General features: G+C 39.5%; 1 protein-coding gene and 1 long non-coding RNA gene across 6 annotated transcripts; both read left to right on the top strand.

The window, feature by feature from the left end:
• Positions 1-25,767: 25,767 nt before the first annotated feature.
• LOC146392325 (uncharacterized) lies at positions 25,768-33,741 on the top strand. Its single transcript, XR_014801779.1, has 4 exons — positions 25,768-26,128; positions 28,802-28,911; positions 30,134-30,341; positions 30,459-33,741. It is a non-coding gene; the product is annotated as an uncharacterized LOC146392325 (long non-coding RNA).
• A 6,499-nt stretch (positions 33,742-40,240) lies between these two features.
• On the top strand, positions 40,241-122,935 carry LOC146392324 (cell adhesion molecule CEACAM3-like). Of its 5 annotated transcripts, none has more exons than XM_084945179.1 (6): positions 40,241-40,568; positions 69,292-69,612; positions 69,923-70,180; positions 70,265-70,414; positions 70,506-70,613; positions 70,915-71,093. In XM_084945179.1, the coding sequence occupies exons 1-6, from the start codon at positions 40,520-40,522 to the stop codon at positions 71,091-71,093; spliced, it is 1,065 nt and encodes a 354-aa protein (XP_084801305.1). In that variant the 5' UTR covers positions 40,241-40,519. The 5 variants fall into 5 exon arrangements, with proteins under 5 accessions (XP_084801305.1, XP_084801297.1, XP_084801312.1 ...); XM_084945171.1 differs by lacking the exon at positions 40,241-40,568 and adding an exon at positions 50,899-51,319; XM_084945186.1 differs by lacking the exon at positions 40,241-40,568 and adding an exon at positions 67,322-67,370 and having other exon boundaries at positions 70,265-70,390.
• Positions 122,936-137,860: the final 14,925 nt, after the last annotated feature.

The raw sequence follows: 137,860 nt of genomic DNA, 5'->3' as shown, positions 1-137,860 counted from the left end.
AGGTGGTCAGGCTGAGGCGTGGAGAGGAGCCTCTGCTCAGCTTCTCCTGGACTCAGGGAGTGTTAGAGACTCTAAACAACAAAAACCCTGTGCAGAAATATGACTTCAGGCTGGGTTGAAGATTTAAGGGGGTTATACAACTTAAATGTATGCACTGATGTTAGAATGTTGCAATCTCTATTTTGCTTTTTATGCTGCCATTATTTCCAGTTTTTCCAGCAAATTGTAAAGAATCTAGAAGTGCTTTTCACACACTTCTGTAGGTCAAAAAAATAAAATGTGATGAATATAAATATTTTATTCATGCCAATATTTTAGAAGCATCTTATTGGAAACTCTAAAAATACAAAAAACAAAACCATTTGAACAAAACTAAGGGAAGTAGGTGAAGGCCACTTCACTTTTTTAACTATCAAGTTAATACTGGTCCTTATTTTTACACTAGTTTTGTGTTTGCTGCTGCCATGAATACAAACAGTAATGATTTAAAGCCTTTAACTAAATTAAGATAAGATAAGATAACCTTTATTATTTGTTTTGTTACAGCACAAAGTGGACAGTGCAAAGTTAGATAGCAAAAATTTGAAAAACACTGGAATAGGATAAGAATAAGAAAAAGATACTGTACACAAATGTACACAATAGAATAGAATAAAATAAAATACTATACTGTATACAATAGAATAAAATAGAATACAAATACTATATACAACTGAGTAAAAAATAACAACGTTGTCAGAAAAAGAGTACTGCACTTAGTGTTGTTGCACATTTGTGGATGTGTGTGTTTGGTCAGTTGCGAAGTATTGTGAGAGCCTGACAGCAGAGGGGAGGAAAGACCTTCGAAATCTCTCCGTCCCACACCGTGGGTGCCGCAGCCTGCCACTGAAGGAGCTGCTCAGTGCTGTCAGAGTCTCCTGCATGGGGTTGCAGATGTTGTTCAACAGTGATGACAGCTTAGCCACCATTCTCCTATCACTCACCACCTCCTCTGGGTCCAGAGGGCATCCAAGAACAGAGCTGGCCCTCCGGATCAGCCTGTTCAGTCTCTTCCTGTCCTCAGCAGAGATGTTGCCACCCCAGCAGACCACACCAAAAAAAGATGGCCAAGGCCACCACAGAGTCATAGAAGGTCTGCAGGAGTGGGCCCTTCACTCCAAAAGACCTGAGTCTCCGCAGCAGGTACAGCCTGCTCTGCTCTTTCCTGTAGAAGGCATCTGAATTATGAGTCCAGTCCAGTTTATTGTTCAGGTAAACACCAAGGTAGCTGTCCACAGCCTCAATATCCATAAATTGAATGTTTAATGGTTGCAGTGGAGGATGTTTGTGTGTGCGGAAGTCTACCACCAGCTCCTTGGTTTTAAAAGCAAGAGCTTGAATTTATATATTTCCTTTTTCTTTTTTTTTTTTAAATCAAAAACCTGTCAGGTAATTCGTTGTCACATGCTCTGGCGTTTTGATCACACACTGTTTTGTTAATGAAAGCTGAGACGTGAACAAGACTCATCATCAGTATAAAGAGATGTAAAGTCTCCCTCTACTGGTTTACGGAGGTATTACTGTTGCTTGTACATAAATGAAATTGTGTCTAAAAAGGACATGCACATATTTGAATACAATAATGCTTGCAGGAGCAAATACAACAACAAACCAAAGTATCTTTGTGAACTTAGAATTTGCCCATTAAAACTACTTAAATAGGAGCAGGCTGATTTGTGAAGGCTGACAAGTTGCCCTGCCACCTTGAATCCAGTGGCTGAGATGGATATTGCCTAATCACCTTTATGCATGTGGCTATGTAGCGTGCCAAAGGAAGAGAACTCAAGGCAAATTTTAATTAGTGTCTGCACCTTCAAACATAACATATGAAGGATCATACCTTTACATTTTATCATCTGAGAATGGGTCCCTGTTACATCCCCCAGGAGGATGTCTCTTCTCCCTACTAACCCTTTGTTTTGTCCAGGCTCCACCTCCTCTGTCCTGATTGGATGCTGCGCAGAGTCCGGCTAATTGGTAATCAGCAGAGCACTATTTAAGGCCTGTGGAGCTGTGCTTCTGTGCCCTCTGGCCATTTTGGTTGCCATACCTGTGCAGGCTTGCATGCCTTTGTAACTTGTATGAGCTGAGCATTGTTGTTTCATGTTCGGACTGCTTGTAGGGGAGAGCTGCCTTTTGTTTTGACACCCTGTTTTCTCCTGTTTATGTGTTGTTAGGTAGGTTATGGTTATAGGTTGTATATTTTGTTTCTTTGGAGTTAGGTAAGTTTCTTTTATTTCTACATCAGGGATGTTTTGTTTGTTATGTTGGCCTTGGCTCTCCCTGACGTTATACCTCAGTCTGAACCCAAATCCCATCGCCAGTATTAAATAAACCTTCTAAAATTACCATCTTGGCTCCTCCTTCTCTATCCACCTTTATGTTCGTCCCTTCAACCCCCTAGACTAGCCAGGGGACGTAACAGTCCCTTTCACTAAAGAAGTGAAAACATGAAGACAAGCCATCCAGACTTATTGTCAGCATTAGATGTGCCATTCTCCAAACTCAGGACAGCTGACATCAAGTCGGCTAAACAATAACCTCTGGTTATAAGCCAACATTTTGCCACCTGATTTCTCACATCGTGTGAAAGTCTATTTGCTAAGTGTCAATGTTAGATCGACTTCAAGGAAAGTTTCCCTAACACTGGCTAACAGCACTTAACAGAGGCTAACAACTAACTGTAGCAAAAACAGCAGCAGTGTTGGGTGAAGTAACTGAACCAGAGGAAATCAAATGAGAGGAGCCTCTTATCAGAAATTTAGCTTAGCTTCAGAAAAGTGTGAAAAGTGTGAAACAGCAGCACTGTCTGAATGTACTTCATCACCCTGTATGTCCACTTCTGCAATTAAGAAGATATGAATCTACTTCCTTTCCCACTTTGAAGCTGTGAATGACAAAGCATCAAATCCTCAGTTTCACAAACAAAACCTCCTGAACATTTTTTAAACTGATACATGGCTTAAAACTGTGATGAGTCTCAAAATAATGGCAGTACATTTCAGTCTTTGAAATGTCACATACAAATAAGTCAGAACAAGAGCGCTGACACATAGTTAACATGTGATGCACCCAGATCCCAAACTAATGACAGAATATTATCATTGTTATTATTATTCTCTTTATGGAAAACATTACAAGCAATTGTCAAGGAGGTAATACAACATAGGTTTGTACTGTACTTTTTATACATATACAAAAATATTTTCTTGCTAAAGGTTTTTTGATCTTTTCATCATATTTCAGCTAAATTTGTTAGCTAACTTGCAAGCTTTAACATAACAATGAAAAACAAAATAGCTCTGTGCAAAGGTAACAAAATCCATCCAAGTCTGTGAAGTCTAGTCTAGTCTACTCCAGTCTGTGTGCTTTCCTGTCTACAATGGAAAATATGTTATGATGTTATCTTGCTTCTCTGCAGAGAAGACCAGGAAGTAATGTATGCTGATGTTAGGTTCATGAACCCGGTAGATGAAGGAGGAGAAGAAGTGTTGTATAACCAAGCCAAGTTTTCACAGTTATCTCATTACACCAAACTGACATGACGATGACCGAATCATAACTATTTCTAATGCCAAGAGTATGCAAAGCAGTAATTGTTTACTACATAATTCCATATGTGTTCATTGATAATTCTGATGCCTTCAGTGAGAATCTACAATGCAAATAGTCACAAAAATAAAGAAAAAACATTAAATGAGAAACTCTAGTACTCTATCATGTCATAAATAATATTAGGATATTCTAGTTTTGAGCACAGCCAAATGTTGAACATACTGTCAGCCCTTTTCTACTGAATGTTAACTAAAAGCCAGTTTAACACACACAGTCAAATTCTATTAATCCAGCATCATGTTTCTTTATGTCATAAATGGCCAGTGTTGGGTGACGTCTAACCCTAAAAAAGCAAAGAAGAGGAAGATGGCGTGAGAAATTAAAGTTAGCCTCAGAACATGAACATTACAAACAAAAAGGATGACGTACTCACAAGCAGTGTTGGTGAAGTTACTTGAAAAAAGTAATCAGTAACTAATTACTGATTACTTCCCCCCAAAAGTAATCCCGTTACTTTACTGATGACTTTCAAAAGTAATTAATTACTTAGTTACTTAGTTACTTTTTAAAAACACGATTTACAACCTGAATAGGTAATAAAGCAATAGACCTTTCAGCCCAATTCTACTTTTTCTGCATAATCCATCATACAAAATGTAATCAAATGGAAAAGTCTCTTTTTAAAACTTGTTTTATTAGTTTTAATCTTTTAACTTTATGCATCAAGCAAAAATTTTATTATATGCAACATTCTCTGACTGGAAGAAATTTGTTTTTTGTTGAGGATAAGTTAAACCTGATTACTCCTGTAAGAAGATTTGCAAGCTGTGGAATAAATTTTTGTTATATCTTTTCACATCGGAGTCCCGTGGAAGTTGTTCTCTTTCCTCTTCAAACTAACGTGCACGAGTGGAACACGGGAAAACTGGTCTCACTGCTATACAATATGTATCTGTATATAATAGTGTGTTACCAAGCTTCATAAAAGAAAGTCTTATTTTTTAGTAATATTAATTATATTATATATTTGCATATATAGTCATCTGTAAATACTAGTGCTGTCAGCATTAATCTCGTTAAAATGACTTTAACGCCATAACCGCATTAACACGGCAAATCTCTGTTAGTGAGTTATCGCGGATCGCCCCGTGCGTGGGGCTGCACGGCGTAAACTTAATGTGATGGCAGACAGGATGGAGCTCAGTGTTATGGAGCTTGGGGAGGAACTGTGAACATCCAGCTGATGGACAGCACCTCAGAAATACATCAATACCAACTGTTAAAGAATTCATTAAAAATACTAGATGTAATATCAAAGAACAGAGATGTCTAATTTTTCCAGGAAATAGAACATTTAGGCTCAGTGACCTGAGCAGGAATGAAAAACCTTTAATTCAGATGGAAAAACATTAGGCGAGCGGACTTTACAGTTGTTTATTCAAAGTAATTTCTTCGCTGATGGGAAATGATGACATTAATAGGTACATTTCACGTTATTTTGGTAATCTATACAATATATTTGCAGAAAATGAAAATGCACCTGAACTGCAGACAGCAGAGGAACATCATGACTAACAGGAGTCACAATATGACTCCATTTGACAACCAAATGTCAGATGAACAACAGCATGAGCAAGAGACAGAGACTAGAACACTGAACAGGGGTTGTCACCTTTACTCAGACACTCCAAGAGAGAGAGACATGCTGGGACAATCTATGCTCAGAGAAGCTGAAGGAAGCTATAGACAGTATTACGGTGGAAGCTATTTGCCCCTAGGGGCTGTAGAGGTCTTGGTCTCCTGAAGATATATAAGCAAGGTGTGAGAGACAGTAATAAGAAGTTTATGCAGATTGAACACACTAATAATAAATAGTGACAAGAAAAACACAGCAAACACAACACACAAAAAATTGACAGAATGCAACACTCATTCTTATAGTGTGTTCTATCATGTCACAGGGTGAACAACCATTTGTAATAACAGTGTGGTAACAGACTAAAGTGTATTGTTATAGTAAAAATGTTATCATTCTTATGTTTGAAGCAGCTCAAACAATAAAACACTGAAAAAAGTGAAATTCTCCTAAAGATGTGTTGAATATGCAGGATCTTGAAAAATGACACGTAGGTGAACTTAAAGCCAATGGAGCAGTTTAAGAAGTGTTATATGTTCAGTGGATCTAATTCTGGATATAATATGAGAAGCTGAATCTTATGGAGAGATTTATAAGTTAGACCACAGAGATGAAAATTACACTAATCTAAATTAGATAGCTGTTGAAAACAAGTTTTTGCCAGCTGAGCAATACGACTGATTTTAGGGTTTCCCCACCTGTGAAACTCATTTTCCTGTTTAGAGGATAAAATAACCCTCTGAAACCCTCTTGGCCAGAGGGGCCGATGGCGCGATATGGCAGCCTCGCTTCTGTCAGTCTGCCCCAGGGCAGCTGTGGCTACAACTGTAGCTGCCTCCACCAGTGTGTGAATGCGAGAGTGAATGAATAGTGGCATTGTAAAGCGCTTTGGGTGCCTTGAAAAGCGCTATATAAATCCAATCCATTATTATTATTATTATTGAAATGTAGGCAAAAAAATAAGGCTTTTTAAAAAAAAAATAAAAAAATCCTTTTTCTCTGTTCATGTTTTACATAACTGATTCAAACCGAATACGTTTATTAGAATTAAAGTTTAGACTGAAATAAAGTTTTTACTGCCATCTACTGATATTATTTGATTGTTACATTAATATAGCAAAAGGTTCAGTAAGCTTTGTACCAAAATAACTGGTAGAAACATACTCCAAAGAGCTAATTTTTCAACACTTGTATCTGCATTTCTGCTTAAATACTGAATGTCTGTACTTTTGCCAATTCTGCTGGTATAGGAGGAGAAGTCTAAACCAGAAGCCGAGACTTTTTTTTGCAAAGTTTTTTCTACAAATGCTCAGGTTTTTAAACTGTTCCAACATCTCTCTCTGTATATCTGTATGTCTCTGAGCTTCTATGCTGAAATATTATTAAAATGAAGGTAAAAACCGACATGATCATTCTGCTCAGACCCCAAGCAACTCTCCAACACTTCATGGGCTGGATGCTTCTTCTATACGCATCATTCAGAGCGACACCTGTGCGTGCATGTGCAGCGAGTGGCCGTGATCTTGGAGTACCTGAGGCAGGCAGGGATCACGGCCAACCTGTAATCAATCTGGGACCTTGGGATATCATATGTTGACAATTTATCAGCTCTCTTGTACTGACTTGTTTGCATCTGAAAACTTTATTGTGATCAGATTATTAGCATCACTTGTAGCCTCATCAAAGTCTTAACTCATGTTTTTGTTTAAAAAATGTTTTGGTGTGAAAAAATGAATTTGCTGATTTGATTTTGCTTTGTGATCCACATAAAGGAACCTGATTTGCATTTACAAGGTGGTAAAACAGATACATTCACACTGCACTCTTGTTTCACACTGGTCTAAACCTTATGCTTTTTCTCTGTAAAGTTCCATTTCTCAATCTAACTTAAATTTCTCACACCATCTTCCTCTTTTTTGCTTGAGTAACGAATATTAAGCAATGTCAACCAACACTGATCATGCTTTATTTAAAGAAACATGATGCCACATTGTTACACATTAACTGACATTAACATTTGCTGTTATCTAGAGCTACGTTACCTACAAGTCATCTCTATAACCTCTTGCAACATGAACAAGAGGCAGTGGAGAAATACATCCCTAACTCTTCACCTGGGTTTTTCTTTGTTGATAAAAAGGCTAAAACTCCCCGGCCCTGCATTCAAGACCTAAATAGCATTGCTATGAAAAATAAATAGCCACTCAGATTCATATGCGCTCCTTTCAAGGCACTACTGGAAGCCAGAGTTTTCTCTAAGTTGAATCTCCAAAAAACCTTTCTTTTTTCATTTCAACTATTTTTTGACTTGTTAAAAACTGTAATCGTATAGAATTGGAATTGGAAGATAACAAAACAAAAAACATTGTAAACAAAAACAGATCTCATTAATTAAACACAATCCAGATCAGATTTATATATGTAGCACCACATCGTAACATGTGCACTGTCAAATGTTGAATCTTATGTCAATCTTATTTGTACTTAGAAGCCAGTTTAACACACGTCTTCCTCTGTCGGCTTTGTAGGTTTATGACCATTGTTGGGTGTCTAACCTTACTTGAGCAAAGAAGAGGAAGATGGTGTGAGAAACTTTGCTTGAGAAAAGGAACATTATAAAGAAAAAGCATGAGGTTTAGACAAGTGTGAAAAAACAGTACAGTGTGAATGAATCTGTTACAATAATCAAAACAGTTTGAAAACTGCTGCACTGACTAACACTGTAAAAAGTCTGAAATGTATTACTATTACATCTAATGTGATCACTCTAAATTTTTCACATAGTCAGTAATAGCGAGTTGCTTTCTTGATAGCACATCATATTTCAGCTTAATTTGTGCAGCTAGCTTTAACACAGTAACTAAAAACAAGGTGAAGCAGCTCTGTACAAAGGGAACAAAAAATCCAATGAACATCACGTCTAAAGCTAAGTCAGCTTAAGTTCCGTCTCAAAGCTCCTTTTAGAATACTTGACAAATGTTATGTTCTCATTCTCACAGTCCTTCACACATGAAGTCTATTTGCTTGAAAGCTAAAAAGTGGAAGAATAACTGATGTCACTTCCTTTTTTCCTCTCAGTGTGTGAAAAGATAAACAGAACTTCAGTAAAACCTGACACCAACACATTCACACATTCTCCTTTGAGGCCGATTGCTGACAGGACACACTGCAGTCTCTTCAGAGCAAAACACACACGTTTGGTTTTGAAGTTTGAAAGCTGCTGACTGGATCAACAGTGGGGAGACATGGAAGCTGTTGTTGGACTGTTGTTGATGATGTTTGGAGTGTCTCATGGTGAGCTGTTCAACTATTCGCATGTAGTCTTTCACAAATACTTGATTTTAAATCAGTAACATGTTTTGCAGCCATGACATCCAATAAAATCACTGAAAGATGTTTGAGCTGCTTCATCTATAAGAATAACAGTGAAATATTTTTTTTTTAAAAAACATCTAAAATTCAGATAAAGATCAGATGAATACAGCCTCAGTTTGTGAATATCATTTTAACTTTGAACTAAACGTAACAATTTGTGATCAAATTTACATAAATATGCGCTAAAGCTGATTAAATCATAGAAAGAATAATATAATAAGAAAAATTGGATTATCCCTGAGCCCTAGCTGTGTGCAACATGTGTCATTTTCATCTGCATGCATATAAATGCTTCTTTAGATCTCGAATCCTCTCCTCCCAAATATAAGAACAAAATCAGCATTAGCTCAGAGTAGCTTCATTAGATATGTGAATTAGATGGATGCGATTTGATTTTTTAAAATTTGTGCTTTTGCTTTGCTTGTGCCAAGTTGCTTTGATAAAATCTCTCACAATTAGAGTCAATTTAATTGTAGATTTTCTCTTAACCCTTTGTAAAAGAAAATAAAGGTATAAATCTGAGTATTAATCCTAATTACTCCAGATAGCTTGTGTAGGTTGTTCTAGCCTTTCCAGGTAACACACCCTCGCAGCCTGCACTCTAGGCTTCTAAAAGCATCCCAGGTTAACAAGTACCACAATCAAGAGGGGAGATGATACAGTTTGACCTGCAAGCGTACTCAGGTTTCTTCATATCAGGGCAATCAGGGAAGACACCTGGTCATCAGTGCAGTCAGGCTGGGCGAGTCCCCTCACCCACACCGGCTCCAGCTAAACCCTGCATCATCTACTGGGTAAGACCCAGTAGAAAATCACTGTCCTGTACAGGGGGGTGGGTACTGAAAATTGACAAATATATTCTCTCTAGGTTTGATTAGAAGCACTGTGTTACCCACACTGTGAGTTTTGTGCTTCTGTTTTTATTTCAAGTTGACTAGTTTTTGACTTGGTAAAGTCAAGCCAGTTTAACTCACATATCTTTCTATCCCTCCTGCACCCTCTATTCTCCTGCAGCTACAGGAGAATAAAATCGTCAGATTACCTCTTTATGTAAAGCTTTAGGGATGAAGTTCTCCCTTGCCTCTTGTTTAGGTTGAGTTTACAGAAATGACTGATTTAATGTAGCTGCAGTTAATAGTCAATGTTAAGTCTATTATTCCGGTATCATGTTTCTTTGAATCAAACATGACCAGTGTTGGGTGACACTGTTTAACCTTTAAAAATTTAAGTTGGCTTGAGAACCACCTTGTACATGTAAATGCTTCCTGCATGTGAATGACAAAGCAACATCAAATCGGCAGTCATAAACAAAACATTTTTAAACTTCTGCACTGGCTAACACTGTGATGAGTCTAGAAGTGATGCTAATACATTCAATCTGGTCACAGTAAAGTTTTCAGTTACAAATAAGTCAGTACAAGAGAGCTCACAAATTGTTAGCATGTGATATACCCATGCTCCAGACTGATAATATCAGTATCTTTATGCCATTGAGATAGTATGACAACTATTTAACCTGATCCATAGTGTTGTAGAGAGTGTTGGTGTTCATGTATGTTTGGGGGCGTTGCATCCTGGAACCTTCAGAGGTTTTTCAGGGCTTTCCCATTCGGAATGTTATGTGGGAAACAGGTTCCTGTATGTGTTTTGGCTAACTGTTGATGCCTCCGAAAGTGGTCATTAAACGTCCTGATAGTGGACCCTGAGTTTATGAGCATTATTATCCTGAGGTTGTAACACATAGTATTTAATGGACAGTTGATACTGGTGGCTTTCCCTCTGTGAGCTGCTGGGAGACCTTATGGGGTTTTTATGCTTGATGTGTTGTTTGTGTTGCGGGTGTCGCAAGACAATTTGTGAGATCACATCCTGAATTTACCAATTTAAAGGCAGTACATCGGCTGGTCATTCACCTTTGGATTTTTGTAACTTGGCGCATTGCGCACAGCCATCGCAGCTGGGTTGAAGACATGAGAGAACAATTGTGCCGATTTTTTACCACCATTTTGATGAAAATGCAGTACAGAAGCTACTGACACAGTGTGGAAGATGTTGCAACTGTTTGAAAACTTGAGTTTGTGGAAAGAACGTTGCAAAAACCCCCACATTTGACAAAGTTTTGGTTTCCAGGTTTTCAGTTTTGACTCTTTTTAAAAAAAACCTGTCTGACGTGATATTGTCTGATTGGTGACGCCTGTCATTTACAAGATTATTGCGGGTATACATGGCTGTATGATGTATCATTCTCTCTAGCTAGTGGTCAGCGCAATGCATGCTATGTCCTATGAGAAAGGGACTTGGGTAAAGGTATCTGAGGAGCAGTGTTGGGGAGTAACGGAATACATGTACCGCCGTTACGTATTTAAAATACAAAATATGAGTAACTGTATTCCGTTACAGTTACCGTTTAAAAAGGTGGTATTCAGAATACAGTTACTTTGTTGAAATAAATGGATTACACTGCGGTACTTTCCTGTTTCATTTTGTCGCGGGTCAGGACTGTTTGGATTTTGTTTGACAGCTACGTTCTGTTGTTCCAGGCGGCAGCGTTACGGTTGCCATGGTTACAGGGCGACGCTCTCTCTCTCTCTCTGCGACTGTGTGTTTCCTGGGTGAGAGAGCGCCTTTTCGTTGTTGTTGTTGTTGTGCTAAGCTAACAGGCAGAATGCTACAAGCATAGCTCTAAAGAATGTAGCATCATGGGCAGTGTAGTCCGTGTTGCAGGGAGAATGGACTGCCATACACGTTATGGGTCTGTGAGCGCGAGGAGGGAGAAAAAGGGGAGTGGAAAGGTACGAGTTGTCATCGAGCAAAAACGGGAGCTGGAAGCATGTAAATATAATAATAACCACTGTAGCCAAGAAGAGAGCCTGACGAGCCCAGCTGTAAGTAAGCTATTAAGACTCGACTGTACACTGTGTTCGTGTTTTCCTCCGAAAACAATAAGTTCCGTTGCAGCAGTCTTTCAACGCCTCTCTCTGTCTCTCGCAAGAAAAGTTGACCCACACAACAAAGTAAAGCTATTTTTCGGCTACGAGCCGACAGGGACCCCGCCGTATTAGTCAGAGGTCCCTTTACTACAGTTCGGAGTCGCGGACCTTCAGTAATAGTAATAAATCACACAGCAATAGTACATTCACGTTGTTGTAAAAAGCATGATAATATATTAAGTAATCCAAAGTATTCAGAATACGTTACTGTCATTGAGTAACGTAACGGAATACGTTACAGAATACATTTTGGGGCATGTATTCTGTATTCTGTAATGGAATACATTTTAAAAGTAACCTTCCCAACACTGCTGAGGAGGCATATCTTGTGTTGTGGGACTGAATAATAAAAAACACCATAGTATAACTGGTCAAAAATAAAGTCTGAAGTACTACTATTTTTTTTTTAACCCCAAGGGCATGCAAGTATTTCCCACACTCTTACTACACAACATGTTAATGTATGTGCATATATATGTATAGTATGTTACCACTTCCCTTTTCAGGGAACAAGAAGTGAATCACCAACTTAAAGCTGTTCTGCAGCAATGGAGGTTACTCAAGCATTGAAAGTTTTTCCTACACGCGTCCAAAGTGTTCTTGATTACTTACAACCCTGCCCCTGCAGATAGAGGCGTTTGCAAAACTAGTGTTGGAACATGCTATGATACCATGTCCTTGTGAGTATTATTTGAACTGTAATGTACAGCAGAAGATAATGTGTTTCCATAAAAATGGCAAGAAAAAGGAAATTAACCCTGGAAGAAAGACAGACCATCATAACATTTAAAAATATTTCCTACACAGAAATTGCAATGAAGTCAAGATGTCAGTCAGTAGTTTCCTTCACTATCAAGAGCCACTGACAGGATGAGGTCTGCAGACTTCAAACCACACAGAATCAGAAGATACATTTCTGAAAGTCAATAGCTTGTGTGGGACACCTCACAAGACCACAGCTTTAAAACTTGATAGTGATTGTAGAAAACAAGTCTCAGTTTTGACTGCAAAGAGAAGCCTTTAAGTTGCAGGTTTGACAGGTCGAGTTGCAACAAGAAAACCATTTATAAGATGCTAGAATAAGTTTAAAAAAGGGTTGCCTGGGCCAGGAAACACAAATGTTGGACTACTGTAGACTGGAAGGCGGTTTTATGGACTGATGAATCAAAATGTGAAATCTTTGTTTCATGCTGAAGGGATGGTTCCTCAGTGTGTAACAGCATACATCAAATAAGTAAGAGAAAGTGTTTGGTCTGTAGCTGTTTAGCTGAATCCACGGTTGGTGACTTTTACAGAGTGCGAAACACTCTGAATCACAATGGCTACCACAGGGTTCTCCATCAAATGCGGTGCTCTCTGGTATCTGTCAAGTTAGTCAGGAGTTCATCATACAGCAAGATAGCGACCCAAAACATAAGTCCAAAGTAACAGCAGTAACCACAACAGCGGTATATTTGAGCAGATTTCACATGAACAAAATCTTATCATAATAACATAATAACAAAATCATGTCAAAATGCTTGACATTTTGAAACATCAAAATGTCAACCATTCACACTCACATTCACACCTATGGGCAATTTTGAATTACCAGTTAACCTAACCCCACTAACCTCATGTCTCTGGACTGTGGGAGAAAGCCGAAAGCAAGAAACCTTTTTTTAAAACTTTATCATCTTGTCCACATCTCCCTCCAAACATCAGACCTGCAGCTTCTCATCCAGTGTCCATCTGTTCCGCCTCAGACAGCAGCTCTTCACCTAGCTCAGCTCTTCAGGCCCCACACTTTTCCTCTGGGCTGTTCTACTCTGGATTTCACTCTTTGTTTGCTCACATTAGATCTCCTCTGCTCAGTTCCACTAGCTTTCCCTGCTGTTCTGTATAACCACCAACTATGAACCTTTGCATGAATTTCAGTGCTGCAAAAACCTTGCAAAGTCATTAAAAAAAAGAAAATCCACATGCCCACAGCTTCACCTCGAAAGAGGTCACAGAAGAGGACACAACACATTTTATTTCTCTAATGCAGTGCAATATGTAAATATGTAAAGTCCTTTTGAAATGGCATATTTTGATGTTTTGGGGACTACATCAATAAAACTAATGAACCAAATCACAACAACAATAATTTTGTCTAAAAAAGGCAACAAATGTGTAGCTGGTCAACAATAAAGTGTGAAGCAGTATCATTATTCTTTACTACATATCAGGGCTCGCAAAATCGCTAGCCCGACGTCCCGGGGCTAGCGATTTTTCCAGTCGGGCTACCAAAATCTAACTCAGCCCTGCCCGTCGGGCTATCATAGGAAGGAAAATATATGTCTATGCTTTTGCATTCTTTCGCCAGTGTAGTTGAGTAATTATGTCATTGGCATCGATGAGCCACTGTCAATATGTGACATATTGAAATCGCGTTTGAATTTGCGCTTGTTTTTTGCTTTCACTTTCATTTTGCAATTGCGCGAACGGTGTGCAGAGAGCAGCAGCACTGATTGGTGAGTGACGATTAATTGCGCACCAATTCCTCTGACATCGTCTTATCACTCATTAGCTTACTATTCAAACGCGACAAGTGAAATCTCTCGCAGCAAGCTTAAACATGTGAGAGGTTGAGTGCGCAAAGAATCGCTGACCGTTATGTAAGTACGTGTGTAAAAGCAGCAGGATTTACGCTGGTATTTTAGTTCTGCTCAGCCAAATAAGACAGGTCAGGGTGAAGAAGGGGCAGCCAAAGAAAAGCCTACCACAAAACGGAAAAGTTATGACAAATCAGACTATGAGGCCAAAAGAAAGCGCAGCTTTTTTGGTTTCATGGACAAAAGAATTTCTGTGGCTGGAATATGACAAGCTAAATAACATGATGTTCTGCCAGGCGTGTTGTGAGTTTCATTTGATTTCTGAGTCGACAAGCGCCTTTGTTACTGGGACCAGTAATTTTAAGAAAGACCCCATCAGAACCCATGAGAAATGCAAGAAATGCATTATTGCCCAGTCTGCAGTATCTTTCCCAGAACAAACAGCAATTGCAAAAAAACATACTAAAAATAAATCAAGCACAACAAGAACTCCTGAAAAAGCTGTTTAGAACAGCGTGCTATATTGCAAAGAGTGAACTACCATTGGCAAAATTTAGCAGTCTTTGCAAACTTCAAAAAGCAAATGGCCTAGATCTTGGTTCCACTTGCCTCTTACCTGTGACTTCATTGGAAATTTCAGATTCAGGATCTGACACAGACTGATTCATGTTCTACAGTTCTTACAAGAAATTCTTCATAGAAATTTCTGTTCAATTTGAACCAAGTATTTGAGTTGATGGTTGTAATTTTTATACAGTTGTTGTGATTTGCATTTTAACAATTTTTTTGATTAATTTTTGTTTCTGTTGCAATATTATACTTTAATGTATAATATTGTAACGGAAACAAAACATAAAAAAATTGATTTCTTTTTTATTCGGGCTACTTAAATTTATTTTGGGCTACCAAAAACTGAAGAATGCCTGCCCGAAGGGCTACCAGAGATTTTGAAATTTTGCGAGCCTTGCATATTATGTAGCACACTCTTGCTACATATGTATATGTAAATAAATGTATGTTACAAGCTGTACTTATATTATATATTTATATTCCTGCAAACATATTCTTCACTCAGTGCTCACCATGCTGACTGACATGTTTTTACTTTTTACTTTGTGTTTAAAGATGAAAAGTAAGCCACAATTGAACTTGTGCTTATTTTGTTATCCACATATCTGTAACTGATCATTTCTCTTTAATACAGTAACACAGTTTTCTTATTAACATAATCTCAGTTTCAAAACTTCTTTCAAAATAAATGAAGATTGTTTCGTTCTCTTACTCTCAGATCATAACGACATAATTCTGTTTTCTTTAAGCTAAAAAGCGGAAGAAGAACTTGTCACTTCCTTTTATCCTCTCAGCAGATGAAAGAATAAAGAAAACTTCAATAAGTCTTGAAACCAGCCTTTTTTAAAAAAAATTTTTAAACCCCTCTCATTCGAGGCTTATCACTGACACTTTGCTTCAGTTCAGAGCCGCTTAGACGTTTAGTTATTCTGAAAGCTACTGAGTGGATCAACAGTGAGCAGACATGGGAGCTGTAGCTGGGTTGTTTTTGATGATGTTTGGAGTCTGTCATGATGAGCTGTTCAAATTTTCTCCTGTAGTCCTTCATTAATACTTTGTTTTATAGTCAATGTGTTGTTGTTTTCAGCAATGGGAATCAGTAAAATAAGTCTGATATTGTTGTAGTCTAAACAAATCCCTGGTACACACCCGCAGAGGAATTATTATTCTGATGCTGCTTTGAGTAACGTGAAGTTATAGACATCAGCAACCACAGTCAATTGTCTTCCAGGTGCCAGAGCAGGCAACGGTGAGGGAAATTTAAAACTGCTTGGCTAACGGTAAACATAAATTCAGTAAAATCTTTTTTTGACACCAGCGGTAATGACAACCAGTTTAGTCAATCGGAGGTCACAAAACTATTGCATGGTTGTGTAACTTTGGTAAAACAATGTTGTACTCTGTAGTGTTCATTTGTTACCATTACCAGCAAGTCAAACAAGTACAGGATATCTTAGTTCTTCTAAAATTGCTGGCTGTCCGAGTGGTGCCCTAAAAAACAATGTGTTTTTTGTAGATAATTGCAAAACTTTGTGGGGGAAACCTGGTCTTTTTTTATGGGAGAGGGTATCCATCCCAATTTGGATGAAGCAACTCTCATTTCTCCAAACCTGGACAAATTTATTAAACCTCAAAACATGGCTAAACAGAGTTGGGACCAGGAAGCAGCGTCACTTCTCTCCTCCTGGCATCCCCTTAGAGACCGACAAAAAGTAAAAAGAGATTTAAAGCAAAAAAAAAAAAAATTTTATAAAAAAACAACAACAGCAACAACAAAACATTATAGGGACCGCAGCTCCACCAAAGAGTAAAACAGTTAAATGTGGATAGTTGAACATTAGGTCCCTTTTACCTGGTTGCAGCACGATGAATGTTTAGTTTATTAGATGAATCAAAACCTCGTGTCATACTGTCAGTGTCCATAGCTGGACTGGCCATCGGGCATACCGGGCATTTGCCAGGTGGGCCGATGGTGATTTTTTGTTTTTATGGGGTTTTTTTTCGTAACGGTATAAACAATGAAAGGTGGTGGATTGGCCAGATACTGGCAGATGTGTAGAAATAACTCAATTGTTTGGTGGTGGCTATGGAGGAGCTTCCACAGATTCAATAAAATTAGCAAGTGGTGGAGGCCAGCAGGTGGGCCTCCTGCCTCACCGCCGGTCCGAGTATCAGGGGAACTGAATTTCAGGTGAGAAGTTATGACCTGCAGTCTATCTGGGTCAGACATAATACTTTCGTTGTGCTAACTTTTTACAGTCAGTAACAATAACTCGCACTGCGTATTAGCCAGCATGACAGAGTTTCTATACTGCTGGGTGGGTGCTATGATGTTACTAATGGTAAACTTTATTTTATTCATAAGGTTAGTTATTAGAGAACGCAATCTTCTCGTAGAGAAAATATTACGCGTTTCGTATTAAGGTGAAAAGGAACGCAATGTCCCGTACTTCAGCTACAATGAAAACAAGACACAAAGCTGGAATTATTCTATGTGTTTATGCTGTCTCCTTTCACTTTTTAAAGGTTGCCATGTTAGAAAAAATATTTTGCCCTGCCATGCTCCTTTTTCTATGTGGTAAATAAATAGTTTATGAAAATATCACTAAATCTGTCATTTATTATTTTTAATATTCAGTAATGATCAAGTTTCACCTCTAGTCTTCTAATTTCAGGTTTCCACCATGTGTTGTAGATAGTTCAGGAGGTTAACTCAACCAAGCAGTCTTTGGGTTTCGGCTAAGTACTGTTTAGAAGACCAGAATAGGGAGGATGGTGTAGGTTTAAGTTTATTAGATTGATACATATATACCAACAAGACAGTATATATCATGTTTGTTTTCATTCAAAGGCTTTATGGTTTTTCCTATAATACCTGGTGAGCAGGTCTCTAGTTACGAATTTTGTCCCAGTCCAGCCCTGACAGTGTCCTTAAAGCACAGGTCCACGTGGTGTGCGGCAGCAATCTTCCACTCCAGAAGATTTAGTGCTCAGTTCAGATAAAATAACTATTGTGGGTGATCTTAACATCCTTGCAGATGCTGAAAGTAAATATAGTTATGACTGTTGGAGCTGATTAATTTATATTTGAATAATAATATCAATAATAAAATAGGATGAAAGGTGTACCCTTTTTTCAAATATTTATTTAATGCATTTAGGTTTTGGAAAATCCCTCAATTACTTATTTAATTGCATTTTACAGACACTATGTTAGTGTAATTCAAATACTCTGCATTATTTGATCATTTTTAGTGTGTTAACTAGAACAATGTGAGGAGTTCCCTGAAACATCAAAATGTCAAAATTGTTTTTTTTGTATTTAAGCTATTGACATTTTAAATTGGTCTGTCTTAAGTATCTACATAGGTCATGATGTTATGATGATAAGGCAATATGAAGAGTAAAAGAACCCATCTTTCATATCAGGTTCAGTCATGTCATTTTATTATTTGGACATGAAACCCATAATTTTTAAATGTTTGTTATGAAAAAGACTCTGATTAGGAAATAGTTGGCTGTAGCCTCGCTATGGTTTAGTCACAGACCTGTGTAATGCTCATTCACTTTGTGTGACCTGAGATAGGTCGCACTATTTCTGTTTTAGGTAAACATTTGGAAATGTTGCCATAAGTGTTCTGGTAGCGACTGAACACTGAAATTAGTGATATCTTTTCTTTAATTTATTATTGTTATTATTGACAGGTGTGGAAAGTTACTGTGACGGCAGACCAGATGGAGCTCATTGTTATGGAACTTTGGGAGGAACTTTGGACATCAAACTGATGGACAGCACCTCAGAAATAATCAGATTCCATCTGTTCAAGAATACATCAGTAATAATAAATGCGAGAAGCAACAGTTCTAAACATAATACAACGGATGAAAGACTTCTCTTTTTTCCCAGTAATGGAACACTTAGGATACATAACCTGAGCAGTACAGACAGCGGTGAATATAAGTTTGAGGGCTTTAATGTTGATGGACAAAGATCAGCTGAGCGGACTTTACAGATTTTTATTCAAGGTAATTTTTCCCTGCATTACTAGATTGAAAGTTAACATTGTTCTGGTAATCCATATGCATATATACAGTGTGTAAAAAGAAGTATTGAACACATCACCAAATTTCTAAGTAAATCTAATTTTAAAGGTGCTATTGACATGAAATTCTCACCAGATGTCAGTAACAACCTATCCAATCCACACATGAAAAGAAAAAGAGATAAATCGCCCTCATCACCCTAAAGTGAATTCAAGCGCTACAAATTCTTTCACAAGTTCTAAGTTCAAAAGCCTCTTATTCACAAACTCTGACAGAAAGAAGGTTCTGTGAATCTGAGTATCTTCTGAGTTTCCTGTACAGAATCTCCTCTGCAACACACACTCTCACAGGGCTCTGCTGAGCCATTATACAGACAGCATGAGGCACATTAGAAATATCTGTGAATATAACAGGGAAAAGGACTTGCAGATCAGCGAGGAGCTCACTATCACAGTTAAACAACACTTAGGAAAAGATTAGAGGTCAGATCCCAGCTGAAATAGGAGTCAGGTCATTGCCAGATGCTTCACACACATGCTTGAGTGTTTCAGGTGCATCCAGGAGGGGATGGGGATCCTGGCAGATCCCTCCCCTGAAAGGTAAGGCGGGATGAGAGAATACACACACACACACAGCCACCAGCACACAAACAGGATACAGAGGCGGACTGGAGGACTGTGACATTTGTCTTGTAAAATATGGTGCAAGAGTGAAAACTCTCAAGTGTGTTTTATTTCACAGCTCTAACTTTTCAGAAATATGTGTGTGTCTCTACACAGGTACTTCCTGGTTCATACATGGTTTGAAAGCAGCGGTGGTAATTATATCATTAAGTGGGATTTGGATCTACTTCACTTGGAAGAAAAAAACAACATTGGAAGGCTCTGCTGTCCCACAAAGGATGGAATCTCCAGATAACTCTGTTTTAATGACAGAAATGAGTCCTTACTAGAACACCTAGTGTCACCTTTCACCTGCTGTAAATTCGCTGTGTGTCCTTACAGATGTGCAAATGAGGACTAGGTTATTCTTCTTCTTCTTGTTCTTTTTTCTTACAAGGACACATTTGTTTACACCTTTTGGTGTGTTTGTGTTGCATTTTATAATAAACCATATAGTTTACAATGTGATTTCAGGGTGTGAATAAAGAGGTAACAAAAATGTTTATTTCTGGTTCTTAAAAGCAGGAACAGTCAAAGAAAAAAAAAGACCATGGAAAAGGGGAGAGCAAAAACTTTAGAGGAAAGGAGCTAAAGAACTGAAATAACATCTGAACTGAACATTAACAATTAAGTTAAAAAGGGTCACATTTTTATGTTGTGTAGTGTCGGGCAACAGAACTTCAACTTGACGGCATTTAGCTGGATTTGAGCAGACAGTTTGTCTATGAACACCTCAGAATACATTTGGCTGCGTCCGTCCTGTGTCATCAATAAACACTAGTGTCCCAGTTTCACTGGCAGCCATGCACACCCAAGCCGCCATACTGCCTCCGCTGTTTTTACAGATGATGTGGTATGCTTTGGATGATGAGCTGTTCTACGTCTTCACCATCTTTTTTCTTGCCATCATTCTGGTAAAGGTTGATCTTGGTTTCATCTGTCCAAAGAATTTTTTTCTGAACTTTCAGCTGGCTTTTTTAGATGTCCAATCTAAATCTAATCTAGCCTTTCTATTCTTGAGGTTTATGAGTGGTTTGCACCTTGCAGTGAAGTCTCTGTATTTATTTTCATGTGGTCTTCTCTTTTAAATGTGGATACCCTCAAATGAAAGCTGAGAGGCTACACATTATGTCCATTATATAACTATAATTTGAAAATGTTTTAGTAAACAGGTAAAAGAAAATTGTGCCAGTGTCCAAATATATATGGACGTAACTGTACATACACATTGTTATATCATTCTATAAATACATACAGTGAGGAAGTGCTGAGTAGATGGAAAGAATACTTTGAGGAGCTGATGAATGTAGAAAATAAAAGAGAGAAAGTAAGTCAGGAAGTGCAGAGGATTAGTAAGGACGGGCAGCTTTGAAAAGGATAAGGAGTGGAACAGCAGTTCGTCCAGATACACACCTGTGGAGGTATGGCGATGTCTAGCAGAGAGAACAGTGGAGTTTTACCAGATTGTTAAACACAAACTTGGAGAGTGAGTGGAATGGGGAAAAAGTGCAGTGGTACCAAGGATGAGTACAGTACTGTAGTAACTGCAAAAGCTGTTGTGCCATAAGGTGAAGATATGGGAAAGTGTCTTTGAGCTGGGCTGAGAAGTAAGATGACAATCTGTGAGTAGCAGTATAGCTTCATGCTGAGAAAGAGTGATACAGCTGTCATGTTTGTTTTGAGAGTGTTGATGGAGGAGTAAAGAAAATGCCAGAAGGAGTTGCATAATGTCTTTGTGGACTGCGAAAAAAAGTGATAGGGTGCTAAGAAAGTAACTGAGGACTAAGAGGAACACAAGCTTCCAGAGGAGGCAAAAGGACACACGTTCTGTACATAAGCAGTAGTACAGATATTATTGTTAACAAATACTCCCGATTAAACTGAAAGTGAAAATGTACAGGCTCTGAAATGTGCTCAAAGTAAGAAAGTAAATGTAGCTCCTTAAAGAACATTTCCACCACCTATTTTTATGCAAAGCTAACTGAACCTTGTGGTATATTAATGAAAGGTATTATAGTTCACAATAAATTCTATTGACAGGTCCAGTAGATGTTCTTAGTGTACAGGGTGTGATCAGCTGATCCATGCTTCTGCTGCTGAGGTTTACTGTTTCATGGGTTGTCCTGGCTGATTTCTTTCCTCTACACTGACAGTACACTGTTTATGGTGTCTTTATATTAGACACTATACAGCTGGTATGAATGAATGAATCTCAGTATCATCACCTTAACTTCAGATTCTTCTCTGCTACACATGATGTACCCTAACTTGCTCCATGAAACCACAACCAGTGTGCACCAGTTGCACACAGTTCTTTACTTTAAATCCATCACAGTACAGCAAACTAACCTGTCTATCCTGTACTGCAGAGTATTTTCATGCAACCCCAAAAAGTTGATTCTGTTCATCTGGATAACGTTGTCAGAGGGAGAAACGTTTCGTCACTCACCCAAATGACTTTTTCAGTCTCACCTCACTGCAGGTTTCCCCAACCTTATCAACAGGACCTTTGCACAATGAGTAAAACTAGCACAACTGAATGAATATTTTGCTGTGAGGTCAGTTTCTTGATCATTAATATGCAAATTGTCATGACCATTGATCAAAGACCATTGATTGAGTATCATTCACAGAGAGTGAAAAGATGAACCCTTAGGCCCCCTCCTCGATTCAGAGATGGTCTTTCCCTTTTCATGTAAATGGCGTCCTTGATTCCCCACTCAAACCAGCGTTTCTGGAAAGAACCAAAAACTAACACTTAACAAAGTGTTGGTTTCCAGTTTTACAACTTCTCGTTTTTATTGTGGGATGCAATATTGTCTAAGTGGTGACACGTGTCTTTTACAAGAATATTGCATCAACTTCTTGTGCCCTAACTGCGGGTATAAATGACTGTATGATGTAAAGAGATTGACAGACCATGTGACTTTCGCGCATTGCTTTGTGGGTACGAGTGGCAACAAAATCAAAACACTGCATCAAGCGCTAGCATTTCCAGCACCGGTAATCATTAATTCTGCGGTTTTAATCCCTACTTGCATTTTATTTGCCCCAAAAACAATTATGTACAAAACGACGGAGAACACGGCAGGTCCGTACAAAGACAGACTTGACGAAAAGGCAAAAAAAAAAAAAAGTACGAGGAAAAAAATCAAAGGAGTGAAAGGGTCAAACCCATACGAGCATACAGAGTGGAGTAAGGACGTTAGCGTGCTGCCCAACTTTCAACACAGACATATTTATTATTATATGGTCCTAAGTGTGAGTGATGACACTCACAAGATGTTTATTAACTTCAGATCCCTGCAACAAGCCCAGGTCCAGTTTACTTTGGTGATTTGGACTATTCCATTTCACAGCTGTTGTTACATTTTTTTTTCCTTTATCTCCTGTACAGGCAAATGCAATCTATTTGTCGTTTCAGGTTGTAGTATTACACAACATTTTCAGATCTAACTAAAATAAAATGAGTGTTTCGTAATTCATTCAATTTATTGTCTTTACTTATAACTGGCATTATTGTTTCATTCTATTATAGAATCTTACAAGAAAGAGGCAAAATTGTATTCCATTATGCTTTATTAGCTGCTTCGGTAAAAAACAAATCAACAAGGCAACCAAAAAAAAAAAAACATTGCAAAACAACATACTGGAAAACAGTTATTCATCACTTGATTGCTTCAATACAACCCTTGAGCACATATATGCGGGATGTTTTGTGGCTGTTTTGATATCGCTCTCTCTCTTAACCGATCAAATCTCGCTGTGGTAGCAGCTTTAAACTCTGTATGACCCAGACTGATAGAGGGTGCCCATTCTGGATCGCATTCCAGCATTTTGTAGGCTGGATTTCCTACAAAACACAGCAAACATTAGCCAGCAAAGCCACAGTGAACAAAGCAGCATAGCGCAACGAATTCAATTCAAATAAATATAAGACTTATTTGTAGCCTACATCAAAAATTATGTTATGATAAATTACGTAATAACTAAAACAGAAGACGTACCTTTGTGGAAATGTTTGGAGCAGACTAATATGTGAGCTGGAGTGTTCTGGAACGTTATATTTGGTCTTCAAATGGCTGCAATCCAGGCCATCCGTCGGCTCTTTGTTACTTCAGAAACATGGCTTGAACAATTTCTCTTCCACGACGTCATCCGATAAAAACCGATCTCTTTACCCATTGGCTTCCCGTGGCTGTCATGCGACTGGCTATTGCAGTTAATAATACAACACCTTCTTGCCATTTTTTGTGTTTCTTTTTATCGCTGTGTGACTGTTTTCATGTTTTCATGTTCTACAAAGTATTGACTCAGGGGGCTGAATAATTATGCACACCCCACTTTTCAGTTTTGTATTTGTAAAAAATGTTTGGATGTATGATTTTCGTTCCACTTCTCACATGTACACCACTTTGTGTTGGTCTTTCACGTGGAATTCCAATAAAATTGATTCATGTTTGTGGCTGTAATGTGACAAAATGTGGGAAAGTTCAAGGGGACTGAATACTTTTGCAAGCCACTGTATATAAAAGGGCCTTGGCTAAAGTTCTCTGAGAAGACATATCTTGCGTTGTGGGACTACATAAATAAAACTAAATTAAAAATGCCATAGTATAAATAAATGAAAGTCTGAAGAAGTACTTTCTGTTTTTTTAACCACAAGGGCATGCATGTATGTACCACACTCTTGCTACACATTATGTATAACAACTTAAAGCTGTTCTGCAGCAACGGAAATGGATTAAGCCTTGAAAGTTTGTGTTACTATTTCTTACATGCGTCCAAAGTTAGCTTGATTACTTACAGCCCTGCTCATACAGATAAATGCGTTTGTAAAAGTGGTGTCGGAACATGCTGTGGTTCCATTCCCTTGTGAGTATTATGTCAGCCTGCAGTTTCCTTCACTATCAAGAGGCACTCCGAGGGGAAGAGGTCTGCAGACCTCAAACCACACAGAATCAGAAGATACATTTCTGAAAGTCAATAGCTTGTGTGAGACACTTAATAAGACCACAGCTTCAAAACTTGATAGTGATTATAGTAAGCAAGTTTCAGTTTTGACTGTAAAGAAAAGATTTTGAGTTGCAGGTTTGACAGGTCGAGTTGCAACAAGAAAACCATTTATAAGATGCCAGAATAAGTTTTAAAAAAAGGGTTGCCTGGGCCATGAAACACAGCTGATGGACTACTGTAGACTGGAAGGCGGTTTTATGGACTGATGACTCAAAATGTGAAATCTTTGTTTCATGCAGGATTTTTATATGTCGTTGAGTAGGTGAAGAGATGGTCTTTCCCTTTTCACGTCCCTTGAAATGGCATATTTTGATGTTTTGGGGACTACATCAATAAAATTAATAAACTAAATCACAACAACAATAATAATAATGTCTAAAAAAGGCAACAAATGTGTAACTGGTCAACAATAAAGTGTGAAGCAGTATCATTATTCTTTACCACATATTATGTAGCACACTCTTGCTACACATGTATATGTAAATAATGGTATGTTACAAGCTGTACACTGTAACAAAAGTCAGTAAAATATACAGCAAAACACCGTCAAATTCCAATGGTAATGGAGCGTAAAACCAAAAATTTCCTTTTACTGTATTAAATAGATTGAATAACCGTTAATTGTGAGACTGGATAAAACTTTGTTTTTTACTGTAATAAAATGTTGAAATTATAAATATTTTCTGTGAAAACAAATAAATATGCATACATTTTACAATTAAATATTGTAATGTTGAAAATGTCTGAAAAACTTAGATTTTACGGTATTATTTGAGTAAAACTACATCTTTTGGGGTTGTGCACATTGGAATTCACAGTATAAAGCTGTAGATTTTTAAGCAAACAAAAACATTCATTTTTACAGAAGCAAGATGTTAAAAAATAGGGTCCACCGTAATAATACAACCAGTAAATACATTTAAAAAAAAAGAAGAAGCAAATATCAGCAGTGAAAGACAATAAAATTGATAGTATTTTTTTATTTTAAAATTCAGATACTAAGATTCAGATACTGATATACAGATTAAAAGTTAGGCCTGCAGTTGTTAACCTTCTGATAAAAAAAAATCAACAGCAAAAGAAGATGTTAAAAATAAAGTTCATGGTTGTGAATAAAACTGATTTCAATAATCTTTTTTAATTATTATTTTAAAACAACTTTATGTTGTTGTGTTTCACGCCATATTATCAGACCACCTTAAGTGGGTCCGCCTTAAATTTTGAGTTTGTGTGATCGCTGTTGATTGGTAGCTAAACTGCTGGTAAACTGTGTACAGGCGTTTTACGTTCGAATTGCAGAGAAAAAAATTCTGGTAGCAACATTGTGCAGTATGAGCGAACCATTTCACCAAAAAAAGGGGAAGCAAGGCAAGACGTGGCTGCAGCGGTCTGCAGACGTGACTTCTGATCAAATTCGAACCTCCTCCTAAAGAAACAAAGAGCGACGTTACATTGCGGGATGACGTCACCTGAAAATGACCAATAGCGCGGCGCGCTGCTGAGCTGTGTGCCAACCGCTCTTTTTTTTCATGCAGGAGACTCAAGTTGGCTTCGCTAACGGACACAGTTTTGAACTCGTATATTAGCGCCATTTATTGCTGCTTGGACCACAGCATCTTCGGAATTTGTAGACATCCTGGCAGCTTACAATTAGTTCGAGGTGAGGTGAGTACATGCAACTTCAAGTTATCTCTGTTATAAAAATCCACCAGCCCAGCATTTATAGATAATTTTAGCAGTTCGTTTTTTATGAGTGAGGTTGTGAATTTAGTTAGCATTTGTGAGTTGAGTTAGCATTACTGTCGCGAGGGAAGCATTGCTCTGGATTAGTTTCTGTGTTTGGCGTGCTTAATTCGCTAGGGACGAATTACCAAAGTACATGGGAGTTATGTTAACCTGTAATTTCTGTGGTAAGGTAGTTCAGTCATCAGGGGGCTACGTGCTTCATTGTAAACTGCATCGGAATGAGCCACGTTGTTTCTTTCGGTGTATTGAAGCAGGCTGCAAGCAGACATACACCAGGTATGGCGCGTTTAAGGCTCATTTTTACCGAAGACACTCTGCCCCCACCCATGTCACTGGTGTAGTGATGTTCGATTCGTGAACGAATCGTTCAATACTCGAGAATCACTTTACTGACTCGTGAATCATGATTCACAAGCCCAACTGACTCACTGACTCATCCCTGTTGCTGTTAGCAAACTAATTCCATTAAAATTGTGGGGGGAAAAAACAACAGCCAGTTTCGTAACAAAAGCATTTCTGCTCTGAACTGGAAGAAAAAATCCTGAGTAGAAGCTCACATCAAGAAAATAGCTCCTCGGTTCAGAGTAGCATCGCGCTGCTAACATGCTAACAACACATTTGAGCTACTCACCCCCTCCCTCCTGTGCTGAATCATAGAGCGAGCGAACGAATCACTCACTCACCCCCTCCCTCCTGTGCTGAATCATTGAGCGAGCGAACGAATCACTCACCCCTCCCTCCTGTGCTGAATCATAGAGCGAGCGAACGAATCACTCACTCCCTCCCTCCTGTGCTGAATCATAGAGCGAGCGAACGAATCACTCACTCACTCACCCCCTCCCTCCTGTGCTGAATCATAGAGCGAGCGAACGAATCACTCACTCACCCCCTCCCTCCTGACTCACAGCTTCTTCTTCTTCTTGGTTGGCAACCAATGTTAAGGCGCATTACCGCCCCCTGGCTCACAGCGCAGTGGACATTTAGATGAGAAAATATATATTTGACATACTTAAGGAAAATACTAATAAAATACAAATAAACAAAATAAATGTTTATTAAGCAATTTTGATAGGAAATTGCTTAATTTTAGAAATGTTTTTGCTCTTTTTTTTCTCTATAAAATAGTTGTTGTTTTTTTGTTTTTTTTTGAATCATTCATCTTAGCAGTGGGATTTACATGAAAAGGGAAACAAATTAAGTTTTGAGTGAAAATGTAAAATTTTTGCACTCTCTGGTCAACTGACTCAGTGAATCAAATGACTCAAAAAACCCGATTCACTTTGGTGAGTGACTCATTAACACTCGATTCAGTAAAAAGAATCAAATTTACCATCACTACACTGGTGTGGCGGTGGTTTCTTCGTTTACATGTGCAATGGCGATGTGTGAACGTCAGTGTCAGAACTCTAAAGAGTTAATAGCTCATCTGAAGAGCCATATTGTGGAAGGACATGTGGTCACTTGTCCAGTAAGAGGATGCACAAATACCTTTAGAGTTAAATCATCTTTTACTGCTCACATGTCACGTAAACACAGTTTTCAGACAGCAGCATTGGTGATTTATATAGAGAGTCTGCATGTCAATCATCATCTGTTCCAACCACATCAGATGACTTTGTACCCTTGATTTCCGAGCCTGCTGCACAGTCTATTACAGATGAAGATAACATGGAAATGCCCCCTGAATTCTGTGATCTTTTTCTGAGAAACGTTTCACTATTCTACTTAAAATTGCAGGGTCAGTTTCTACTGCCTGCTTCAACCATACAGAACATTGTGGAGGAAATGCAGAACATGCATGAGTTGGGACAGACATACAGTTTGGGTAAACTTGCATCACTGTTAAAAGATGACACATCATTATCAGAGGAGGACATCAACAAAGTCTGCGAGTCTGTCAAAAGCTATGATCTTTTTTCTGCATGTCATACCGGGCCATTGAGGACAGTGCACTCCAGAGCTCAGACCTTTAAAAAAGCCTTCAACTATGTGGAACCAAAGAAAATATTTTTAGGGAGAGATGAAAACAGAAAAGATAGGTTTGCCTATTATGTGCCTTTAAGAGAGACTTTGATCTGGTCTGATCTGTGGCAGAAATCAGAAGAGCCCTCTACTGAGCCTCCTGCTGATGTTCTGTGTGACATAAGTGATAGTAAGCTGTTTAAATCAAATGATTTTTTTGGTCAAAACCCATCATGTCTCAAGCTAGTACTCTACCAGGATGCCTTTGAAGTCGTTAACCCTTTAGGCTCTGCAAGGACAAAACACAAGGTATTAGCTGTATATGCATCAGTGGCAAACTCGCTACTTCATGTACGCTCAGACACAGATCACATGTCTCTTGTCTTACTGTGCAGGGAGAAAGATTTTAAAGAGTTTGGTCATGCTAATGTGTTCTCTGAATTACTGGCAGACTTGAAAGAATTGGAGGACAGTGGGATTGTTGCATCAGATGAAACTAGAGTCAAAGGAACTTTGTTTTCCATTGCTGGTGATAATCTGGGTTCTCACTGTATTGGTGGCTTCACTGAAAACTTTAGTTCTTCAAAGTACTTCTGCAGGTACTGCCTGATAACGAAATCTGAATTTCAGGGTGCTGACCCAAATCTGTGTGGACCAGAACGTACCAAAGAGAACTACAACTCTGCTGTTGATCGCCTCCAGATTGACAATACACCAGACGTCGAAGGAGTGAAGTTCAGGTCAGTGTTCAACTCACTGAAATACTTCAACGTTTGTATGCCAGGCTTGCCACCATGTCTAGGTCATGATATCTTTGAGGGAGTTTTGGCTTATGATGTGGCACTGTATCTGAAATACTTCATAAAGAAAAAAAGCATGGTTCACTTACTCCACTCTGAACCGATGCATCAAACAGTTTAGTTACCATGCCTCTGATGCTTCTACAAAGCCATCTGAGGTCAGTCCTCAAGCAGCTAAACTCTCAGGACAGGCTGTACAGAACTGGAACTCCCTCCGATTGCTGCCTCTCATAGTTGGTGACATAGTGACAGACCCCACAGATGATGTGTGGAACTTAACTCTGCAGCTGAAAGATATTGTAGACATGGTGTGTGCTCAGAAAATTTCAGTGGCTCAGGTAGCATATCTTGATATTCTTATTCAAGAATATTTAGAGTCAAGAAAAGCTCTGTTCCCAGAATGCAACCTGAGACCAAAACACCATTTTCTACGCCATTACCCAGCACTGATTCTGAAATTTGGCCCACTGATAAGATTATGGACAATGCGCTTTGAAAGTAAGCACAGTTATTTCAGGAGGTGTGCCAGAAATCTGAAAAATTTCAAAAACCTCTGCCATACACTCTCTGAAAGACATCAGATGTTTCAAGCCTATCTTGCAGCAGGGTCATTGTGTCAATCTGTCTTGAAAGTCAAAGATGGTTCTCCATTTTACTCACTGCTGTACAGTAAAGCCATTCAAGAAGCAGTTCAAATGTTTGACTTTACTGAAACCAATACAAAGGTCACAGTAGAAATGATGTACAAGGGAACACAGTACAAGAAAGGACACTTCCTTGTCACAGGGGGCTCTGACTCTGTTGAGTTTGGTGAAGTAGTTCTCATTTTGATTAAGAATGACAGTGTTTATTTTCTGGTGTCGGTGCACGTGACAGAATATCATTCTCAGTATCATCTGCACTCAGTGAGAAAGGAAAAAGAAAAGATGCAGTGTGTGAACATCATGGACTTAATTGATTTCTATCCATTAACATCTTACATGAAGTATGGGTACCAAATGGTTCCATTGAAACACAGTGTGCTGTCACAATAATGGTGCTGTTAGTTTGGTACTTACGAAACACTGTATAAAAGTGTAGTATCAAGCAAGATCAGCTTCATATTTTAAGACCAAAGGTACCACTTGGTGTAAATTGACCTTTATTCACATTCTTTTATCAGACATCTCAGAAATGGGGGACAGCATAAGGAGTTCCATTACTAAGGTGCTGCCGGACCTGTCTGCCTTAATCCTTGAAATTGTACTGGAGGCACTACAATCATTAGGAGTGGAGACATCTGAGGACTTGCAGTTCATCAGTGAGACTGATCTGAACTGTCCTGAGACCAGTTCAGGCAAGAAAACTGCTGGCTGCCTGGAAACAAACCAGTAAGTATTATGATTTCATTGCACAATAGCCATGAAGGGCTTTCTGTTTTTTCTATTATGCTTTGGCCAAGGTCCAAAAAGTACAATTAATCTATTGTTTGTGATATTGTTTTACAGCACCAAATATGGAAATTTCAAGCCAGGCCAGCATATCGTCTCCATCTGTTTTAAGGTTTAAGGGTGTCAGAAATGATGGTGCCTGTATTCTTTGGTTTCCCTAAACATCACACCCTGCCTGTTTATACGAGGCTCTTCAATTAAGTCTGCACCCAAAGATTCAATAAGAGGTAAGCAGTGGTATTATTCAAGTTTTGCTAAAGAAAGATGGACAGGAGACATTAATCTTAATCAGCCGAGCTCAGGTTCATGTCCAGGTGAGCAGTTTCATACGCTATAAAATGTAGATTGAATGATAGGTCTCATCACCATGCATTCAGCCATTAACTTCAAGTTCTATGATAAATCAATAGGAAACTTGATAAGAGATTTTTTAGTTTTGTGATTATTGTTTAGTTGTAGCTTCATTTAAGATAGGAGAGCTCGTGAGTTGGAACCAGATGTGTAGAGGAATGCGGTGACATACATACTACATCCTGAGTTAACGGTCACCCCCCTCTCTCACTCTCCTTTTAAGGAAATGTTTAAGTTTCTATACATACCAAGCTATCTCCTATTTCTTCAGACAAGCTAAAGGTTTCTCCTATTATGGAAACGTTTTTGTATACTGAACATACCACTCCTACTTCCTTTAAAGCTCACTTGGAGTATAAATAAAGAATGCGCTGAGAGCCCTGGGCGGTTTTTCTGTCACATCTGTTGTGCGCACTTTGACAGCAGAGCAGATCGGACTGACCGCCCATGCGCATGTAAAAATTAGATATCTGAGTGTGACTTCATTTGCCTTTCTAATAACTTTTCTCTTCACATTTTCTTGGTCCTCCGAGCCGGAGAGGAAGCATCGGCCGCTGTGTCCTGCCGTCGTGGAAAGCTGCACTGAAATCTGTCCTCTAGGTAGGAGTGAAAAAGTCCAGGGACGCTAAAATTCGATTCCTGGCCAGTGTTTTATCAAGTGGTCCACGACGCTGGGATCCAGTGGCTGACTTTCAACATAGCCAGAGAATCTTGGGAAGGTAAAGGAAGTCACTCATTTACACTCGCGTAAAACGAACTTTGGTCTCACCCGCCGAAAGGGTGTAATTAGTCTAATCCACTGCACGGATTTGTAAAAGCGCTGGGGTGATCCACCGAACGGATTTTCAAAATAAACGCGTTGGGGTGATCCACCGAACGGATTTTCAAAATAAACGCGTTGGGGTGATCCACCGAACGGATTTTCAAAATAAAAGCGTTGGGGTAATCCACCGAACGGATTTTCAAAATAAAAGCGTTGGACTGATCCGCCGAAAGGATTTTCAAAATAAAAGCTTTAGGACTGGCCTTCCGAAAAGGTCTGCGCGATTGTGTGAAATGTCTGTTTAAATGTTTGTGTTTTCTGTGTGTTGAGAGTGAATTGATTTAAACAGCACAAATACGCTGCTGAATCACTCTCATTGTTATTGTCATTTTATTTCCTGTCAGTAGCTGAAGTACTGGTGACAAAAGAGAACGGTTGAGTTCCGCCTCATAAAACTGACACCGCTCCACTAATTAGAGTGGAGTAGAAGGGCGTAGTCAGTAACCACTCTTTAAGTCTAATACCAGAGAAGGCTCTGCAGTTCTGTTTTAATGGGTAATTAGCCCACTAAGTTTACTGTTGACGAACAGTGGTTAGGAAAAAAGTGTCCAGGCGCCGGACAAATTAGTGTGCAAAGATGGAGAAATTCTAAAAAGACTAAATGAGAATGTAGCCCATCTGCATTAATACAACTTAAAGAAGCATTACTGAAAGAAATAGGAGAGACAAAATAAAGAAAGAAGGAAAACGCACATAAGAATTAGAATATTTCCAAGCATGGAAGAGAGAGGCAGATAGACGATGTGAGAATAAACAAAAGAAACAAGAAAAGAAGAAAGAAAAGGCAGAGGTATTAGACCCCCCACCATATGCTCCACTCGCTGCTGCGAGGCCGACCCCCACTTTTGCTGCTGTGAAACCAGCCCCCACTTCCGCTGCTGCGACCCCCCTTAAACAATCCTGTGATCCGTTCAGACCTCAACCTGGTCCTTATGCAGAGGCACAAAACATGTTAGATAAAATAGCACTAGGTGAAAATCCACAAAAAAAAAATAGGAAAAGATTGCTACGGAGGAGATATGGGAGGTGATGTTGATCCACCTGGTCCTCCCGGCATTTTTCCCATGATAGCAGTACTAAACCCCAGATACGGCCATCCCGCAGGGGAAGGTGGAGAAGGTGGAGAGGTAACAGACAGGGACAGAGGAGGATTTAGAGGAAAGGGCCAGAGATATGTAGGACAGACAGACTTACGCGAAAGAAGTGAAGAAAGAGATAATACGTGCTGGAATTGTGGCAAGGAAGGGCATTTCGCCAGAGATTGCAGACATAAAACAGACAAATGGCAATATTCAAATGAATGACTAAATGAGAAAAAGCCAAATGAAAATGATAAAAGTGACGCAGAAGTATTTACTGTCTATCAATTAGTGTCTGAAGTAAAAGGCAAACCTACACTGACAGTATATGTTAATAGCAAACCAGTGCAGATGTTATGTGATACAGGAGTATGTAAAACCGTTTTGAACAGAAGACCACAGGAAGTACAATTCTCAGAAGATACTCTAATAGTAAAATCAGCATCAGGTCACACTACAGTGCAGTGACTAATGAAACCCTTATTAAGTGAAAACTAGGGATCAAAATAGTTTAAAGTAGTTTAAAAAGGTTGGAAACAGACCCCACCGAATAGATATAAATATAAGAAGTACAAAAATAAAATAAATAAAGACAAAATTATATTAGAACTTATTTTTACCGTATTGAAACTAATAATAGGAAGGATAACAACCTGTAAGCTGATATTAACAATGAAACATAGTTGGCATGACAATCATGCCCAGAATGTATAAAATCAATAAAAGGAAATAATTCACACGAAAACCTTTTAAATAAAATAGAGAGATGCATAAGGTACATTAGGGCTGTGTCATTGTTCAGCCAAGGAAAGTGTGTGAAAAGGTAAATGTCTCCAGCTTGGGAAAGGGTGAAACTGCAGATCACCCGAAGCCCTTGATGGATACAAAATAAAATATAAAATATATAATAATAAATTGCTTGGTTCGCTACGCAACAGAGAGAATGAATGTGACTGAAGGTTGGATCTGAGATGAGACAAACAGAAGACCAGTCTAAAAAGTAGGCACAAACCTGTTCAGAGAAAAGCAAATTTGTACAGATTGGATGAATTCTAAATTATCTGTTTGCTGAGTAAGATGATCCTAACTATTAAATTGTCTCAGTAGTAGTATAATGGTATACACTAATAAAATATTGTAGTATACTATTGTCATAATATAGAAAGACAAAGATGATAATATTAATAATGACATAATATTAATAATGAGAAGCAACCTAGTCAGTTATGATGTGAAGTGGATGATTGTTATGAAGTAATCTGCATCAAGCTTAAGGTTTGCTCAAACTCAGTATAATGACACATGAGATGAAGAAAATAAAGAAACTATCTAAACTAATTACGTGCATAGAGGCACTTGACCTGCTTAAACATCTGTCATTTATCCTGGATAAAATATTACTGAGATATAGAGCACACCTATAATAACAACTAATAAGCCAAACCCTGTAGACAACAGCTAAAGCTACAGGATTGAGAAGTTGAATTAAATATGTGGACACCGCTAAGTTGATGAGCATGTTACACATTTTCTTTTATTTTTATTTATTTGTTTTTAGAGCAGAAGCTGCATTAAAAGCCAACACACGCAGCTGTCTGTGAGCTCAGTTTTTCCCTCACACTTCTGCTCTGTTTCAGTAGCAGCATTTTTCTCTTTGTGTCCTGACTCATGTATGTTTCCTGTTTTGTTTGATTATTTTATTTTGTTGATTTGGAAGTGAATTTGTGACCATACTTGTGGATCACAGTGACACATAGTGATTAGGCATATGATTTACAAATGCCTAGTTTTAGAACTGTGAGCAATTCAAAGTTTAAAAAATATATATATATATATAAAAAAAAAACAACCCTAACTTCAAAGTTTGAAATGTGTAAGATGTGTGAGATGGGTGGATTCTTTGAAAAACTAGAAATTATCTAAAAATGCATTAAGTGAAAATGTAATGTTGCATCTATAGAGAAGACAGAAGAAGCATTCAGTTATTTAAAAATAGGCATTACAGACAGATACAGTTTTAGCACTGCCTGCCTATGATAAGCCTTTCTACTTACCTGTAGATAGAGGAGCAGGTTATATGAAAGCTGTGATAACACAGGCATTTGGAGAAAAACAACGCTCGTTAACATTCCTGGTGAAATTTAGACTCGTGTACATTAGACTCTGTAGCGTCAGGCCTGCCTGCATATGCAAGCCTATGCAGCCGCAGCAGAGGCAGTAAAAGAGTCGGCTGCACGTATGCAGTCATATGTGCATATGAATTGCACGCAGGCCAAAATATAAATATGTACAATGGCAGCCAGTTTGTTTTTTCAGCAGTGCACCACTTTGCCAAAATTTGGCATAACAGAGGTATGGTCACCTCTACGGATAACCCCGTGCAACACGGCAGCTTATTGAAAATCTTATTGGAAGTGATTAGCTTGCCAAAACAATTGGCACTTTGTAAATGTACAGCACATCAAAAAGACAATTTTATTGTCACAAAAGGAAATAATTTTGCAGATCAAACAGCAAAGCAGGCTGCACAACAAACGATAACGCTTCTAACATCCGAACATTGTACACAAATACCACTTGATGTACTAAAAACCGAACAAAAAGCTGCAACAATCACTGAACAGAACAAGTGGCTGAAATGTGGAGCACAACTGAAAGATGACTTAATGGTCTGTGATGGAAAACCAATATTACCAGAGTCGTTACACAGGACAGCGGCTGTAGTGACACATGAAGTAATACATGTGTCAACAGGAGGGAAATATAGTATAGATAAATAATACTTTTACACTATAAATTTTGAAACTTCAGCGAAAAATTTGTAAGAACATGCCTATTCTGTCAAAAACACAACTCACAAGGAAACTTAAGACCTAAGAGAGGCCAGTTCTCCACACCATCCACATGGATTTTATTGAATTGAATGAATGTCAAGGATTAAAATATGCCTTAGTGATCATAGATGTGTTTTCAAACTGACCAGAGATATATCCAGTGAAAGCAGAGGCAATCTTCATTGCAAAATGTTTATGTAATCATTTTATTCCAACATATGGTATCCCTTCTCTGATAAGATCAGACAATGGGACACATTTTGTCAATGATGTGATCAGTAAGGTCTCTGAAGCACTAGGATTCAGCATAAGAAATCACTGTGCTTATCATCTATGGAGTGCAGGGTTAGTAGAGAGAACTAACGGCACCATAAAACAGAGACTCAGAAAATGTCTGAAATAGATAAAAATGCAAAGAGTTTAGTTTATTTAAAAGGCAGTGTGTGTGAGAGGATTATGAAATTATTGTGTGAATGACGTTACATTTTAGATTAGAAGTTAGTAGAATTACAGAGGGTTTGTAGACTGTAAATACAAAATGAGTTTGATTAGCCTGTAGAAACACAAAAGAGAGTAACAGGAAGTGTGTGTGTGACAGGAACTTTGCATGCCCATATAAGGAGTGAGCACCCAGAGAGAAAAACAGAAGAGACAGACTCTAGCCAGATGAAGCAAATGGAGGCTTTAAGAAAAGAAATGAAAATGATATTAATGGTATGGTTTAGTGTGTCAATATAGGTCACAAATAAATAAAGGTGGACTTTTCTCAACCTAGAATTTTGAGCATAGCAGCAAAACCATAGATTAACATAATTGGGAGAAAACAAGCCAAAGTTTGGCTTAAAATTTTATAGCTTGACCTCCCACTTGTCCCGATCCTGAAAAGAAGCTCAAAGGACAGTCAATCTCCTGATGAAGACCAACAGAATATCGTGGAATTGAAGAATTAACAGCAGGCTGGTAAGAACAGTGTGACATAACTGTTTAAAGGCACTGAATGTGATATTTTGCCTGGCTGGGACTTAATCTAAAAGGAAGAAACAGAGAAGAAACAGATTGTGTTTGCTGGAGATTTAAGACAACAAAGGACACTTTGAGAAGGGTACAGGGGCCAGTGGGAAGGTGAAGCCCAGAGGAGTATAATTGGGTTGAAATTGAAGCCTGAACTTATGATGGTGTTTAGAGATGTCCACCAGATCACAACAAAGAGGTAAACAAAAATAGAAAACACACATATATAAATTGTTACATGTGAAATTATTTTTGGAAAGAATCAGAAGTAAGATAGTTTGAATCAGACCTCAGTGAAAAGATGCATGAATTGATGAAAGTGAACCAATAGATAAATCTGTTAGAAAGACAACTTTAGTAGAAAGAATGGCAAAACTAGTAGAAAATAGGGATATTGTTTTGAACTGCCGTGCGACGCTTCTCAAGTCTCTTGCAGATTAAAACCAGGCGATTGGGTCCTTATACGAGTACTCCAGAGAAAGAATTGGAACCCATCCCGGTGGGAAGGTCCATACCAAGTACTCCTAACGACGCCAACAGCTTGCAAAAAAGCTGAGAGGCCCTCTTGGATCCACCAGAGCCATTGCAAAAATGGAAGTGAGTGACAGCATAACCTAAAGACACCACCATCCCGACTCTTTGGTGATCTACAAGTGAAGGGAGGGCTGATTGGGTATATCCCGCCTTCTACTTCTCGCCTGTAGTCTACTCACCAGAGTAAATCGGTGTGTCTGGTCATCATGAAGATTATTCTGTTTATCACCTTGGCCCTGCTGCTTACAGCATGGACCCTGATGCACTTAAAGGATCAAGAAGCCAACATGCATAGAAGAGCATGGACATATGACAACTCACACCTGGCTGAAGTGACACAGGACCACATCCATCCCTGGATGAACAACGCCTGGTATAGATACATATATAATCGCAAAGAAGACAAAGATTGTTATATATGCTCACACATGCCTGCTACAACACAGCATGCTACATTATATGGCAGACTTATGAACATGATTCAAGTGACATGCGCAGCAAGCTTTGCCAGTTTAGGTTATCAATATTTAGGAATTGTCCTAAACCACAGCGACCCCCTGACTATTGGACTATAGTTTTGGACTGTTTTTAAATGCATCGACCAGCATCAACAAAGAGCAAAATCAGGAAATTGATGCCATACGAATAACTGTTATGCAACACAGAGTTGCCCTGGACATGATCTTGGCAGAAAAGCGCGGACTGTGTTTTGTTTAATATAACTTGTTGTACATATATTCCAGACAATGTGCATTCTGATAATATGACAAATGCTCTACAATTACTTAGAAACGTTCAACAGGCACAGGTAACCGATTGGGCAAATTCACAAAGTAATTGGTGGAATTGGTTTATGAGCGGCTCATGGAAAACATTGATGTTTAAGGTTTTAATGTTTATTGGCCTAATACTTATTATGTTTTGTAAGAGGAATGGTATCAAGAATGATATCTCAATCTCTTGTTGCATATGTCACTGTGCCAGACGAGGAAGAAGGAGAAGACGATGAGTATGAAACTAATGTGATGAATGATTATGTTTGAATGATACACATTTTATGACGACCAGACCGAAAGCACTCACAATGTAGGGTCTGTGTCTGAAACACATTGATGTATTTGCTTAAAATCGCTACAAACAGGAGGGAATGATAAGAGATTTTTTAGTTTTGTGATTATTGTTTAGTTGTAGCTTCATTTAAGATAGGAGAGCTCGTGAGTTGGAACCAGATGTGTAGAGGAATGCGGTGACATACATACTACATCCTGAGTTAACGGTCACCCCCCTCTCTCACTCTCCTTTTAAGGAAATGTTTAAGTTTCTATACATACCAAGCTATCTCCTATTTCTTCAGACAAGCTAAAGGTTTCTCCTATTATGGAAACGTTTTTGTATACTGAACATACCACTCCTACTTCCTTTAAAGCTCACTTGGAGTATAAATAAAGAATGCGCTGAGAGCCCTGGGCGGTTTTTCTGTCACATCTGTTGTGCGCACTTTGACAGCAGAGCAGATCGGACTGACCGCCCATGCGCATGTAAAAATTAGATATCTGAGTGTGACTTCATTTGCCTTTCTAATAACTTTTCTCTTCACAAAACTTAAATACGTTTTCCAACAAATTATGATTGTGATTAGGGCTGCGTTGTCTGTGTATCACTTTTACATAAGTAGATTTAAAGGATAACTATTGTCAAAACGCAACCTGGGCTGTTTTTTTTTTTATTTTATTTTTTATTTTTTACTGTATCGATTTTGATGCGCTCAAATTTATGCCCCAGCCCCCTAGTATTCCCATTCACTGGCTATTGACCACAAAACAAAATCACGGTCAATCTCAAAAACGGCTCGTTTGTCGTAATTATGCTTTTAGATATATGTTTGTCTCGTTTACAGTAAAAAAAAAAACAAAAAAAAAAAAACAGCCCAGGTTGCATTTTGACAATAGCTATCCTTTAAGAACTGTATATTTTATACTTAAGAAATCATTTATCATTAGATCTGTTTTTGGCAGCACGTTTTGTTCATTTCTGTGCATTTTGCTCAAGCACTGATCAAACTTTGTCCATTTTTTGCTGCAGAGGGGATCCTGCCAGTCCAAAGTGAACTCCTGATGGACATTGAAGTACTCCTGCAGAGCTTGTATCTTCGACACCATGCGCATTAGAAACTCCACTGAGTCCTTTCCTTCACCAAGGCAGGACCCAGTGACTCATTACTGTTGATAGGTCAGGGGCAGGTAATATTTTGTTTCATGTTTATTCATTCCTCCATGGATTACCAGCCATATATATGGACACATGCTGTATTCTCAAGATCTATGCTGTTTTGTAGGAATAGAGAAAATGATATGTTTAGTCTGTTTTCAAATGGTATGTCAAATTTTGTCATTGTTTATCAGTAATATTCACTACCTTGGTTATATATGAGCATCTTTAGATTTTTCTATATTTAGCGGTTGCAAATGTAAAATGTACGGTAAACCATTTATGTTCCTCATATTGTACTGTATTTTTAGCGGTAAAATACCGGCAGCTGTGGTTGCCAGGAATTTACCGTAAAATGTATCTGGTCAAAATAAAATGCTGTAATTTGTTATACAATTTCACTGTGTTTTTTACTGTCAAAGGTTTTAATAAGGTTTAACATATTTCTGTTATTTTTACAGTTATTTACAATAATAGGGTCTATCCTATTACTGTTAAATTAACAACAAATTACTGTAAATATTATTATATTATAACTTTTTTTTTTACTGCAAATATCCGTAAAAAGCTATGGAAAGTTGCATTTTTTACATTAAATTGCTGTATAATTGACAAATATATTTGTTTTTTTCTATCATGATTTTGGTAAAATAATACGTTGTCTACCTTAAAATTTAGGGTTACAAAACCAGTATACCGTATTGTCTTTTACAGATTCCACATTTTTTTCATGGTATATTCCTGGCAACCACAGCTGCCGGTATTTTACCGTAAATTTGACAGTTTTTTTTTACAGTGTACTTATATATTTATATTCCAGCAAACATATTCTTCACTCAGTGCTCACCATGCTGACTGACATGATTTTCCTTTTTACATTGCGTTTAAAGATGAAAAATCTAAGCCACAATTGATCTTGTGCTTATTTTGTTATCCACATATCTGTTAGTAGGCATTTCTCTTTCTCATTGACGTAATCTGTCAGGTTCAAGACTTATTTCAAAATAAATGACGAATGTTTCGTTCTCTTCCTCCCAGTTAATCGCGATATATTTTTATTCTCGTCAAACTAAAAAGCGGAACAAGAACTTGTCACTTCCTTTTATCCTCTCAGCAGATGAAATGATAAACAGAACTTCAATAAGACTTGAAACTAGCTTTCTCTGAAACCCCTCTTGTCCGAGGCTTATCACTGACGCTTTGCTTCAGTTCAGAGCCGCACACGCGTCTGTTTTTAATTATTTTGAAAGCTGCTGAGTGGATCAACAGTGAGCAGACATGGAAGCTGTAGTTGGATTGTTTTTGATGATGTTTGGAGTCTGTCATGGTGAGCTGTTCAAATTCATGTCCTTTATTAATACTTCGTTTTATAGTCAGCGTGTTGTTTTTTTTTCATCAGCCACGGGATCCTGTACAATCAGTTAAAGAAGTCTGATATTGCAACAGTGCTGGATATTGTTGTAGTCTAAACACCCCCCCGCCCCCTCCCTGTACACACCCCGCGGAGTAAATATTATTCTGATTATTGGCTATGCTGCTTTGAGAAACGTGAAGTTCGAGACAGCGACAACCACAGTCAATTGTCTTCCAGGCGACAGAGCGGGGAGTGAGGGAAATTTAAAACTGCTTGGCTGACGGTAAACATAAATTCAGTAAAATCTTTTTTGATGTCAGCGCCGAGGTCACAAAACTATTGCATGGTTGTGTAACTTTGCTAAAACAATGTCGGACTCTGTAGTTTTCTCTTGTTACCATTACCATCAAGTCGGACATGTACAGGACATTTTAGCCGCATGTTCTTCTTAGATCGCTGCCTGTCCGAGTGGTGTCCTAAAAACGTGTTTTTTTTTTTTTTTGATAATTGCAAAACTTTCTGGGGGAAACCTAGTCTTTTTTTTTAATTAGGAGAGACGGCATCCATCCCACTTTGGATGGAGCAGCTCTCATTTCTCTAAACCTGGACAAATGTATTAAACCTCAAAACGTCGCTAAACAGTTGGGACCAGGAAGCAGCATCACTTCTCTCCTCCTAGCATCCCCTTAGAGCTTAGAGACCGTGAAAAACTAACAATGAGTAAAAAGTCATTTAAAGCTAAAAAAAAATCTTTAAAACAACAACAAAACATTATAGGGTCCTCAACTCCACCAAAGAGTAAAAAAGTTAAATGTGGATTAGGTCCCTTTTACCTGGTTACAGCATGTGTTAGTTTATTAGATGAATCAAAACCTGGGGTCATAGTGACTGTCAGTGTCCTTAAAGCACAGGTCAACGTGGTGTGTGGCAGCAATCTTCCACTCCAGCTGATTAGTCAACCATAGAGAGACAGAATTTTTATTTATTAGAAAGCCTGACACTTAGCCTCGTCCACCCTAATTGTCAAAACACTCATAAATCAGTTGTTAAACTCATAACACATAAAATATTTGTTATTACCTATCCAAAGATGGCCCTTACTCGGAGTCTCTCTCTGATTTAGTGCTTAGTTCAGATAAAATAATTATTGTGGTTTATCTTAACATCCTTGCAGATGCTGAAAGTAAATATAGTTATGACTGTTGGAGCTGATTAATTTATATTTGAATAATAATATCAATAATAAAATAGGATGAAAGGTGTACCCTTTTTTTCAAATATTTATTTAATGCATTTAGGTTTTGGAAAATCCCTCAATTACTTATTTAATTGCATCTTAATGCATTTTACAGACACTATCTTCGTGTAATTCAAACACGCTGCATTATTTGATCATTTTTAGTATGTACAATGGTACATGTGAGGAGTTCCCTGAAACATCAACATGTCAAAATTGTTCATTCTTACTATGTTTTTTTTTTTTTTGTAGCAAAGCTATTGACATTTTAAATGTGTCTATCTTAAGTAACACAATAGGTCATGATGTTATGATGATAAGGAAACATCAGCAATAACAAAACCATGAGGCTGCAGCTTCGGTCAAATCATTTTATTATTTGGACATTAAACCCATAATTTTTAAATGTTCATTATAAAAACGACTCTGATTAGGAAATAGTTGGCTGAACCCTAGCGGTGTTTTAGTCACAGACCTGTGTAATGCTCATTCACTTTGTGTGACCTGAGATAGGTCGCACTATTTCTGTTTCAGGTAAACATTTGGAAATGTTGCCATAAATGTTCTGGTAGCAACTGAACACTGAAATTAATGATATCTTTGCTTTAACTCATTATTATTATTATTATTATTATTGACAGGTGTGGAAAGTTACTGTGACGGCAGAAAAGATGGAGCTCATTGTTATGGAACTTTGGGAGGAACTTTGGACATCAAACTGATAGACAGCACCTCAGAAATAATCAGATTCCAACTGTTCAAGAATACATCAGTTATAATAAATGCAAGAAGCAACAGTTATAAACATAATACAACGGATGAAAGACTTCTCTTTTTTCCCAGTAATGGAACACTTAGGATACATAACCTGAGCAGCACAGACAGCGGTAAATATAACTTTGAGGGCTTTAATGTTGATGGACAAAGATCAGCTGAGCGGACTTTACAGATTTTTATTCAAGGTAATTTTTCCCTGCATTACTAGATCTAAATTTAACATTGTTCTGATAATCCATATGTATCTATACAGTGTGTAAAAAAAAAAAAAAAAAAAAAAAAAAAAAAAAAGTATTGAACACGTCACCAATTTTCGACGTAAATCTAATTTTAAAGGTGCTATTGACATGAAATTCTCACCAGATGTCAGTAACAACCCATCCAATCCACAAATGTAAAGAAAACAAACCACAGATGTCCATTAATTATTTTATGTGTAATATTGAGAAATGACAAAGGGAAAAAGGTGCAAAAAGGCATTGGAAACACATGACACCAGCTGAGATCTGTCAGTAATGATAAAGCAGTCCTGCCACTTAGTGCAAATTAATTTTAGCTGGTTCAGTTCCAACTGATAACCAATAAAGAGGTGTCTCATTACCAAGGTGTCACACAAGAAATCTCTCATAATGGGTAAAACAAATGAGCAAGACCTTCACAACCTTATTTTTTTTATTTTTTTTACCAAAACATACTGATAGCATCGGTTACAGAAATTTTTTTTTAAACTACTGAAGTTTACTGATCTCTGTTGGGGCCATAATCCTGAAGTGGAAAGAAAATAATTTAACCTGGAAGATTTCAGACAGAGGAGTGAAAAGAATAATCCTTTGAGTTCTGATAGCTGGCCCTTCTCATAGGACCAGTTGAGGAGAGCTACAGAAAGACCTGGAATCAGCAGGTACAATTGTTTCAAAAGAAACAATAATTAATGCACTCAACCACCATGGAAGATTCCATTGCTGAAGAAGCTTGTTTAAGTTTACTAAACAACATTTAGACGAGCCTGCGAAATACTGGGAGAATATAGTCTGGTCAGATGACACCAAAAATGAACTCTTTGGATACCATAATGTACGCCATGTTTGAAGATCAAAAGGCACTGCATATCACCCCCAAAACACCACACCAGAAGTGAAGTTTGGAGGTGAGAACATCATGGTGTGGGGCTGTTGTTCAGCATATGGGACTGGCATGCTGGAAAATGCACCAAGACATTCTTGACATCTGACAATCTGCTGCCATCTACCAGGATGATGATGATGAAACGAGGGTGGACGTTTCAGCAAGAGAATGATCCCAAACACAAAGCCACGGAAACTTTAGAGTGGCCCAGCCAATCACTTGACCTGAATCACTTTGAAAATCTATGGAAAGAAATAAAGCTCAGCGATCATAGAATAGGGAGATTCTTGTGTGGAAGAATTGGCAAAATCACTCCTGAGCAAGCATGCAACTGGTTTCTCCATGCAGGACGCACCAACAAAGGCTTTTGTACAAAGTAGTAAATTCGGTAAGTGTGTTTTCTCTGTGTCACTTCTCTTTATTAAACATATCCTAATTTATGGAAATCTGTGGTTTGATTTCTTTGCATGTGTGGATTGGACGGGCTTGTCACTGACATCTGGTGAGAATTTCACGGCAATAGTGCCAGAAATATATTACAAAAACTGGTCACTTATTCAATAAATAAATAATCTCTCTGTCTTCTCTATCTTATCTATGATAAATGTAGTTTGTGCTTTTGCTGTTCTTCATTAGAGGCTATAAAGTATGTCCAAGATTGTGTTTTAGCATCAAAAGTCATCTGTTTGTGTTTCTCTCCTGTGTCCTTTTATTTTTAGAAGGAGGTATTTTGCCAGTGATCTGTGGTGTTCTCTCAGCACTGGTGATTTTCTTAGTTGTGGGTGTAGCTGTCATCTGTTTTGAGAGGAGAAAAAACAAAACAAAACAAAAAGGTACAAAACTTGCTTTTCAATCACCTCACTCAGCCTTTTGCTCTTCTTGTAGATATACAGAATCATGTTTTGCTTCTTTTTTTTGAAGACACTTTTTTGCTTTCTTGCTAATGATTTCTTCATAATGTTATAATTTCATTAAAATATGTTGGTATTGCTAACCAGTCAGCTCTACTGCAGTAAAAACATGATCAAAACAGGTCAGAACAGCATGTTTCACAAAAACTATTACCCTAATGATTCACTGATGTTAATTTTATCTTGCTTCTATGCAGAGGAAGATGACCAGGAAGTAATGTACGCTGATGTTAGGATCAGGCAGCAGCAGAAGAAGCAAGTGAAGGGAAGAGAAGAGGAAGTGGAGTATGGGCAAGTGAAGCTTTCACAGTGATCTTATCAGACTGAACCAACATGATGACTGTACAGGAAGATTGTTTGTATCGCAAAATCCTTAAAATCAGGTGATTTAGATGGTCTGTGCTTTTATACAGACTACACCACTAAATGCCCACAGAGGGAGGAAGTGATGCTAAATCCCTAAACATCTTTTCTATCACAAAACAAACCATCAAAACTTATAAATACTGATTTTCTTTGCTTCATCTTTACTTTTGTATTACAACAGAGCATAAATTCATCATTTAAATGGAAATAATTCAAGTAAAAACACTGAAGTTGTGTATGAATTAAAGTGGAGCAACAACTTTGAGCATGACAACGCATCCAGATGTTACAGTTACAGAATATGAGAAAACCTTTTGTTTCATGTTACTTGGTTTCATCAATGATTAATACTTTTTACTCTGTAAACAAAGACACGCCACCTTTTTATTAAAGACAATTCAGATTTATTTTATATAGAACCAAATCATAACATATCAAAAAACCCTACAATAATACAGATACGAGCACGGCCAATTACTTGTTATAGTGACAATAATACCATATTGATAATGTTTTGTCATCAGTCTGGGATCTACATATGTGTTCGTTAGTGTTATGGTGTAAAAATCTCTTTATGCTAAATCAAAAATATAGTATTGTGAATAATGCTTCTATTATGCTAAAGATGTTTTTTGTTTTATTTTAATTGACTGGGTTTTCATATATTTTGCTTCTCTATAGTTACACAGTCACAACATATTTGTAACATTGATTTTTGTGCATTTGGTGATTTACAGAAATTGTCATGGTCCCTGGGTCTCGGTATTGAAGTTTGGATTTTAGGTTATCTTTGGATTAGGTTTCTGTTATTTTTACTATTTAGTTTTCTGTTCACATAATAGTTTATTCCTTTGTCTGTATACGTTTTTTTTTCTAGCCTTTTCGTTTGTGCCATCGGTTCTTGGCTCTGATGACTTTAAATTTAGTTAGTTCCCCTTTCCAATGTGTTCCTCCTTCTGTCTTATATCTGTCCTTTTCTTTCAGTGTTTCCTCATTTCTGTCGACATCTCTCATGCTGTTTTTTTGTCTGCTTCCTTTAGTTACGCTCTTGTTTAACCGTTTAAAGACAAACTGCATCATGTTCAATTTTCTTAAGAGTTTCTGAGACTTTAACAGTTTGTTTTTTTGATTCAGGCTTAAAGATTTCAGTTCAGTTCATGTTCAGTTTTTCTTGATGAGGTTTTTAGCTTTTCTTCCTGGCTTTGCTCTCACTGATCACCTGATTATCAGCCCATCTGTCTCCTTTTCTCTGACTAACTGATACTTTGACATGACTAAATTATGTAATTACTTTGTTTCTTATCTCTTTAGAGTCTGTTTCACTTACATGTTTTATCACCATTAATGATTTACTCTTTTAGAAATAATTACACTTCTGAAATGTCAGTTGAATTGCCTTTTTTCATGATAAAATAATAATAAATAATTATTAAAGTTTCAGTGAGTAATCCCTATAATTTTTATGGTAAGCTGTGTGGAAGACAGGGGTCGGAGACTGAACACTTAACTAAAGATGGCAGCTTTATTGCTGGAAAACATGAACTAAAACAAAGTACATCAAGGCTGAAAGAAACAAACAAAAGCTAAACTAAACCTAAGGATCTTGAATTTGACAACTAACGACTTGACGTGACTGGAGAACGTAGCACTAACACAACACCACATAGGAAAAATGGAGAACACGACAAAGAACAGAGGGGGACTGGTGATATGATATATTGTCATCCTTTTACAACAACATGAATGTACTATTGCTGTGTGGTTTATTACTATTACTGAAGGCTACTCGCCACCAGAGATGGGCAGTAACGCGTTACTGTAATCTGATTACTTTTTTCAAGTAACGAGTAAAGTAAGGGATTACTATTGCAAAAACGGTAATTAGATTACCGTTACTTTCCCGTAGGAACGCTGCGTTACTGCGTTACTAAAACCGTGATTTTTTTGCAAGAATGTCTCATGACAGTGACGTAAGCGAGTGCGACGTTCGTGACAACGGCTGTGTGCAGATCAACAATGGATCATATATCGCGTGCAGAGAGAGTACAAGCGTGCAGCGTTTAAAGTGTGGAAGTACTGACCTTACTTTGAGTTTGATTCCATAAAAAGTGACAAAAACATAAGCATCCGTTGTGCGTGGGAAGAAAACTTATTTTTACACTGAAAAAAACCCTAAACAAGCTCCGAGTGCGCAATGACGTAATAGGAAATTCACAGAGAAACTCGCGGATTCTTCCACTGACCGCTGCGGCACACCTGCATCAGAGCACACCTCCGCCTACCCCACTCCTGCTTTACAGGTGAAAATAGAGCAACAGGACCGCTTGTCTTTGATTTTATTTATTTTCTGCTGTGTTTTACTTGCATCTATTTGAAAGACTGAGTGTAAACACAAAAAATATTTTATTTTATGTGCTGGAATGTGCAGAAAATAGGTTTAAATGTTAAACTAATTTCTTCAAGTCAGAGAATGGTGCATATAATTTAATTTTTGCTTGATGCATAAAGTTAAAAGATTAAAACTAATAAAACAAGTTTTAAAAAAAGAGACTTTTCCATTTGATTACATTTTGTATGATGGATTATGCAGAAAAAGTAGAATTGGGCTGAAAGATCTATCGCTTTATCACCTATTCGGGTTGTAAATCGTGTTTTTAAAAAGTAACTAAGTAACTAAGTAATTAATTACTTTTGAAAATAAGTAATCAGTAAAGTAACGGGATTACTTTTTTGGGGAAGTAATCAGTAATTAGTTACTGATTACTTTTTTCAAGTAACTTGACCAACACTGCTCGCCACCAAGCTAACATTGTTAGCTAGTGTCAGCTGAGGTTAGTTCATAAACTGCAGACTGTTAAACTCGATGGAAGCATTAACAAGAGTTTTTAAATTTTAATATAAAATGAGTAACAGTAAAGTGGACATTAGGTAAGTCTGCACTTTTTGCAATGGTCTCATATAGAGAAGTATTTCTGTATCGGTAATATGTTTTCTTTCTGTCTGCCTTCAGAAATGCATATGATTATTTTCAGCTACTGAAGTGGCACATAACCCAGGCAACTACCACAACTAAAAAAAGGTAGTTGCAGTAGGCTAATGTTAATTTTTTCAAAACAACTTACTTCCAGATGTTTATTTAGGTTAGAGGTGTAGTCTTTTGATGCTGAGAGGAGCCTGGTCGTTGGCAAACAGAGTTTGCATTGCACGGTCAGATTTCGGTCAGAGCCTCTTTTGTTTGGGTTCCCGGCAATGCGTGGAATTACCAAAATTAGACAAGGGATAGAGAGGGGATAGCCTAACATATGAAACAGGAAAAGACCTCTGTGTAATCCATTTGTCTAATCAACATCTTTTTAAATATGTATATATATACACTGTATATATCTTGACTGTAGCACTGCAGAATCCAAGGGAAGATATTGCTTGAAAAAGCTAAGCAAAGTAAAAGCAAAAAATAAAAAGAGTATAAAAAGAATAATCAAATCACATTAATTTTACTTATTTAATTAACCCACTCTAAGCTTATGCTGATTTTGTTCTTATCATTTTGGGGAGAGAGGTTGGTGGAGAGAGGAGCTCTTCCAGCACTGATGATGTGTTCCACTTCAATGCTCTGTATTAATGGAAATAATCAGGAAAGTAGGATTCCTTGATAGATCACACATATTTTCAAAGTTATAATCTGCACGGAAATCTTTGGAAATCTTGAGAAGTTGCAGTCCACCTGGAAAATGGTAGAAGTCCAGTTAAGTCCAGTCCACTATGACCAATCACTCCTTTGGTGGAATTTCCAACAGTGAACTTCTGGGCTTCATTCCTTTGAACTGCTCATCTTGCCGGGCGCCGGAGACTGACCCAGGACACCTCCAGGCATCCCAATTTATACTTTGTCACGTGCCTACTCAGCCCATTTCTCTCTCTGTAATATCTAGTTGGCCAGTCATGTGTTTACATTACATTCACCGAACTTCAGCCCCACACTTCAACCTGTGTGCTCTCATTCACTCACACACACACACACACACACACACACACACACACACACACACACACACTCTCACATCTTTCAAGGCCAATTCTACACAGGTTGTCAGCTAGGCCCGAGTTAGGTCTGTATCTTAAAAATTATTTTAGTCGTTTATATTTTAGTTCATATAAAAAAAAAAAAAAAAAAAGTATATATATATATATATATATATATATATCGCTGTAGTTAGAAATATATTAAAAGATATATCAAACCTTGTGGGTTTTGGCTTTATCACTTTAGTGTCTTTGAATGAACCTAAAGAAGTTTGAAAATAAATATAACTGTTTTAATTATAACTAACAGGGCCGCATATTCATCAGTGTGGATCTGACTCTAGGGACATTGACAGGATAAAATGAAGATGGACTCTTTGTGGGAAAGCTGCTTGTGTCCCTGCAGCTTGTATGTTGACCATTGTCTGCGTTTCACTTCCTTCATATAGTAGCGGTGTAAAATGAACATATCTCCTCATATGGTGAGACCTCCGGGTGAAACTGAGGCTCTCAGTGTTGCTAAAATATTCTCAAACTTCTACATTGTTTCACACGTCTATTTTCTCATGCAACTGAAGAACATAATTCACTCAGTCAGCTTCATTGTTTTAATGAAGTTGACTGTAAGTGAATTATGACATCACACAAAAGCTTTCTCCAATTTATTTCACCACTTTGTAAGTGGTGCTAATGAATAATTACGATTAATAATTCAATTTTTAAAAAAGCTTTAACTTTATTGTTATATTTATATGTTTTTAAGGTAAAATGTAGTTCAAATCTAATTTTTATACAGTGCACATAACTCAACTTACTGTCAAACAAGAGGACGTTCATATGACTATGATTGAGTCTGTGGAAATACTGTATGTCAAAAACAGAAACATGTATTTCTGCACTTAAAAATAGGTCAAACAGAATCATTAGTTATGATTTTGCACTGGAAATGATGCTATGAAGAAGAGAGACCCTATTGCTATGTAAACAATATAACGACATTACTTTTAACTTCTGGACAAACATATTGGTAGGTGTGAGGTTTCTCTCTACTGGTTCATAAAGGGATTGCATTCAAGCTTTTACACTTTTACGCTTTAACAGGAAAGGATCAGCACTAGTTACTTTGGTTGAGATGGCAGGAGCTTTTTAGGTTAATTTGTCCAGTAGCTGTAGATTTAATTATGTCATGGCATTGAATTTGCCCTTTTCTGTGCTACTATAGGCAATAAATTGGACAGAAATACTTCAGCAGGCAAAAATGATTAAATTATATATAAAATAACAGAGAAATTCTTCAATCAATATGCAACTAAAGTAAAAAAGGCAATGAGGTATTTTCATTATTTGAGACGTGACTGTTGGTCTGTTCTTTAGTTTTGTTCTTTGGTTTCAACATAAATCTTCTTGTTCTGTACTTTTGTCATGTAAACACATTATGCTATCATGGCACTTTATGGGATTTTATGTCATGAAAAGAATTTTGTGCTTGCTTTGGACTGAAATGTTGAGAATGTTTAATTATATTTCTTTCACATCAAATTCCTACATGCCAAAAGCATATTTTGTAATTTTGTGTATATTCTTCATTAATCAAAGATTTTAAATATGAAATGAAACACTATAACACACGGTGTGTGTAAACACTTAATGCTCAGCACACCTGCTTATCTGACCATTTCTGTTTAGCAGGGGTTTACAGTGTTTTATTTTTATTTATTTATTTTATTTTAGAGAGAGTTTAGAGATTAAAAATACAAAACCATAATTGATCTTATACTTATTTTGTCACCTAAACATATTTCTGTGATTGAAAACTTTTTCCTAAAAGTGGACATTTTAGGAATTAAATACAGTCTTAAAACCTCTTGTAGTATACATGAAAAATGGTTTCCTCCATTATTCTCAGTCCGTCCCCCCCGATTCTTTTTTTCTTGAAGGCTAAAAGGGGAATTAAAAACAACGTCACTTTCTTTTGACCTCTCAGCGTATGAAAAGTAAAAAACTAGAACCAAAAACTAGAACCAATTTATCATAACCTGACATCGACATTTTCAACCGTTCTGCTCTCAGGCTGATCGCTACCAGGACACACTGGGGCTGCAGTGTAATCAGAGCAGTACACACCCCACAACTGATCATATACTTACTTTAACTGCATATTTAACATGAAGATGCAGTTAAAGTAAACTTCAAAAGAGAAAAAGTTGCTGACTGGATCACCAGTCAGTGAGGAGAAATGGAAGCTGTAGTTGGACTGTTGTTGATGTTTCTTGGAGTCTCTCATGGTGAGCTACTACACTTCTTTCATGTGTTCCTTCATTAATGCTTAATACTTGTATATGTTAATATGTTTCGAAGCCACAGGAATCAGTACAGTCAATTAGATACATTTGAAAAAACCTAAATTCAGCTAAAGATGTGTTGAATACTTTCTACGTATGTTGCTTGGTTTAATTTAAATATTAATGCCTCATTCTGAGATCATTTCAAAATGAATATGCAGTTAAAGTAAACACAGCCATGCTGTATCCTCGGGTTCATATGAACCTGAAGCTACAGCAGCTTGATGAAATTCATTGATTTTATTATTTGGATTTATGATTTTGTAGCTTTATTTTGTAAATGTTCAACTAGAAAACGATCAGCACAGCAGGAATAATGCTGAACTCTAACTGTTTTAAGTCACAGACCTGCGCAATGCTCTTCTGCACTACAACAAATGCCTGTTTGCATAGTTTGCACTGAACAGACAAACAATATCTACATAAAAAAATCTATTTCTGTTTTATGTAAACATTTGCAAATGCTTCCACAGCCCTTCTGGTATTGACTAACCACTTAAATTTGCTATAATTTTGCTTCTGTTGACTTTTTCATTTGCAGGTGTGGAAAATTAGTGTGAATGGAGAATGGAGCTCAGTGTTATGGAGCTTTGGATGTTCAGCTAATGAACAGCACCTTAGAAAAATCCCAATACAGTTTGTTAAAGAGTTATTTCAAACTACTAAATGTGAAAGATAATAAGGTTATTTCTAATGGCATAGCACACAGGCATCTCTTTTGTCCCAGTAATGGAACATTTAGCATCAATAACCTGAGCAGGAATGACAGTGGTATAAATATCCTTCCAACCTTTGATTCAGATGGAAGAATACCAGGCGTGTGGGGTTTTTCAAGGTAAATGTTGGGAAATGCAGCCTTTAATAGATGTAAATGCAACATTGTTTTGGTACTCTATATAACATAGTGTACATAATTAGAAGACTACAAACAATGATAATCTGTATAATGTACCCTTCATGCACCTCTTGATCTTTGAATTCAGATGTTTTCAGTTTCATTGCCACAGATGTATAAAACAAAGCACCTAGACATGTAGACTGCCTCTGCTCACTGAATTTGTGTATGTTACTGTAACAGGATGCTACCTTTTAAGATATTTCTCCTCCTAGATATTCTATGTTCAACTGTAAGTGATATTATTGCAAAGTGGTAGATTTTAGGAACTACAGAAACACAGCCACCAAGTTACAGACCATGTGAAGTTACACAGCAGGGAAACGTGCTGAGGTGAATAGTGCATGAAAGTGCATCTGATTATAATCTTATTATAATATCAAAAGCCATCTTTGTGTGTTTGTCATCTTTGACCTCAGTCCTGATGGTCTCTGAATTTCTGTTCCTGGGACAGATGATGGTGTCCTGCTCCTCTGAGGGAGGGGACAGTCCTCAGTACAGCTGGACTCTGGATGGATGCACACTGACAGATGCTGAGCTCTCTTCTGGAAAAACAGAGTAGTGATGAGTTAATGACATTGGAGCATGTGTTGCTCAATATCGACATCTGTTGGATTAAATAATTATTGCAGGCAATCTGGAAAAAGTGTGTGGAGTGTGACTGAACTAGATACATTGATTCTTACATCTGCAAACCAATTGAGAGATGTATGTTCCTGTTTACATAACATGCTGATGATAAAGTATTAATCTAAATTAAAGAGAAGTCTATATATTTCAATCAATTTTAATATAACAAAAGATAACATGATTGACTAATTACAATATGTAATGTAATATGACAAAAAAAAATTGTGTGTCGCAGGGAATCATAAGAGAAAAACATATGACACAAAAGTTTTTTAGGAAATATTTTGACTATGGGAGTGTTTGTGTACGGATTTTCATTAAGAAATCAGAAGTTTTTTAGGTGATTTTGTCTCTTTGAGATCGTGGCTCAAGAGTTGGGAGTTCGCCTTGTAATCGGAAGGTTGCTGGTTCGAGCCCCGGCTTGGACAGTCTCGGTTGTTGTGTCCTTGGACAAGACACTTCACCTGTTGCCTACACTCTAAGAACTAAAACTGATAATTACTTAAATATTTTGGTGCAACACTTTTACACTCAAAAATAATGAGTAAATGCAAAAACAATCACATCTCTTAAATACACCTTATTAATTGAGTAAATCCAACTAAAATGGAATAAGTTGTTATGAACAATTAAAGATGTTACAGTAACATACAAAATTGAGTAAATACAATTGAAAATGTAAGTTAAAACAACAGTAACCAAAAGTTCAAACTACATAAAATATTAATTAGGAAATGCTGAAATGCTTGGCACATTTAACCTACACCATTACAATTATTTGTTTTGAAATAATGGTTCAATTTACTTAATATTTTTAAGTTAACTTAAGCAAAAACGTTAATTACAATTAAGTGTTTATTTTATATATATATATATATATATATATATATATATAAAAAAACACCCATCTCACCCCTGCGGGCGGTTTATCCTTCAAGCTCGGGTCCTCTACCAGAGGCCTGGGAGCTTGAGGGTCCTGCGCAGTATCTTAGCTGTTCCTAGGACTGCGCTCTTCTGGACAGAGATCTCCGATGTTGTTCCCGGGATCTGCTGGAGCCACTCGCCTAGCTTGGGAGTCACCGCACCTAGTGCTCCGATTACCACGGGGACCACCGTCACCTTCACCCTCCACATCCTCTCGAGCTCTTCTCTGAGCCCTTGGTATTTCTCCAGCTTCTCGTGTTCCTTCTTCCTGATATTGCTGTCATTCGGAACCGCTACATCGATCACTACGGCCGTCTTCTTCTGTTTGTCTACTACCACTATGTCCGGTTGGTTAGCCACCACCATTTTGTCCGTCTGTATCTGGAAGTCCCACAGGATCTTAGCTCGGTCATTCTCCACCACCCTTGGGGGCATCTCCCATTTTGACCTCGGGACTTCCAGGTTATACTCGGCACAGATGTTCCTGTACACTATGCTGGCCACTTGGTTATGGCGTTCCATGTATGCCTTGCCTGCTAGCATCTTGCACCCTGCTGTTATGTGCTGGATTGTCTCTGGAGCATCTTTACACAGCCTGCACCTGGGGTCTTGCCTGGTGTGATAGACCCCAGCCTCTATGGATCTTGTACTCAGAGCTTGTTCTTGTGCTGCCATGATTAGTGCCTCTGTGCTGTCTTTCAGTCCAGCTTTGTCCAGCCACTGGTAGGATTTCTGGATGTCAGCCACCTCCTCTATCTGCCGGTGGTACATACCGTGCAGGGGCCTGTCCTTCCATGATGGTTCCTCGTCTCCCTCCTCTTTCTTGGGTTTCTGCTGCCTGAGGTATTCACTGAGCACTCGGTCAGTTGGGGCCATCTTCCCAATGTATTCTTGGATGTTCGTTGTCTCATCCTGGACTGTGGTGCTGACACTCACCAGTCCCCGGCCCCCTTCCTTCCGCTTAGCGTACAGCCTCAGGGTGCTGGACTTGGGGTGAAACCCTCCATGCATGGTAAGGAGCTTTCTTGTCTTTAAGTCAGTGGCTTCTATCTCCTCCTTTGGCCAGCCTATTACCCCAGCAGGGTACCTGATCACGGGCAGGGCGTAGGTGTTGATGGCCCGGATCTTGTTCTTACCGTTCAGCTGACTCCTCAGGACTTGCCTGACCCTCTGCAGGTACTTGGTGGTTGCAGCCTTTCTAGCGGCCTCTTCATGGTTCCCATTCGCCTGCGGGATCCCCAGGTACTTGTAACTGTCCTCTATGTCTGCAATGTTGCCTTCTGGTAGTTCAATCCCCTCAGTTCTGACTACCTTCCCTCTCTTCGTTCGAGTTGCAGTCTCGGCTGACTGTTCTGTCTACCAGTAGCTGGTGTTTTGCACCTCTGGTATTCTTGCCAATCCCTTTCTGTGCCCCACTCATGTATTGACCCATGTGCCTGTTCATCTTAGGCGATATGATGCCTGACAGGAGCTTCCATGTAGTACTGAGGCAGGTTATTGGTCGGTAGTTGGATGGGACCGGTCCCTTCTTGGGGTCCTTGGGGACCAGTAGGCGTGAACCATGTCGGGCCCTGGTGCTGTCCAACTCTTCATACTGGAGACCCTTTCTTGGATATCTGCCACTGTGATGGTTACTGGTCCCTGTTCAGGGAGGTCGCTATGGTCTGTCCTCAGATCCACTAGCCTTGAGCATTGCCGTTATGGGTTGCGTCCTTCTCCCATATGCTCTTCCAGTATTGCTCCGTCTCCAGCCTTGGTGGTGCTGTTCTCTTATTGTTCCCTTGCCACTGAGAGTACACCTTTGCTGGTTCTGTGGAGAACAGCTGGTTTATTCTCCTGCCTTCTATCTCTCTGGTGTACCTCCTCAAGCGGCTGGCCAAGGCTGTGAGTCTTTGCTTGGCAGTTTCCAAGGCCTCAGGTATAGACAGTTTGCTGTATTTCTTATGCACCTTCTTTGCCGCACCTTTCTGCAACTCCGTTAGTTGGCTAACCAACCTCCGTGCTGCTTTGATCTTGCTCTCTAGCCTCCTTCTCCATGGAGGGTACTGCCCCTTGTGGCTGTTCAACTTGTAGCCAAGCATCTCACTGATCACTGCTGCCGTATTAGCAGTCCCTTCTTTCGAATGTTGGAACACTGAGCTACTAGTTGTTTCACCGTCATTGTGGATGTTGGGTATCGAAGAATCCATAGGTCCCTCATCCTATTCATGTAGCCCCTTCCGCCAGGGTTACTTGTGTAGTAGCATTCGAGAAGGAATATAGCATCCAGCTGCTATCTATCTATCTATCTATCTATATATATATATATATATCTATCTATCTATATATATATATATATATATATATATATATATATATATAGCATCCAGCTGCTATATATATATATATATATATATATATATATATATATATATATATATATATGTGTGTGTATATGTATATATATATATATATATATATATATGTGTGTGTATATATATATATATATATACACACACACACACACACACACACACACACACACACACACACACACACACAGGAAAAAAGAACCACGTCAGTTCAACATTGTTCACAATGATTTATTTTAAACAGCTTTTTTGTGAATCACACATTTAGCAGATTCCTTCTCTGAACACAGTGAGCTGAAATCTGTTCTACATTCAGTGGATAAAACTTGGATAAAATTTCAGTCACAACAGCCTTATATAATAAAATTGCATCCACATTGGCATGCTTGATAAAACTCTGTAAAACTGGCATATTGATGCTAACAACAAGAAAAATGTACCTGCCATACAAAGAATAAAAGTGGCTCAAGTGAACGCAGTGCTTTACCTTTTCAGAAAAGGTCAAATGACAAAAATAAAATTAAGATCCCAAAAAAATAGAAATCCTGAAAAAAAAACCCATTTGCACTGTGACATAGTTTTTGAACATCTTATTTTGATTCCAAAAAATTGGGAAGATTATAACTAAAGAGTGACCAAAAAACATCCATAATTTAAATAAAAAGGTTTCAAAAAGGATTGCGCTAAAAAAAAAAAAACATACAGAAGATACTCTCCCATTTACACCTTAATGTGAATCTGGAAAGTTAATACAAAAACACAGTTTATGGTACAAACATTATTTATGAACAGGAATGTCCACACAATGTAATGCCGCAACTGAACCTTTTGATGAGCATTACATGTCACTTAACAAGTCTAACACTTTAAGAATAGCCCTGTGAAATTTTGTCTACAATGAACAGAGGTCATTTTTCAGTCTTTGAACCTTGACAGAAAGGTTTCCTGGATCCAGCTCCATGAACACTTTTTGAAATGCTTCAAATGTGCATTTGAAATTCTTGGGGTATTTCAGATCCAGAGCATAGCACAGTCCCAAAAGATAGCAAGAGGCTTTGCTCAGATTCCCAAGTTTGCCCAGAACAGTAACGCCTTCAATAACAATACCCACATCAGTAGGTTCGCCTGACCTGTCTTGATTCTGCAGCAGGTAAATCTTCATCACCTCCTCAGCCAAAGCCTCTTCAACAAAGACAGCATCAGCACCGTCCTTTAAAAAGAGAAACAACTGTTTTAAGCTCACATATTTCCAAACATTGAAACAAAAAGTTTCATTTGTATGACATCACCGGTACTCATAATATGTGGACACTGTGCTCCAAAATCTTTGAGCAAATGCTATTCTTTTGTATGCTTTGAAGTGTTTTTTTTTTCTTTAGAACAGTATCTTAAAACTTTTCTATGATCTCACAAGCTAAAATAAACTACTAATATTCCTAAAACAGATTTATTGCACCAACCTCAAAGGTTTTGATTAAGGCACTTGGATCCTCTCCCAGATGGTCAATGAGACATCTGATGATGACTTCTCGTTTTTTCTCGATGGAATTTCCACTCTGTAAAACAGGAAGTCTCAACTGAGGCAAAATTTGCACATTTAAAACATGACTTACCATTTCTAGCTTAAACATAACTATTTTTTTTCTGTTGTTGACCTGTTTTCACACCCACCATCAAGGTAAGAACACCTGTGGAGCTAAAATATTGAACAGAAACCTAAGAAAAGCCGTTTTTAGTGGAAGGGCCTCTTCAATGCTGTGTTGGAACGTTTTTGTGGTTAGAAAATGCAATCTTCCTTACGTGAAGCAGAAGGTTTAACTGTGCCCTGTGGCGTTGTCCAGCAGCACCTTTCTTGGCTTGAAACAAGGACAGGAGTTTGGATGAATACAAGTCCAACGATGACATGAACTTTGGTTCAAGGTTCAGGGTCGTGATCCTATGAAACTCTGCACTGACCTGGATGGGAGAGGACAAAAAACCAAGGACAAAAAATCTGAAGGCCAAAATTCTGATTCAATCAAAAAAAAATCTTTAAGTGGAACTACCATTTTTTGCAACCTGGACCTTATTTTCTAACATGCAAAAGATTAATTTACTCATCCAGACATAAATCCATATAAGTGGAGTTGTTCAGTATGCAGACTAAAGCCTTAACATAAAGTATTATCTTCCACTAAGCTTCTAAATTTTATGTTATGAATTGCTTGCACTATTTCCCTGTGAGATTGTATAATCTTGGAGGGAAGAGGTGGAGCCAGGTTGCCCTCTGAACCATCGTCTGCCAGGCAGCGATGCGAGAGGAACACACCGCTGAAGTGGCGCACATATTCAGAATCGCGTCAGCGGCTTTACAGAGAAAGCCTTTCAGCTCCTCTGGCAGCTCTGCTTCCTCCACCTTCCTGGAGATGACAAACGCTAGCAAGGCAGTGTTGTTAGTCACTGCAGCTGACTGAACAGTGCATTGATGTGCGCGATCAGTGAACCTTGCTATCAGCTGGTCAAGTTTGGCGGGATGGGCCCGTCGCTGTCCAACGACCTTGGTCATTTTGGTGCCAAAAACTGAAGCGAGGCTCGGCTCTAGAGGGGGAACAGGCGGAAAACTCCGGTCTGTGAAGCCCTCTGTGAAGCCCTAGGTAGAGACCGGCGCTCTAATCTTCGCTGGCTCTGCTGCTGCCTCAGAGAGGTAGGTCATCACCGCCGGGAACTGAGGCCAGATGGGATCTGGGCAACGAGAGTGAGCGGAGCCATACCTTCCCGCCAGATCATCCGATGGGGGTGGAGCAGGCTGAGGGACGGGAAGTCCCTTCTCACCAGCTGCCTCCTGGATGATGCCAGGCAGATCCAGGAGCAGCGCACCAACAACTGGGAGCGGCGTCCTCGCCGACATGTGAAGGCCAGGGGTGGATGAGCGTCCGCTCATCCGCCTCCCTTCTGTCGCCAGGCTGCCCAGCTGGGAGGCAGTGGAGCTGCCACCACTGCCGTTTTCCTCACGGTGGGTGGAATCATCCAATTCCGGCCCACCATCGAAGAACTCGATGGCTTCTTCCAGCGAGTACCTCTCTCTTAGCGGGAACGCCTCCTCAGCATCAGCCTTGAAAAAGGCTGACCTCCGCTGCTTTTCCTCTGGCGGGAGGAGCTAACAGGAGCGGCAATAGGATTAAGGTGTGAGGGCGAGGTCCGCATGGTGAGGACCGAGGCAGCCCACGCAGACGGCATGTCGGTCATACGACATGATGTAGCCGGTCTGGCAGGATGGACACAGACGGATGGTCTCGCTGGACATCTTCTGGCTGGCTGAAGAAAAACGGTAGAGCCGATTTCCTGGTCTCACCGTAACTTATACTAGACCAGGGTGAGGCCCACACAGCAGGTGGGCGTGGACTAAAATACTTCAGTGCTGCGCGCACAAGGGGAATACCCACTTAAAGGGCTGCGCCTATACTCATAGAATCTGGGGTTACAATACGTAACCAACGTTTCATAAAAATATTAAATTACTCTTCACTCTTTACTCTTCAGTAAAATCTAGTCTGTCGTTATGTGCTCCAGAGTTAGATAAGTGAGACAAAGGCACTTTGCAATCAGCCCAGTCATTCTTCAGTCAGGTTACATTCGCTTAGCCTAAAACAAGTTAAGTGAACGGAAATTATTAGCATTTATTGTTCCCTAGGCTTGGGAATGGTTTCGATTAGAACCATTCTGGTTTTGATTCAGATTCCTCATTTTGATTCAAATTCCTAGCGATTCTAGAGTCTTATGACAAATTAAAGCAACCTGGCTGCTGCAAGATCATCAAAATCACTAGGATGGTACCAACATGTTTTTCCTCACTTATCTTATGATGGGGGATCTAACAGACCAAATTTTATTTACAAGTGGATATCCCTATAAATGTTCACTTACTTGGGAGACGTCAAACAACGCCGGCCATCTGTCCTTGATGTCGCTGACACTCAGCTGTTGGCTGATAATATCATGTCTTCTATGTGCAAAGGTTTTGCACATTAAATCCTTGATGGCTGTGCTGTTTTTCTTCTTACACTCATCAATCAGTTGTTGTCGCTCCAGCTCTTGCTGTTCTTTACCATCTTGTCCTGGATAGTGTGGCAGAAACAGCACTTCTCCTTTCCGCGCCTTCTTTATGTTCTTCGCTGGAGCCTTGTCATCAGGGTGCTTGTTCTTCAGTGAGTTGCAAGTAACCTCTGGAACTCCAAGACTTCGTAACTTTGACCTGTAATTTCCCATCTTGTATTTAAGACTATACATCCATCCCATCCAGCCATTACGACTGCCTGGTTCTGTCAGACATGGGTGCTTTTTGACCAGAGCCTCTGCCACTTCTCCAATCTGAAGGCCAGTAGGGTAGGCTGTGTAGCTGTACATATAATCAGCTAATTTTTCCATTATATCTGACTTGACTGAAGTATTGTTCAGCACAGTGCCATTTTGAACAAAGACTTCATTGGCATTTTTCAGTACAGTCTCTGTTGCCACAGAGAAAAGTGGAATGACAATTTCATCTGGCCATGTAGTCTTCAGAGGACTTTGAAGAGGGGAGAGTATGACAGTGTTGTCTGAAGACAGAGATGATCCATCTGTTTGGTCCTCTGTGGTTTTATAGGTTGAAGAGCTTGAACTTTCATTCAGTGAACTTACATCTGAGGGATTTTCACACTGAGGAATCAATGTAAGCACTACTGATGGAATGACCACAGCTTTGACTGTACCCCTATCTTTGATTTGGTTGGGAGAATGAAGTGTAAAGAAATCTCCAAATGAGTCATCATAATAGTGCAATGTGAAATCCTCAACTAGCCCAAATGTCTCTCTCACTGTCTCATGCAACTCCTCAACAGTCCTGGGTATTCCTGAAGAGAGCACAAGCTTCTCACTCTGTTGTCCAAAAATTACTTTCAAGGCAACGGAGTCCATCTGCAGAATAAAAACCACAAGAAAAAAGAAAAAGAAAGGGGGTATCTGAGTCTTTCCCCTTACACTAACAAACAATGTGACGTTTTATTGACACCATTTTCTTGCCTTCAACACGATATGGTGTTAAGGGGTAAGTGTCACCAAGTACTCTGGGATGTATTAAGGTCATTTTCCCAGAAGGATCCAGAATAAATGCCCTAAAATGTTCATCATACCAGCTGTTGAGCAACTTCACAATGAAAAGAAATTCATTGCTTAAGACAACAATCTGTAAAATCTCCACAAAGTCAGGTAAGCCACAAGTAGATCCATGAGGCAAAACCATTCCTGAGGCATATTTAGTTCCATGATGAGTCAGAGAGTTGGTCAAATTCACATAGGCTTGTGTTGGATAAAGTTCCTTGAGACACTGCTGTATTTCTACATCAAGCAGTTCCAATGGAAGAGATGATACTTTAGTGACACACACTGATGGCTTCAATGCATTACCATCTGAATAGTATGCCATCATCATCTGGTGCTTTGAGGCAAGTGACAATAGTACATTTCTGAAGCTGTTTGTGTGTTTAACAACCTTCTTAAAGAAACTATGTTTAGCCTCAAAGCGCATAGTCCAGAGGCATACTAATGGACCAAATCCTCTGATCAAGTCAGGATAATGCTCCAAAAAATGGTGTTTTGGAGTTAGTTTTTGCTCTGGGAAAACCTTCAATAGCCTGTTGTGATGTTCAGATATAAGTGTGTCCAAGTAGCAAATACTTTCCTCTCTGTGAATAGGGGACACAACAAGTTCAGTTATATCTTTTAGAGTCATAAGAACTTGCCATGCTTCATCATTTTTGGGAATCTTTTCCCCAATAATAAAAGGTAATAGTCTCAATAACGTCCAATTTTCATGTGCGTTGCCACCAATGCTTTTGCGAGTGGAAAAATTTAGGGGGATGATTTGGGGGCGATCTGTTTTATCGGTCCATTTGTAAGGAAATTCTGTTATGAAGTTATTGAGTTCAGTTAAGGAAAAGTAACGTTTACGGATAAACACATGAAGGCATAATGCTAATTCTAGTGGAATTATGCCTTCAAAAAGGTCGTGCAAAAGATCTGGAGGATACCCTGTGACAAAATGGAAATATTTTAATTTCCCTGTTAATGGACAACCTTTCTTCACACCACAAAAATGAACCGAGGAGGAATTTTCCTTTATGGTTTGGACATGTAGATCATAGTTCTCTTTTGTTCTTGGTGGAAAAGCTCCTGAACGAACTTCTTTTTGCTGAAAGTGTCATGGTCCCTGTGCTTCCCCGGCCAGCCCAGTGTGGCCACAAGTGTTTGTTGTTTTTCCCTCGCTCTCTCTCTCCTACCTGTCTGCCTGGGCGGAGCTCTGATTGGGCTCCTGCCCTTGGCCCACGCACCTGCAGCTGATCTCGAGCGATTTGCAGTTCTCTGGCTCTTCTTAAGGCTGGGGCTCTGAGCTATTCGTTGCTGGAATATTGAGTACTCTCGTTTACCTGGATCAGCCCTTTTGTGACCCCTGGACCCCGTGAGTGAGTGTGAGCTGCTTGTGTGGAGACTGTTTGGACGAGGAGCAGAGCGAGTGCGAAGAATCACATCACCACGCTGTATAAATAAAAAGATAGTATGGTGACACTAGATGACAGACCATGAACTCATCAATATATTTACCGAACTGAAAAATTCTCAAAATTTAGATTTGGCATTTGTATGACTAAAATAACCCACCACAAAACCAGTATAAATATTTAGGTGGTATCACCATCCACTACTCAGCTTGTATAAAACAATATCATATCATTCCAAAATTTAACACATCAAGTCCTCTGAGTAAAATTACCTGCTTTACTTTGTAGTTGATGCAGATTTTTTTCTCCTGGTGGTGAAGATGGTGCTGAAAAAATACAAATCAAAACTTTATCATTACAAAACATGTCACTGAGTAATCTGCCATAACATCAATCTCTTATAAGAAATTTTAGCTTGGATTGAAATAAACATTTATTTATGTAAATTGGGAGTAACTATACTGGAAATGATGGTACTTTTGGCTTGACCCAAAGGACCAAAGCTTTTTTTTTTTCATTATTTTCTGGGATCTGAAAGGAAGTAGGACCCCGAGTCTAAATTTACTTAAGGCCCCATAGTACTTTGGACCGGCCCTGGATGAGGTAATCTGCTGACCCGGGCGGTCCTCTCAGCGTTCTCTCAAAAACTGGCCCTGTTCGGGACAAAGCTGAAAGCAGCGTCTTATATGCTCTGAAAGACCCCACAAAGAACAAGAAGGCTAAGCAGCATGGTTGCTGCTATGAACTGTTCCGCGGGCAGGTCTTCTTAGTTACCAAAGCCATTGATGACGTCTGTTCATCTCCTCCTGAACAACCTGACAGAGTGAGTCAGGCCGCGTGACTACCGCAGCTCCCGCACCGCGACTCAACAGGGCCATTTTCTAGAAATGTCTGAGCACACCTGCTTTCACGTGGTTCCTAAAATGCCCCCGATTAAACGGTCAGGTCGCTGGTACCGGGACATTCCGGTCAAATTACCTGGAACGCAGATAGCGACTCAGAACGTAAAAGGATAAAAGGGCGCGGTTTCCTGCCGCCTTGACTGGAAGACGGGTTGAAAACTTAAATTAACGTGCACAAACACGCTGCGAAAAGTGAGCCACCATGACAAACGCTTTCTTCATAGTGATGGGTCGTTCGCGAACGAAATGGCTCTTAGAGCCGACTCTTTGAAGTGAACGACGCGAGCCGTGAGGTTTTTTTTTTTCTTTCTCTCACCCTCTCTCTCGCCCTTTTTTCCGCTAAACTCCGAACACGCGAACTCCTGTACTTTGCGCTGGGCAGAGGGGGGGAGGGGCGTTAGTTACACTCGCAGTAGCACAGGAACAGCCAGAGAGAAAAAGAGCAAGGGACAACAATGTCACATTAGAAAGGTATAGTAATCATCCACTATTTTCAGTTGCAGATGATAAAGGATTCAGAAATCATGCAGGCCCATATGACAGAGAATGTGCATCTTCTTTTTGTTTTAATATTTTAATTTATATTTAATTGTGTTGTGGTTTGCACTGTTTTGTGTTGTTTCACGTTAAATTTGTTTAAAAGGAAAAAGCTGAAAATTTAAATAGTTAAAAGTTTAAAATGTAAATAGTTGTTTTTTGTATTATATGATTTATTTATTACATTTTATGTGGAGTGAATAAATAAAGTATATTTATGGTGGCCCTTAGAGACAAAGCATGTACAAACTCCAAAACGTGTAAAAACTCCAAAACGCGTAAAAACTCAGACGCACTTACAAACCCCGAAGCATGTACAAACTCCAAAACACGTAAAAACTCAGAAGCACGTACAAAAGACAACAGAAGTGCTCCAGGTTGCTAGGGCGCAGTGTTGAGCTTTTGTTACCTAGTGGCTACACAAGCCAGGAAGTATCAACAACCGGATTTGGTGTGTGGTGGTAACAGGTAAATGAACTTTTTTTTTTAAATTATTTGAATAAATATGAGTGCTTGTCTATAAATACACAAACAATACACACATGCTTTCAATTGTGTAATTTAAGTGATCTGGGTAGCTCTGTTTTGGAAGTTCAGTTAACGCTAGAAATGTGTTTTGGAGTTTGTACGTGCTTTTTGGAGTTTGTATATGCTTTAGAGTTTGTACGTGCTTTATCTCTAGGGGCCATATATAAACATATATAAATAAAACCACTTTTTTTACATTAGTAATTCCTTTTCTGCATAATTTTATATTATTGTTAATGATAAATTAATTAAAGCAACAAAACAACCTGAAGAGCCGGTTCGGAGCCGAAAGAGCCGGCTCTTTTTAGTGAGCCGAGCCGAAAGAGCCGGATCTCTAAAAAGAGCCGGAAATCCCATCACTATTTCTTCAGAACATGTTATAAAAGAACGGTGTGGATAAAGACAGCTAATGTAAGAATTGGTCACTTACCTGAAAACGTTACCAAGTCTGCAGTGGATGTGTGTCTGTCTCGTTCAACGTGCAGAAAATCTCCCATGAGGCCATGCTCCTCGCGCGCGGTACATGCCAAAGGTCATTAGTCTTACTCAAAGTTTTAAGTTAGTATTGGGGGACAAAATTATATTGATTTTGAACCATTAATAATTAAAGTTAAAGACAATGATAAGTATGAATACCAGTGTCTCAGTTATTTTGAGTACTTTCTATGAGATATATTGAGTAGATTTAAATAATGCACCCTGTGTTTCAAATACAGAATTATTTCTTTTAAATAAACTTGAACAAAAGAGCTCAGTTCAACTCAAAAACTGGTGTTGAAAATTTAAGCATTCTTTTCAGTATTTTCAACTCAAGATAACACTTTTGTGATTTTCAAAGATTTAATCAAGGTCATCTAACTTAGAATTATAATGATATTTACTAAGCCCCTGAATAATTTTTTAGGGTGTACTGGTGGTGGTCAGAGGGCCCGGTGGCGCCGGTGTCCGGCAGCCTCGCCTCTGTCAGTGCGCCCCAGGGTGGCTGTGGCTACAATGTAGCTTGCCATCACCAGTGTGTGAATGTGTGCGTGAATGGGTGGATGACTGGATGTGTAAAGCGCTTTGGGGTCCTTAGGGACTGAGTAAAGCGCTATACAAATACAGGCCATTTACTCTCCTGCTTTGGAAAAACACTCTTCCACAATGTACTAATGAGGCAGGAATACATAAACACAGGAAAGAAAAAACATATACCTTATTTGACATTATGGGATCAAAACGATTGTAGCCTGGAGAAAGTTTCCTTTTTTTTTCTTGGTGGTTCCATTGTGTAATATGTGATCATGAGCCAAACATGTAAACAGCAGCAAAGAGAGTCTCCTCTCCTCCTCTCAGAATGAACATGAGTCAGAAGACTTTTTTCTTAAATGTAAAATGTATTTTTTTTTTAAATAAATTAACGAGATCTGATCACTTACAGGAATCATGGTCAGTTATGTTGTCCATGTTGTTTGCATTTGAGTAGAATAGAGGAGTTTGTGTGAAATCTGTCTGCTTATTTGATTAGTGAGAGGCTAAATAGTGATGAAACATTCACAGAGAGTTGGGGAATAGCTGCAATCATAGAACTGCAAGACGGTGAGAGACGTAGTCTTAAGTCTCCACAGCTGATTGCTCCTTTTTTACATGAATGGCCTCTTTGACTCCCTCCTGAAACCAGTGTTTCTAAGAGTACATCTTTCACCATCTGTAATGATAGACCTGACACACTGGTATGTTTGAATGCTTGGGGAGTGTTTATTAAGGCACCACAAACATATGGCTGGACGTTTCTGTACACAGTTCATCAACTTCCCAGTCAGTCGTCAGTGCATGCTCCTCCCTCAGGTCTCCCGGTTCACTGTATATAAAGAGAGAAACCTCATTAGTTAAATAACCGCCACTTGTCCCTCCAGCCTCCTTGGCACTGCCCCCTTGAGCTCACTGCCCCACTCCTCCCCTGCAGCTGAGCCAGGGACCACACCTCTGCCACACCATCTTACAATGCTGTGATGATTGCAGCAGTTCCCGATTCTCCGTGAATAGTACTCATGGCAGTTGATCAGTGCTCATGATACTGGGCGTTTGGCTTAGGCAATGGGGGTAATTTCGGTCATTATGTAACTGTACTATTTATAAGGTAGGAAACATTTAGTCAGCTGAGAATGAAGAAGTCACTTGGATGAGCGATGAGATGGTTCTTTCATTGGAAATTAATTTTGGCAACAATAACAACCACTCAAACCATCAATCCTAAAAAAACAATCCTTAATTCTTTTTTTATGTTCAAAGCTGTTCAAAAGTGTCTGCTTCCCTCGTGGATGTAAATATGATGTATTAGATACTAAAACAAATTAAAAACTAAATTAAAATAAGATATAACAAGAATTCACTTTAGATGAGATATAAACATGAATGCTGTTAAACTGCACTAAACTAAACTTTATTAGTCTACTGCCATCATGGGAAGGATAGTGTTATTTTGTTACAGATGTTGAAAATAGTCCAATGACAGTATGAGTAATGATAAAAAAAAAAGTCTGTGGAACCTGTGTGAGGTTCCTTTTATTTCTGCTAAGTAATGAATATGTTAATTTTGCTTCTGTTTTTAATGTGATGAGCTTTTTAAAAGAGGCTGATCAGGAGTCTTTTCTGACTATTAACTGCTGTCTGCACGTCACCAAACAATGAAAGCAGTGGTTGGATTTATGGTGATTCTACTGGGGATGTCTCATGGTAAGCTGTTCTGGGTTTTTCATGTGGCATTTTATTAAAAATGATAACTAATAACATGTTATTTATCACCAATGTGTTTTGAAGCAATATGATTTTTTAAAATCAGTACATAAAGTTGGACATTGTCCTTAGGGGTGTTAAAGGACCTGTACTAATACTTGAAAAAAAGGCAAGAGAATTGTGCTTGTATTTCTTTTATTTTCTTCTTTTCTTTTAGCTACATCTTCAATTTGCGAACATTTAAACAGAGCTTTAGTTTGTTTGTTTTTTTGTTTTTTTTTTGCCTTTTTACCTATTTAAGTATCAATGACTCTGGAAAAAAGGGAGAGTAGCAACTTTGCTCACTATAATGGTCTTCCATAGACATGATTTCAGTGTTGTTGTTTTAACTGTCAACAGATTTTCCAGTGGAGGATCTGTTTAACTGTTTTTCTTAGTTATTAACATAGTTGTAATGCTGGAAACATTATTGTGGTAACTTTGGGAGTAGGGGTGGGCGGTATAAACTGTATACGGTAGAAATGATATAAATTATAGAGATTTTGACTATACCACTCTACCGCGATAGTGCATGTTGATGGTGTCATCAAGCTGCGCCTGTTTTGGTCGAAAGCATTGCAGCAGCTGCAAACAACATCATCTGCAAATTATGCCTGGCGACAGCAATAGCAAAGAGACTAAGCACTTTTGAAATATGGGGAAAGGCAAAAACTGCGCTCCACTTCCGTACCATTGATTCATTGATGTTGAATTCTCTTGCAGCTGCTCTATCCCCATGTTGTTGCAGTATGACTAACCTCGTATTGTGGATGGATTATCTGAGTTGTTCTCCTAACTGAAGTTTGGTCCGTTTATAACATCCTGCCATGCAATTGCATTTGTCCCTAACCACCAGAAACCCTCACGTTAACTTTTATCAAGTGGAAAAAGGTTAGCGTTCATCCTTCAGCTTCACTGTGCTAATGTTATGCTAACGTAGCTGTTTTGCTAGTGATCACGTAGCACAACATTATATACCAGCTAGTCCGACTTCAGTAACCCTACAAAAGTCCCTGCTGTACGTTTTAATTTTTTCAGAAATTTCTCAGTCAGAACATGCTATATCATGTTTAGGTGGAAACTAGTGAGCTAATTTCCTGCTAACTTCTAACTCCGTTGAATTTAATAAATCTGTTTTCATGGATGCCTGAATGTTAAACTTAATTGTTACACTTGGTAAAGCAGCAACGCTAATGATTTTATTAAAGATGAAAGAATTTAGACAGTTTTTAAATCTCAGTGATGCCACAGTGTTCCTTTGACTTTGGGACCTGAAGAAGACGGAGTTTTGGACGCAGATTACTCCGCAAGGCTCCTGACTATGGCAGCCTAATGCTTCGGCAAGCCATCAAGCAGTGTGCCTTCATAGCTTACCAAAGTCGTACTAAAACATTTTTGACAGATTTCTGCTCACCGTGTGCTACATAAAATCGGTTCGAGGTCAGTAAGCACAACCAGAATTCATACATAAGGCACACAGTTGATTTTTGAGAAAATTAAAGGATTTTAAGTGTGCCTTACAGTGTGTAAAATACGTTATACAGAAGAAAAGAATATATCAGATATATATAGTTACCGCATATGCTTCAAATTATACCGTGATATGGATTTTAGGCCATATCGCCCAGCCCTATTTGGGAGTATATTATTGATTAAATGTGTGTGCTCTTGAGGCTCTATTACCTGCACCTACTCAGAGTGAAATAATCAGAGCTCGTGTACTCATGGCAGTAGTGTTATTAAAAAGAATTTGATAAACGTTATCATTTTATACAAAGCTAATCAAAACACTGGATTCACAATTTGGTATTAAGTAATAAATAACATGTTAACATGAAACACTGAAAAAGAAAAAACTTTTTTAATGTTTCAAAATTTGCAGGTGTGGAAACTTACTGTGATGGCAGACAGGATGGAGCTCAGTGTTATGGAGCTTTGGGAGGAACTGTGGACATCCAGCTGATGGACAGCACCTCAGAAATACCTAGAATCCAACTGTTAAAGAATTCATTAGTAATACTATTTGTCAGAAATAATAACGTTATTTCTAATACCATAGTACATAGATCTAGCTTTTTCCCCAGTAATGGAACATTTAGGATCAATAACCTGAGCATTACAGACAGTGGTAAATATACCCTTCAAACCTTTGATTCAGATGGAAGATCATCAGGTGTGCTGACTTTACAGTTGCTTTTTCAAGGTAAATGTTGTGTTAATAAGTAATTAATTAAATTAATTAATAACCAATTTAAAATTGTTTTCGTAATGTATATATCTTACATAATTTCAGATACATATAGTTTGTGCATTCCCTGTTCTTTATTAGGACAGTATAAGCAATGATGTCTAGACTTAACACTTGTTTATTCAAAGTTGAAGGTTACTATTGGGAAATGACACTAATTAGTAGATAGAAACTTAACAATGTTTTGGTAATCTATATATCTCCTTTTTTTATTAGAGAGATTTTAAAATCTAAAACTAAACTCATCTGTGTGTGTTTCTCTCAGCTCCTGTGTCCTCTGTCCTGCTGGTCTCTGAGTGTCTGTCCCAGGGAGAGATGAGGGTGTCCTGCTCCTCTGAGGGAGGGGACAGTCCTCAGTACAGCTGGACTCTGGATGGACGCACACTGACAGATACTGAGCTGTTTTCTGTAAATATTAAGACTAACATCATCACTCCGAAACAGCACGTCTCAGGAAGTCTTGTCTGCTCAGTAAAAAACCATGTTAGTAAAGTCTCCAATGAAAAGAGGATATCTACCTGTGGTGAGGGAAAAAGGTGATAGTTACAACTTTGATAATTATATCACTTTTTACATTTTTGATAAATTATTTGTTTTTTGCTCATAGGCTTCATTTTCATCAACTGCACCTCAATCAATGGGACACAGGTGTCAGAGTGGGTGTATGAAGCCAATAACACCCTGTGCATTGAACCAACAAGTGAACCCACCACAACCACACAAACTGCAGTGGGTAAGAGGAATGACCCATGGTACAGTGGAAACTGAAAAAAACAGCTAGATCCATTGATGTTATTTTCTCCTTTCTTCATTTCATGTTTATTGACTTAATTCTTTCTATGAAATAGGACATTTGCCACTGATCAGTGGTGTTCTCTCAACACTTATAATTTTCTTAGTTGTGGTTGTAGCAGCAATCTGTGCCCAACGGAAAAAGCAAAACAGCAAAACAAAAGGTACAAAACTTCTTTTCCCTTACTCACTTTTCTTAAATTGCTTTTTTACTCTTTTTATAAATATACTTAATTAATGCAGTCTCAACAACAGTTTATTTATATCTCTGTTATATGTCACTTAAATATTGTTAAGCAGCCACAGTTAACACAGTAACTGTAAAAAGCAAAAAGTTAAACAGCTTAACAAAATCCAACATAATGTCTAAAGCTCGCAAATGAAGTTTAATAGAAAGTGCAACTATTCCTCTAATTATTCGTTGATTATTTTTAAAGCAAGCGTTTCTTCTTCTTCTGACTACAGAGGAAGAAAATGATCAGGAAGAAATCTTTGCTGATCTCAGGGTCGTGAAACAGCAGGCGAAACAACTGGAGAAAAGAGCAGAGCTAGAGTTCTGCCGAGTCAAGTACTCAAAACGTCCTTGGCAGACTGAACCAACGGGAGATGATTGTTTGTATGCTAACGTTCATAAATTCAGGTGATTTAAGTGGTCAGTTCTTCCACACAGACTGCATCACTGAAGATCCATGGAGAGAAGAGCTGATGTTAAAATGTCTAAAGGTCTTTAATTTAATGTGATTTCCCATCAGAAAAATGTAAAAAGCTAATACTGACTGATTTATTTTACTTTCATCTGCATTATACCAGAGGACTACACATGTATTCTTTTATGATCTCTTGATTTAAAGATAGTATGTTATATAAACACTGTGAGTGTTTTCTGCTTTTGTACTCTGCAGACATGATGATAGACCATTTTTATGTGGGAGTTTTTCTTTTTTCATGTGAACTTGTCTAGTTTTTGACTTGCTCTCCACTGGTTTCTGTGCACAAGAGGAGACAGGTAAGTTTCTTCACAAGATGACAAGAAGCACAACAAACCAGCACAAGACCCGGAGTTACGCTGACTGAAGTTCCTCAATGATCCAGCGGTGACTGAGTAACTCAGGTAGTGACTCTTAAGACGCTTTAATAAGGAGACCTGATGCTATCTTTTGAGGTGGCATATTTTTGAACTATATACATAAAACAAAAGCCTATTGAAACAAATTATGATAGTCCAAAAAAGGGGAAAAAGGTGTATCTGGTCAACAAATCAGTCTGAAGCAGTATTATTATTTATTCCCACGAGATGGTGCTATTATGCAGTATTCTATTACTGTTTTAACTGTCTTTTAGTTACTTAGAAGAGGTCTTCAAGATTTGTACGATTAAAATTTTAAAGATGAACTGTAACTATTTTAATTATATTTTTGTATATATTCTCACAAAACCTCAGTTTTTAAACATGAAAGCAATCATTTTAGTACACAGTGTTTGTAAATAGTTATTGGTCAACATCTGGAGTGACCTATTCCTATTTGACAGAGATTGAAATTCTGAGATCAATTTCATATGTATATTTACTTAAAGTTAAAATACACTTAACATACAGTTACGGCAGAAGAACTGTTTAAATAATATCTAACTAATTTTAATCAGTTTAATTAGCTCCATCACTGTTTTATTAATAATCAAATATGATGGAAGATGTATCATTTTTACCATTTGTATTTATTTAATCTATTTAGATTTTGGAAAAGCACTCAGTTATCTACAATGTAAGTTTATTTTAAATGCAGTTTTCAGACACTATCAGTGTAATTCAAACACTGTTTATTGGAATATATTATTTATTTTGGGTGTCAACTACAACTACGGTATATGTGAAAAGATTTGACGTAAACAACAACTTGTCATAATTATGGGGGTAAGTTAACTGAAACAGAGTGTCAGAATTGTTCATTTTATCACAGGAGGCATCTCTGCATTTTGTAGAAAGGCTACAACCATTTAAAATGGCTCTATTTTATGATAGTGTATTAGAGCCACATTAAGAAAAAATATTACTGATCACTTCAAGAATAATGTCCAAATTTTGAGATTAAAGTCGAAAATCTAGTTCCAGTCTAAATTTGGAGAGTACAGTTGTTTTAAGACAAACCGCTAGACTACCTATACTCACTGAGTCAGTGAAACCATACCTTTTTAAATCTACAAAAGGCATTTTTGTCACGGCGGTGGAACGGACTCAGGCGCAGACTGAGAAAGCACGGTTCAAACAACTTTTTATTAATCACACTGGTGCGCTATATACACATGAAGGGGGGGGTAACACCAGGGTCCCGGGGGTCAACAGGCTGGGGAAACACACGTCTTCGCACTTGCTCCGCTCCTCGTCCAAACAATCTCTACACAAGCAGCTCACTTTCACTCACGGGGTCCAGGGGTCACAAAAAGGGCAGATCCAGATAAACCTATTTACAGAGACGAGGGTTAGTCGAAGGCAAGCACGGGAACAACAGAATCGCAATGGAGCCAGGCAATACTAATGAGAGTTACTCAATATTCCAACGACGAGTAGCTCAGAGCCCCTGCCTTAAGCAGAGCCAGAGATCAACTGCAAATCACTGGAGATCAGCTGCAGGTGTGTAGGCCAAGGGCGGGAGCCCAATCTGAGCTCCGCCCAGGCAGACAGGTAAGAGAGAGAGAGAGCAAAACAATAGTGATGGGTCATTCGCGAACGAAATGGCTCTTAGAGCCGGCTCTTTGACGTGAACGACGCGAGCCGGCTCCTTATCGCGAGCCGTCACGTGGGTTTTTTTTTTTTTTTTCCTTTCTCTCAGCCTCTCTCTCGCACTTCACTCCACACGCGAGCCGTGTGCTTTACGCTGGGAAGAGGGGGGAGGGGCGGTAGTTACACTCAGCACAGGAACAGAGCCAGAGGGAGAGAGAGAGAGCCAGGGACAACAACGTCACATTAGAAAGGTATAGTAATCATCCACAACTATTTTCAGTTGCAGATGATAAAGGATTCAGAAAGTTTATTCATGCAGGTCCATATGACAGAGAATATGCATGTTCTTTTTCTTTTCATATTTTAATTTATATTTAATTGTGTTGTGGTTTGCAGTGTTTTGTGTTGTTTCACTTTAAATTTGTAAAAGGAAAAAGCTGAAAATTTAATTAGTTAAAAGTTGAAATGTGAATAGTTGATTTTTGTATTATATGATTTATTTATTACATTTTATGTGGAGTGAATAAATAAAAGTATATTTACGGTGGCCCCTAGAGACAAAGCACGTACAAACTTCAAAGCACGTACAAACTTCAAATCACGTACGAACTCTGAAGCACATAAAAACTCCGAAGCACATAAAAACTCAAAACACGTACAAAAGACAACAGAAGTGCTCCAGGATGCTGGGCGCAGTGTTGAGCTTTTGTTACCTAGTGGCTACACAAGCCAGCAAGTACCAACGACCGGATTTGGTGTGTGGTAGTAACAGGTAAATGAACATTGTTTTTAAATTATTTGAATATATATGAGTGCCTGTGTATAAATACACAAACAATACACATATGCTTTCATGCTTTCAATTGTGTAATTTAAGTGATCTAGTAGCTCTGCTTTGGAAGTTCAGTTCATGCTAGAAATGTGTTTTGGAGTTTGTACGTGTTTTGTCTCTAGGGGCCACCGCATATATTTATATATAAACATATATAAATAAAACCACTTTTTTTACGTTAGTAATTCCTTTTGTGCATAATTTTATATTGTTGTTAATAATAAATTAATTAAAGCAACAAAACAACCTGAAGAGCCGGTTCGGAGCCGAAAGAGCCGGCTCTTTTTAGTGAGCCGAACCGAAAGAGCCGGATCTCTAAAAAGAGCCGGAAATCCCATCACTACAAAACAACAGCTGTGTCAACAACTATAATTGATTATAACATATATTTTTCTTTAGTATCTATATATATATATATATATATATATATATATATATATATATATATATAGATAGATAGATAGATACAAGTTGAACAAGCCACAGCCACAAGGAGCAATACCCACCATGAAGAAGGAGACTAGAGGCTAAGATCAGGGTAGCACGGAGGGAGATTAGCCAACTATTGCAGCTGCAGAAAGGTGCAAAAAAGAAGGTGCCTAAGAAGTATAGCAAGCTGTCCATACCTGAGGCCTTGGAAACTGCCAAGCAACGACTCACAGCCTTGGCCAGCTGCTTGAAGAGGTACACCAGAGAGATCAAAGACAGGAGAATAAACCAGTTGTTCTCTACAGAACCAGCCAAGGTGTGCTCTCATTGGCAGGGGAACAGTATGAGAACAGCACCACCGAGGCTGGAGACGGAGCAATACTGGAAGAGCATATGGGAGAAGGACGCAACCCATAACGGAAATGCTGACCAACCTTTGCACTGCCTGGATTGATTACAAGAAGGTCTATGACTCAATTCCCCACATCTGGATCCTGGAATGCCTAGAACTATACAAGATCAACAGGACCCTAAGAGCCTTCATCAGGAACTCAATGGGGATGTGGCGGACAACACTAGAGGCCAACTTCAAGCCCATAGCACAAGTCACCATCAAGTGCGGGATTTACCAAGGAGATGCTCTGTGCCCACTGCTGTTCTGCATAGGCCTGAACCCCCTCAGTGAGATCATTGACAAGACTTGCTAAGGATACCGACTACGGAATGGAACAGTTGTCAGCCACCTCCTGTACATGGATGAAATCAAGCTGTATGGCAAGAGTGAACGAGACATCAATTCACTGATCCACACTTTGGCGACACTGGGAAGGAAAAACTACCTTTTAACAGGAAGAAACCTCCGGCAGGACCAGGCTCAGGGAGGGGCGGCCATCTGCTGTGACCGGTCGGGTGAGAGAAGGAAAACAGGATAAAGACATGTTGTGGAAGAGAGACAGAGATTAAAACCAGGTATGATTCAATGCAGAGAGGTCTATAACACATAGTGCATGAGAAAGGTGACTGGAAAGGAAAAACTCAATGCATCATGGGAATCCCCCCGCAGCCTACGTCTGTTGCAGCATAACTAAGGGAGGATTCAGGGTAATCTGGTCCAACCCTAACTAAATGCTTTAATGAAAAGGACAGTTTTCATTCTACTTTTAAATACTCTAGGAACAATAAGTAAACCTGCAGTGCGAGAGTGAAGTGCTCTGATAGGGTGATATGGTACTACAAGGTCATTAAGATAAGATGGGGCCTGATTATTTAAGACCTTGTACGTGAGGTGCAGGATTTTGAATTCAATTCTGGATTTAACAGGAAGCCAATGAAGGGAAGCCAATACAGGTGAAATATGCTCTCTCTTTCTAGTCCCTGTCAGTACTCTTGCTGCAGCATTTTGGATTCATTGAAGGCTTTTCAGGGAGTTTTTAGCACATCCTGATAATAATGAATTATAGTAGTCAAGTCTGGAAGTAATAAATGTGTGAACTAGTTTTTCAGCATCACTCTGAGACAGGATATTTCTAATTTTAGAGATGTTGTGCAAATGGAAGAAAGCAGTCCTACAAATTTGTTTACTATGTGCATTGAAGGACATATCCTGGTCAAAAATGACTCCTCACATTGTTACTGGAGGCCAAGGTAATCCCATCCAAAGTAAGAATCTGGTTAGATACCATATTTCTAAGATTTTCAGGGCCGAGTAATATAACCTCAGTTTTATCTGAATTAAGAAGCAGAAATTTAGCAGCCATCCAGGTCTTTATGTCTTTAAGACATTCCTGCAGTTTAACTAATTGGTGTCTGTTATCTGGCCTCATGGACAGATAGAGTTGGGTGTCATCTGCATAGCAGTGAAAATGTATGCTATGTCTTCTGATGATACCGCCTAGAGACAACAAACATCCACGAATACATTAGTAAGATGGCCCCAACCGACTGCGTGCTCAGTGAATACCTCAGGCAGCAGAAACCCATACATGAGGTCCTCCTCATGTATGGGTTTCTGCTGCCTGAGGCACCATCATGGAGAGACAGGCCCCTGCACGGTATGTACCCCCGCCAGATAGCGAAGGTGGCTGATACCCAGAAATCCTACCAGTGGCTGGACAAAGCTGGACTGAAAGACAGCACATAGGCACTAATCATGGCAGCACAGGAACAAGCTCTGGACATAGTGGTGGTAGAAGAAGACAGCTGTAATGATAGATGCAGTGGTTCCCAATGACAGCAACATCAGGAAGAAGGAACACGAGAAGCTTGAGAAATACCAAGGGCTCAGAGAAGAGCTTGAGAAAATGTGGAGAGTGAAGGTAACAGTGTTCATTGGAGCACTTGGTACGGTAACTCCCAAACTAGGTGAGTGGCTCCAGCAGATCCCAGAAAACAACATCAGAGATCTCTGTCCAGAGGAGCGCAGTCCTAGGAACAGCTAAGACACTGTGCAGGACCCTCAAGATCCCAGGCCTCTGGTAGAGGACCTGAGCTTGAAGGATAGACCACCTGCAGGGGCTAGGGGGGATTTTTTTGTTTTTTTAGAGAGAGAGAGAGAGAGAGAAGAAATTCCCATTTTGCAGTTTTATTTGTTTATTTAAGTGTTCAAATTCTGTGAATGTCTTATACATGCACTGCATGTAAAAAACAAAAAAACTAGTGCCTTGGAAAACAGCACTAACAGTCTGTTAGTTTCAAAGGGCTGGAGTAACATGTAAGAGCTATTTATACTATTTAGAATTAACTGTCATGGTTCCTGGGTTGCCGACTAAGTGTTTTGAGTTATGTGGGTTCATGATTTACTTTGGTTTTATATATTTAATTATGTTCTAGTTCTTCAGTGTTTCATCCTTTGAGTATAATATTCCCAGCACCCAGCAGAGTGTTGATATCCATGTTACAGGTTACTCCAGCCCTTTTAAACTAACAGACCCTTCGGTACGGATGGTTCTTGTTGAGAACCGGTTCCAACTGTTTCAATTAATTGGAATTGTTTGCCATTTTTGCAAACGATTCCCCTATCGATTCCAGTCCCTTTGAATGACGTCGCCACGTTGCGTAGCGTCATTTACCCGACAGGAAACATAACGACTAAGTGGCACAAACGCTCAAAAGTTTGGTTATACTTTACAAGAACAGATGACAGCAGGGCAACAGCAGGGAAACTTGGGTTTCTGAGGCAGTTACAGCTGGGTGAGTCCCCTCACACATCGGTTTCATCAAAGCTTTGCACTGTTTGCTGGGTAAGATCGATAGGATCAGAGATTTGGACTCTTTAAACAGACAGCCAATCCCTACTTCCTGTATTGGGGTGCTCAACACCACTTTACTGTCTGTCTTGAGTTCACTAGAGTTCACAAGAGAAATGTTTCAGTGGTTGAAGCTGAAGTTGCAGACATGTAGTGTTAGTTTCAGAGAAGAGGAATTTGTGGAGAATTTCAAGTCAACTGTCAAAGAAAGATGATTTTTTTTTTTTGTAAAATTTTGTTAACCTTGTGGAATTTGAATAGAAAGGTCCTTTAATTTCTCTGGAATCTTTCAGCATTTTTTGATAAGAGTTGGGACACATATAGAGAAGGAAAAAAAAAGGAGTATTCATTTGACAATTTCATGTCAACAATCAAAGATGATATTTAATTATTTTTTTATTTATTGTTATAATCGAATGTGCATGTTGAAATTAACAAGAAAAGTCCTTTAATTTCTCCAGAGTTATGCAGTGGATTGAGATGAAAATCTGCACACATATAGTGTGGGTGTCAAAGAAGAGGAATCCATTGTAAAATTCATGTCACCTCTCACAAATGATTTCTAAATACATTTTAACATGACGTTATCACATTCCTTGAATGTTGTGAAATTTGAGCAGACTTGTCCTTTAATTTCTTGGGAGTATGAAAGCAGTGAAACTTGGCATAGACATACAGCAGGTAGACCAGAGCAGGAATGTGTTGAAAGTTTGACGTCAACTATTATGGACGATTTTTAATTTTAGGGTTAGGGTTTAGTCTAGTCAATTTCACTTTCTTCTGTGCAAAATAACTTCTATGGTGAAACTAACTAACATGTAACCTCAACATACATAACTTCAGAAAACATTTTAAAACCAGTGAACAACAGAACAATCATTGATGTCTACGAATGTGTTTTGAGATTTGAAATAATCTGTAATTTAAACTTGAACATAAATTGGAATTTTTATCATGTATGTGTTGAACTGGCTTGAAAATACATATAAACCTCTTACTTGTTTTAATTTTTATTTTATTTAGTTATTGCATCTATTTTAAATTTTAAATATTACAATGTCAGTGAAACTGCATGATTAGCTGAACAAGAAAATTACACATTTGGTTTCAAAGTATTAGTATCTCTAAACTGAAAGACAACTTCTCGCTTTTCTCTCTCTTGAGTTCCATTCTAAACACTTCCGGTCTTTCTGAGTTCACACATTCTTATCTGAAACTGATCACTAATGACAGCTGCTTTCAGTAGTTAGACTAGAGTAGTTTATCTGAAGGTTGCCAGAACGCGGGAGCTCCTATAAAACTCTGTCATACTGGCATACTCATAATCATCAGTAGTGTAGTCCTATTTTAAATAATTAATTATTGATCATGTTAATTCAGGTTCCTTCTTGTGGAAAAAAATAATGATGATGAAGAGAAACAGCTAGTTGCTTTTAGTTTCAGTAAGCTAGCTTTCAAACCCAAGAGTTTTAGATTTAAATAATTTAATAATTTTAATAACAACTTCGTCTGACATCATAGGTGTGATGATTTGCCCTGTTATTTCACTGAAGCTCTACAGTTACAAAAATAAACAAATCAAACAAAAAATGAAACAAAGCAAAGCAAAAAAGAAAGAAACAAATATGCAGAGTACTTTTATTTTACGAATTTCAAAGAATAATAAGATGAGTATACTAATGGCTTTCGTCAAAGTATTAACACACTGCTGCAGTCACAGCATGCCCATAAAAAGTTTTTGGTTCACTGAGGCTCTACTTTTACAGTATTAAACAAATTGAAACTGAACAGTCTTCTTTGGCCAACAAACACAAAATGAAACCAATCACAAAAAGAAAGAAACACCTTTTCACTATTTTACTCATTTCAAAGAATAATAAGATGATTATAACAATGGCTTTCGTCAAAGTATTAACACACTGTCCTTTGAGGTTGGGATTCACATTTAGGATCAGTAGTCTGCGCAGGCAGACAATCTGAGCAGGCCTATGATTCAGATGAACACTTAGATGAGCAACAAAATGTTTCGCTCACTGAAAATGCTTTGTGCAGATTAAGACAATTTTCTTAAATGTTTATATCTGGATTATTGAGAATGCAGTATTTAAAACATACTTTTGAATAATAGTGTCACTTTTCAGAACTTGTACTGGTTTGAATGAGCATTGGTCAAAACAACCACTCAAACCACCAATTAGCCTAAATACCACAATCCCTAAAGTCACCCGTATAGAAAAGAAATAGAAAAAACTTATAAAAGACTTGCATCAGATGTGGCCTACTTCATATAGTGAATCATGGAAGGCTTATATGATTTACTCATGAAAGTGGCCACTTTCATATATTGTTTTAGTAAGTATCCAAAACATACAAGTTTCATTTATATGTTTTTTCTAGGGATCTTGTAATTTTTTTCACTCTTGTATGCTTTTCATACAAGTTTCACACAAGACAGATACAAACTTTATAAGATTTATATATATGTTTTCCATATGGGCAGAGTGTACATTTTTATAATGTTTTAAAAGTGTTTCTTTTTTCTTCACGGATGTGTATACAAGGTACTTTGTATCAGCACCAAAATATGGACTTAAGGTGGAATATAAATGGGGCTGCTGTTGAATTGCATTAAACTGCATGAATGTTGTAGACACTGAGTGATGGGCAGGATATGGTTAGTTTTTTACCGATCTAAAAATAGTCCAGTGACAGTGTGAGTAATAATTAAACAAAGTCTGTGGAAGATCTGTGAAGTTCCTTTTATTTCTGCAAAGTAATGAACATGCTAGTTGTACTTCCTTTTTCAAATTTCCACACACAGAATGAGAACAGCATTTCAAAAGAGGCTGATCAGTAGCAGGAGCCATTTCTGACTGTTACCTGCTGGACAAATGTGCATATTATTTAATAAAGTACTCTGACGGCTGTCGACTGTGTCAACACACACTGAACATTGAGGAGACATGGAAGCTGTGCTGGGATTGATGGTGATTCTACTGGGAGTGTCTCATGGTGAGATATTCTTTTTACATGCGACACTTATCATTTAATACTTTTTTAACCTGTACAAAATATCTGACATCGCCCTCAGAGATGTTAAAGCAGGACAAATACTTACACAAAGTTACAATATGTATACTTTGATTCATTTTATTAAATTAATGTACGAATCTGTTGGCTCCATCTGCAGTACGTGATCATTTGAGCAGAGCTTTAGTTCCTTTTTTTTTTGTCTTTTTACCAGTTTTAGTAGCAGTGGTAAATTCTTAGCTCACTATGCACCTTGGCAGCCTTGTTACAGTGTGTTTAAGTGAGATCTGGCTTTTTAAAGGACTTTATACTTTCCATCCTTATCAGAGACATCAAGCTTATTTGTTACTTTGATGGACTGCCTGATTTTGAAGAATGTGTCTCAACTTATTGATTGGTTGTAACTAGGAATCCAGATCTTAAGTTATTTAAGTCATGCAGTCACTACTGATATGTTGAAGAACGTATTAGTTGCATTACTTTTTCATTTATAAGGCCACCTTCAGAAATGAACATCTCTGTCCTGTGCAGAGTCTTTTCTCTGAAATATGGGTTCCTGTTTTCTGTTTGACAAACAACCGATTATTTTATTCACATGAAAATACTTTAGTTTTTGCATTCGGCTAAAATGTGGAGAATGTGTCTACCTGTATTTCTTAATTATTAATATATTTGTAAATGTTGGACACATTTGTGTGATAACTTTGGGATTATGGATGCAGTATGTTTGTTCTTTTTTTTTTTTTTTATTAATCCTTTATTTATCCAGGTAAAAAATCTCATTGAGATTAAAAATCTCATTTCCAAGAGAGACCTGGCATCATGGCAACAAAAGTCACATACCACATAGGTATATAACATTTAAAACAAATACAATATCCCATACAAACATGTGTAAAATATACAATAACAGATCAAATTAAGAGTACATTAAAAACAATCACACTGAGTAAAAGAGCTGTTCTCTCGTTCCTTTAAGACAGACTTAAACTCTCCCAAGGTAACCAATTCTGATAATTTCAGTTCCTTCCGCAGATTATTCCAGGAAGCAGGGGCAGCGTATTTAAAAGCCCTTTTCCCCAATTCTGTTCTGATTTTTGGGACAATCAATTGTATGATTTTGTTCGAACGAAGGTTGTATTGGTTGTGGTTTTTACACATATAAACACATAAATAAGATGGAACCAGCCCAAGGAGAGATTTATAGATAAAGATCAACCAATGGGAGAGTCTGCGAATATGCAAAGATGGACATTTAGCAGCAGCATACAAAGAACAATGATGTACATAATTTCCATAGCCAGTAATAAAACGTAAAGCACAATGGTACACAGTATCCAACCTCTTTAGGCAGTGGGCAGGTGCATTCATAAAAAGCAGGTCACCATAATCCAATAAAGGTAAAAAGGTTGCACGAATCAAATGTTTTCTCACTTGGAGGGAGAAACAGGATTGGTTTCTAAAAAAGTAACCTAGTTTTAGTTTTAACTTCGACACAAGCCTTTGAATGTGAGTCTTAAATGACAAATTCTGATCTATAATGATCCCTAGATACTTGTAAGATGTGACCATTTCAATTTCAGATCCTTGAATTGTTTTAATCTTAGGAGATGTAGCTAACAACTCTTTGCCATTTGAGAATAACATGAGCTTGGATTTCTCTGGATTTAACACCAACTTAAGTTGAGTTAAATGGGACTGAACGACATCAAAGGCAGACTGCAGAAATTGCAGGGTTTGTGCTATTGAAGGGGATGAACAATAAATAATTGTATCATCTGCATAAAGATGAAATGCTGCATTTGACAAATTATCACAAAGGTTGTTTATGTAAAGAGAAAATAGCAATGGCCCTAATATGGAGCCCTGCGGAACTCCTTTGGATACTGGGAGAAAAGAGGAAGAAGACCCAGCAGCATGGACACACTGTTTTCTTGCTGACAAGTAATTTGAAAACCAACTTACAGCATTTACAGATAGACCAATATTGTTTAGTCTATTTAATAAAATAGCATGGTCAACTGTATCAAAAGCCTTTGACAAGTCAAGAAAAAGAGCAGCACAGTATTTTTTGCAGTCCATCGAATCAACAATGTCATTAACCACTTTAATAGCAGCAGTTATTGTGCTGTGTTGTTTTCTGAATCCTGACTGATGTTGGGAAAGAACTGAATTTTTGTCCAAAAAGTCTTTCAGTTGTTCACTAATGAACTTTTCTAGAACTTTTGCTAGAACACACAATTTAGATATGGGCCTGTAATTATTAACATCTGAAGGATCACCTCCTTTCAGCAAAGGGAGAACATAGGCAGATTTCCATATTACAGGGATCTCACTGTTCGAGAGGCTAAGATTAAAAATGTAAGTTATTGGTTCTGCTATAAAATCTGCAGCCAACTTAAGAAAATAGGGATCAAGTTGATCTGGTCCTGCAGATTTATTTAGATCCAACAGATTTAAAGCCCTGTGGACCTCAAAAACATTTAGCGGAGAAAAACTGAAGGGTTTGACCACAGATTCAGTTTGAGCGGTTGCAGAGAGAGCCTCTTGTTGATTAAGCTGTTTTAAATCTGGATATAAAGATTCAAATAGAGATCCTGAAGAAACAAAATGCTCATTAAAGCAGTTTAGAATGTCGCATTTCTCTGTTAAAGTGCAGGAGTCTTTTACAACAAAAGTTGGCATCTCATTTGTAGTTATGTCCCCATAAGAAGATTTTATTATTTTCCAGAATTTTTTAGGATCGTTCAAATGTTTAGTAGTATTTGAAAGATAGAATTCTGATTTGGCCTTTTTAATTAAGGAAGTTGAACGGTTTCTGAGCTGTCTAAAAATCAGCCAATCCGCTTCGGATTTAGTTTTTCTGGCCTTAGCCCAGGCAGCATCCCTTTTTTTGAGTAGACTGGAGAGCTGAGGAGAAAACCAAGGGTTGTTTCTGCATTTTACTCTAAATTTGCGGATAGGGGCATGTTTATTTATAATTTTGATAAAAGTATCATAAAAATAATTCCATGCCAGCTCAAGATCAGTTATCAGGTAGATTCTACTCCAGTTATAGTCCCATAAGTCATGAAAGAAAGCTTGCTCACAGAAATGCTTAAAATCTCGTTTAAAAGCTATCTGTGGCCTTGATTTTGGGAGCTTCGATTGTCTGACTACAGCTACCACACAGTGGTCACTGATATCATTTGCGAAAACCCCAGTGTGAGAATATTTATACGGCATATTAGTTAAAAATAAATCAATAAGTGATGACTTTTCTGGGCATTTAAGATTTGGACGAGTTGTGCTGTAAATTAGTTGTGTGAGATTATATGAATCACACATGGATTTAAAACTGTCTGAGGCAGAGGACAACCAGTCCCAGTTGAAATCTCCGGCCAGCACAATTTCATTAAAATCTAAAGTAGATAGTTTTTCACTAAGTGAAACTAAAGCCTCACTACTAGCTGAGGGGGGTCTATAACAGCCCACAATGGTAATAAAATAGCCCTTGAAAAGTTGGAGCTTGAGGGCAAGAAGTTCAAACTGTTTACAAACAGATACCGATGAATCGACAGTAACATGGAATTTGCTTTTTACATAAATTGCAACACCGCCACCCTTTCTGGGGCGGTCGCAACGGAAAAGATTATAGCCCGTTATTGCAATGTCTTTGTCAGTAATTGATTTAGTAAGCTAGGTTTCTGATAATATAAGAATATCAGTATCTAACTCTTTCATCCAAATTTTCACAAAATCAAGTTTGGGAAGAAGACTTCTGACATTTAAATGAGTGATACCAAGACCTGTTCGAGTTTTGAAATCACAAGGAGTACTTAAGCATTTGCAATCTGGACCGGGTTAGGTTGCACATTTCCAGATAAAAGAAGCAGAAGAACAATAAAACATTTTCTTTTCACAGATTTTTTCTGTAGGATTACAGACTGATTTCTCTTAGTGCCCGATCTCTTTGGGGGGTGAGAGGATTGGGAAATAAACCAGTAATATGGAATGAATAAATCAGTTAAATCAGTTGAAATGAGATCTCTGCTGATGATCACATTTGAGAAACTTCTAAAAGATGTAAAATCCCACCTTGTTCCCTTTGAGAGGAGTAAGAAGTATGGTGTCTCTTGCTCCACAGACTGTTCCTGCACCTCATGTAGACAAAAAGCGGTCTTCATTACAGGGTGGTTCTGGGAATGTACCAGGGCCAGGTGGCGAAGCAGACCATCGTCCGCCGACGGGCTGTCGTGACCTTCTTGCTCGTGGGAGGCTGAGTCATCAAAAGGGTAACTGGCGACCACAGTGCCACCATGCAGGCCCCCTGACAGCACAAATCCCCTCTCCTGGATCCATCTCATCACCTCCATCACCTCGGGGATATCAGCTGGATCCACGGTGGCCAGATTATAGCCAAGGGCTAATTTCCATCTGTTGTCCGGAGACTGTAGTTTGGGTACAGCAGGTGGAGGCCCAGGCAGCCGAGGTGGAGGCCCAGGCAGCCAAGATGGGGGCCCAGGCAGCCGCGTTGGTGGCCAAGGCCGCCGAGGTGGAGGCCCAGGCAGCCGAGGTGGAGGTCCGAGCAGCTGGGGTGGAAGCCCAGGCAGCTGAGGTGTAGGCCCAGGTAGCCAAGATTGAAAACCAGGCAGCAGAGGTGGAGACCCAGGCAGCCGAGGTGGAGGACTGAGCAGTTGAGGTGGAAGCCCAGCTAGCTGAAATGAAGGCCCAGGCAGCCAAGATTGAAACCCAGGCAGCCGAGGTGGAGGCCCAGGCAGCCGAGGTGGAGGCCCAGGCAGCCGAGGTGGAGGCCCAGGCAGCTGAAATGGAGGCCCAGGCAGCTGAAATGGAGGCCCAGGCAGCTGAAATGGAGGCCCAGGCAGCTGAGGCAGAAACCCAGGCAACTGAGGCGGAGGCCCAGGCAGCTGAAATGGAGGCCCAGGCAGCTGAGGCAGAAACCCAGGCAACTGAGGTGGTAACCCAAACAGCAGAAGTGGAGGCCCGGACAACAGGGGCGTAAACACTATTAGCTGAAGATGTAGCCTTACTAACTGGGACGGTGGTTGTAGCACAGTTAGTTGAGGTGGAAAGCAATGCAGAGATAGCTGTGCCCATAGGCTAACTAGGCTAATTAGTTCTAGCCAGTCCAAATCACTGATGTTTAAATTAGGTCCAGGATTTAGTTCTATATCACCTGGGGGTGGTCTAGCATGACCAAAATCCAAGAATCTTGTGAACAAAAGATGTGTACTCCATTTGGCTGGGAAAGTGGTATAATTATCCAGCTTTCTTGGACATGTCGAACTCCACAGAATATAAAAATGTATAAAAACAAAAAGACAAGTTGATGTCAAGATCCAGGGGTTTTTAGATGGTTTTTTAGGTGGGTTTTTTGGCAAAAGCACAGGACCTGCCAAGCTGTGTGTCTGCACCCTAGCAGCCATCTTGAAAAAGTGTCCTCCAAAAAACACACACAGCCACGCTGTCTTGAGGCTCTATTACCTACAATTTGCAAAACTGCCACCTACTCTGAGTTAGATATTAAGAGCTGACAGATTTATGGCAGTAGTGCTACTATAAATAATTTGATACCATTCAATAAAAAAACACTGAGTTATACAAAACATAATGTGGTATTAGGTATAAACATGGTAATACTAAAAATACTTTTTACTTTTTACTACAAGTAAAAGTCCTCACATCAGTAAATTTTGGATTGCTGACAATGTTAATCTAATTTTTATTGTCATTTATTAGGTAGAAACTAACAAATCACAAATGTTTTTCTTTTTAATGTTTCAAAATTTGCAGGTGTGGAAACTCACTGTGATGGCAGACAGGATGGAGCTCAGTGTTATGGAGCTTTGGGAGGAACTGTGGACATCCAGCTGATGGACAGCACCTTAGAAATACCTAGATACCAACTGTTAAAGAATTTATCAAAAATACTAGATGTGAGAAATAATAAGGTTATTTCTAATACCATAGCACATGGATCTAGAGTTTTTCCCAGTAATGGAACATTTAGGATCAATAACCTGAGCATTACAGACAGTGGTAAATATACCCTTCAAACCTTTGAGTCAGATGGAAAAACATCAAGCGTGCGGACTTTACAGTTGTTCTTTCAAGGTAAATGTTGGCAAATGCAGCCTTTAATTAATGTAAATGCAATATTGTTTTGGTAATCTTTATAACATAGAGCACAGAATTTCACATACGTACATTTTGTGCATCCCCTGTTTTGAATTAGCAAACCATAAATAATGATAATCTACATGATGCACACTACATTCACTAAAGTATTGGGCCACATCTCTTAATCTTTGAATTCTGATGTTTATAGTTCCACTGGCACAGATGTATGAAAACCAAGCAGCTAGCCATGCAGTCTGCCTCTACAAACATTTGTGAATTAATGAATAATTGTAAAGAGCTCACTGAAATTGTGTATGTTACTGGATGCTCCCTTTGCAGCAAATAATTTTGAGATATTTCTTCCCTCCTAGATATTCCATAACCAACTGATAGTGTTGCAAAGTAGTAGATTTTAGGAACTATGGAAAATCAGCTACCAAGTTTCAGACCATGTAAAGTTACACAGAAGGAAGCACAGTGCATGAAAGTGCATCTTGTTATAGTACCAAAAGTCATCTGTGTGTGTTTCTCTCAGCTCCTGTGTCCTCTGTCCTGCTGGTCTCTGAGTGTCTGTCCCAGGGAGAGATGAGGGTGTCCTGCTCCTCTGAGGGAGGGGACAGTCCTCAGTATAGCTGGGCTCTGGATGGACGCACACTGACAGATGCTGAGCTCCTTTCTGGAAATAATAAGAGTAACAACATTATTCTGAAACAGCACGTCTCAGGACATCTGGTCTGCTCAGTGAGAAATCATGTCAATAGTGTCTCCAAAGAACAGAAGACCTGTAGTGAGTGACAACATTTTGAATAAAAGTCGATAATAATGACTAATTCACTTTTGAAGGTCTTTCATGAATGATCTGTTTTTTGCTCACAGGCTTCATTAACTGTACCTCAATCAATGGGACACAGATATTAGGGTGGGTGCATGCAGACAGTAACAGCCTGTGTATTGAACCAACAACTGAACCTACACCAGTCACACCAACTGCAGTGGGTAAGGAGACTAACATAGTGTCAAATAAGCCTCTTTAATCAAACTGCCATCAGTGATGAAACATGGTATATAAATGAATAAAAATGAACTCTGATGAAGGGGATTCATTCATGTATTTTTTTTCCTTTCTACAAACTATGGTACATGAGTGAAAACTCTACTGTGACTCTTCTCTCACAGCTCTAACTTGTCATAAACATTTTTGTGTCTAACACAGGTACTTCCTGGTTCATATTTGGTTTGAAAGCCGCTGTGGTAATTCTGTCATTAAGTGGGATTTGGATCTGGTTCACTTGGAAGAAAAAAACAATATTGGAAGGCCCTGCTGTCCCAGAAAAGGTGGAATCTCCAGATAACTCTGTTTTAATGATTGAAATGAGTCCTTACTCCAACACCTAGTGTCACCTTTCACCTGCTGTACATTTGTCACATATCTGTGTAGGTGTGGAAATAAGAATTAGAGTTTATCCTTTCCTTTTCATTCATTCCACATTTTTTTTCACAAGATAACAAGTGTGTATAAATTTTCCATAAATAGTGGTTCTTTCTGTAATTTTATATTTAGGTCCTCTTAAATATAATCAAAGTGGGAAAAACTCTCTGTCCTTCATAGTTTTTATTTTGCATTTACATTTCATCTGTAGTGCTGAAGGACACATTTGTGTACAGATGTTTTCACCATTTGTTGTTTGTTGCTGCATTTTAAAATAATCAACCATATAGCTTACAATGTGATGTCAGTGTGTGAATAAAGTGCCAATAAAAGAGTTTATTTCTGGTAACCATGCAGGAAGAGTCAAAGAAAAGAGACCATGGAGAACACAGAAGTAAGAACTTGGTGCTTTAGATGAAAAGAGAAAAAAAGAACAAAAGTTAAACTTAAACATTGAAGTTAAAAGTGGATATCTTTTTCTCTTTGTGGTAATTAAGTAAAATTAACTTATTTAGCGCTTTTCACAGACAAAAATCACAAAGTGCTTCACAAAATGGTGTAGTGTTGGACAATAGAACTTAATTTTTGGGAAAATGATGCCAACAAAACTTTAATCTTGTTAAAGTGTGAGAAGAGATTAGATACACATTTGATAACTGACAATTGGCAGAAAATCTTTTTTTTTTTATATCTTATGGTGGAATTAAGTAAAAGACATTTTTCTGTTATCCATTGCATATTCAGCTTCATAAGAACATGCGCTAAAAATCCTGCCTGTGGACTGTGCTGCAGCCACTCTGCTACCCCTGTTGTCGCTGCGATGCTCCTCCTGTAAGCTAAGAGCAGGAAACTGAAGACACAGACTGGAAGGGCTCATTAAAATACTGAAGATCTGGTGACTGTTAAGGCCGTCACCAGATCTCAGTTTCTCCACCACTATTTTTGGGATGTGGTGGATTGAGAAATTCGTATCTTTGCACATTTTTTTTAAAAGCAATGTTGTCGATTTGCAGGCCCAGTTCGCCTATACAGAAAGTCTGGTTCGGCTCTTTGTTGAAAATGTTTTAATCTCTGATCCTGTGAGGCTTATGATTCCTATGTTATGGAGTAGCTATTCTGCCCTCACTAGATGTAAAGGTGTGTTGTAGCTTGGAAGCTAGCATCACATTTGAAGAAAATGATAAAGTAGAATTTATGATTCAGTAGACAACAACAAGTGGTCTGCTTGACCCCTTCTGATGCAGCAGAAAACAAGATTTTTAGGAAGATTTCCATGTTAATAGATTAGAAAGAATTATACACCAAGCATCACTGCAAGTCTTTCTATAGAGATACACACCAATTCTAATGGCCTTTGAAAGTCTGACTTTTTATTTTCATAACTTGACATTTAAAGATATTAGTTATCGCACAAGAAAATTGGCCCCAAAATACAAATGTTTTTTTTTTTTTTTAAATTTAAAAGGGTTTCAGTGGGCGACAAAATCAAATAATAGACATGGACATGAATACTGTAAACTCAAGCTCTTTTAATTTCTGCAAAAACAAACAAACATTTAAACTGCATTTCAATTCAAAACAGAGAAACAAAAAAAATATACCTGCCAAAATTGGACAGACTTAAAAATAAAGTGCTATTTTAAGTACATTAAGTACATTTTCGAAATGGTATTGTCTTTAAATAATAATAATACAATTTTACACAAAGTGCCATTATTCTTCCTAAAAAAATAAGACAGAATCATAACAGGTTATTTGACCAGCTTCACCTTTAAACTCTGAGTAACCTTAGCCAAAATTATTTTGTACATTAGGGTAAAACAGTTTGATTATAGAACATTTTAATGCAAAAAACAAAAAAAACAAACCTATTGGACTCACAATACCTCCATTCTTATTTACTGTCCATTTGAATCAGAATCTGATGACAATCAAAAGAGGAGAAGGTTTTTTGTCTTTGCTGGCTCCTTTGTATCTACACTGTTCCTCAAGGCTGGTCCAAACCTCTTCTTACTCTCCCCTCACAAGACACTTTAAATCCTTAAAGAATGGGTCAAGCACAGTAGCTATCTTGAGCCACTGATGGTTGAGTATAGCTACACATTGAGATTGGTCCTTTGTGAAGGCAGTATTAAATTTTACCATGTAGTTTGAGTCATCATCAGAGATCTCCGTGGGGTGATGCAGGTGGTAGAAGCAGATAAAACCACTGAACATGAGACATATGTCTCACCTCCAACAAGCTCAGTCACAAACCCGTAGTAGACAATTCAGGAAAGTCATAAATCTACACATTAACTGTCAACTATGGAGCTTTTTGAAGAAACAGTAACAATAAGTTAAAAACAGTTTTATTTACCTGTTCAGGTCCATCACAGGGACGATAGTTCGAGTCCAGTGTCGGGAATCATTTCTACGTACTACAGTGTGTGGAGTGATGGTATTTTATCACTTTTCTGCAGAAGGGAACATAGGGAAGGGAAGAAGGCCATTGCAGAGGACGCTCTGAATGTAAAGGGAAGATGGATCCAGTAAGAAGCTGAGCCAACTTAGCGGGCTAAAGAGGCAGCTGCGGGCAGGCACTACACTTCAGCCAGATGAGAAGCTCCGGGGAGTTGTGACTGTATGGTAAGAACTGTAGGTAAAAGTATGTTATGAGATGGCAGAGAAAGTTGAATGGTTGTGTGGGAAAGGGATCACTCAGCATGAACCAGTTGAAAAGTAGAAGAGCAGTTGGAGGGAATGGAAAAGACAAGTAATGCAGTTTTCGGACATCAAGAGTTGACAGCAGGTCAAGAGAAAACAGCAGTATCCTGAGCAGTGAGAGGTCCAGCAGCAGCAGTATGTGCAAACAGCATCAGCATGGAGAAAACACCATCATCAGGACAGGATGGATGGAGATGCGTTTCCAACAAGCAGCAACTTCACTGTGCATGAATGGACCTTGGGAAGACTGTCTGAGTTTCATAATTGTCACATTTGGAGTGAAATGGCAATAGACTGGTGCAAAGTGGGGAAGAGAGAAGACTACAGTGGAAGGAGGAGGGGGAGGACACATGGAAGAACGCTGTTTAGTGTGGGAGATCAAATTGGGTTAGGGAACCTGGGGAGGAAAACAGACTGCCTTGGGGTGGAGAATTGAGAACGTGTCTGGAGCACCGCAAAGAGGAGGGGTATGTTATATCCCACCTGAACGTTCTTCCGCATACAGGGACGAGGGGAGCAAGCGAATCAGCGCTCAGGGCACAGAGACTAAACAGGTCTTAGACACACCATTTATTTCAGTGGAGGAAGAAAAACCAGAACACAAATACAAGTACAGATACAATTTTAAAATACCCTTATACAATAAAAATAACTGTTACGTAAGGCCCAAAATGGCCTCCGTACAAGAAAGTAGTAGCTCTAATATTGACCAGTAACGAACCACCACACGCACACTGCAATGGGTTACACAAGATTTATTTGTTCTTTCTCTGGGTAAAACTACTGGCTGAAGACAACTCTGGCCAGGAATCCAAGGCCCAAAGCCACCGCGGTCAGGGTTGTTAGCCTGGTTACAAACAGGGGAAAGATGGTCACTTGGAAGAACAAGCAGCCAAAACGTATCAATCCTGCATCTTCCTCAAAAAGGCTTGCCACCCACCTTTTCAGGCCTGACTTCGTTCGAGGCTGGGTCTCCACATCACATCCTGGGAGCTGGAACTTCCCCAAAACTGGTCCAGTTTCCTTGTCAGGGGCACAGAGAGTCTCCAGTCCAGTGTTTGTTTTCCTGCCTCCCAGCACATCCACTCACATCCCAATAAAAATGAGTCCTCCCTCCAACATCCTCAGATTATTTTAAAAGCAAAACCAGGGCAGGTTAAAAATCTTTTCCGTTAAAATGTGCACACTTCATCCTGGATCTTCGAGGCTTCCCTGCTACACCAGTGTCCTATTAAAAAAACAACGACAACTCCTACTTCCTGTTTCCTCTCCCCTTTATAGAGAAGGGCTCCAATCCTCCCCAATCAGCTGTTCCCTGTACTCAACTCCAAATAGCTGGCAGCTGGACTAGAGTAGAATCTCCACTCCCACATGGGTGTGGCACACACCTCACATCAAACACAAAGAAACACCAAAGCATGCAATTAATACAAAACAAAATCTAAAGTAGTGCCAACCCAAAAGCTTAGTGGGGGATTCTCTCCATCCTTTTCCACCATGCTATACTCTGTAACATAACTTTCTCAATATGCTACAAACCGTGTCGGCAGAAATAAATATACACTATCTAAAAAATAATACAATGTCTCCCATACACTAAAATTCCCCCCACAGTCCCGTCATCCCACTATCCAGCCACGCTCGAGCAAATGTTCCATAAAACCAGGAGAGGAGCTCCTCTTCTGAGATCAGGACCACGCCAGTCAGAAAACAAAGGAGGAAGCTACCATCACGGACCTGTCTTTTCCTTACGGTGTGTCGCCACGCAGTCCAGCCACACTCCACACTTGGGCCCTCGATTACTGCAAACCTGGCCTCCATCGTAGGACCGCCCTGAAACAGACAGACATGGGTCAGCAGCGTTGTCGGCACGGCCGCTGCGACCCTTCCCCCGGCAAAGCTGCACCTGATGCACGACAGTGGGAAAGCAATACTCACAGATGCAGGCTGAGGCGCACCCCTGCCCTGCTGTTGATTTTACTTGAAATAGTCTTTCGGCACAGCAGTTGGAAAGTTGGATAACCTAGCACATTTTTTAACACCTGTCTTCTACGACTCATACGACTCATCTGGTTGTGTAAAGCGCTTTGGGGTCCTTAAGGACTAGAAAAGTGCTATACAAATACAGGCCATTTACCATATACCATAGTGGTCTACAGTTAGAGCAATCCATTTTGCGAGAGAATTTGTAAGTTTGTCCGATATTTCATCAAGTTTGGGCTGCCAACACCTTTTATTGGTACTCGAACTGGGACTGCTAATGCTAACAGCTCCCACAGTTTCTGTGTTCGCTGCAACATGTTTTGCATTTAGATGGTACCGTAAGGTTGAAGTCCTTCGATGGTATGCCAACTCCTTTTTGCACAGTTTGCACAAAACCACACTTTTATCAAGGCTTCTGTTGGGTAGTCATTTGAAATGAAATTTGCTTCTGATCAGTCCTAGCAACACGCTTTTTCGGATTCTTTGTCGCTGTGATGTTTGCATCAGTGTAATCGGTATACCAGGAAATCATACACTGACAAAATGGAATGCAAAGTGCGATTAAATTCGGCTTTTTTAACATGTTATTTTTTAAAAATTAATGAATCGCAATTGACGCATTAAATTGCCACTCCTAATAAATATATATACATATTTCGTTTTTTTCTATGTAATCAGAAGTACTGCCTGATGTTTGAAAAGCAAAATGTCAATATTAAAGTGATAGTGTATAAGATTCTGGTTTACTGCAGGCCTCAAGGGCCGGTGTCCTATGGGTTTTAGATATCACCCTGGGTGAACACACCTGAATCAAATGATTAGTTCATTACCATGCCTCTGGAGAACTTCTAGACATGATGAGGAGGTCGTTTAGCCATTTAAATCAGCTGTGTTTGAACAATGACACATCTGAAACCTGCAGGACACCAGCCCTTGAGGCCTGGAGTTGGACACCCCTGCCCTGCCTGCTTCTGCCTGTTGTCTAAAATTTGTTTGGATTAACATGTTCATGTTCATATGCACTAGGTTTAAATGAACTTCAAACTGTAATCCACTTTCAAAACTGTCTCATTTTATTAGAACAATTCACACTTGCATCCTTTCATGGTACATTTTATATATCGTCTCAACACGTTTTTACACACGATGAATGGACAGAGGGTGTTTGTGTGTTGTGCAGACAAGATTTTACATCCCATTGTAATTAATGTTATGTGTTATAATTTAGAACTACTTAGAACAAAGTAGCAACAGTTTGAGAACACATTTAGGACCTGGAGGACGCTATGTGTCTTCATAATTACAAGTGCAGCTGAAGGTGTCTAATGCTGGTAATGAATACACATGTTCTTTTTAAAACCACATGCCATGTGTGACCACAGCTGACATGCACTTTACTGATGCCACTCACGCCATTTCTTCATAGTTCAGAGTTCTTCCTCTTGTTATCAAAATGAGCGTGCCAGAAGCAGCAAAAGTAAGAGGCCTCTAAAATACACAAAAAGTGGAGCTGTTGGATCAGGAGATTAGCTGTAATGAATATTAAAGACAGATAACGCGCTACTTTATCTGAAGACATACCATACAAAAAAATAATTTCCCCTAGGGATCAAAAAAGTATTCTGATTCTGATTCTAATACCATCCCTAGCTGCTAGCACCGCCTCAATTCTGGATGTTTCCACAGACTCTAAATTCTTAATTTACAAACAGCAGTTGCACAAAATATATAATTATTTTCTTCCCATTAGTACTTTTCACTTCAAGAAATTGCCCTGTATGATTCACAGGTAAGTATGTTGTGAAAATAAGTAGTATGTTGTGACATCAGCAACTACTTACTAATTGCATATTGATTCACTCACTTGAGTAAAATGTGTTGTTTCCTTCACTAACCTAACACAGAGAGCCAATAAGGTAAGGAAGTAACACATATTGTACTATACTGCCCATACTAAAGTACTACTTAGTGTTCTAAATGATGAAGGGACTGAGGTCAGACTCAAACCTGGGCCACTACATTCAACCATGTGGCATATGGTCATCTTGTCAAGTAGTGAGCTAAACCAGTGCCCTAAAGTTATGAAATTTATCACACACTTAGAGAATATAACAAATTTCTACTGATGACTTCATCTCATGAAATTACTGATAGATGTCAATGTGTTGATCAGCTGAGCTGGTGATTATGTGGTAACTTTTCCTACTCAAAATGCTGTTAGAACAATTCTAATTTTCTAACTTGTGCTATCACAAAAAACTTAAAATGGGTGCCAGTTGGTCCACCGTGTCATTTGTTGTTTTTCCACATGTAAGGTAGTAATAAACAAACATACAAGAAACTTGTTTCCAAACACTGCCTCTAAAATATCCTCTACAATTTCTGTCCACTCTCCCTGCCTGATCCAAATAAAACACAAAATTACAATATCTTGTTGACATTGTTTTCAATGTCTCTCCTTACAGAATGTTTAACCAATTAACCAATATGTGTAATTGTGGAGGCTTAATGAAAGTATCACACTTTTTTTTTTTTTTTAGAAATTCCTATACAATGCAAATATGGCGTATTTAATTGACAGATACTAAAAAAATGCCCCCTTATTAAATCAAACAGAAAACCTGCAATGTGAGCAGAGAATCTTAAGCTAACAATAACATATTTTTTTGGAGCACAATGGCTCAACACGTCCAGAATTTTGTACCAGGTTTAACTAACAGAATTACTAAGATTTAAATGTAAAACATGTCAAACATTATAGATTACTCAATCTGAAGACATGCCCTCTGCCAGCATTACTACAGTACCACCTGTGCTCCTCAGCACTCTGTACACCTGAAGAGAAAAGAAGGGGGGAAGTGTCCAAAAAAATCAAATCTACAATGTGTTAAAGAATCTTTAGTCAAGAATAACACATTTGCCTTCCAAAGTGTGGTGTTAGACACCACTGTACCTCTGCTATTTAAAAAGCAGACTGTTAAGAGTTTGGGTCAAAACACTTTGTGTTTTAGTTCATAATGGTTTTCCCTTTTTTAAATTCAAACTAAGAAGATATGTAACTTTTTAGCTAATAAAAATATGATTTTCTTCTTTAGATGACAGTTGATCATGATAGATTAATCAATCACAATCAAACTGATATTTCAAAAGACAAAAATATTGATTTTACAGTAACTTTTTTTGGAGAAGTTGTAAACAGATCATAGTTGTTGGGTTTTACAAACAGAACTGGAATGTATCCTAAACCAGTTGAGAGTGCTGATCATCACCACTCAGTTTTTCAAAATAAACCCTTACATTTGAGATTAAATTACTTTCTGTAGTGAAATATAATAAAGATGTTTAGTGAGCTATTGTTTTTGATCCCCTGTATTAAAGTATATCCAATTTAAAGCTAGCTTGAGTTTTATTTCTTTATGGCAAACTGCTGGTTATGATGCTATGTTTAGCTGCTTATGGAATAAAACACACAATGTACATTTAATGCACACAAACTGAAAAATCTCCCTCAACATATGACCATCTAGTACATACTTAAATGTACCCTATGGTTAGATGATGTACATACACAGTATACAAATGGTCAAAAACTATGTGAGAAGGGTGCCAGTTTAGCTCACTGGGATGAGCGGGTGACCTAGATTCGAGTTTGACCCGTGGCCTTTTGTCGCATGCATTTCCCTTTCTCTCTCTCCCTCTGCTTTGCTCTCACTCTTCACTGCTCTGACCAAAAATTAAAAAAAAAAAATTCCTCACTCGCCCCTGTGGGCGGTCAATCCTTCAAGCTCGGGTCCTCTACCAGAGGCCTGGGAGCTTGAGGGTCCTGCGCAGTATCTTAGCTGTTCCCAGGACTGCGCTCTTCTAGACAGAGATCTCCGATGTTGTTCCTGAGATCTGCTGGAGCCACTCGCCTAGCTTGGGAGTCACTGCACCTAGTGCTCCGATTACCTCTGGGACCACCGTCACCTTCACCCTCCACATCTTCTCGAGCTCTTCTCTGAGCCCTTGGTATTTCTCAAGCTTCTCGTGTTCCTTCTTCCTGATGTTGCTGTCATTCAGAACCGCTACATCGATCACTACGGCCGTCTTCTTCTGTTTGTCTACCACCACTATGTCCGGTTGGTTAGCCACCACCATTTTGTCCGTCTGTATCTGGAAGTCCCACAGGATCTTAGCTCGGTCATTCTCCATCACCCTTGGGGGCATCTCCCATTTTGACTCCGGGACTTCCAGGTTGTACTCGGCACAGATGTTCCTGTACACTATGCCGGCCACTTGGTTATGGCGTTCCATGTATGCCCTGCCTGCTAGCATCTTACATCCTGCTGTTATGTGCTGGATTGTCTCTTTACACAGCCTGCAGCTGGGGTCTTGCCTGGTGTGATAGACCCCAGCCTCAATGGATCTTGTGCTTAGTGTTTGTTCCTGTGCTGCCATGATTAGTGCTTCCGTGCTGTCTTTCAGTCCAGCTTTGTCCAGCCACTGGTAGGATTTCTGGATATCAGCCACCTTCTCTATCTGCCGGTGGTACATACCGTGCAGGGGCCTGTCCTTCCATGATGGGTCCTCGCCTTCCTCCGAGGAACCATATATATATATATATATATATATATATATATATATATATATATATATATATATATATATATATATATATATACAGACATGTACATGTCAATATTAAAGTGATAGTTCGGTTTCCTTCATTTGTGCAGTTGTTATAGTGACATATTTTAAATGTTACATGTTCCCCTAATGACTTGCTTCTTCCTGTTGTCTAAAATTTGTTTGGATTAACATTTTCATATGTAGTGGGTTTACATGAACTGTAATTCACTTAACATGTTTTTACACACGATGAAAGGACAGAGGGTGTTTGTGTGTTGTGCAGACAAGATTTTACATCCCATTGTAATTAATGTTATGTGTTATAATTTAGAACTACTTAGAACAAAGTAGCAACAGTTTGAGAAGACATTCAGGACAGTGACATCCTGGCAGTACATTTTCTTAAAGCAAATTAGAGCTGCAAGACGACTGTGAGTCTTCATAATTACAAGTGCAGCTGAAGGTGTCTAATGCTGGCAATGAATACACATGTTCTTTTTAAAACCACATGCCATGTGTGACCACAGCTGACATGCACTACACTGACACCACTCGCACCATTTTTCATAGAGTTTTTCCTCTTGTCGTTGAAATGAGCATGACAGATGCAGCAAAAGTAAGAGGCCTCTAAAATACACAAAAAGTGTGGTTGTTGGATCAGAATATTAGATGTAATGTAAATAACAGATGGATAAGACACTACTTTATCTGAAGACGTACCATCTGTAGCTGCTAGCACTACCTCAATTCTGCATGTTTCCACAGACTCCTCTGGGCTCTGTGAAACTAAAGAAAAGGTCACAGGTTGTAGTTGGTAAAATTCTTAATTTACAAACAACGGCTGCACAAAAATGCAATTATTTTCCTCCCATTACTGCTTCTCACTTCAAGAAATTGCCCTGTAAGATTTACTTGTCAGTATTTTGTCAAAATAAGTAGTATGTTGTGACATTAATGTTGTGGACGTTTAATTTAATAAAGCCTGCAGACAAACAGTGAGCGGTAGCCAGCATCCTTTAACCAAAAAAGAACAAAAACCCAAGCTTGGTGAGAGCAGCCATCACACAGGGCAAATGACCGGCAGAGTCTCTACTGAACCCAGAACAGCCCTGGGTTAAATACTTCCTAAAGGAACAAAACTGTCTCATTTTATTAAAACAATCCACATTTGCAACCATTCATGGTGCATTTTACATATCGCCTTAACACGTTATTACACACGATGAAAGGACAGAGGGTGTTTGTGTGTTGTGCAAACAAGATTTTACATCCCATTGCAATTAATGTTATGTGTTATAAATTAGAACTACTTAGAATAAAGTAGCAACAGTTTGAGAAGACATTCAGGACAGTGACATCCTGGCAGTACATTTTCTTAAAGCAAATTAGAGCTGCAAGACGACTGTGAGTCTTCATAATTACAAGTGCACATTAAGGTGTCTAATGCTGGCAATGAATACACATGTTCTTTTTAAAACCACATGCCATGTGTGACCACAGCTGACATGCACTACACTGACACCACTCGCACCATTTTTCATAGAGTTCTTCCTCTTGTCGTTGAAATGAGCATGACAGATGCAGCAAAAGTAAGAGGCCTCTAAAATACACAAAAAGTGTGGTTGTTGGATCAGAATATTAGATGTAATGTAAATAACAGATGGATAAGACACTACTTTATCTGAAGACGTACCATCTGTAGCTGCTAGCATTGCCTCAATTCTGCATGTTTCCACAGACTCCTCTGGGCTCTGTGCACCTAAAGAGAAGGTCACAGGCTAGCAGCACATGTAGTTGGTAAAATTCTTAATTTACAAACACTGCTGCACAAAAATGCAATTATTCTCCTCCCATTACTGCTTCTCACTTCAAGAAATTGTCAAAATAAGTCGTATATTGTGACATCAGTGTTGGAAGTTTTTATTTAATAAAGCCTGCAGACAAACAGTGAGCGGCAGCTAACATCTTTTAACCAAAAAAGAACAAAAACCCAAGCTTGGTGAGAGCAGCCATCGCACAGGGCAAATGATCAGCAGTCTCTCCTGAACCCAGAACAGTCCTGGGTTAAATACTTCCTACAGGAATAATAGGCTGTACACAGCTGTTTTCACACCTTTGGTCTTCCCCAAAAAGAAAGTTCACACTCCCTTGCTACTTCTTACAGTAGTTGAAACCAAAAGACTCTTCCCCCCACTCTAGGGTCTTTGTGTGTGAATGCTTCCCCCCCAACTTCCTGAGATACTATCTGTTAACAGCATGAGGCTATGTCCACACTAATGCATTTTCAAACGAAAGCGCATCGTTTTCTCTCCGTTTTGGCCTCCCGTCCACACTGAGACGGCGTCTTCCCACAGGAAAAACGCAGCGTTTTGAAAACGCTCTCGAAAACGCATACATTTCAAAATGGAGATGTAAATGGAGCTCTAAAATGATGATGCATTTTAGTCATGTGACGCAGTCATGTAACCAATTAAACAAAGATAGCGGAGTGCATTATACAGCAGTTGTTTGCTCTCAGTTTTGACTGCCCTAAAAAAGATTAATATCAGTTTGTACATGCTCCAGATAGCTTTTCTTCAAATTCTTTAATTCTCACTCGCGTTTGCACATGTGCAGGACTGGAACGAAAATGCCATTTTCAAATCTATCCCGCTAGTGTGGACGTAGCCTGAATGTGTGAGAAACTGAGACATGATAAAAACCAGCGGCACCAAAGCATTATACAATAAATAATGTGAATAACATATAAATAAAAGAAATTCCTTTACATCAACAACAATAACATATTTTTGTTGCAGCACAATGGCTCTAACATCAACACATCCAAAATGATGTACCCAGGTATACCTAACAGAATTACTAAGATTAAAATGTAAGAGATGTTAAACATTATGTGAAGACATACCCTCTGCTTGCATTACAACAGTGCTACTTATTTCAACGGCTCCTCAGCACTCTGTACACCTGAAGAGAAAAGAAGGCAGGGAAGAGTCCAAAAAGTCAAATCTACAAAGTGTTTAAGGATCTTCAGTCAAGAATAACATATTCGCCTTTCAAAGTGTGGTGTTAGACGCCACTGTACCTCTGCCATTTAAAAGGTTGATAATATTTTGGGTTAAAACACTTTGTGTTTTAGTCCATAATGTTTTTTTTCTTTCTTTTTTTTTTAAATTAAATTCAGACCAACAACATATGTAGCTTTTTAGCTAATAAAAATATAATTTTCTTCTTTAGATGACAGTTGATTGTGATAGATTAATCAATCACAATCAAACTGATATTTAAAAACACAAAAATATTCATTTTACAGTAACTTTCTGGAGAAGCTGTAAACAGATCAAAGTGTTAGGGTTTTACTAACAGAAATGGGGTATATTCTAAACCGGCCAAAAATAAAATATATATATATAAAAATGTGAAAACCCCTTAGCTATTTGAAAAGAAATCTGCCCTGCAGCCTCTAAAATGTCTTCTAACTACTTTCTTCTGATGGCTTTTTCACAGCCAGCATTTATGATGATTTTATGATTTTGAAAAGACTAGTATGGTAGCTTCTCATTACCCCCAACCTCATCTAAGTTGACATGCAGATGTAACATAGTTAAATAGAGTTCAAGTTAAATCCCGCTAAATGGGAAATTGGCACCACCTACTGTTGCAAAAGTCACCCTGCAATAGTTCCAAAGGGCAAGGATGTCTGGCTAATCCTCAGAGTAATGGAGGATTCCCATAGAGGTAAGGAATGTGCAAATGCCGTGGAAAGAAAAATCATGTTGCTAGCTGTAACAGTAATACAAGTTGACCCAGTAATTTTTGGTTAAACATTATTTGCTGTGAGTTATTTCTTCCATCCTTATGTTGGGTTAAGCGTTCGTTTAAGTGAGACTTCTTTATCAGTAAAGAGACCTGGGAGTATAGTTAGCTAACACTGATGTTAGCTTTCCACACAGGTCTCACTCTGATTGTCCACGACAATAAAAAAAAAAGCATTCTACTTTGTTGCCCTTTGTTGTGAATGCAGCTACTGTTTAGAGAATAATACACATAGTGCTATGTACAGTTCTGAAATATTTTTCTGAATTCCTTTCATTTGGGAAATTTAAGATGCAGATTATTCTTGTTGAGGTTCTTTTTTTGTAGGCATAGATGTAGCCACTGTATGATCACACTGCCAGCGTAAATGTAATCCTCAGAGTAATGGAGGATTCCCATAGAGGTCTTGAGCTGATTGTCCACGACAATAAAAAAAAAAGCATTCTACTTTGTTGCTCTTTGTTGTGAATGCAGATGCAGATGCTGAATAAAAGAGGCTGTTCTGCAAAATTGGCCTGACCCCGTTTATTCATTTAAAGGCCTGAGAAGACACAACACAGCGGTCACACAGACATTTTTTAGAGATCAGAGAGATTAGATAAAACTTTATTAATCTCTCGGGTTGGTTCCTCTGGGAAATTCGGTTTTACAAACATTTACAGTTCAGAACACAACAGACAACTGAATAATCAGCCTATAGACCTTCGATATTATTCACGATTCTGTAACTGGCCTCTGTATTTCAGAACAGTATGTGTAAAGATACTGAACTTACCTTTAACGTAATAAAGGTAGTCAATAAAACATAGTTAGTTTAGTAATCTTTTGCATGACTCTTAAGTTATTATAATATTATAAAGTGTGCTTACTGTATTTTTTTGTTGATTACTTCCTGCACCTTCTTCACAAGGACATCTACTGATTCTTTTGCAGCAGAAGATATATATATATATATATATATATATATATATATATATATATATATATATATATATATATATATATATGTCAATATTAAAGTGATAGTCCGGTTTCCTTCATTTGTGCAGTTGTTATAGTAACATATTTTAAATGTTACATGTTCCCCTAATGACTTGCTTCTTCCTGTTGTCTAAAATTTGTTTGGATTAACATGTTCATATGTAGTGGGTTTAAATGAACTTCAAACTGTAATTCACTTAACATGTTTTTACACATAATGAAAGGACAGAGTGTGTTTGTGTGTTGTACAGACAAGATTTTACATCCCATTGTAATTAATGTTATGTGTTATAAATTAGAACTACTTAGAATAAAGTAGCAACAGTTTGAGAAGACATTCAGGACAGTGACATCCTGGCAGTACATTTTCTTAAAGCAAATTAGAGCTGCAAGACGACTGTGAGTCTTCATAATTACAAGTGCGCATTAAGGTGTCTAATGCTGGCAATGAATGCACATGTTCTTTTTAAAACCACATGCCATGTGTGACCACAGCTGACATGCACTACACTGACACCACTTGCACCATTTTTCATAGAGTTCTTCCTCTTGTCGTTGAAATGAGCATGACGGATGCAGCAAAAGTAAGAGGCCTCTAAAATACACAAAAAGTGTGGTTGTTGGATCAGAATATTAGATGTAATGAATATAACAGATGGATAAGACACTACTTTATCTGAAGACGTACCATCTGTAGCTACTAGCACTACCTCAATTCTGCATGTTTCCACAGACTCCTCTGGGCTCTGTGAAACTAAAGAAAAGGTCACAGGTTGTAGTTGGTAAAATTCTTAATTTACAAACAACGGCTGCACAAAAATGCAATTATTTTCCTCCCATTACTGCTTCTCACTTCAAGAAATTGCCCTGTAAGATTTACTTGTCAGTATTTTGTCAAAATAAGTAGTATGTTGTGACATTAATGTTGTGGACGTTTAATTTAATAAAGCCTGCAGAAAAAACAGTGAGCGGTAGCCAGCATCCTTTAACCAAAAAAGAACAAAAACCCAAGCTTGGTGGGAGCAGCCATCACACAGGGCAAATGACCGGCAGTCTCTCCTGAACCCAGAACAGTCCTGGGTTAAATACTTCCTACAGGAATAATAGGCTGTACACAGCTGTTTTCACACCTTTGGTCTTCCCCAAAAAGAAAGTTCACACTCCCTTGCTACTTCTTACAGTATTTGAAACCAAAAGACTCTTCCCCCCACTCTAGGGTCTTTGTGTGTGAATGCTTCCCCCCCAACCTCCTGAGATACTATCTGTTAACAGCATGAGGCTATGTCCACACTAATGCATTTTCGCTCTCAATTTTGACTGCCGTAAAAAAGATTAATATCAGTTTATACATGCTCCAGATAGCTTTTCTTCAAATTCTTTAATTCTCACTCGCTTTTGTGCATATGCAGGACTGGAACGAAAATGCCGTTTTCAAATCTAACCAGCTGGTGTGGACGTAGCCTGAATGTGTGAGAAACTGAGACATGATAAAAACCAGCGGCACCAAAGCATTATACAATAAATAATGTGAATAACACATAAATAAAAGAAATTCCTTTACATCAACAACAATAACATATTTTTGTTGCAGCACAATGGCTCTAACATCAACACATCCAAAATGATGTACCCAGGTATACCTAACAGAATTACTAAGATTGTCTTTCAGTCTTTCAGCTCCCACTATGATCTCACATGAACTCACACAGCACGTCTCTGGGCCAGCTGGAGGCTCAGACGAACCCAGCCAGCAGTTTTCATTGTGAGCTGGGGGTTGACAATGAAATTTAGGTCATCCTTCCTTTGCTCCTAGCTCCAAGCTGCCTGTGACAAGTCTAGGTTTAGGCATGGAGCAGAATATAACCAAGAACAATCATTGAGAGGCTCTGCATGGTAAAGGTGGCATGTACACTTGTGGTTTGTATGTTGAGACTTAGGCTACGTTCACACTGCAGGTCTTAATGCTCAATTCCTTTTTTTTGACCAAATCCGATTTTTTTGTCTGCTTGTTCACACTACAAATAAAATGTGACAGCAAACGCGCTCTTGTGTGAACCCTTAAAGCGGCCCGCATGCGCAAAAGAAGACTTCACACACAACGCGCTCTGTTTAGACCCAGACCAAACAGTATTGTTTGACTGATGGCCTTAATATAAAGACTTGTTTCAGACTTTACATTTCCCAATTTTGCTTTAAGCTATAAAGTTATTTTGTTATTTACATATGGCCTAATAATGTTCCTTATTGCTGTTTTAGAGAGGAGCGGTGCTTCAAAGGATAGTTGCAGATTTCTGTCAGAATCTGCAGATTATACAGTACAAATAAAATGTTCACGTTTCTCCAATGTTGTCTTCCAAACAGTTCCACTAACATCTACACGGGATGGCCAGGAAGCATTCGCGATATCTTCTCGGGCGCTTCTCCGGCACTGATAATTGGCGTCTGTCTTGTGTCAGTGACGTAAAAGACTGATTTAATGCGACATGACCATTCAAACAGTCGCCTTCTAAAACATCAGATATGTATTGGATTCAGTACCACATACCAAAGTGACCCAGATCAGATTTGAAAATGTTGGATTTGTGCCGTTCACACTGTCATACCATGATCGGATATGGGTCACATAGGGTCAAAAAAGTCGGATTTGATGCGCTTTCGCGTGCAGTGTGAACGTATTCTTTTTTTTGCTTCACTTCCTTCAGTGCAACTTGTACAGTGAAACTAACTAACATGTAACCTCAACATACCTAACTTCAGAAAACAATTCAAAACCAGTGAACAACAGAACAGTCATTGATGTCTATGAACGTGTTTTGAGATTTGAAGTAATCTGTAATTTAAACTTGAATATAAATTGTAATTGCATCATGTCTCTGTTAAACTGGCTTAAAAGTACATATAAACCTATTCCTTGTTTTTATTTTAATTGTATTTAGCTATTACATGTATTTAAAGTTGTAAATATTACAATATCAGTGAAACTGCATGATTAAAAACAAGAAAACTACACATTTGGTTTCGAAGCATTAGTATCTCTAAACTAGTGATGTGCGATACCACTGATTTCCTTTCCGATCCGATACCAAGTAATATTCAGGGTGGTATCGACGATACTGATCCGATACCGATACTTTGTACAAAAACTTATTTTATTTATTGTATCTCAAATTATAACATCATAATGATTACAGGACATCAGATTACTTGTTCTTATCACTAAATAATGCAGAATTCATCATATAGAAATAAAAAAACTGAAGTTGTGCGCTATTTGAACACCTTGCCTGCCTGCAGCACTAAAGGACTCCGTGAGAGACGTCTGTCTCGCCCTAGCAGCACCTGTCCCTCTCCTCCTCTTCAGTTCGTCTCAACATAAGCTCGTCATATTCTGTGATATGATTTACTCTGAGGTGTTTGACAAGGTTAGTGATGTTGCCACAGCCATACATGCCAACCCTCCCAATTTTTCCGGGAGAATCCCGAATTTCAGTGCCCCTCCCGGAGCCACCATTCTCCTGAATTTCTCCCGATTTTCCACCCGGACAACAAAATTGAAAAACCATATCCCAGATTGGCCCAGCCAATTCCAGTTTCCAACAATGGCGGCAGTTTAGTTTAGTTTTAATATTACTCTTATTTCTCTTTCGGTCGCAAAAAAACTTTTAACATATTTTCAGGTGACAATGTAGCTGTGTAAACTTCAAATATCTGAGCCAACCGACACATCGTTTTCAAACCCCAGCGGTCTTTCACTGCTCGGGTTAAACCTGATATATAAGTCACTTTGATAACTTAATGTTAAATGTTATTGTTTGGCTTTTTCAGTGTTTTATTTGTTCGTGACTGAGATTAAAGTTATTAGATTAGATAAAATTTAACTTTATTAATCCCTCGGGAGGGTTCCTCCGGGGTTTTCACACAGCTGAATAAACGTCAAACAGAAAACTGATTAAACAGAAGTGTGAGACGGTCGAGAGTTTAAGTCAGCGCCCGGTTATATTTTAGATAGCAAGGAGCAGACGGCAGAGTTTCACTCCACCGAGGGAGCTCGTGACGTACTACCCGGCTTTCTTTAGACCGCGAAGGCCAGGTCCTCAGGTGGAAGCACCCTCTGAATTTGGACACCCCCGCTGTTTCCGGGCCAGCCAATAATAACGGTGACATTTAGCGTATTGTGGCGAGCTCAGACAAGGAGGAGACGGAGGTATCGTTTGGTCTTGCTTCCCGTGAGCTAGCCAGGGAGCACAGCCGTTTATTTACATTTGCAGAAGAACACTGCCGCTAGCTAACTGCTCAGCGCGGCAACAACAACAACAACACAGGGCGCCCTCTGACCCCGGAAGGACACACCGTCGCAGCGAGAGGGCGTCACCTGTCACTATGGCAACATAAACAAAACATAACTGTACAAACAGAACCCCGAACAGCCCTGACCCACTACATAGCCCCCACCTAAGGGGTCAGTCGTCCCCGACGACCCCATTACCCCACACAAAGTCCTGCAAATGTCCAGGTGCCTTCTTTTGGCGCACCGGCGGGGGAAAAGTCACTTGGGTCAGAACATGGGGTGCCACCATCATCCCCTGCTCCGGCGTCTGCTGGAGCGAGCGGTCGGTACGGTGAGAGCCTGTCCCGGTGCAACACCACCATGCGCCCCGGGCCCGGCATGCGGATACGGTACACCACGTCCGTTAGCCGGCCCTTGCCAGTGACTGCAGAGTTTGGGGGACACTCCTCTCTTGCGAACTGGGCAGTACACCCAAACCTTGTCGCCAGGCATGAAAACCCCCCCTCGGCACTTGGTGTCGTAGGCTCTTTTCTGTTGTACTCCGGCGCTGGCCTGGGCCTGGCGGGTGTAGCCATGAACCACCTGCAGCCGCTCCCTGAGCCTCCTGTAGTAGTCCATCTCTGGCCCACCATCAATCTCCGGCTCGGGGGGGGACCCGAACACCAGATCCACAGGCGTCCGGAGCTCCCGTCCAAACATCAGAGCGGCAGGTGTGCACTGGCTGGACTCCTGCACCGCAGTCCGATACGACCAAAGGACCAGGGGCAGATGTCGGTCCCAATCTCGCTGGTGGCGGCTGGTGAGAATGGCTAGCTGGGTGGCCAGCGTGCGGTTGAAGCGCTCAACCAAGCCATCGCTTTGTGGGTGGAGCGGTGTGGTTCTCGTCTTCTCCACCCCCAGTCGCCGGCAGATCTCCCCGAAGACCTTCGATTCAAAGTTACGCCCCTGGTCACTGTGGAGCTCAGCTGGGACCCCAAAACGGGTGAACATCTCCTCCACCAGCTTCTCGGCCGTCGTCGTTGCGCTCTGGTCCGGCACCGCGTAGGCCTCTGGCCACTTCGTGAAATAGTCCATAGCCACCAACACATACCGGTTCCCTGACTCTGTGACGGGGAAAGGCCCTAGGACGTCCACTCCCACTCTTTCCATTGGGGCCCCCACCAGGTACTGCTGAAGGGGGGCAGTGGAGCGTTGAGTTGGGCCCTTCTGTGCCGTGCAGGTGTCACAGCAGTGCACATGAAGTTCCACATCCCATCGACAGCCAGGCCAGTAGAACCGTCCCCTGAGGCGGCGGAGAGTTTTGGCGTTCCCATAGTGTCCTGCCCCCACCGAGCCATGGACCAGCTCAAGCACCTGCGACCGCAGCGACCGAGGCACCAACAGCTGCAGGAGATCTCTGCCCTGACCGGGGGCCCGCCATCTCCGGTACAGGAGGCCGTCGTGGGTCTCCAGATTGTTGTGCTGGGAGTAGTAGGCCTTCACCTCGGGCTCCTGTCCCGACACCCCCGTCCAGGCGGGGCGTTGCGCCGCCTCCAGCCAGGCCCCCACCTGAACCAACGTCGCGTCGGCCTCCTGCTCCCACTTCAGCTGCTGCGTTGTCAATGGGAGCCATCCCCCTCCGCCGGCTGTGGCCTGAGCAGTAGCCACCCCCAGCACCTCCTGGGCCCGCTCTTCCTGTCGCAGGCAGTAGCGGCACTCGACGGCTACGCAGGGCCGTCTGGAGAGGGCATCAGCGTTGCCATGCTGTCGACCTGGCCGATGCTGGATCTCGAAGTCATAGCCCTGAAGGACCTCCAGCCAGCGGGCCACCTGCCCTTCTGGGTGTTTGAAGTTCAGGAGCCAAGTCAGAGATGCATGGTCAGTGCGCAGGAGGAACCGGCAGCCGTGCAGATATGGCTGGAAGTGCCGCACCGCTAGCACTACGGCCAGCAGCTCCCGCCGGGTCACGCAGTACTTCCTCTCGGCTCGCCCCAAGGCACGACTGAAGTACGCCACCACCCGTTCTCCAGCCTCGTCCTGCTGGGAAAGGACCGCCCCGACCCCTACATTGCTAGCATCAGTGTCCACAATGAAAGGTTGCCAGGCGTCGGGGTAGGCCAGGACTGGGGCTCTGGTGAGGGCCTCCTTCAGCTGTTCAAAAGCCGCAGCACAGGCATCCCCCCAGCCAAACAGCTGTCCCTTGTCAGGCAGGCGGTGGAGGGGGCTGGCCATTGTCGCGAACCCTTTGATGAACCGACGGTAGTAGGAGGCTAGGCCCAGGAAGCTCCGCAGTTCTTGGACGTTCGAGGGAGTCGGCCAGTCCCGGACCGCAGCCACTTTTGCGGGGTCAGTGGCGACACCTCGAGCGCTGATCACATGGCCCAAGAACGTGGTCTCTCTTGCCAACAGGCGGCATTTCGCGGGGTTGACCCGCAGCCCAGCTCGTCGGATGGCACTCAAGACCTCGCTCAGGTGAGACAGTGCACTGTCGAAGTCGCCACCGTGCACCAACAGGTCATCCAGGTACACAACGCAGCGGCTACAAGGGATATCCACGAGCACCCTCTCCATCAGCCTCTCAAACGTCGCTGGCGCATTGCAGAGCCCAAATGGCATGACCCTGAACTGCCACAGCCCCTGTCCAATGGTGAATGCAGTCTTAGGCCTTGCGTTGGGGGCTAGCTCCACCTGCCAGTAACCGCTGCGTAGGTCGAGGGAGCTGAACCAACTGGAGCCGGTAACATAATCTAGGGCCTCGTCGATCCGCGGCAGCGGGTACGAGTTCTTCTTGGTGACTGCATTGAGACAGCGAAAGTCCACGCAGAACCTCGGGCTGCCATCCTTCTTCCCCACCAGAACCACGGGTGCCGCCCATGGGCTATTGGACGGCTCGATCACCCCAGCCGCAGCCATCTCACGGATCTTCTCTTCCGCTACCTGCCGTTTCGAGAGGGGCAGCCGGTGTGGGCGCAGACGGATGGGCTGAGCAGAGCCGGTGTCGATGGTGTGCTGGACCAGACTCGTCTGCCTGCAGTCTTTGTCACTGGCGGCAAAGATGTCCACATTCTCGTCCAGGAGGCACCTCAACCGCTGGCGCTGGTCGACGTTGAGGCCTACGCTGCTGCGCTGCCAAAGGTCATCAACAGCCTCGATGGTCTCGGTCGAAGGAGGTTTGTCAGGCTGAGAGGCTGAGGCTGAGGCGACTGGAGATGACCCGGAGCCACCGGCATCCGAAATCTGCTGAGCGGCAGCTGCCCGACGCCTGTCTCGTCTGGTCCCCGCTCCCTGCTTTTGGCCGCGCTGGAGAGCAAAAGTCTCTGCGCCAAGAGTGATAGCCAGCTTTGCGGTGTCGACGCAGGCCCCCCAGCGGCTCAGCAGATCCAGGCCAATGATGCACTGGTCTTGAATGTCGGCGAGCCAGAAGTCGTGCACCAGCTCTAGATCCTTCACTCGGATCCGCAACGGTTTCTTCCCCCGCATAACAGTTTTCTCCCCCGTCACTGTCATCAGCTGGGTGTCTGTGGGCAACCAACCCTTCACCAGTGGCCCGGATGTTTCAGGGAGCACACCAGGTCGTATCAGGGAAATGGTAGACCCCGTGTCCACCAGGGCCTGGCATGGCTGGTCCTCAACACAGCAGCTCAGGTGGAGTCCCTTGAGGTGCCCAATTCGGCCCACCACTGTGCATCGTCCTTGGAGGGGGGCAGGAAGCTGGAGCGGTGGTCCCCTCGCTACACCGCTCCCTCCTCGTTTCCCTGAGGCTGCGTAGTTCCGGTCTTCGGGGCTGGTGCTGGGCAGTCACGCGCCACGTGGTCAGGCTCATCGCACCGGTAGCAGCGGTCGGTTGGTCGACGAGGACGCCTCCGGGGCACCGAGGGTTGCAGCTGGGACATCTCGGCGACCTCCCCCTCCCCGTCGCAGTCTGCGGCTCTGATTTGGGGGTAGTTTGGGGGGGGCACCTGCTGGTTAGGTCGCGAGGTGAGCACCGGCTCGGCCCTTTCAGCCTCAAGGAGCGCCTCACGGAGGGTCTGAGGCATGGCCAGGCGGACGTGTTGGCGTAGTCGCTCTGGGAAAAGTCCTTGCAGAAAAGCATGCAGGCTAAGCTCCTCACGGGCCGCTGCTGGAAACTCCGGGTAGCCACGACGAGCATACAGCAACACGTCTGCTGCAAAGGTGCCCAGGCTCTCCCCTGGTCGACGGCTCCGGTTGGTTAGCTGCTCTCTGCTCTGATCAGTGGAGTGCCGCTGCCCGAATCGCCTCTCGAGTGCCGCGGTGAGGGCCTGCAGCTCATGCTGCTCTGCCGGGGCTAGGTCAAGGAGTATCTGCAGTGCATCTCCCTCTAATGCTAGTGCTAGGTGTGTAGCAGTCTCCTCTTCGCTCCAGCCACTATGTCTGGCGGCTAGCCGCACTTGTGAGAGGTAGGGCTCTAACGGAGTTAGCCCGTTGTATTTCGGTACCTTAACTGGCGTGGTAGGCATAACTGCTCGCGGTTGGGGGCTCGGCGTGTGGGTCGACAGAGGTAGCCCATGAAGCATTGCCCTAGCATCTGTCGCGACGGGCCGCCGCCGCGGTGCGCTCGCACCATCGGGACCCGTCGGAGGACTTACATGGCCGCTCACATCCTCTCTCTTCCATCGCCAGTTTCCCAAGCAGGGAATGTTCTCCTCGACGGCTTGCTCCAGCCTCTGAATGTCTCTCTCCATTACGGCGAGGGTGAGCTATCCCACTTCTGACACCAATGTGGCGAGCTCAGACAAGGAGGAGACGGAGGTATCGTTTGGTCTTGCTTCCCGTGAGCTAGCCAGGGAGCACAGCCGTTTATTTACATTTGCAGAAGAACACTGCCGCTAGCTAACTGCTCAGCGCGGCAACAACAACAACAACACAGGGCACCCTCTGACCCCGGAAGGACACACCGTCGCAGCGAGAGGGCGTCACCTGTCACTATGGCAACATAAACAAAACATAACTGTACAAACAGAACCCCGAACAGCCCTGACCCACTACAGTATTTTATCCGATAAATAAACACTGTAAAAAGTATTTCTCCCCCCCCCCCCCCAACAGTCCTTTTGAATTTCTCCCCAATTCTGAGGTCTCAATGTTGGCAAGTATGGCCACAACACCTCACTTTTTTGCCACATGTATCGCAAACCACGTCTCAGCTGTTTGTGGAGGTAAAATACGTCCGCACAATTACGCTCAGCCATTGTTGTGAGTGCGCACGCCAAGGGGCTGCGAGACATTTATACAGCCGTATTTCGCACATGACTATGATAAGAGATTTTTTAGTTTTGTGATTATTGTTTAGTTGTAGCTTCATTTAAGATAGGAGAGCTTGTGAGTTGGAACCACCACAGGAAAGGAAAGTGGAACCAGATGTGTAGAGGAATGCGGTGACATACATACTACATCCTGAGTTAACGGTCACCCCCCTCTCTCACTCTCCTTTTAAGGAAATGTTTAAGTTTCTATACATACCAAGCTATCTCCTATTTCAACAGACAAGCTAAAGGTTTCTCCTATTATGGAAACGTTTTTGTATACTGAACATACCACTCCTACTTCCTTGAAAGCTCACTTGGAGTATAAATAAAGAATGCGCTGAGAGCCCTGGGCGGTTTTTCTGTCACATCTGTTGTGCGCACTTTGACAGCAGAGCAGATCGGACTGACCGCCCATGCGCATGTAAAAAATTAGATATCTGAGTGTGACTTCATTTGCCTTTCTAATAACTTTTCTCTTCACATTTTCTTGGTCCTCCGAGCCGGATAGGAAGCATCGGCCGCTGTGTCCTGCCGTCGTGGAAAGCTGCACTGAAATCTGTCCTCTAGGTAGGAGTGAAAAAGTCCAGGGACGCTAAAATTCGATTCCTGGCCAGTGTTTTATCAAGTGGTCCACGACGCTGGGATCCAGTGGCTGACTTTCAACATAGCCAGAGAATCTTGGGAAGGTAAAGGAAATCACTCATTTACACTCGCGTAAAACGAACTTTGGTCTCACCCGCCGAAAGGGTGTAATTAGTCTAATCCACTGCACGGATTTGTAAAAGCGTTGGGGTGATCCACCGAACGGATTTTCAAAATAAAAGCGTTGGACTGATCCGCCGAAAGGATTTTCAAAATAAAAGCTTTAGGACTGACCTGCCGAAAAGGTCTGCGCGATTGTGTGAAATGTCTGTTTAAATGTTTGTGTTTTCTGTGTGTTGAGAGTGAATTGATTTAAACAGCACAAATACGCTGCTGAATCACTCTCATTGTTATTGTCATTTTATTTCCTGTCAGTAGCTGAAGTACTGGTGACAAAAGAGAACGGTTGAGTTCCGCCTCACAAAACTGACACCGCTCCACTAATTAGAGTGGAGTAGAAGGGCGTAGTCAGTAACCACTCTTTAAGTCTAATACCAGAGAAGGCTCTGCAGTTCTGTTTTAATGGGTAATCAGCCCACTAAGTTTACTGTTGACAAACAGTGGTTAGGAAAAAAGTGTCCAGGCGCCGGACAAATCAGTGTGCAAAGATGGAGAAATTCTAAAAAGACTAAATGAGAATGTAGCCCATCTGCATTAATACAACTTAAAGAAGCATTACTGAAAGAAATAGGAGAGACAAAATAAAGAAAGAAAGAAGGAAAACGCACGTAAGAATTAGAATATTTCCAAGCATGGAAGAGAGAGGCAGATAGACGATGTGAGAATAAACAAAAGAAACAAGAAAAGAAGAAAGAAAAGGCAGAGGTATTAGACCCCCCACCATATGCTCCACTCGCTGCTGCGAGGCCGACCCCCACTTTTGCTGCTGTGAAACCAGCCCCCGCTTCCGCTGCTGCGACCCCCCTTAAACAATCCTGTGATCCGTTCAGACCTCAACCTGGTCCTTATGCAGAGGCACAAAACATGTTAGATAAAATAGCACTAGGTGAAAATCCACAGAAAAAAAAAAAAAAAAAAAAAAAAAAATAGGAAAAGATCGCTACGGAGGAGATATGGGAGGTGATGTTGATCCACCTGGTCCTCCCGGCATTTTTCCCATGATAGCAGTACTAAACCCCAGATACGGCCATCCCGCAGGGGAAGGTGGAGAAGGTGGAGAGGTAACAGACAGGGACAGAGGAGGATTCAGTTTTTCCCTCACACTTCTGCTCTGTTTCAGTAGCAGCATTTTTCTTTTTGTGTCCTGACTCATGTATGTTTTTTGTTTTTGTTTGATTATTTTATTTTGTTGATTTGGAAGCGAATTTGTGACCATACTTGTGGATCACAGTGACACATAGTGATTAGGCATATGATTTACAAATGCCTAGTTTTAGAACTGTGAGCAATTCAAAGTTTAAAATATATATATATAAAAACCCTAACTTCAAAGTTTGAAATGTGTGAGATGGGTGGATTCTTTGAAAAACTAGAAATTATCTAAAAATGCATTAAGTGAAAATGTAATGTTGCATCTATACAGAAGAAAGAAGAAGCATTTAGTTATTTAAAAATAGGCATTACAGACAGATGCAGTTTTAGCACTGCTTGCCTATGATGAGCCTTTCTACTTACGTGTAGATAGAGGAGCAGGTTATATGAAAGCTGTGATAACACAGGCATTTGGAGAAAAACAACGCTCGTTAACATTCCTGGTGAAATTTAGACTTGTGTAAATTAGACTCTGTAGCGTCAGGCCTGCCTGCATATGCAAGTCTATGCAGCCGCAGCAGAGGCAGTAAAAGAGTCGGCTGCACGTATGCAGTCATATGTGCATATGAATTGCACGCAGGCCAAAATATAAATATGTACACTGACAGTCAGTTTGTTTTTTCAGCAGTGCACCACTTTGCCAAAATTTGGCATAACAGAGGTATGGTTACCTCTACGGATAACCCCGTGCAACACGGCAGCTTATTAAAAATCTTATTGGAAGTGATTAGCTTGCCAAAACAATTGGCACTTTGTAAATGTGCAGCACATCAAAAAGACAATTTTATTGTCACAAAAGGAAATAATTTTGCAGATCAAACAGCAAAGCAGGCTGCACAACAAACGATAACGCTTCTAACATCCGAACATTGTACACAAATACCACTTGATGTACTAAAAACCGAACAAAAAGCTGCAACAATCACTGAACAGAACAAGTGGCTGAAATGTGGAGCACAACTGAAAGATGACTTAATGGTCTGTGATGGAAAACCAATATTACCAGAGTCGTTACACAGGACAGCGGCTGTAGTGACACATGAAGTAATACATGTGTCAACAGGAGGGAAATATAGTATAGATAAATAATACTTTTACACTATAAATTTTGAAACTTCAGCGAAAAATTTGTAAGAACATGCCTATTCTGTCAAAAACACAACTCACAAGGAAACTTAAGACCTAAGAGAGGCCAGTTCTCCACACCATCCACATGGATTTTATTGAATTGAATGAATGTCAAGGATTAAAATATGCCTTAGTGATCATAGATGTGTTTTCAAACTGACCAGAGATATATCCAGTGAAAGCAGAGGCAATCTTCATTGCAAAATGTTTATGTAATCATTTTATTCCAACATATGGTATCCCTTCTCTGATAAGATCAGACAATGGGACACATTTTGTCAATGATGTGATCAGTAAGGTCTCTGAAGCACTAGGATTCAGCATAAGAAATCATTGTGCTTATCATCTATGGAGTGCAGGGTTAGTAGAGAGAACTAACGGCACCATAAAACAGAGACTCAGAAAATGTCTGAAATAGATAAAAATGCAAAGAGTTTAGTTTATTTAAAAGGCAGTGTGTGTGAGAGGATTATGAAATTATTGTGTGAATGACGTTACATTTTAGATTAGAAGTTAGTAGAATTACAGAGGGTTTGTAGACTGTAAATACAAAATGAGTTTGATTAGCCTGTAGAAACACAAAAGAGAGTAACAGGAAGTGTGTGTGTGACAGGAACTTTGCATGCCCATATAAGGAGTGAGCACCCAGAGAGAAAAACAGAAGAGACAGACTCTAGCCAGATGAAGCAAATGGAGGCTTTAAGAAAAGAAATGAAAATGATATTAATGGTATGGTTTAGTGTGTCAATATAGGTCACAAATAAATAAAGGTGGACTTTTCTCAACCTAGAATTTTGAGCATAGCAGCAAAACCATAGATTAACATAATTGGGAGAAAACAAGCCAAAGTTAGGCTTAAAATTTTACAGCTTGACCTCCCACTTGTCCCGATCCTGAAAAGAAGCTCAAAGGACAGTCAATCTCCTGATGAAGACCAACAGAATATCGTGGAATTGAAGAATTAACAGCAGGCTGGTAAGAACAGTGTGACATGACTGTTTAAAGGCACTGAATGTGATATTTTGCCTGGCTGGGACTTAATCTAAAAGGAAGAAACAGAGAAGAAACAGATTGTGTTTGCTGGAGATTTAAGACAACAAAGGACACTTTGAGAAGGGTACAGGGGCCAGTGGGAAGGTGAAGCCCAGAGGAGTATAATTGGGTTGAAATTGAAGTCTGAACTTATGATGGTGTTTAGAGATGTCCACCAGATCACAATAAAGAGGTAAACAAAAATAGAAAACACACATATATAAATTGTTACATGTGAAATTATTTTTGGAAAGAATTAGAAGTAAGATAGTTTGAATCAGACCTCAGTGAAAAGATGCATGAATTGATGAAAGTGAACCAATAGATAAATCTGTTAGAAAGACAACTTTAGTAGAAAGAATGGCAAAACTAGTAGAAAATAGGGATATTGTTTTGAACTGCCGTGCGACGCTTCTCAAGTCTCTTGCAGATTAAAACCAGGCGATTGGGTCCTTATACGAGTACTCCAGAGAAAGAATTGGAACCCATCCCGGTGGGAAGGTCCATACCAAGTACTCCTAACGACGCCAACAGCTTGCAAAATCGCTGAGAGGCCCTCTTGGATCCACCAGAGCCATTGCAAAAATGGAAGTGAGTGACAGCACAACCTAAAGACACCACCATCCCGACTCTTTGGTGATCTACAAGTGAAGGGAGGGCTGATTGGGTATATCCCGCCTTCTACTTCTCGCCTGTAGTCTACTCACCAGAGTAAATCGGTGTGTCTGGTCATCATGAAGATTATTCTGCTTACCACCTTGGCCCTGCTGCTTACAGCATGGACCCTGATGCACTTAAAGGATCAAGAAGCCAACATGCATAGAAGAGCATGGACATATGACAACTCACACCTGGCTGAAGTGACACAGGACCACATCCATCCCTGGATGAACAACACCTGGTATAGATACATATATAATCGCAAAGAAGACAAAGACTGTAAAGACTGCGGACTGTGTTTTGTTTAATATAACTTGTTGTACATATATTCCAGACAATGTGCATTCTGATAATATGACAAATGCTCTACAATTACTTAGAAACGTTCAACAGGCACAGGTAACCGATTGGGCAAATTCACAAAGTAATTGGTGGAATTGGTTTATGAGCGGCTCATGGAAAACATTGATGTTTAAGGTTTTAATGTTTATTGGCCTAATACTTATTATGTTTTGTATCTTTACTACATGCATTATCCCCTGTGTAAGAGGAATGGTATCAAGAATGATATCCCAATCTCTTGTTGCATATGTCACTGTGCCAGACGAGGAAGAAGGAGAAGACGATGAGTATGAAACAAATGTGATGAATGATTATGTTTGAATGATACACATTTTATGACGACCAGACCGAAAGCACTCACAATGTAGGGTCTGTGTCTGAAACACATTGATGTATTTGCTTAAAATCGCTACAAACAGGAGGGAATGATAAGAGATTTTTTAGTTGTGCGCACTTTGACAGCAGAGCAGATCGGACTGACCGCCCATGCGCATGTAAAAAATTAGATATCTGAGTGTGACTTCATTTGCCTTTCTAATAACTTTTCTCACAGACTATGAAAGGCGGAAGAGTAAGTAGTTCCTTTGAATGTAGACAATCCGAATGTTATAGTTTCTTTCCACTGTGTTCCTGTTAATGATAAACTACAAATTTACCCTAAATTACTAAAATATCAATATTTTAATGTGAGAATCAATTCTAGAACATAAATGATTGGTATCGGAGAAATCGATATTTCAGCATCGATCTGCACATCACTGCTCTAAACTGAAAAACAACTTCTCTCTTTTCTCTCTCTTTAGCTCTGTTCTAATCACTTCCTGTCTTTTAGTCAAAGGAGCTTGCAAAGAAAAGCGTCTGGACTTCTTTAAGTAGCTTGAAAGTGTTTCTTTTTTCTTCATAGATGTGCACATCATATACTTTGTATCAGAACCAAAATTACTTAAGATGAAATATAAATGGGGCTGCTGTTGAATTGCATTAAAATACATGACATTGTGGTAGATCTGAGTGATGGGCAGGATAGTGTTCGTTTGTTACAGATGTAAAAATAGTCAATTGACAGTGTGAGTAATAATAACAATAAAAAATAAATTCTGCTAAGTAATGAAAATGCTAGTTGTACTTCCTTTTTCACATATTCACACACAGAGCAAAAACAGTCTTTCTGTTGGTTCTTTAAGTATGTTGGTTTTGCTTCCTTTTTTAATGTGATGAGCTTTTTAAAAGAGACAGATCAGTAGCAGGAGCCATTTCTGACTGTTAACTGCTGGACATATTTGCATGTCATTTTTTAACGTACTCTGTGTCAACACACACTGAACAGTGAGGAGACATGAAAGCTGTGCTGGGATTGATGGTGATTCTTCTGGGACTGTCTCATGGTGAGCTGTTCTTCTTAAATGTGGCACTTATCACTTAATATTTTTTTTAACCTGTACAAAATATCTGACATCATACTCAGGGATGTTAAAGCAGGACAAATACTTACACAAAGTTCCAATATGTGTACTTTGATTAAGCACGTTAACGCCATCATCGCGACTAACGCGATTAACATTTAACTCACCTGGAGCTCAGACTGACTCAAAATCCCTGTCAACGCATTTCAAGCAGTTTGTACGAAGGCTGTTCTTTCTACGCTCCAGACGGGATGAGTGCGAGAAGAATTTTAATCGCGTTAATCGTAATGATCGGTTAGGATCAATTAGGTATAAACATGGTAATACTAAAATACTTTTTAACAAGTAAAAGTCCTCATAATTTAATTTTTATTGTGATTTATTTGCTAGAAACTAACGAATCACAAATGTTTTTCTTTTTAATGTTTCAAAATTGGCAGGTGTGGAAACTTACTGTCATGACAGACAGGATGGAGCTCAGTGTTATAGAGCTTTGGGAGGAACTGTGGACATTCATCTGATGGGGAGCACCTCAGAAATATATAGATACTACTTGTTGAAGAACTCAATAAAAATACTAGATGTGAAAAATAATGAGGTTATTTCTAATACCATAGGAGAGAGAGCTTATTTTCCCAGTAATGGAACATTTAGGATCAATAATCTGAGCAGGACAGACAGTGGTATATATACCCTTCGAACCTTTGATTCAGATGGAAGATCATCAGGCGTGCAGACTTTACAGCTGTTCATTCAAGGTAAATGTTGGGAAATGCAGCCTTTGATTGATGTAAAGTGATATTATTGCAGAGCGAATGAATTTAGGAACTATGGAAAATCAGCCATTAAGTTACAGACCATGTAAAGTTACACAGAAGGAAGCATAGTGCATGAAAGTGCATCTCATTATATTATCAAAAGTCATCTGTGTGTGTTTCTCTCAGCTCCTGTGTCCTCTGTCCTGCTGGTCTCTGAGTGTCTGTCTCAGGGAGAGAGGAGGGTGTCCTGCTTCTCTGAGGGAGGGGACAGTCCTCAGCACAGCTGGACTCTGGATGGACGCACACTGACAGATGCTGAGCTCCTTTCTGGAAACAATGACAGTAAAAACATCACTCTGAAACAGCACGTCTCAGGACGTCTGACCTGCTCAGTCAGGAACAATGTCAGTTATGTCTACAAAGAGGAGAGGATATCTACCTGTGGTAAGTGAGAACATTTTTGATTTAAAAATAATAATCATGACTTTGTTCATTACGGTCACTCTGTACATTTATTCATGAATTATTTGTTTTTACCCATAGGCTTCATTTTCATCAACTGCACCTCAATCTTTAGGACACAGGTGTCAGTATGTGTATGAAACCAACAGGACTTTGTTTATTAAACCAACAAGTGAATCTATTTTTTAACCCTTACAAAATATCTGACATCATCATCAGAGAATTTAAAAGCTAATATATGTGTACTTTGATTTCTTTTAATAAATTAATGTAAGAATCTATTGGCTTCAATTGCAGTACGTGACAATTTGAGCAGAGCTTCAGTTCCTTTTTTGTCTTTTTATCAGTTTAAGTAACAGTGGTAAAATCTTAGATCACTATGCACCTTGGCAGCCTTGTTGCAGTGTGTTTAAGTGAGTTCTGACATTTTAGAGGACTTTATTCTTCCCTCCTTATCAGAGAAATCAGCTTATTTTTCACTTTGATGGACTGCCTAATTTTCAAGAAACTGTCTCAACTTTTTGCTTGGCTGTAACTATGAATCCAGATCTTAAGTTATTTAACTCATGCATTGACTACAGATATGCTGGACAATGTTTCGGTTGCATTCCCCTTTCAATTTTAATGCTACCTTCAGAAATGAACATCTCCATCCTGCTTGTTTGCGGATTCTTTTTTCTGAAATATAGCTTCCTTTTTTCTGTTTGATGAACACCCATTTCTTTTTTTTCATGAAAAGAATGTAGTGTTTGCATTCGTCTAAAATGTGGAGAATGTATCTACCTGTGTTTCTTAGTTCTTAATATATTAATAAATGTTGGACACATTCGTGTGATAACTTTGAAATTATGGATGCAGCATTTTGTTCTTCAGCCTCTATTACCTACAATTTGCAAAACTGCTACCTACTCTGAGTAAAATAGTAAGAGCTGACAGATTTACGGTAGTGGTGCTACTATAAGTTATGTGATACCAATCAATCAAAACACTGGGTTATCCAAAACATAATTAGGTTTAAACATGGTAATACTAAAAATATTTTTAACAAGTAGAAGTCCTCACATCAGTAAATTTTGGATTGCTGACAATGTTAATGTAATTTTTATTGTGATTTGTTTGCTAGAAACTAATGAATCACAAATGTTTTTCTTTTTAATGTTTCAAATTTTGCAGGTGTGGAAACTTACTGTGATAGCAGAAAGGATGGAGCTCAGTGTTATGGAGCTTTGGGAGGAACTGTGGACATCCAGCTGATGGACAGCACCGCAGAAATACCTATATACCAACTGTTTAAGAATTCATTAAGAATACTATATGTCAGAAAGAACATGTTTCTTCATAATACTATAGCACATAGATCTCTATTTTTTCCCAGTAATGGAAAATTTAGGATCAATAACCTGAGCAGGAATGACAGTGGTAATTACTCCCTTCGACCCTTTGATTCAGATGGAAAATCATTAGGCGAGAGGACTTTACAGTTGTTTATTCAAGGTAAATGTTGGGAAATGCAGCCTTTAATTCATGAAAATGCAATATTGTTTTGGTAATCTTTATAATATAGAGCACATAATTTAAGATACATATATTTTGTGCATGAAATAAATATAATCTACATGATGTGCACTTCATACACCAAAGTATTGGGCCACGTCTCTTAATCTTAAAATTCAGATGTTTTCACTTCCATTGCCACAGATGTGTGAAACCCATGCAGTCTGCCTCTACAAACATTTGCAAACATGTGTACTAAAGTGTACTAAAGATTACACTGAAGTTGTGTATGTTAGTGTAACATGGATGCTACCTTTGCAGCAAGTTATTTTGAGATATTTCTTCCCTCCTAGATATTCCATAATCAACTGTAAGAGATATTATTGCAAAGCGGAAGATTTCAGGAACTACAGAAACTCAGTACGAAGTGGCAGACAATGTGAAGTTACACAGTAGGGGCATCAAGTGCTGAGGTGCATAGTGCATGAAAGTGTATCATTTGATATATCAAAAGTCATATTTGTGTGTTTCTCTCAGCTCCTGTGACCTCTGTCCTGATCGTCTCTGAGTGTCTATTCCTCGGACAGATGAGGGTGTCCTGCTCCTCTGAGGGAGGGGACAGTCCTCAGTACAGCTGGACTCTGGATGGACGCACACTGACAGATGCTGAGCTCTCTTCTGGAAATAATGAGAGTAACAACATCACTCTGAAACAGCATGTCTCAGGACATCTGGTCTGCTCAGTCAGGAACAATGTCAGTGAAGTCTACAAAGAACAGAGCAAATGTACTTGTGGTGAGTGAGAAAAACTTAATGATTATATTATGTGTAATTTATTGTGTTGCACCTGCAGCCATAAACAGACTGTCTTAAACTAACAACAGACTGTGTGTCTGCAAATCTTCAAGATCCCAAATAATAAAACATACTGGCAACCACCAGAACCCCTCATCCTCCCAGTAGCCGCACCTATGTTATCTGTTTCACCGTTCTCATATAATCGCATTAATTTGTGCAGCCCACCTTGCAGGGTGAGGACAATACCTCTTTCACAACTGATGTGGTAGAAAAGGATTTAACTAATGTGAACAATGGTAGTGGCTGATTAGTGTAATAGTTTGCACATTTTTCTAATGACCAAAAGACCTTTGGCTCCTGAGAGGAAACAAAACTCCTTTAGGGTTGTTTTAGGAAGGGCATCTGGAATGATAAAAAATCTTACAAATCAAATACATGCCACTACCTGGTGTGGTGAGTCTTTGTAAATAAGGAGTCAGCAAAAAGTTGATTTAACCTGATATGAACCACAGTACATAACAGATAACACTCTTGTCACATCTTTAACTTTGCTTGTGTTTTTTGTGTCTCTGAACAGATATTTCCTTGCCTATATGTGGTTTGAGAGCAGTTGTGGTAATTGTCTTACTAATTGGGATTTCCATCTACTTTACTTGGAAGAAAAAGAAAAATGAAAAAGCTGAAGCCTCTGCTGCCCTACAAGCAGAATTCCCAGAAAACTCTGTTTTGATGGTTGAAATGAGAGGTTCAGCAACTTAGGCCAACACCAAGTTTCAACTTTCATCTGGTGAAGCTCTGTGTGTTTTTAACATTTGGATTCTGTGGAAACTAATAGAAAAAAAAGATGTAAGAAAAGTAGTCCGGGTCTTTTAAATTGTCACTTTTTTCTAGGTAAATGTGAAATTAGATCACGCTCTAAACAAAAATTATCAACCCACTTGTAACTGCATTTTATACTAAATTTTATTTCAGCTCTCTTAAACTGTTTGTTTTTAATCATGCTTTCTGTCTTTTATTTGGGCATTTGTTGAAGACATGTATTCAGCGTCTTTGAGATTGGAATATCTTTTTCCCAGTGTATTGACAATAAATACATATATAAATATTGTCCACTTCCTGAAGTGAAAATCCTTTATCAAAATATGATGTTATAAAATAAGTTTACATCTCAACAAAAAAATCTCTGCAACTCTCCGTGTGGTCAACAACAGACACACATTATGCCCCTATCGTGGACTAAACCAATGAGAGATAGTCAGGGGCGGGACCTCTCTGATTGGCTGTGGTCCTGTTGAAAGTGCAGGTGGATAGAGAGAGGTGAGTAGCTTGAATAAAGCGATATCCTGAATCGACTTTTAAATATAAATGTATTTTGCCAGAAACGCCAGATTCTCAGATTAGAGCAGGTAAACTGACTCCGCACAAAGACATAATACAGAGCGCGGACCCAACGCATCAGAATCAACTTTCTCTTTCTCCCACCAGTCTACCATTGTTTACAGCTGTGTCGGACACTGTCTTTTTTCCTTTTTTCTTTTCTTTTACTTAAATGACCTCGGACAAGAAAGCCTAATTTCTGCTGTTCAATACAGAAGAAATTTGAACTTTTGAAAATTATGCAAAATTGCAGAATATTTTTAAGGTTATCTGCTATAAAAAGCCAGGCCAGGAAAATCTCCTTCATGTTTTTCTGTGTTTTATTCTCAGTTACTTTGACACAAAGGCATCTGCTGTGATCTTTGCAATTCTGATGAAGTCTCACATGTATCAGTAGTGATAAATGATCAGAATTATAATATTTCTGACTGTCTGAGGCAAAACTGAATGGAATCAGGACTTTAACCTCTTAAGCCCCAACGCCCCCTGATACGGGGGCAAAAGGCAGGAGATCAGTTAGGCTTGCGGCTTAAGAGGTTAAGAACCGAAATCAAATGGATTATAGAAATCAGTGATGATACCCAGCCCTAGTGAGTAGCCTAGGCCTGACAGAAGAGGATGTAGCTGTGGGTAATAAGAAAAGATGAAAAGAACTATTGATAACTTTTTTGTTAAGTTAAGGCGTGATCCGTCTGAAATTCATAGCCAGTGCTCTGACACGGTGCCATCAATCTTTGAATGCTGAAAAAGCACAGTGTATCCAGAAAACACATTATATGCTGCAATAAATGCACTGCCCAAGTGTCCCCTCTCCCCACTGCCTTTCAGCAGCAGGCAACAGCAAACAGGTCGTCAGAGGAGGCCGAGATGACGATTAAGTTTAACATTTTCTACAATATTGCCAAAGAGTGCCAAAGCACTTTAAGTACAAGATTGTTAGTTAATCATTTACAAATCAATATTGTCAATATCCTCTCACATGTAAAACGGTGTTAAGCGATGTGGTTGAAAAATTTGAGTGTGCTTAACTTTTGTGCCGGTGCACCTAACTTTTTAAAGTTAGCCAGTGCAACCGTGGCAAAAAGTTAGTCTAGAGCCCTGCATTAGGTAATTTACATACATGATCCTGTCACGATCCTGGGCCTTTTGACCCAGCGTCTTGAGTTTTCGTTTATGGTTTATGTTTAAGCCCTTCAGGTTTTCTAAGTTCATTTTTTATCATGCCTAGGTTGTTATAGTTGTTTGTTAGTAGATTCCCCTTGTGTCTTCCACCCCTGTTAAGTCTCCCATGCCCTTCATGTGTTTCATGTCTGTGTCTTACGTTGTCAAGTTCAGGTTGTCATGTCTGTGACTTATGTTTCCTGTTTTATTTTGAAGAGATCTTGTGTTCCTGTGTTCATCGTGTTTAGTTTTACTCTTCCACTGTGACGTCGTTATGGTCATGTGTGTCAGCTGTTCCCCATGTGTTCCCACTTCTCTCATTAGCCTCTTGTGTGTATTTAGTCTGTGCCTTCTCATTCAGTCTTTGTTGGATCGTCTGCATTGTTCCCATGCCATGTCCTGCGTTCAGGTTTTCATATATCCTCATCATCGTTGCCATGTTTAGAGTTTTGTTTGTTTTTCTGTTTGCCAGGGTTTTTCATAGTTCGTGTTTCCTTTCTAGTTTACCCAGTTTAGGTTATTGCTTAGTTTGCATTGTTTTTGCCCTTTCATTTTGTACTGTTCTGTCTGCCTTAATAAACGCCTCATCATCAGTTAAGTTTGAGTTTTAGAATGTCTGCACTTGGGTCCACTCTTCACACTCCACGTAGTTTGCCTCGGCAAACTGACAGATCCTACACCTGACTAATATTTGTGCGAACAAATACTTTCAGATGACTGAATAATCATGCATTAAAGAGTAAGTGATCTTTGTTCTCAGTCTGTTTCATGCCCATGCTTATAATCATCACTGGCTTAAATTTATTAAAATAATTAAACTTACATTTTTTTTATTTAGTTGTTTTAATGTGTAATAAAGCAACTGTTATATCTTTACATTTGCCTTATGGAGATTAGATCATGGTTCTCCTCCAATTTTCTAAAACTTAACAGTAATAAAACAGAAGTTTTACTCTTTGGCGCAGCCAAATCTCAAAGTTTCTTCAATGATATTGAAAATTCCCCCACTCATTCTTTCCCTCAGGTAAAGAGTTTGAGTGTCATATTTGACAGTACTATTTCATTTCAGTCTCACATTAATTATATAACCCGGTCTGCATCCTTTAATTTAACATTTAACATTTAACATAACTTTAACATTAACTGACTTTGTCCCTTTCTTACTCCATATGCTGCTGCCATCCTTGTCCATAGTCTTATTACTTCCCGGATCGATTTTTGCAACTCCCTCTTATGTGGTCTCTCCAGTAAGTCCCTCCATAAACTTAAACTTCTTCAGAATTCTGCAGTGTGGGTCATAACTCGTACTCCCTTAGGAGACCATATTACTTAGGAGACCAGCTCCACTGGTTGCCCAGAAGTTAGAATAAACTTTAAAATCTTAGTTAGCCATAACCTTTCCCCTCCTTATCTGTGTGATTTTCTTCATATCACCACTGTTTCCTGCTCTCTCAGATCTCTATCTACCATTGATCTTGCTGTTCCTTCTTCACATCACTATGGGGAACAGTGCTTTCAAAATACTTGATTATACTTGATGTTGTTATGCAAGGAAGTATAAGAGAAAAACATGAAATAAAATTGAAAGTTTTATTTAGGAAATATAAGTGTTTTTGACATCAGGAGTGATCGTGTACTTGTGTGTAAGGGGAAAAAGCAGGGTTTTTTTTTTTTTTTAAGAAATCAGATATTTTTGTAGGCAATGTTATCTGTTTGAGATCAGTTCTCCTACTTTGGAAAAACACTCTTCCATAAGATAGTAATAAGGCAGGAATACATAAACATATGACAGGAAAAACATATACCTTATTTGGCATTATGAGATCAAAGTGATTCCAGCCTGGGGAAAGTTTCCTTTTTTCCCTTGTTGTTCCATTGTATAGTAGGTGATGATGAGGCAAACATGTAAACAGCACCAAAGAGAGACTCCTCTCCTCTGAAAATGAATCAGGTTTTTTTTTTTTTAAAAAAAAATAAATGTAATTTTTTTAAAATGAACTAACTAGGTCTGATCACTTACAGGAATCATGGTCAATGTGTGTTGTGCATGCTGTTTGCATTTAATTTGAGTAGAGGAGTTTGGACGAAATCTGCCTGCTGTTTTGACTGGGGAGAGGCTAAATAGTGAAGGAACATTCACAGAGTGTTGGGGGATGGCTGTAATCACAGAACTGTAAGACAATGAAAGACAGTCTTAGGCTACATTCACACTGCAGGTCTTAATGCTCAATTCAGATTTTTTGATCAAATCTGATTTTTTGTCTGCTTGTTCACACTACAAATAAAATGTGACAGCAAATGCGCTCTATGAACCCTCAAAGCGGCCCGCATGCGCAAAAGAAGACGTCACACACAACGTGCTCTGTGTAGACCCAGACCAAACAGTGTTTGACTGATGGCCCTTAATATAAAGACTTGTTTCAGACTTTACGTTTCCCAAAGTTATTTTGTTATCTACACATGGCCTAATAATGATCCTTATTGCTGTTTTAGAGAAGAGCGGTACTTCAAAGGATAGTTGCAGATTTCTGTCAGAATCTGCAGATTATACAGTACAAATAAAATGTTCACGTTTCTCCAACATTGTCTTCCCAACAGTTGTACTGGATGGCCAGGAAGCATTCACGATGTCTTCTCGGGCGCTGATAATTGGCGTCTGTCTTGTGTCAGTGACGTAAAAGACGGATTTAATGCAACATGACCATTCAAACAGTAGTCGCTTTCTAAAACATCAGATATGTGTTGGATTCAGTGGATTTGGATTTGAAAATATCGGATTTGTGGTGTTCACACTGTCAAACCATGATTGGATATGGGTCGCATAGGGTCAAAAAGTCGGATTTGATGCGCTTTCGCCTGCAGTGTGAACGTAGCCTTAGGTCACTCTCCCCTCAGTTAGTTGTTCCTAAATGGCCTCTTTGACCCCCCCCCCCGAAACCAGCATTTCTAAGAGTACATCTTTCATCATCTTACAATGCTGTGATGAGTGCAACAATTCCTGACTTTCTGTGAATAGATCTCATGGCTGTTGATCAGTGCTCACGACAATCTGCATGTTAATGATCATGAAACTGAGCTTGTGGCTTTAGGCAATGCTGCTAGTTTCTGTCATCATGTAACCGTACTATTTATAAGACTGGGAAAACCTTCTGTCAGCTGAAAATGAAGAAGTCACTTGGATGAGTGATTAGATGTTTCTCTCATTGGAAGTAATATTGGTAACAACAACCAGTCAAACCAACAATCATCCTAAACACCAAAGTCCTTTTTGTATGTTCAAAGATGTTCAAATGTGTCTGCTTCTTCATGGATGTAAATGTGATGTATTAGATACTGAAACAATATAAAACTGCACTAAATTGGTCTACTGCCTTCATGGGAAGGTGTCACGGTCCTGAGTCTGTGGACTCAGTGTTTTTCTGTTTGTATTAGTTATCTTTGATTTCATGATGTGTTTTGATTCTCTTGGGTTTGATTTCTGTCGCTAGTATTCCTAACTCCCTAGGTCCTTGGCATTTCTTGTGTTCTCCTTCTTAGGTCGTGGTTCTGTGTTACTTCTGTTAGTATACAGTCATTTCTGTCAGTGTGTCTCTTGTTCTGTCACTGTATCCCCTAGTTTAGTCCACGTCTGTTCAGTTTCCTGTTTTACTTTGAAAGTCTGTGTACTATGTCAATGTGTTGAGTTTTGCCTCCCCTTGTCTTGTCATGTCTGATGAGTCCCAGCTGTGCTCTCCTCCTGTTTCACATTCCCTAATCACCTCAGTTTGTATTTAAGCCCTGTGTTTTTCCCTGCCAGTTGTTGCGTCCTCCACGTTTGTTGTGTGTGTATTCATTGTCGTCTACCTTCAGCATCTCCAGTCTAGTTAGTTTAAGTTGTTGTTTATGTATCGCCAAGGGTGACTCACCAGCAAATAAAGCTGTCGTTTAAGTTAATGTTTTGTCTCCGAGTCCTGCACGTGGGTCCAGCCACTGACAGCCACACAACTCACCGTGACAGAAGGATAGCGTTATTTTGTCACAGATGTAAAAAAGTTATCAAGTGACAGTGTGATTAATAATAAAATGGTCTGTGGAAGGTCTATAAGGTTCCTCTTATTTCTGCTAAGTAATGAATATGTTAGTTTTGCTTCCTTTTTTAATGTGATGAGTTTAGGGTACAAGTGGGTCTATAGTGTGCACTATAGTCTACAGCACACAGGAGTATTAGGTTATTATTTACATGTTGGTAAGCTTTCTTGTGGCAACTGACGAATTGAAAACAAATGAGTGTGCTGTGTATGAAACAGCGCAACAAACATTACCTGTCCTTCTATTAAGTGCAGAAGTAGTGCTGGTCATTGGATGCTAGCTAACTGGGTAAGGCTCTCATAGGTCTGTAGCTCTGCCTACCATTTTAGGGAACGGTTTTAAAGTAAGTTACAGGGCTTTTCCCTGCCTTTCTGAAGGGCTTGTATTTCACTAAAAAAAAAAAAATCGAACACGCATATCTACATAATTAGGGCTTATTATAATTACAATATTTAAAAAGCACACACTGTATTTTGAAGAAAACACATTAAGAAACAAATATATGAGCGATTTGCCCTGAATCGCTCCTTCTGTCAAGAGCGATTCAGGGCAGAGGGGAAACAATCAACTGACAAGACAAGGGAAGCACATCTGAGCATAGTACACACAGATCAAGGGGCGAGAGAGCGAGGTGCAGGGACAAGACCGATAAGCAGTAATTACAAAAGCACCATTTCTGTTTTAGGTAAACAGTTAAAATTGTTGCTGCAGTCCTTCTCATAGGCACTGAGCATGCAACATGTTTTTAATCTTGCCTTTGTTTACTTTCATATTTGCAGGTGTGGAAATTTACTGTTATGCCAGACAGAATGGAAGTCCGTGGAGCTTTGGAAGGAACTATGGACAAAGCTGATTAACAGCACCTCAAATATCTAGACTCAAACTGTTAACGAATACATAAGTGGTACTTAAAGTGAAAAAAAAAATAACACAAGCGAGATTTGTCTTTATTCCCAGTAATGGAACTATTAGGATTCATAACCTAAGCAGGAATGACACTGATAAATATATCTTTAAAACATTTGATTCAAATGGGATATCATCAGGTGAGTGGACTCATAGTTGGTTCTTCAAGGTAATTTTTTCCCTGTTGGGAAATTAAACATGACTGTAACATTGAATTCAAATTTAACATCCATGTTAATTTTGAAACAAAGTGGGGAAACAAAGAAACAGTCAAAGGCAAAGACAGCCAATTTTTTGTAGTTGATACACTGAGAGAATGGATATGTTAAATACAACATGTGTTAAATTTGAATATGTGCTGTATCAGACCAGGGACTACACATTGTGTGAATTTCGAACAAATTTTCAACCAAGAAATCCAGACAAATCACATGCATAAAAGTGAAATAAGTATTTGATCCCCTACAACCCAGCCAGAATTCTGCCTTGCAGAGATTGACTGTGTGCCCATGTGGCAGATATTCCTAATCTCAACTTCTTGTGTATAAAACAATCCTGTCCACAGAATGAAATTCTTCCGTCCCAACATCAACTCGACCTTCTGTGAATGGAGGAAAATAAATTCTCATTGAATGATATCTCCACAGAAAAGCACAGAGATGGAAACAGTATTTTTTGGAGGTGTTTTACTGCTGAGGGTACAGGACAACTTTATCATATTAGGGGCCAATAGATGGACATGCACCATCAATATTGGATGAGACAGGTCTTTCAATATGACAATGACCCAAAACATACCAAGGCAGCAAATTAGTGGGTAAAGAAAAAGAATGGTGGTCATGGAGTTTCCTAGTCTTCAGACCTCAATACTAAAATATCTGTGTAGTGACCAGAAGCTTTGAGTTTCCAAGTGGCAGCAAGAAACCTAAAAGAAAAAGTGTTTCTGCAAGGATGAGTTGGCCAAAACCCCTTGTGAGATGTGCGCAAACCCCAACTGCAAGAAAAGTTTTACCACTGCTGTCGCTGACAAGGGTTTCCCCACCAAGTACTAAGTCATGCTTTGCTTGGAGATCAAATACTTATTTTACTCAATGACATGCAAATCAATTTATAGCATTTTTGTAATGTGTTCTTTCTGGATGTTTGGTTATCTCTCTTCATAAAAACCATAAAAAATAGAGACTGCTCACTTACAAAGAAATGATCAAACTCACAACTTTAGCAGGGGATCAGATAATTATTACTAAGATCCTGTGATAGTACCATAGACTAGTGATGTGACGTTCTGTATCGAGGCTTCAAAGCTTGTGTCGAGTAATGGAGGGGGCGTTTCCGCGATGCGCGTATCGAGGCTTGCTTCATTTATGGGAAGAGCTGAAAATGATGACGTCCGAAGCCTCGCTGCCCGGCTGTACCACGTGACTGGTTCAGGAAGTGGTTCGAACTTTGCCGCGAGCTATGACAGAGATATAAACCCCTCAGACTTCATTCAAAATGTGGGTGTTTGATGGAGAGTTGCGGTTAGTGAGAGTTTGGAGACAGTTTGGAGAGAGTTTGGAGGTTTATGAGAGTGAGGAGAGAAAGTCAGGAGAGAATGGAGCCTGATAAGAAGAGGAGGATGTCCTCCCCTGTGTGGGAACATTGTGATTTTATTCCTCCCAACAAGGTATATAAATTTCTACAGAAGATGTATTTTCAAAATACTGATGGTGCAATACAATTTATGTTAAGCGGCTTTACTTTTGTACAAGGTGAAGTGTTTGCTTTGTGCCAGGGAGCTGGGATATAACAACAACACCTCATCCATGCTTAGGCACTACAGAGCTTTCCATGAGAATAAGGGGAACACCGATTGTGGAGCAAGACCAGGTGAGCCATCAAATGCCATGATAATATAGCATGCAGTAATGTTACTAAATGATATAACAATATTATACAACTGTAATAAGTTACGTGTGTGATATTTATATTTGTGCTTTGTTTTTATTGTCTTTCCTCAGGAGAACAATCTCAAATAGATGAAAACCTGGTTAGCATGGTGATTGAGGACTCCCAGCGATTTAGCATTGTGGAGGACAAAGGATTTAAAAGATTTGTTAAATCATTAAATCCTAGCTATGTTCTCCCAACTAAAAAGGTCATAAAAGCAGTGAAAATTTAGTTTTTACAGAATAAAATGTGGGCAGGACTGAGGCTCAAAGCCTCAGTGTGTAGCTGTCCATACCTCAACGTTACAAAAGCACAACCACTGTCCATACCCCAACCTCACCTCACCTCACAGTAAATGATCATTTCCATTTTAAGCATTTCCAAATAATGATTTTCCATACTGCCAGTATAAATATACACAGTATACTGCATCATTACAATATAGATGTTTTACACACTCCTTTTGTTGTTGACATTTACAGGCTGTGTGCAAAAGGCCACACTCTTCAAAGTCATGCCAACTAATATTTTTACGTCCAGTAGATGTCCTACTAGAGCAAATGAAGCTTCAAGACGCTTTGTGCTGGAGTGAACCAATTGGATGAAAAGCTTCAGTGCTTCATGAACACGTTCCAAACTTCTCCAAATTACCACCCCCCCCCCCACTTTCCACAGGTGGGTCCACACACTCACTCACTCACACAGTGCTGCTTAAGTAGGGCTCAGGATTAACGGCGATAGGCAGCAGGTGTGGAGATGAAAACAGGTGCGTGGCCCAGAGACGGGAGCCCGTAATGAGCACCGCCCCGGCAGGAGAGAGAGAGAGAGAGCAAAAAACTATAACACATGTTGCCTAACACGGGATCAGCTGGTGAGGCACAGGGACCATGTCATTGAATAGTTTTTGATTTTGAAAATTTTGGCTCATCCTTTAAAGCAGTTAAATTCATACAAAACGTCAACCATTTTAATTTGAGTGTAGAGCACATGTTGTTTTGTTGCTTGGTTTCATCAGTGTTGAATTATTTTATTATCTTATTTTTCTAATAACAAATACATTTTCTTCATTCATTTAAATATGTGACAGCATTATTTTAGCTTATTTATACTTACAATAGGGTAGGAGCCTATTTAACGCTTACACATTTGGATGTTTGACTATGTTCACAGTGGCCAGTTTATTGACAGTCAGTCACGGTACAAATATTAAGGAAATGTTCAAGTCAGGATAAATTTATGAAGCTCAATTATGCTTCTTAAAGATGTTGTTATTTTTTGGGGGACAAATTTTTATGTTAGCTAAACAATAATAACTTCTTTCTTTGTTCTTGAACTATTGAACTAGAGTATAGTATGTTTTAGGAACAAATGTGTGCTTAGAAATCAAGCTTCTATTATATTAAATATGTTTTTTGAATTGTAGTTTACTTGATAATTTTGAGTTGAAAGAGTAATGATGAAGGATGATGTTAATAACTTTGTTTGTTTGTTTCACTTACATGTTTAATCATCATTATTAATGTATACATCTTTATAATTACCAAACATTCAACACTTTAATTTAGTTGCCTTGTTGGGTCATTACTTAAGTAAACAAATAAAAAGTTCCAGTAACCACAGTCTTGTAAATACTGGGTGTATATCAATAAACTAAGCAGGATAGATAGTCTTGAATATTTGCTTGAAACCTATAAACCCCCGGCCTTTATATTTCTAGCAAAGCAGACAGTAGATGTGAAATTAAAATTACAATTGTTTATCTATTCTTACAATAAATTAAATGAAGGAAACAAAGGAAAACAGATTAAAAACAAAAAAGCCTGAAAAAAACATCCATCCATCCATCCATCTTCATCCGCCTTATCCGAGGCCGGGTCGCGGGGGCAGCAGCCTAAGCAGAGAGGCCCAGACCTCCCTCTCCCCAGCCACCTCCTCCAGCTTATCGGGGGGAACACCAAGGCGTTCCCAGGACAGCCGAGAGATATAATCTCTCCAGCGTGTCCTGGGTCTGCCCCGTGGCCTCCTCCCGGTGGGACATGCCCGTAACACCTCACCTAGGAGGCGCCCAGGAGGCATCCTTGTCAGATGCCCGAACCACCTCAGCTGGCTCCTTTCGATGTGGAGCAGCAGCGGCTCTACTCTGAGCCCCTCCCAGATGGCCGAACTTCTCACCCTATCTCTAAGGGAGAGGCCAGCCACCCTTCGGAGGAAGCTAATTTCTGCCGCTTGTATCCGCGATCTCGTTCTTTCGGTCACTACCCACAGCTCGTGGCCATAGGTGAGGGTAGGGACGTAGATCGACCGGTAAATTGAGAGCTTCGCTTTTACACTCAGCCAGTGGCGTGTCTAGAAAATTTTTGTTGGGGGGGCCAGGTAGGGGCACAGATTTGGAGAAGGGTGGCAGATGTAATTGGCAGATAATGTTAAAAACAATTCTACCAACCATTAACCATAATTCAGTAACCCTATAAACCTAATAACTGAATGCGCTTTTAACTCTTATTAGAATGAGATTTTAACCACTACGGTGCAAAGTTTTTAGATATTGCGTTGATAAAGTACAAGAGATACAATCAGTGCTTTGTTGGTGTTTATTCAGCATTCAAGTACAGCAATATTTGCATAGTATTTTTACTGACATATAGTGCACATATGTTTTGGGCAAAAACATTTTTGAATATTAAAATACGAACATTTTAACATACAATTGGCAAATTAGCCAATGCCAATGCAAAACCAATGCCTATTAAAAAAAAGAAGATAATCTTCTCACAAACTGGTGTTTGATTTTGAAACAGGAAAAAAGTGGGGAAACAAATGAAAAGACTAACATTTGAATAAAACCTGAAAGCAAGTAAATACTTTATATGCTGCCTTATGGTAAACTTTGGTAATATTGATGTATAAAGAACAACACTGGCTGATGATGAAATACAGTCAGCTGGCATGGTGACACTGCCAGTATTAACCTGCAGGGCTGGACTGGGACAAAAAATTGGGCATTTTGACTAGAGACCGGCCCGCCAGGTATTAAAGCCATAAAGCCTTTGAATGAAAACAAATGCTGTTGTGTCAGTGATGTACACTGTCTTTTTGGTATATGTATGATTTCTATACATTTTACGTCAGATAAAAACTTTGTTCGCAAGATTCAGATAATTATTTAATAAAAGCGAGATATTTTAAATGAGAATAAGAAAGAAAAGTATTTCTTTGTGCCCTCCTCTCCCTGTTAATGCCCCACCTGGCCCCCTGGCAACACTTTGCTAGATCCGCCCCTGCACAGTTACCAGCCGTCAGCTACATAAAAAAAGGATCCTGTTGTTATTTGTCTCTCAGAAACAGTTCATAACTTCCCTTCAACTCATTCATGTGACCTAAAAGGTAAACCTGTTTCTCCATCACCTGTTCAGCTCTGATGATTCAGTAAGGACATCTCCTGGTTTCATCCTCATGTTTCCCTCTCACCACATATCCAAACCGACATCATGACCAGCAGCTTTACAGCTGTGGCTCCAGCAAACATCAGCTGATACTAGAAATTAATATTAAATAAATTCTAACAACAGCTGATCAAGCTTAAACGTGCTGCTGTTGTTTAGCGCGACATCCGCTGGTTTCCTGTTTCTGGCGCAAAGTGGGCGATAAATAAACAAGAGAGAAAAGCCGATCAGCTGATCATTGATCAGTTTCATGATTGAAGTAGCAACAGAAGAGGGGGGGAGGGGAGGGGGGGGGATGAGAGAAGAGGCAGCTGTGCAGCATAAAGACAGAATAACTCCAGCTTTGTGACTTCTCCCATTCTAGCTAAAGTCCGGGACAAACTGCGTCTCTTCTCAGCTCAATACAAAACGCGTAATATTTTCTCTGAATGAGGGACCATTTTTTTAAGGAGCCGTTGGCAACTCTACTAACTAACCTTATGAATAAAATAAAGTTCACTATCAGTAACATCACAGCAACCGAACAGCTGTATAGAAACTCCATCATGCTAGCTCACGCAGTACGAGTTATTGTAACTGACTGTAAAAAGTCAGCACAACGAAAATAAACTCCACCTAAACTTGGTTTATATCCGACCCAGACAGACTGCAGGTCATAACTTCTTACCTGAAGTTCAGTTCACCTGATACTTGGACCGGCGGCTGCCTCGGGTCTCTCCTCCTCCTGCCTCCCCTTCCCTCATCCACCTGTTGCCTCTGTGGAAGCTCCGCCATAGCCACCACCAAACAACTGAGTTATTTTTACACATCGGCCAGCATCTGGCCAATCCACCACCTCTCATTGTTCATGCCGTTACAAAAAAAAAAAAAAAATAAGTCATCAGCCCACCGTGCAAATGTCCGATGGCTAGTCCAGCTATGTTAACTTGTTAATCTTTCGCTGAAAAAATGTTTTCTGCGGTGCCGTCTTTCGTGCTTGGCTCTCCTACCTTTGCTAACATGATGCTCATAGTGCAGAAGCCGGTGCTGCATTCACGTACCCTCGGATATCTGAGCTTCACTGTGAAACCATAATCGTACATTTGATATTTCATTAAATTTTAGTGTTTTAGCTTCGGGGTGGCACCTGGGGTGGCCAGTCTGGTTGGGGGGGGGTGGTCTGTGCCCCCCCAGGCCACCCCGCTGGACACGCCACTGCACTCAGCTCCCTCTTCAACACGACGGACCGGTGCAGCGTCCGCATTACTGCAGCTGCAGCCCCAATCCGTCTGTGATCTCCGGCTCCCTTCTCCCATCACTCGCGAACAAGACCCCGAGATACTTGAACTCCTCCACTTGGGGCAGGAACTCATCCCCGACCCGGAGTGGGCTGAAAAAAACAAGCAAACAAAAAATTACAAATATCATTGATGAAATATTATTTAATTAATATCACAATTTTTAAAAATCTTTAATATAAAATTTAGACGCTTCATTGCCAAAAGCAGCTGCCCAACTTAACTCTAACTAAAAGGAAGTTAGGAGAGGCCACTTACGGCCACATATACAGTTTTTGCCTCCATTTTTAGAGCGCTCACCTCAGAGGTGTTAAGTTCCATCTCTGCTCTGTGATGCAGGAAATCTTTGCTACCAGATGAGTTTTTCTTACTTGTTATGTGTGTATTACTGACTTTGTCTATTTTTGTGTGTCCACGAAAGTGCATGCAAGTCATGTACATCCTTCTACTCTTTATGATGTTTTTTTTGTTCATGTATCACTCATAATGCTCAGTGAGCCTAATTAAGAGTAAGAATTTGCTTCCATCAGTGCAGAATCTACAGTTTTAATTTTACTACATTCAAAATGACTGAGTGGCATTTCTATTTGAAACATACTGAAACTTTCCACTCACTGATTATTATTAGCAGCACTAAATGTATGCAGCAAGCTGTGAAAATGATGTATTATAGCTGGTGTGGTTCTGTCACAGGAAATTTGTGTGTGTTTCATGGGTGTCTAACCAGCTGGGGTGTAGTATGGTGAGGTTTAGCAAATTCTAACAAAGAAGGCATAATTTATTGAGCACTTTGCTTAACAGGTTGGTACGAAGAAAGAATAAAAAAAAAAAAAAACATTAACAAAACAGATATTATGAAGAGATTTTTTTAAGTGAAACTTTCTTTTGATAAATTAATCAAAATGTATTTCACTGAGTGTTTTCTCTTTCAGTCAGGAAACCTTTTCCTCTATTTCATTTTTAAGTAGCAATAAATTCATTGTGGAAACCAAAAAGAATAGTTTGCACAGATAGCACAGCTGCTTTAATTTTAACTATCAGGACTGTATGTTAATCAGTCTGATTTTAACTGTCGGGAAATGGTCAAGATAAAATTTTGAGACATAACAGAAAAAACTGCATGTGTGACTGCAGTTTTTATGTTGACCTTTGAGTGTGTTTCACTTCCTTTATATAGTCTCTGGGTACAATAAAGATTTCTCCTTGTATGGTGAAACCAGGCGTGTCGTTAGGTCTGGGCAGATCATTTCGTGACAGTGAGGCTCTTGGTGCCTCTAAAATGTTTCTTGATAGAAGTCACACATTGAGCTAAAGATTCACACACTTCTCATGTTGTTTCACATATCTATTTTTTCATGTAACTGAAACACAAACTTTTTTTATATATATTTTTTATATTAGCAAGAAAGAAATGGCAAGAAACAACCAGATGTCTGTCACTATGAAAACACCATGCTTGTCTCAGTTAAACAATAGCATGGTCGCTATCCTTTTGTGTTCTCAGAATGTGTGCATACATTACCACGCAAGGATAAATATTGTTACAGGGGGACGCTCTTTGTTGCTCTGCAATTCAGTTCATGATTCCCAACAATCTTAGGTTATTCAGTAGATACAAAATCAAGAATTTAAGTACATCAGCGCTGAAGCCTGGTGATATGGCTGTGAACATGTGATTCAGGGACACAGGATCCATTAAAAAGCACTAGAATGTTTATTGACATACATCTATTGCTGCAAAAGCTAAATGAAAAGGGTCAGCAGTATGAAGTTAGGTCATGCTTGAGATGTCAGGGGCTTTTATTTCATTTTTAAAAAAAATAACCACAG

The sequence above is a fragment of the Perissodus microlepis genome, chromosome 2, assembly GCF_051167445.1.
Source record: "Perissodus microlepis isolate ML-2025 ecotype Zambia chromosome 2, ASM5116744v1, whole genome shotgun sequence".
In the NCBI taxonomy this organism is placed as follows: Eukaryota; Metazoa; Chordata; class Actinopteri; order Cichliformes; family Cichlidae; genus Perissodus; species Perissodus microlepis.
Note: the sequence above shows the minus strand (reverse complement) of the source record. Positions and strands in the feature narration are given on the sequence as shown.

What these genes read in the sequence shown, in the direction of transcription:
- LOC146392324 (XM_084945152.1), top strand. Translation starts at nt 118,291, where the DNA reads ATGAAAGCTGTGCTGGGATTGATGGTGATTCTTCTGGGACTGTCTCAT. An exon ending in TTTACAGCTGTTCATTCAAG is followed by an intron (nt 119,116 to 119,301) that starts GTAAATGTTGGG and finishes TGTTTCTCTCAG; the next exon opens with CTCCTGTGTCCTCTGTCCTG. An exon ending in GGAGAGGATATCTACCTGTG is followed by an intron (nt 119,560 to 120,750) that starts GTAAGTGAGAAC and finishes CAAATTTTGCAG; the next exon opens with GTGTGGAAACTTACTGTGAT.